The following is a 110,003-nucleotide window of genomic DNA, read 5'->3' on the forward strand; positions in this document are numbered from 1 at the left end:
AGGACCATGAGAGATGAGGTACTAGGGGCCCAAAGGGAGGGACCTTTAAAATACCAAGACAAAGAAATTACCATTCTAAAGCAAATTCCAAATAAGATTAGAGAAAAAAGGAGGAAGTACGCTTCCTTATCAAAAAAAAAACTATATAATAGAGGAATTTGGTTCAGATGGTTATTGCCAGAAGGAATGTTGATTTTCTGGGAGGGAAGTCGAGTTAGAATAAAGGTAGTGGACGAGGCAGAGGCGTTCATTAAAAAACATCTTTCCCTCCCAGAGGACGAAGATAGCAGAGGTGGGGGAAAAAGCAGCAATGTACAAGATATGGAGGGGGGGGCACGGCTTCACCTGGGGGCAGGGTGGAGGGAGCAATATCGAAAAGGCTCAGGTCAGAAAAATAAAAATATCTGAAATATTATTGTAATTGTTTATATACTAGAAAGTGACAAAGAAAGAGATGATTGAACATGTTGACATAAAGTAAGAATTCTGTTTATGCTATCCTTTACATGTTATTTTTAAAATTGTAAAAGTGTGAGATTTGGGGGGATTTCTATAGCCAACACGGGAGCTACTAAAATTTTCTATGTACCCTATTACCTTTTCCCTATAAATGTTTTTAAAACCAATAAAACTTTTTACAAAAAAAAAAAGAAACCCAAAAGGCGATTCAGTGACCTTTCCCAAAGTGTGAAATCCTCAAAAAACTTTGAAAGCCCAGTAGAATGGGACATGTTCAAACCTCAGGGTAAATGTGCACTCTAAGCATTGCTACAGAGAAGGCAGAATTCTGGATTCTGGAAATATGACATTGTTTAGGTGAAGGAACCTGGAGTAAAGCAACCCTGTCAGACAGGATTGAGCAGTTTCTATGGGATGGAAGTAGTACCTCTATGACATGAAGGGCTGTGAGTCATAAAAGGGAACAAGCTGATAATTAGTGCAGCTCACAAAAGAGGGCCATTACATGGGCATAGTGAGGCATGTCTATGCTGCTGCATTCTGGACATGTGCATCTTGCCAGTAGTGTTCAAGGGCAGCCTCATTGCAGTAGTCAGACCAGCAGGAATATGAGTGATTGTATGAAGTATCCCATAATCTTGGAAATGTTGTTTGGTATGCTAAATGTTACAGATTATATGCAGTGAATGCAATTTCCTGCATTTGCACAGTACTAGGCTTAGATTTTCACAATGTCGTTCCTAGTGATTCATTCTGCATATCTCTTAATTAAATAAAGTGTCTGTATACAATATTGGCATGTTCCCTTCCCAAAATTCTTTTGAGCCATTGACATCTCTGTACTTCATTTTTATTTGTGGCTTCATAGATTAAAATTAAAACATTGCCTTAAATTGGCAAATGAGATGACTTTCTTCCAAGGAAACCCCATAGACATTCATAAGAGATCTCCTAACCAATATTGTAAAAATACCTGCTGATAATGATACCATGAATTGTGGGAGTAATGGTTAAATGAAAGGGTTTTTTTTTTTAGGCAAGGGCAGATTAATTGGTGAGAAATTGAATAATGTTAACAAGCTCATTTCTTCTTGGCAATGAATCATAAAGGAAAATATTAAAATTAAATATGCAGATTGGTCTTTTCTAAAGCTTGAAGGTTGTGACATACCACCTGCTGAACCACAGAGCAATTTGAATATATTGTATTCCCAACCTTAACATTCCCCAAACCCACACAGGATCAAAAGGATCTGGTGCTCTTCCAGTGAATTTTTGGATGAAAGCCATAGATTTCAAAATGAATACATTTGCTGTATAGCCAGCCAGATGATAAATAAAATATTAGTCTTACTGATATTTGCCTTGTCTTGATCCTATAGCCCTGGCTGTTATCTCCTTATGAAAAAAAAAGTTTAACACTCTATCTTAAAAAAATAAACCCAATAGAAAAAAAAAACTGTTGAAATGCACTAGGCACAAACACGTATCTGCAGGTGTTGGAAGAATTTATAATGGAAAATGTTCCTTCCCACTCAAAAAAATTCTAATAACATTGTCCCTAAATTAATAAAAAAATAATCTCTCAACCACCAAGAGGCAGCATAATATCAGAAATAACCTGTTGTCCTTTGACTGATGTAAAGGAATTTTTTCAAGTGTATTAGTACTTCATTAAATAGTCTGTAAACAACCTTGATAGTTTTAGATAGCTGGCCAAATCCCTGATCATATATTTTAAAGTTATTCTTGAACAGCAGTGGCTGTGCAGAAGAAAAGAATGAAAAATGAACGTTCACCCAAATTGTAACAGGAGATTTGTAAGGTAGCAGGAAGCAATCAAACACACAAACACACAGAGACTTCTAGATGAAATGAATAGAGGAGAAGTGGTGTGAAGGTTTTGATTTCATTTTATTGTTTTCTTCCAAAGGAAGGTTTTCCCTTACTTTGGAAGCAAGGAAAATCTTGCTTTGGAAGAAAATTGGGCAATAAAATCTCAATTTTATTAAAATTCTGTCTCAATTTTACTCAGTCTTAATTTTTAGATGGCATACATATTGTTTCTTTATTGCACTTCTTTTCTTTTCAGTGTAATCTCTGCCAGTTTTATTTTATGTCATCATAAGTTAGTTCTTAATGAACTCTACAATTATAGATAATCCTCATTTAATGACCAGCAACTGTTTGAAATCACAGCAGTGCTGAACGAATGGTACTTATGACTGATCCTAAACTTCTGGCTGTTCCAGAAGTCCCAAGGTGACAATCACCATTTGCAACCTTCCTGCTATCTTCCTACAAGCAACGCCAATAAGTTGCTTGTACTCTACCATGCTCAGCAGCAGCTATCTCCACCTATGGGGAACTCTCATAGCTGTTCCCCTTATGACTTGGCACTTGACCTCTGACAACACATCAGAATGCCTAGATCTCTAGATTGACTAGCAAACATTCCCATGTTTCTCAGCAAAAAAGGCAAGGGTTTTTACTTTCTTTTCCCCTTGTTCCTCAGAATATACCATCTCACTGATTCCCTTAGTGCAGTGCTTCTCAATTATTTTCTGTCATGCCCCCCCTAGGAAGAAGAAAACATTTCACGCCCCCCCCGCGCGACTGTAAATAGTATAATTTGTCTATAAAATTGTTATAAGTACACCTCTGCATAACATAGCACACCGGTCTTTCCTCATCTCCCACCGTAGTCACATGCTTTCTTTCCTCTTTCCCTCTTACTTGTCTATCCTTCCTTCCACCCTCCCTTCCTCCTTCCCTTCCTTCCTGCCTCCCTTCCAGTTCCCTCCTTCCTCTTTCCCCCTGCCTGCCTGCCTTCTTTCCTCTTTCCCTATCCTCCTATCCTTCCTTTCTCCCTCCCTCCTTCCCTGCCTCCCTTCCAGTTCCATTCTTCCCTCCTTCCTTCTGCCTCCTTCCTGCCTGCTTGCCTTCTTTCCTCTTTCCCTCTTGCTTGTCTATCCTTCCTTCCACCCTCCCTTCCTCCTTCCCTTCCTTCCTGCCTCCCTTCCAGTTCCCTCCTTCCTCTTTCCCCCTGCCTGCCTGCCTTCTTTCCTCTTTCCCTATCCTCCTATCCTTCCTTTCTCCCTCCCTCCTTCCCTGCCTCCCTTCCAGTTCCATTCTTCCCCCCTTCCTTCTGCCTCCTTCCTGCCTGCTTGCCTTCTTTCCTCTTTCCCTCTTGCTTGTCTATCCTTACTCCCTCCTCCCTTTCTTCACTCCCTCCCTGCCAGCAGCTCCTCCAGCATCCCAGCTGGAAGCAGCAGCACAACAGTCGCCGTTACCAGGGGCGAAGGGGTGGCGGTGGCAAGATCGGGCGACCGCCGCCCCTTTGTCCCTTCCCCAACAGCGGCTGTTGCGCTTCCGCTTCCAGACGGAATGCTAGCGGTGGAGCTGCTGGCGTGGAGGCGAGCTACCTGCATAAAGACGCCGCCGAGGGCATGGCAGAATATATCCCGGCTTGAAGTGGCAGCGCTGGGGACTGCTCAGAGACTCATCAGAGCCGCGGGCTGGAGCTGTGCAAAAAGTCTGCTTGGGCTGGGGGGGGGGAGGGAGGGAAGCCTGGGACAGCCATGCTTCCCTCCCTCCCACCCCCACCCGAGCAGGCTTCTTGCACAGCTCCAGCCCGCGGCTCCAATGAAAATCCACAGTCCGAAGTGCTGCCACTTCCAGGCGGGATATATTAAGCCTCGCCCACGCCGCCGCCGTTGCACCCAGATGGAAAGGGAGCCTTCGCGCCCCCCTTTACGGAGCCTCGCGCCCCCCCAGGGGGGTGCGCCCCACTATTTGAGAACCGCTGCCTTAGTGGAATGTTTATTTAACTTTGATCTCGCCTTTAATATTTTATAAGTAACTTCAACTTTCCATCTTCATTCCTACAGTGGGATTAGAACTCAAAGTCTCTTGGTTTCTAGACAAACATCTTAACAACTACATTAAATGTCCAGAAAGGTCTACAATATTCCATTCCCTTTTATGTCCAGGGCAGCACAAACCACCTCGAGTTCAGAGGATTTACTTCTGGAAGCTGTGAGGAACAGCATAGTGTAACTAAGTAACATCATCTTCCAGAGAAGGTTGTGATAGGATGTCTAACAGACCCTATGAATATGGACACAAAATCACGACCATTTCAGAAGGAAGCAGAGCTGTTACAGAAAAACTTCCCTGACCCCCAACGAAGAGGGGAAAAGCTGAGAAAGAAACATGGAATAATCCAACACATTAGTTACAATAGGGATGAATTAAAATAGATTAACTTTGGCAAGCTTTCAAAATTCTGTTACTTTATACTACCAGCAATAAAGATAAGATTTTGTTATTGTACCCCTATAAGAAGAGTAGTTTTAGCATCCATCCCTTTGGATTACAGATCTGTTCTGTCTTAAAGAATTGACATCCATCTTGCAAGTCTTCAAGTACCTCTCCCCTTTGCCCTCATTGCCTTTATTTATAAGAGAAGTTGAAAGGGTCAAGTCTGCAACATTTTCTCAAATTAACTTTTTGCTTCAGACTTAGATTTCTTGGTTTTGGTTTTGGCTGATTTCTCCTATTCCCCAAAATTATTCTCGCCACCCATTACAGTAGCTGGCAATCACCATGGTTGTAAAGTGAATGTAAAGTACCCTAACGATGCCTGCTTCATAATAAGCAACCCGATATTGTAATACAAAAAGCAGTGATTTAATAACAGCTTTGTTAGGCATTCTTCATTAGGCATTTCTTATTCGCAGCCATCTTTTTTTGCTTTCTTTATCTGCTTCTGAACTTTGCCCGTGACTGTGTCATAAATCACGTTATTCAGTAATTTCATTCATCTCAACCCAGCTATTGTAATCTGAGATCCGGCTCCACCAATGCTCTACATGGAATGTCGACACAGAGAGTTAACATCCGGCTCCCCTTACTTTTCAAAAGCAATCTGTGCAAGCAAAAACAAATTGAGTACCAGTATAGGATTCAAGGCTACGCCCTTCCCCCAGATTTGTTTAGATTTTTTTCATGGAATATCTCTATAAGGCGACCAGCCGGGATATTTCTACTCTTTACCCAAGATGCCTCTGACAAGGGATAGCCCTTCCACTTAATTAAGGACTGGAGTTGCCTCCTGTGCCACCTCGAATCAAGGATGCATTGCACCTCATAATGGGTTTGGCCCCACTATGAGCATTGGGCTCCCTATGAACATTATTGCAATTGTTGTTACAATGTACCTTTATGGAAGTGATACAAAACAAAATGATTGAAACATACTGACGATTTCATGTTAAACTCAAAACTCCTAATACCTATGTAAATGTTGATATTTTTCTATTTTTGTTTGTAAAAGTTGTGAGACCTGGGGGGGCTTCTCCCCCCCCCCGCACGATGTAGCTGTCAAAATGTTCTATAACCTTTTAATCCTTTTTCCCTGTAAAACTTCTAAAATCAATAAAATTTGGACAATAAAAAAAAGGATGCATTGCACCTCATAATGGGTTTGGCCCCTATGTGCATAGGGCCTGGGGGCTTCCAGGGCAGTGGTCTCAGAATGGATCCAACCACAGGTTTTAAGAGGCTATTATGGAATACTGGGTATATCTTCCCTAGCAGTCGGGGCAGTTTTAGTTGCACTGAGACTGGGTTGATGACCTTTACTATGGGGAATGGTCCCACAAATCTTGGTTTCAGTTTCTTGCTAGGGAGCCTTAACCTCAAATATTTCATGGAGAGGTAAACCTTCTCTCCCACCAGTAATGCCCATGTTCCTGTCCTCCCTTCAGTCTGTGTCATAAATCACATTATCCAATAGTTTCATTCATCTCAACCCAGCTACTGTAATCTGAGATCCGGCTCCGCCGATGCTCTGCATGGAATGTCAACACAGAGAGTTGACAGTGAATGCTATGGTTGTTAAGCAAAGCTTTTGTCTGCAATTAATCATACAAACTTAGAGTTATAGAAGAATATTTAGGTTATAGAATCAAGTCCACAGTTGAGTGCAGGAGTTCAAATGAAAGCATTCTCAAGAGATAGTATTATGACTTCTTCGTGAAGAAACCCAATGAAAGGCAACCCACTCTTTGCATTGCAGTTGGTTCCAGGACTGAACTGCTTTAATGCTAAGAAATCTTCCTCTAACATTTAATCAGAATTTGAGTTTTTCCAAATTAAGACCATTACACTGTGTTCAGTATTCTGAGATCATAGAGAAGTTATCTTGTACTTCTATGATACTTTAGATATCTGAACATTCTGTATCCCTGCTCAGTTATTTTTCACAAATCAGAGTGGGAAAAGGGAAAATGAAAAGGTGATAATTCACATTCCAGTACATCTGCCACCATAGACCAACATGGGATCTACCTGCCCCTTCTGTACCAGGTACTAAATACCTTCCAAGTTCAATTGTAAATATGGATGGCAGAAGGTCGTCTAGCTGCATGAATGGTCCTTATGACCTTATTAGAAAACCTTTCTGTTTTCAGCAATTTCCACTCAACCACCAAATCATCAAGCATAACCATAGGGACTCTGGATGGGTGATGGGCCCCTGACTGAGGGAGACCCTCTCTGGGGGAATTGTCCATGGTCTGGCCACCAACAGTCTGACCAAATCGGAGAACCATGGTCTTCTGGGCCAATGGGGAACCATCAACAAAACCTCTGCCCTCTCCCTCAACATTTCCCTGACTACAGCCAGGATCAGAGGCAGTGGGGATAAGGCATACAATAGTCCCCTTGGCTATGGACATCATAGAGCATCTACTCCTTCCACTCCTGGAGCTGGAAACCTTGAACAGAACCTGGCAAGGTGAGAGTTCATTGGAGAGGCTAAGATATCCAGTATGGGATGGCTGAACCATTCTGACAGTTCCACAAACAGAATGGGATGCAGATGCCACTCTGTCCTGTCACTCTTGGGAAAGAAAAACATGTCCGGTAAGAATGTCTATAAATTTCCCTAAGTCCACCAGTCTTGTAGAAGGGACTAGATGACATTTGTCCAGAAACAAATTAAACAAACCCATGGTCTCTCAGAACATGAATGTTGGTATGAAGGTCCCTTTCCACCTGCTGGCAGGACGATGCCTGAATCAGTAAGTTCACTAGGTAACACTGGATTCAGATGGGCAATGTCCAAAGGTAAGCAGCAAGCACTGCTAGAAATTTGGTGAAGGTCCTTGGGGCCAAAGCAAAGCTGAAAGGAAGGGCTGCATATTGAAAATGTCAGCCTTTGTAACCAAATCTCAGATACTGTCTGTGCCTTGGATGTATAGGAATATGGAGGTAAGCCTCCATCAGGTCTACTGAAGTGAAAAGGTCCCAGTGCCATATTCCTGCCAGAATAGACTGAAGGGAATGCATCTTGAAACTTCTGTAAACCATATGCCTGTTTAGACTCCTTAGATTGAGAATTGTCCTCCACCCCCACCCCCTAAGGCCTTCAGGATTACAAAAAGGATTGAATAGAATCCCTGTCCCCACTCTTCCGGCAGAACTGGTTGAATGGTCCGAATATCCAACAAATGTTGGATTGCCAATTCCGTGAGTCCTCTTCTTGCTGGGTCCCTGGACATGGGACAGTGGACAAAGAACCTCAGAGGAGGGGAGCGAAATTCAGGAGAGAGCCCTGATCTTATGGTCTCCAGAACCCAGGTGTCAGTTGTGATCTCCCTCCATCTGTTGGAGAAGAATGCCAGCCGATGCCCTATAGGAAGGCACCCTTCCAAGTCATTTCTGACCTCTATAGGGCTTATTGCCCCCACTACAAAAGGGCCACTTGTTGTAGAGAAGAGCCAATGTCGCGATGATACAACGTGCCGTCTCGACTGTCCGAGACCGCCATTAATACTTTTATTGCTACACAGTGCAAACGGACCTAAACTGTCCCGTAGCGATGGTGAACAGGGAGACAAAGCCTTGCTGGTCTCAGGAACATCGCAAAGTCCCTGATTGACCCAAGGGAAGCTCTCCAAGCTGGCGATAAACAGACAGCCCTGTGCTGACAAAGTCGGAGATGGCTCTGGAAAGAAGGCAGTGAAAGTGAGTCCATCTGGTGAGGGTTTTTTTTTTTTTAGAATGATTGTCCAAATGAATTTTTTTTAAAGATAAATTAGTCCTTTAAGCAAAGAATAAAGCATCAGAACTTATCTTTATTGGACTGCCTTAGAAAGTTTTTATTTCTTTTTCTTCTTGTTAACGATGTTTTGTGGATTGAAGTGACTGTAACCCTTTCTGTTTCTCCTCGTAAGTGAACAATCTATTTTTTTCTCCTATTCTTTGCTGCCTTATTTGTTGGCTTGAACTAAAACCTTTTTTATACTAACAATTCTCCTTACTACTTCTCAATTTCCATTAAAGACATTTAAAGATTTTTGTTTTCCACAAGCTTTGATCTTACTGACTCTGTAACTGAAACCTTTGCAGATTACTTGTGCAGCCTGATAAGGAGCCAAGTGCATGGTTGTTTTCACAGGCACCTTTTAAAAACACTGTTGGCAAGGGAAGGAAAGGAAAAAGATAGAACCCTTCCTCTTTGAAGAATATAAAAGAACTCGTGTTAAATTCAATTTAAAACATATTATATATACAAAAGAGATTTTGAAGGCTAGAGTGGCAGTGGACATTAGACATCTTCTTTCTTTTTTCTCCTTGCTTTTTTCTCTTTTGGAAACATGTATCAATTTTGAGATGAGGAAACCCTAAGTTTTCAAGATTTTTTGGTTGGAATTCAAAATATACTGGAAGGATTTGAGGGATTTGAGAAGAAGTTGGATAGACTACTGTCTCCTACAGCAAAAGATGATGGGGTTGGAGCCCCAAAAATTAAAGAAATGAATGAAGATGGAGAAGATAAAGATAAGATAAGAGATGAACTTATTGATAAACATGGGTGAAAGTGGAAAGAAGGGAATATGGAAAAGTGAATTTGATATTTTGGAGCTCTATCCCTCTGTTCAAGATATGGGGGGGGGAGAATTGATGATGATGGAGCTAAGAAGAGAAACCATCTCAGAAATACGTTTGATATGCTCATTTTAATACTAGTTCAAGGGCAACAAGATTACCTGAGAGATCTTTCAAGCAACAAAGTGCGGAGAGAAGTCCATAAAAATCTTATAAAGGAACTAATAAGAGGATTGACACAACAACTGGCAAAAGAGATAAGACTGTTTTCTTACTGGAAAGATAAAGGTTGATAATGAATGTTGATGATAAAAAATGTAATTAACTTTTGGTGACTAATAGGTAGGAATTTTAGTACTTCGTAGATTCTTTTAGATTAGTTTCTAAATGTTTATTCGTTAATAAGTAATTCATTATGATAATAACAATGAAATAATAACTCTAACTAGGAAAAGCAACTTGGATATAAATAGCAAATTGGGACCTGGGAAAAAAAATTATGAATGTTTTTAACAAACTTTTGTTTAGATTTTGTTATAAAGAGGTAATCTTTCTTGGGTCTGATGAGAGGAGAGGTGATATAAACAGTAAATGATTTTTAGTTACCTATAATAATAATGATAATAATAATGAAATAATAATCTTGTCTAGAGATTATTCTTTTTGAAAACAAGACCGGGGCAGACAATGGCGAAGACGAGGGTCTGATAAAACCCCGAGCTAGGTTTTTGTCCAAAAAGTCCCGCAATATGTCAGAATCCTCTGCGGGCTACTGGACAGGACTATTTGGGATGCCAGGATCAGGTGTCGGGGAGGCCCGCAAGTCACTGTTTCTGAACATGGCTCTGAATTGGTGCGCTCCCGATCTAAGGTCTTCAGGGGTGGGGGAGCAGGTCCAATAACTGACGCCCCTCGTCTCTTCTTGGGGCAAAAGGCTGCCATGTGGCCAGGTTCCCCACGATAAAAACACAACTCCCCTAAGCACAGTCTGTCTTTCTCCATTATCGATGAGCGGGGTTTGGCTGCACTTAATTCCATGGGCTCCTCTCACGCATGGCCAGAACCATCATGTTTTCCTGGGACGTGTGGTGAATTCCCCACCTCTGCAACTGAGCATCAATCCAGAGACACAGGTGGACCAACGCGTTGAAATTCGATGACCTATCCACATGCACTAACTCATCCTGCAATTCTTCTGACAACCCATCCTCAAATGTGTCCATGAGGGCTGCCTCATTCCAAGCCGAATCCTGGCTTAGTAACCTAAATTCACTGATATAGTCCTGCAAGGAACCCTGGCCCTGCTTCAGAGTCTTCAGACATCGGGTAGCTATCTCTGTCTTAATGGGGTCCTCATACATTAACCAGAGGTGGTCACAAAACCCCCTGAAGTCATCAAGCACGGGCTAGCCTGGACCAGCAGTGGTGTCGCCCATGAGTTGTGGAGCCGGAGAGTAAGCTAATCATAAATGCCACCTTATCTTGGTCAGTATGAAAATCCTTTGCTCTCAAGCTGATAAATATCTGGCATTGTCCCAAGAAAGCTGGAAACATGGCTTGGTTGCCATCAAATTTATTAGGCACTGCAAGCGGGCATTTCCTCCGAGGTGGGGGTGGAGCAGGGCGAGCTTGGAGCTGTGCCATCTGGGCAACCAACATAGCCGCCTGTTGCAAAAGTTGCATGTTTTTGGCACACAACTACTCCATGGTAATGATTGTTATGGCTTTTGTTAAAGGCAGGAAACAAACTGTTCTGTCCCATGATTCCAAAGAATATGCAGACACAGGCCTGGCTGTCTGCCACGACTAATTCCTTCTATGACGTCTTCTCTACACCTGTTCCTTTCTCTTCTCAGCCCTACGTAAACGCACATCAGGGACAACCTCCCTCTGTTCCTCCTCACTGCTGCCTCACTCAGATGCCACCTGGTGGCCAAAAGGCCTCTCTAGTTCCTGCTCTACCTCCAAACACCCTCCAGAGTCTTCCTCATCCTCCAGAGCAGTCCCATAATGGTCTGAGCTGTCAGAGTCCACCAACAGCTCAGCCGGCCGCTGCTGGGCCACAACACGAGCTGAGACTGAATTGAAAGATCGAGGACTATTATCAAGGAGGCATGTCTTCACACTTTCAATTCATTTAATGAGCTAGCACGCTAGAATAATCCCATTCTGGACTCCCTCGTCGATATCATGGAGAATAGGAAGCAAACATATATTTGTCTTACAGATCCAAAGTCCAGCACTTCTTTTTATCTCTCTTGAGTTTGGGTCAATCTAATTGAATATGGTTTTAAAAAGAATCTTTAACACATACCCAAGTCAGAAACCCGGCTGAAATGGAGCTAGATAATCTAGTTCCTCTACAGTGCTCTAGTTGCAACCCCACCATTTTTGGATTGTCTCTCCTAAAAAGTGAAAATTGGAGACTGATTAAATAAGCTAGATCTAAGGAAGCCTCCTAAGGAGCATATCTATCTAACTAATCCAGCAGCTCACCATGGGAAGTAGCATTGAAGTAGCTTGTGCATTTGTGGCATAATGTATCTCATAGAACATTTTATTCATTTTTTTCTGAATCAACAAGTCACCCTGAATCAAAGATGAATTTATAGGCACTATCACACCCATTTCCTTTGACAAAGTCCATACAAAATCCAATCAAGAGAAACCAAGAGGTTTTATTCATGAAATGCTACTCAAGAACTTACAATGGTCTGCAGCAATATATTCACACTGGTTGCTTCCCAAAAGGAAAAAGTTACCTTAAAAAGCCCACTGGATCACATTTCACTGGTGCCAAAAGTGTATAGAAATGAATCATGACTTTTAAAGCAATCCTGAATAACATCAAGATTCAAGTCTCTAAATTCACATATGATATGGTCAAAAGAAGCTTTATTTTTCATTTTAAATTATTAATCATTAAATGGTTATAAAAGTCCCCCGCATATTCTACCAAGCTTCTCATACTTATTCAAACAGCAGGGAACAAGAGATTCTATATCAAGTATAATAACTGCAGAATTATAGTGTCAAATTTATTGACCCAAAGGATAATGTCCCTGAAAAAAAAAATTGAATGAAACTAAATGAATCCAGAGCAACCATCTTCAGGTGGTAGAGGTGTAGTTTCACAGGTTCTTATTCAGCCACTCAATGTAGTTGTTAGCCATTCTGTGTCCTATATTGAAGGCAAAAGGGCCCGTAATAAATGTTGCAACACCATGAAAAGCATTGTCAACATGTTCGTGTGCTACTTGAACTCCTGCTTCCCTAAGACGGAAAACATACATGATTCCATCATCCCTCACGACATCATATTGACAAGTCATGATATATGTAAGTGGTAAGCCCTGAAGCTTGATGTCTTCAACTAAAAGGGGTGCCATCCTTGGATCCACTAAACCTGGATATTTGTGTCCAGTTTTGGAATTTCTATGTGATGGGTCAGTGTAAACGTGGCCTTTTTTAAATCTTTCAGGTAGCCACTTACTCCAGTTTACAAATTTAAAAAAATGGTTGAACTCTGCAGGAACATGTTGGTTTGTCTCTAAAGCTTTGGAGAAAGAATCATCAGATGTAATATATTCACTGATGAATCTGATTACTATTGTTTTAGGCAGAATTGGCATGTTTTTATTATCCTGATAGGATGGCAATTCCAGATCAATACTCTGAAGAACAGGATACAATAAAGCTTGAATCTTGAATTGAGTTCTGACGTCAGGGTCATCTAGAAGCTAGAAAAGAAAAGTATTTATTAAAATATTTTTCCTGTGAAAGATTGACTATTTAATATGTTTCTTATTTTGTAAGGAAATATATTTTGTAAGAAACCATTTTTTATCTTTTATTCAAAATTTTAAGGGAAAAACCTTAACTGATATGTTTTTACAGTATTTATAATCTGGCAATTTTCTACACTAATGACTTTTGAAGAAAATTGCAAATAAAATACTGAAAGATATATTATTATACTTGCTACCAAAAGATATCTTGAAAACTTCAGTATGTTACAATCTTATTCATCAATGACTATAATATAACTATTTTTATCATTACTCTGTGGAGTTTAGGTGTTTTAGGAGTTATTTCATTTTTTTCAATTCTTTTTCATGGTCAAAATAGGCTGGATAGGGAAAAGGAGCAGAGTGAGGGGAGATTTAAAATTCTTCTCCTTGTAAAATACAGGTCATGTCCGACTCAGTATACTAACATTGTCCTAAAAAGTGACCTCTTATTCACCCAAAATTATTTTTTCTTGATAAATTTTTGTTTGTTTGTCTTATGTCATTCACCACTCATATAAATATGTTAAATTTACTTTGATAGTGTTGTTGAGCTTTTTTTATTCTTGCAATGGGAGTGAAGTTACATCTTTCACTTATATTGAAGTCGCTGTAAGTAAGTATAATCCTAATGTCATTGTACTTAAATACAACGAAATTGGTTTCAAATGTGGAAATGCTCCATGGGAAAGTATACAGGTAGTCTTTAACTTACAACAGTTTGTTTAGTGACTGCTCAAAGTTACAATGGCCCTGAAAAAAAGTGACTTGTGACTGCTTTTTGCACATACAACTCTTGTGTCAAGATAATGTGATCACTTTTTGCAATCTTTTGACAAGCAAAGTCAATTGGGAAGCCAGATTCACTTAACAACTGTGTTACGAACTTAAGTGATTCACTTAACACTTAACAACTTTGGCAAGAAAAGTCATAAAATGGGGCAAAACTCATTTAATAATTATCTTGCTTAGCAACAGAAATGTTGGGCTCAATTGTGGTCATAAATTGAGGACTACCTGTACTTCTCTTGAGATTTAGGACTAGAGAAAAACCCAGATTGCAATTTCCTAGAGACAGCCTTCCTCAATCACTTTATAATTAAGGTATGTAAAAGAACAACACATAGCAATTTCTCCTTTTCCCCTCTAAGAAAATTCATGAATATGCAAATATATCAAATAAAAAGTAAGAATCAGAATTGTTTGTTTGTCTTATGTCATTCACAGCTCACATGAATGTGTTAAATTTACATTGAAGGGGGTTGAGCTTGCTTATTCTTCAAATGGGGCTGAAGTTACATTTTTCACAATGAAATAACCATTGACAAGGTTCTATCTAGTGGATTTCCTCCTGAATCAGTTGTCGTCTTGGGCTTCATTGCAAACATGGTAGATGGCCTGCATGCCACTTCTTGGTCTGGGCCAAACAACAAACTAAAAATCTAGGACTTTCTTTTAAAATGGTAGATACCCAGTATTACACCTCTAATATGAAAAGTCCCAGCAGTACCCTGATTGTTAATTGCTGCAGGTATTATGTTACATGATAATTTCAGACAGTCGGGGTCCAATTAACAGACATAATTCTATGATCCTCCATTTTGAACTCCCTAGAAGATCCTGAATCTTTCAAGGTAATTAAAAATTATGACTTCCTACTCTTAGGTAGACAGTGTGAAAAGCCCCAAGGTAAATAAACTAGCAGGATGATTTGTGATAACAGAGGTAAATAACATGTATAATTCCATTTTGGATTTATTACTTTCAAATGGGTAATTCTTACCTGCTGGGTTACAGCTGCAGCTAAGTTACCTCCTGCACTGTCTCCTGCAATGGCTATGCGGCTTGGATCTACATTATATTTCTCCAGAATGCTGCTTTGTAGAAAGTATTTTGATACTGAGTACACATCTTCAAATGCAATGGGGAACCGATATTTTGGAGCTAGTCTGTAACTTTTTGGAATTAATTAAAAACACAATGAAAGAAATATATAAATTCCTTGTGTTGGTAAAACAAAATTAATTTATCCCTAGATTTACACTTCTGATACAAGATTTTAAAAGGTGATTTTCTTCGATATAGAATTTGCTTAATTTTTTTGAATTCCTTTCTTACTTGTGTGCTAAATGAGCAATAAAATTTATTTTCCTTTTATCAACATTCTATTCTGCTCTGTTTAGTCAATAGAATAATTACGCTTCATTGGAATATATGCTTTATGGAAGCTATGAGTTATGTGGAACAATATGAGACAGAATAATCTTTAACTTTGGAAAATATCATTAGCTTTTTTTAAAGCAGCTGGTAAGCAAGACTGATGTAATCATCTGTGGAAATATCCTTAAGGAAGAGAAGGAAGAACCACAGCCCACAGATAAGAGATAGGAGACATCTCAGTCCACAAAAGGAATTGGGTATGGAAAGCATCTCAGAAGGGACCATGCTGGTTCCTTTCAAAGTAAAGGAAACGGGGCAAAAAAAAAGCAAAATTCTGTTACTATAACTTTACAATAAAGGTAGCCTTGCTACCCATAGTGTTGGGTAGTTTCCATACAATATACAATAGTTTGTCTGGATTACCCCAAAAGGCTGACAATCTCTACATTTTTATATTTTGAAATGAAGATTTTAGTTTTTTGAAATGATTTGTGCATTTCATTTTATGTATTTAAATATTATTATACTGTGTTCCAATCATATTATATTTGTTTCCAATTAGCAAAAAGTATAAAAGACAATAAATGTAGAACTATATTAGCTATCCATTATAAATACGAAATAATACTTATAGCACAGCATATGCAAGGAAGTATAATTAGCAACTAATAACAATATATATAGCTTCAATGTTCCAGTCTGTGCTATTACTAATCATTAATTAATTTTTTGTTTACAGAAAAAGATTAGGAAAAGATCAATGAATGAAAATGTCTCCTTCAAACACCATTCTTACTCGACTGACACCACAACAGCATTTAGTCTTTCTGATGTCCATCTTGATAAGAGGTCATAGGATTTCAGGGCTGTGAAAAATAAGTGGCAAAGCATGTTTTATTATTCTTGAAATACCAATACACTATACATGCTTCAAAAATACTATGGAACAAGGGCTTTAGACTATCACAAGAGTGAGCCTAGAATGTTACCATAGAAAGCTAAGAAACATCAAGCTCATTTTATGAATAGCAGAAATGTTCCTGCCTCGTGTTCATGTGAGGTTTGAAGTCCTAAGCCTACAAATTCTAATGAGCTGTTTTCGGTTTCTTTTGGGAGGGACTTTCTGGAAACTTTCCATGAATCTCTTGTTAAGTAATTAAGCTCCCCGTTAGAAGAGCGAGTATGCAGAGAAGCGTAATGAGAGTGATATGGAATAACACGCACAAACCAGCATACAGAGACACTGAATAGTATAAAAATATAGTAGTTTACTATGTAGAAATATAGAAGTATTCAGAGTCCGGTAATCAGTCCAAGTCATACACGGTTCAGTAATTCAGTTATCAATATTCTCAGTTTAACACACAAAATAGCAAACAGTTGCAAACCACAATACCTCACCATACACCAACCAGCTTCTAACAGAGAGAGAGAGATCTAACAACCATTCTGGCTCCCTCTTATGGCTGCTTGAGGTAATTAACAAATTAATCTCTTAAGCATTTAAAGTAACAGTAACATAATCATAGCTTAATATACATTGCCAAGCCAAGCCTAGGGTTACATCCCTAACATCTCTAATCCAATGTTTCCCAATGTTGGCAACTTCAAGATTTGTAGATGCCAGTTCCCAAAATTCTACTGGCTGAGGAATTCTGGGAATGGAATTAATTTTGGGAGCATCATAACATTATTATTTTGCAAGAATTTTTTTATTTTTATTTTATGTATATGTTACAGTGAAAGACCAAAATCTGTAGAATGTCGACATTCACCGGTGAATATCAACATTCACATAATCACTTGGTGTATGTCCGAAATATTTGCTAAATACCCTTATTTATGACTTACACCAGCCAATGTCGACATTCACCAAGTACTAATGGTGAATGTTGGACATGTCGGAGATTTATATTTTCTTCTCCATATTTCAGTGGCGATAAAATATCACAAGGGTGACGTAACTTTTTCGCCTCTCTTTGCGAGAGGAGTGACCAAGAACTTAAAACAAACAGTACATTTTAAATAAGAAAAGAAAATAATATTAATAAAAAACTTATTCACTTATGTGATTAAAAACTTATTTATTGCAACAACTGAAACTATTATGACACTTTGAATTACACAGAAGTCCCTTGCTTTTGCAACTGCATTTATTTGTGGAACACTTCCTTTTGCAATGACAGCGTGTATAGCCTTGCCCGCCGCTTCTCGAATTAGCTGCAGCTGCTTCTCTCAGCGAAATTTCTTGAACCGAAATCTCATTTATGAAAAGTAACTTTTCTTTACAAATTACGAACTGGTTACGTGTGTAAAGCTGCTTGAGGGTACCATTTTTATTTGCCAGTTTATAGAAGTCGGAGTCTTCTATTCCAACAACAACCGCTAACACATTTCGGCTATCTGCACGACCACGGTCGACATCAGGGACTTGTATTTGTACACTATTGCCAATTTGAGCAGGAGGAAATTGTTTTTGTGAGGTGCGTAACATTTTGTTTGCTTGCAGTAGAAGATTCTCTTTCGCGGCCACTCTTTTTATTGAAATTAACTCGTGTTTTCCAGTTAGAACTTGATGTGGAAACGTAGTAGAATGCAGGTCCTCTTCAATATTTTTCCTTGAAATATGATTTTCCGCATGACCACCGCTCAAATTTTTTTCAGAAGTATTAACAGTTTCTTCAAGCTGTTTTTCGGTTTCACAAGTATTGGCAATTTCTTCGAGTTGTTCTTCGGTTTCAATATTTGCGATTTGTTCGCTAGGAAAAAAAGACGATGCTATACCACCGCTCAAATTTTTTTCAGAAGTATTAACAGTTTCTTCAAGCTGTTTTTCGGTTTCACAAGTATTGGCAATTTCTTCGAGTTGTTCTTCGGTTTCAATATTTGCGATTTGTTCGCTAGGCAAAAAAGACGTTGCTATGCCTCTTTTTGCCTTAACGCCAAACATGGCTTCATAAGGACTTTGGCGTATTCCTTCGTGGTATGTAGTGTTCTTGGCAAATTGAACAAAGGGTAAACCATCTGACCATTTATTTGTATCGTTATCGTTCATCCATGCAGATAGCATATTCTGTATATCCTGATTGGCCCTTTCAACTGAGCCTTGTGTTGGACCGTGACGAGGCTTTCCATGAACTATCTTAACATCTTTACACATAGCGCATAGTTCGGATATGACTTGATTACTGAATTCTCTACCATTATCTGATTGCAATATTGCTGGAGCACCAAATGTTAAAAATATTGAAAGAACGTGATACGCTACTTCTTCAGCTCTCTTAGTTTTCAAAGGTCGTAGCTGGACAAACTTAGTTAAATGATCTTGATAAACCATTATGAACTTATATTCGCCATCGCTGTTTGACTGCAGATCTATCAGATCAACTTGACATCTTGAGTTTAACTCATAACTGACCATTGGTTTCATAACAATACCTTTCTTATGTGCACTGTGTTTCATTTGACACTGTTTGCATAAATTTAAATACAACATTACAACTTCATATGTAATATTTTTGTATTTAACTTGCAATTCTTTAAGCATACGTGTTCTTCCTCCGTGGCCTATTCTGGTGTGAGTTTCATATAGTATACTGAACAATTCCTCATTGGTAACATAATACTGTATATTCGTTTCTCCTTGTTTTAATGGTACAATTAACTTCTCTTCATCATTAATTTTTAAAACATCAAAACATTTTAATCGTCTGTAATCCAAAGGTGTATTGCACTTAGTTTTAGCAGAAACCACTTCAGAAAGTATTTTAGAGTACTTTTCTTGAGAAAAATAAAAACAATTGTCTTCTCGTTTCCCCGCAATTAATGCATTTAACTTTTCAATAAAAAGATCACGATTCACTGCAGTATCCATTGATTATAAATTAGGGTGTCGTAAAAAAATTAAGAAAACATTGCTCGCACCATCAAACGTTGCATAACACGGACAAAGCTGACTGACTCCCAGCAGAACAAAGGATTTGGTGGGAGACAGCCAGTCGCCTCTTTTTCGGCTCCTCTCGACACCTCGGCTCCTCTCTTTTCGACCTCCAAGGGGTGAAAGTCGACATTCACCAATTTCGGTCTTTCACGTGACTCCCAGCAGAACAAAGGATTTGGCGGGAGACAGCCAGTCACCTCTTTGTTGGCTCCTCTCGACACCTCGGCTCCTCTCTTTTTGACCTCCACCAGAGCATATCTGTGATTGTCGACATACATCAGTAAGGGTCCGAATGTAAAATAATGTAATGAAATATTCGATCTTTCACCGACGTATTTGGTATGTGTTGATATTCACCGGTGAAAGTCGACATTCACCAATTTCCGTCTTTCACGGTAACATATATATATTTGTATTTGTGTTACAACCCCTGGTATGACAAATACATACCTATTTCCCTGGCTCAGCTGATAAAGGAGGTTTCTCTCTTTAAAACCATCGTTTCCCCCCTTTTTTCTTCTTCTATGTCTTGAAATTTGGGATAGAGCTCCAGTCCATCAAACTCCCTTTTCCATATTCCCATTTTTTCGCTTTCAACCACTTTCACTCCACAAATCAAATCATTGGTTTTCTTATCTTTGTATTCATTTTTCTATTCAATTTTGGGGGCTCCATCTCCATCATTTTTTTCTAGTATAAACTCTATCTTCTTCTCAATTCAGTTACCTCCAATAAATTTTGAATTCCATCCCAAATCTTTTGAAAAGTTAAAGTTTCCTCTTCTGAAAATTGATCCATATTTCCAAATTGTAAATTTGTAATCTTCACAAGAAAGAGGTTCCATTTTCCCCCTCTCCCAGTGCCAATAAGGCTCTCAAAGGACAGTTGTGTAAACGCTTTGTGCCCTTGGCTCTTATCACTTGTAATTACGGAAATTTGAAGTACAAAGACAGAGAAATCAAAGGAGAAACAGGAATGAATGCATAGTTTCAGAAACTCTAGCAGCTAGCCTCCGAGCGGCAGTATTGCTTCCTTTCACTCTTCTTCTGCTTAAGGATTTAATTTAGCATAAAAAAGAAGGTTTTTTGGGGCAGTCTTTTTCAAAACAGAAAGGTTTCCTCACCAGATGGACACACTTTCTCTTTCCATTTCCTTCTGTTCCGGAGCCGTCCCAACTTCATCAGCCTAGGCTGCCTTTTGTCCCCAGCTTGAAAACCTTCTCTGGGATCAATCAGGGACTTTGTGGAGTCCCTGAGATCAGCAAGACGTAGTCTTCCTGTTCACTGTCTCTTTGGGATGGTTTAGGTCCGATTGGACCACCAGTGGCAAAAGTATCTGTGGCAGTCTCAGGACATCGAGACCACACATCTGTACCATTGCGACGTTGACTCCTCCTCCCCGCATCATAACATTATTGAGGAAGGGAAAAACTACTCTAATCTCTACCATTCAGTGATCCCTTGGAATGATATGGTTCCTGATGAGTCTGCCAAGAAAGACTACCAAAGAAGAGAAGCAGGTAGTCAACAGGATGTGAAGATCTTTTAAAATGGGTTTTGAACAGTCCCAATGAAAATAATGGGATGATAGCAAATTAGTACTTCGTTTTCCCCTACTGCTCAGATTACATTGTAAATTAAAATTGGCAAGCAGATAAACTGGCAAGAGTTAGAGAGGTTGGAAGGTACAACCTCATCAATTTACCTTTTGACAATTGTGAATCTTGTACCTTCTATGTGATTCATTTTGTGACAATCATCAGGATGGTTTTAAAAAAATCAATTAATTAACCAGCAACTCAAGAAGGTTGATATCTCTGTTATACCTCAGTGAAAGCCCTTGGATATCAGAAGAAACAGATACATTTTTATTTGAGACCCAAAGTAGTGGAATAAAATAATAATGCTTACTTGCTGATCCTATACACCATCCACCTCCATGGATGAAAATCACTCCTCTTTTCAAGACATCTGACTGCTTTGTAGGAATGTAAAGACGTACTGGAACATGGCTAAATTCTGTGTCTGTTACAATAACGTTTTCATCAGATGTAGGTGCTGTATAATCAACCATTGTGTACAGATTTATAACATCCATAAAGTGTCCAAGACCCAACTTCTCCACAATTGCGACCTGCAAAACAAATGTTCGCATCCTTTTTTTTTTGCTTGAACGAAATACCAGCATCTGTTGCCTTGATAATCATGGAGATTATCTCCATGAGATAATCCAAGGACATTCTGAAAGGAATTCATGGTAACAGAGCCCATCATTTCAGCTACCTGCAGATACTAGACATAGAAAACAAGACACTCTGTAAAGGGAGAGAAAACAGGGAGGTAATAACATGATAAAGACATAAATAATAATGGAGAATATGAGATATGAAATGAAGACCTCAGACAGAGGAGGATTCAAAGTTAAAAGTTAAAAGCTAACTATAGAAATTGTAATTATATCGAAATATGATAGGATAGAGAAGGGATTAAGAGTATAACTGTTCAGTGATTCATGGTCTAATGACCACAGGGAGGTAGATAGAAGATTAATAATTTAGAAGAAGGAAGGAAGAGAGAAAGAGACATAGAGAGGGGTGGGAGAGAGAGAGAGATGTCAAAAAGGTTTTGTGGTTCCCAGTGTTTTTTAACCCTAATACCCTGTTGCGTAGGCATGGCTAGGGAGTCATGTGACTCGATGGGGGTGAATGATGTCGGTGTTTTCTGTGGGAAATGGGTCCAAATTGCTCTTTGAGTTTTTAAGGTTGCAGATCCCTGGCCTAGTAAAATGGCTTCAATTTGTACTTAAAAAGCACTGACCAAGTCAGAAAAAAGCACAAATGTAGAAAAAAGTTTTGTAGTTGGATAAAGCAGAAATGAACTCTCAAGAAAGATTATGAAAAGATGGAAGAAGCCCTCCAGAACTAATGATTTACTACTACTATATCTTCTACTAATAGATAAGGCAAAGAGTACTCTGGGTAGGACCAAGGGGAGGGTATTATTGCTATGGGACATTGTTATTGGACTACACTTGTAACATTACTCTATAAATTGCACTTGCCAAACAGGTAGAATAAACTTGGCTCAAATGAAATCATTTGCTGAAAAGGGCAAAGTACTTGTTTTCTTTCTCTTTGCAAGCACCCACAGGTAGATGAAAACTGATATGCCCCAGATTCAGTCCCAGCGAAGATGTTTGAACAACAGAAACACAGAAGGCTCCTCATGCAGCAGCATGCAAAAAGACTAATCCATTTCAGTGCACTGGGTGGACGTGAACAGCTAAAATGCAGAAACAATGTACATTAAACAATGAGTATTTACTCTAAGATTTCCCTATTTGGGATTTGTGGAAGCCAATAAAATGCAAATAAGGGTTTCTCTTTCTGCATGCAGGCACAAAATAAAATAAACAGACAAAATACATTACCTGCATTACTAGTTAAGCATTGCAATCTGGAAATAATGAGACAGTGAGAAAAAAGAGTGCAAGAATTTACTCAGTTCAGCGGACAGATACAGAAGGTAAGAAGTATCTTTCCTTCCTCCTTTCTCTCTTTCTTTTTCTTTCAAGTGCAGTGTCTGTTCTTTTTTTTTTTGATCAACCAAGAATTGATCCATTTAGTTACAACAGGAATTGATCACACAGCTGGCTTTCATGCCTAAGGCTGGTCTAGAATTCCCTCTCCTGGTTTCTAGTTTAGTGTCTTAACCACTAGACCAAACTGGCTCGCTTGAGTGACTGAAATATAGATTATATCCAATATTAAAAAAGCATCCTGCTCAGAGTCTAATGTCTGGGAAGAAAATATTTTGTAAAAGGATAAGTTTCTAAAATATAGAAAGGAAGTTGTTCCTGATTTTATTATATTTTTAAGATTACATCCAGAAAAAGTGTAGAAAAATACATAAATTCCATAGCTCTTCCTATGGATAAACCATAATATTCAGTATCTGCCTTCAGTATGATGAAGGCATTTTACAGATTGTTAGTGTTCTTATTTTTTGATTGTTGTTTTCTCTGGCATTATCTTCTTTCCCTAAAAGCACAACTTTCATCTTCAAGCATTCTCAGGCATAAGCACGGGAAATAAATGTCTCAACTTACCGCATGGTTTAGGCTTCTAATGCTAGCATCGAAAAGCATCAGCTTCCAGGGTTCCTCCACATTCTCTGGTAAAGGCTGGTAGATGTAGTAGGCTACCAAAGTTGAAGCTACCAGAAGGTAGAATAATTTTCCTCCCATCTTGTACTCCGTCTACTTTATTCAACACTCGCTTTCACTGACTAATCTCAGGAGGATTTTGATACTGACAAGTCAGCTGATCAAGCATTTCCTTGATCTCAAAAGTAAAATCAGTGCCAGAGGCATTTTGTTAAATATTCACCAATTTTCAGTTGATAGAACCTATTTTGCTTTGTTAATTACAGGAATAGACAGTACTTGACTAATAAAAAGTAGTTTTTCAGGGAAATTTTTTCTATATTCAAATATTTAAGGATAGCCACACACTTTCTTCACTTTGACTTGGAAAAAGTCAAAAACCTTTGAACTGCAGAACTGAAATTATAAGTGGCAAAGTTGCTGGAGAGAAAGTAGAATTGGTGTATTTACAAAGAGAAAGCAATAGAAAAATCCTATGATTCAGATTAATAAAATAAAGATGCCATCACACTTCTCTTGTCTTTAATAAATTATATACAGTATGTCTGTGTGTGTGTGTGTGTGTGTGTGTGTGTGTGTGTGTTTGTGTGTGTGTTGAAAATATATTATTCAAATATATTTAATAATAGGTTTTAAGATATTCTCTGCATTCTGCTAGCTAAACTAGTTAAGAGCAAATTTATTTTGGTTGAATAATGATGATAATGACTGATGAGGATTGAGGATGATGATGATTCAAAGTTGTGTGAAATCACCACTAATAGTTCTTTAGCTGGTGTGGATCTTTATTCATATTGACTTCCTCCCAAGAAGCTAGGAAGTTAATGCATATTGGCATAGTATATGCATCGATTCAAACAAAGTGCCTTTTGTGATTGACATAAATGTTGTCAAATGTACAGATTTATACAGATTTACAGAGTTGGAAGGGACCTTGTAGGTCATCTAGTCCAACCTGTCACTCAAGCAGGAGACCCTGCACCATTTCTGACAAATGGCAGTCCAATCTCTTCTTGAAAGTCTCAAGTGATGAAGCTCCCACAACTTCAGAAGGCATGCTGTTCCATTGGTTGATTGTTCTCACTGTCAGAAAGTTCCTCCTTGTTTCTAGGTTGAATCTCTCCTTGGTTAGTTTCCATCCATTATTCCTTGTCTGGCCTTCAGGTGCTTTGGAAAATAGCTTGGCAGTCCCTCAAATATTGGAACATTTACAATACAATACAATACAATACAATACAATACAATACAATACAATACAATACAGTACAGTACAGTACAGTATAGTACAATAGCAGAGTTGGAATGGACCTTGGAGGTCTTCTAGTCCAACCCCCTGCCTAGGCAGGAAACCCTATACTGTTTCAGACAAATGGCTATCCAACCTCTTCTTAAAAACTTCTAGTGTTGGAGCATTCACCACCTCTGGAGGCAAGTTGTTCCACTGATTAATTGTTCTAACTGTCAGGAAAATTCTCCTCAGTTCTAAGTTGCTTCTCTCCTTGATTAGTTTCCACCCATTGCTTCTTGTTCTATCCTCATGTGCCTTGGAAAATAATTTGACTCCTTCTTCTTTGTGGCAACCCCTGAGATATTAGAACACTGCTATCATGTCTCCCCTAGTCCTTCTTTCTATTAAACTAGACATAACCAGTTCCTGCAACTGTTCTCCATATGTTTTAGTCTCCAGTCCCCTAATCATCTTTGTTGCTCTTCTCTGCATGCCTTCTAGAGTCTCCACATCTTTCCTATATCGTGGCAACCAAAACTGAATGCAATATTCCAAGTGTGGCCTTACCAAGGCATTATAAAGTGGTATTAACACTTCATGTAATCTTGATTCTATCCCTCTGTTGATGCAGCCTAGAACTGAGTTGGATTTTTTGGCAGCTGCTGCACACTGCTGGCTCATATTTAAATGGTTGTCCACTAAGGACTCCAAGATCCCATTCACATTTACTACTGTTGAGCAAGGTACCACCTATACTGTACCTGTGCATTTCTATTTTGTTGCCTAAATGTAGAACCTTACTCTTTTCACCATTGAATTTCATTTTATTAGATAGTGCCCAATGTTCAAGTTTGTCAAGATTCTTCTGTATCTTTAGCCTATCTTCTGGGGTATTGGCTATTCCTGCCAGCTTGGTGTCATCTGCAAATTTGATGAGTTTCTCATTTATTCCCTCATTTGCTTTGTTCGAATTTCTTCTAATTAAGGTATCTTAAGCAACTCCAATTAATGAGAGCTGGAATGTAACAAGGGGAAAAATCAAGACAAAGCACTATTTTCTCACTGATAACCTAATCTTGCCTCTGCTGCAAATGGAATATGAAACTCTGAGCAGGAAGATTTAATTAACCAATTGCCATAAATCAGAACTTGGAAAAGCAGGAGGCGAAAAGAAAATGCAGAGAGTTTGGCTGTATGCAAGTTTGTTCCAATTAATATATTTTGAGCAACTCTAACCAACGAGAGGTGGAAGGTAACATGGGAAAAAACAATCAAATCAAGAACCAGGAAAATATGAAGCTTTTTTCTCTGCAAAAGATCAAGATGGTTCCTGCTTCTCTTCTGCTTTACATTAGTTGAATTAGCTAAATTTAAGGTGGAGCAGAACTTTGAAATAAGAACTGTATAACTAACTGCAATTTTGGAACTGGACATTAAGGAAGAACAAGGATCAAGATGGGTCCCACCTTTCTTCCTTTCCACATCAACTGAACTAGCTAAATTTAAGGTGGACCAGAACTCTGAAATAAGAACTGTATAAGTAACTGTAACTTTGGAACTGGACATTATGGAAAGGTGGGGATTTGAAGAACTATGTGAAATTATAAAAAAAATATGCAACAATCACTAAAATCAAGTCTAAATAGAATTTTGAACTCAGAGAAGCAGGAACTGAAGGAAGAAGGGGGGAGGGATAATGAAGGTGTACCACTTGTTATTCTGTATAGTAGATGAAGGGAATTGTAATGAACATTGAACAGTAAGGATTGTTATTTAAAGACAATTAAATGTAACCTAAGCCAAGATGTGGAAAAATGGAGATGGAACATGAAATAAACTTACAATGGGAAATTATTGAGATTATAAATCTCAATTACAGAATCACAAATTTGGGGTGTCTAAGGATGCATAATTATATAAACATAATGATGAGAATAACTGGGAATTGTAACCAGGTCTACATCTTGGTCATATAGGCTGGGGGGGGGGGTAAAATACAATTACTATGCATGTATACTTTTTTCTCTTTTAAAAAAGAAGGAGGAAGATATATGTTAAAATTAAATATGTATATTGAAAAGGAATTATAAATACCATCAACTCTTTTCACCATTGAATTTCATTTTATTAGATAGTGCCCAATGTTCAAGTTTGTCAAGATTCTTCTGTATCTTTAGCCTATGCTGAGTCTTGCTCAGAAGCTGAAATACACCAAGTAAATGAGATGAAGAGTGTGAAGTAGAGGTGAGAGGTAAGGGAGGAAGAGAGGGATAGGAGAGAGGGCAGGGGGGGAAGAGGAGGAGATAAAGAAGGAGTGGAAAGGGAAGAGAGAAGGAAAAAGGAAGGGGAAGTAGAGAAGAAAAGGGTGATAGCGGGAAGAAAGGAGGTAGGGAGGAGGAGGAGAGAGGGAGAAGAAAGTGATGGATAAGGTGCAAATATTGGTGTATGGAGAGCAGAAAAGCCAATAATTGTTTTTGGGGGTTGATGGTAAGTTGAATTGATGTAAAGATTTAATAATAAAAGACAATGTTGGTTATGTAATAGAATACATGTGATTATATGTTATGAAAATGAATATAATATATATATATACAACTACAGTGTGTGTGTGTGTGTGTGTGTGTGTGTACACACACTGTAGTTATATATATGGTGATAATTCACATGAAAATGAAATTACTGATTATTCTTAAACAAGTTAAACAACCAGTCTTTAATTGCATACAGAAGAAAAGCTTTGCATTAGTTATTATCTCTTTAAAAAGAAGCAAATTATCCCATCCTATCCTAGCTGCTCATACAATTTTATCATAAGATAAACATTTAATTTTTCATTATTAAATGAGAGAGATATATGCATAAAATAACCAACAACAAAAGGAAACATGCAATTTCTCCTTCGGTTCAACAACCTTAATAGACTTCTATTAATTTAGAGCATGGACCATTCTTAAAGATAGATAGTTATCTATACAGAAGTAATAATAATAGAGACGGTTGCAATGGTAATAGTATAGGAGATAATAGAAGTAGAAGGCTTGTATGGATATAATTGTAATAATATAAATAATATATGGTAATAATATAGAAATAATAGCAATAGATAAAAATACGGAATAAAGGTAATAGGAAGCACACATATATTTGTCTTACATATCCAAAGTCCAGCACTTTTTTTATATCTCTTGAGTTTGGGTCAATCTAACTGAATATAGTTTAAAAAAGAATCTTTAACACATACCCAAGTTAGAACCCCTGCTGAAATGGATCTAGATAATCTAGTTCTTCTACAGTGCTCTAGTTGCAGTCCGACCGTTTTTGGATTGTCTCCCCTAAAAAGAGAAAATTGGAGACTGATTAAATAAGCTGTCTCTAAGGAAGCCTCCTCAGGAGCATATCTATCTAACTGATCCAGCAGCTCACCATGGGAAGTAGTATTGAAGTAGTATTTGTAGTATTTGTACATTTCTACAAGTAGTATTTGTACATTTGTGGCACAATATCTCATAGAACATTTTATTCATTTTTTCCAAATCAACGACTCAACTTGAATCAAAGATGAATTTATAGGCACTATCACACCCATTTCCTTTGACACCAGCCATGCAAAATTCAATCAAGAGAAAACAAAAGGTTTTATTCATCAAAACCTACTCAAGAATTTACATGGATCTGCAGCCAGATATTCACACTGGTTGCATCCCAAAAGGAACAACTTACCTTAAAAAGCCCACTGGAACACATTTCACTGGTGCCAAAAGTGTATAGAAATTAATAATGGCTATTAAAGCAATAACATCAACGGAATAACATCAAGTCTATAATTTCAAACATGAAATGGTCAAAAGTTTTATTTTTCATCTTAAACTATTAATCATTTAATGGTTACACAAGTCCCCCACATATTCTACCAAGCTTTTCATACTTATTCAAACAGCATTTCTATGTGATGGGTCAGTGTAAATGTGGCCTTTTTAAAATCTTTCAGGTAGCCACTTACTCCAGTTTACAAATTTAAACAAATGGTTGAACTCTGCAGGAACATGTTGGTTGGTCTCTAAAGCTTTGGAAAAAGAGTCATCTGATGCAATATATTCACTGAGGACTCTGATTTCTATTGTTTTGGACAGAATTGGCATGTTTTTATTATCCTGATAGGATGGCAATTTCAGATCAATACTCTGAAGAACAGGATACAATAAAGCTTGAATCTTGAATTTAGTTCTGACATCAAGGTCATTTAGAAGCTAGAAAAGAAAAGTATTTATCAGAAATATTTTTCCTATGAAACATGGACTATTTAATAAGTTTTGTATTTCATAATATAAGCAAAACAACCATTAAAATTCAAAGCTTATACATTTTATATCTTTTATGCAAAATTAGTGATCCAGCAACTCACAATGGGAAGTAGTATTGAAGTACTATTTTTACATTTGTGGCATAACATATCTCATAGAACAAGTCAACTTGAATCAAAGATGAATTTATAGGCACTATCACACTCATTTCCTTTGACACCATCCATGCAAAATCCAATCAAGAGAAACCAAGAGGTTTTATTCATGAAATGCTACTCAAGAACTTACAATTGTCTGTAGACAGATATTCACACTGATACTTCCCAAAAGGAACAAGTTACCTTAAAAATCCCATTGGAACATATTTGACTGGTGCCAAAAGAGTGTAGAAATGAATCATGGCTTTTAAAGCAATCCTGAATAACATCAAGATTCAAGTCTATAACTTCACAAATAAAATGGTGAAAAGCTTTATTAATCATTTTAAATTATTAATCATTTAATGGTTACACAAGTCCCCCACATATTCTACCAATCTTCTCATACTTATTCAAACAGCAGGAAACAAGAGATTCTATATCAAGTATAATAACTGCAGAAGTATAGTATCCAAAAGGATAATGTCCCTGAAAAAAATAAATTGAATGAAACTGAATGAATCCAGGTCTTCAGCTGGTAGAGGTTTATTTTCACAGGTTCTTATTCAGCCACTCAATGTAGTTGTTAGCCATTCTGTGTCCTATATTTAGGACAAAAGGGCCTGTAATAAATGATACAACACCATGAAAAGCATTGTCAACATGTTCGTGTGCTACTTTAACTCCTGCTTCCCTAAGACGGGAAACATAAATGATTCCATCATCCCTCAAGACATCATATTGACAAGTAAGGATATATGTAAGTGGTAAGCCCCGAAGCTTGATATCCTCAACTAAAAGTGGTGCCAGCCTTGGATCCACTAAACCTGGATATTTGTGTTCAGTTTTGGAATTTCTATGTGATGGGTCAGTGTAAATGTGGCCTTTTTTAAATCTTTCAGGTAGCCACTTACTCCAGTTTACAAATTTAAACAAATGGTTGAACTCTGCAGGAACATGTTGGTTGGTCTCTAAAGCTTTGGAAAAAGAGTCATCTGATGTAATATATCACTCTGATTTCTATTGTTTTGGACAGAATTGGCATGTTTTCATTATCCTGATAGGATGGCAATTCCAGATCAATACTCTGAAGAACAGGATACAATAAAGCTTGAATCTTGAATTGAGTTCTGACGTCAGGGTCATCTAGAAGCTGGAAAAGAAAAGTATTCATTTTTCCTGTGAAAGAAGGACTATTTAATATGTTTCGTATTTCATAATATAAGCAAAACCACCATTAAAATTTCAAAGCAAAATTATAGAGGAAAACCCCTAACTGATATGTTTTTCACAGTATTTGTAATCTGGCACTTTTCTACAATGACTTTTGAGAAAAATTGCAAATAAAATACTGGAAGATATGTTACTTTGATTTATTGTTGAGCTCCTTTTATTCTTGAAATGGGGCTAAAGTTACATTTTTCACAATGAAATAACGATTGAGAAGGTGCTATCTAGTGGATTTCCTCCTGAATCAATTATCTTCTTGGGCTTCGTTGCAACCATGGTAGATGGCTATATTGACTTCTTGCTCTAAGCAAATCAGCAAGCTCAAAATCTTGGACTTTCTTTTAAAATGGTAGATACCCAGTTTTACCCATCTAATGCAAAAAGGCTCACCAGTTGCCCTGATTGCTAATTGCTGCAGCTAGTTCTTATTTATACCCCAAGGTGATAGGTTACATGATAATTTCAGACAGTCGGGGTTCAATTAACATGCATAATTCTATGACCCTCCATTTTGGATTCCTTAGAAGAACCTGAATCTTTCATGGTTATTAAAATTTATGACTTCCTACTCTTAGGTAGACAGTGTGAAAAGCCCCATTTTAGATTTATTACTTTCAAATGGGTAATTCTTACCTGCTGGGTTACAGCTGCAGCTAAGTTACCTCCTGCGCTGTCTCCTGCAATGGTTATGCGGCTTGGATCTACATTATATTTCTCCAGAATGCTGCTTTGTAGAAAGTATTTTGATACTGAGTACACATCTTCAAATGCAACGGGGAATCGATATTTTGGAGCTATTCTGTAACTTTTGGGAATTGATTAAAAAGACAATGACAGAAATTTATATATTCCCTGTGTTGCCCAAACAAAATTAATTTATCACTAGATTTACACTATTGATGCCAAGGTGGTTTTATTTGATGTAGAATTTGTTTGATTTTTTGGAGAATTCCTGAGTTATTTGTGTGCTAAATGATCAATAAAATGTCTTTCCCTTTTACCGACCAATTCTAATCTGGTCTCTTTTGTTAGTAGAATAATTAAGCTTCATAGAAAGTTATGATTTATGGAACCTATAAATTGTATGGAATAATCTGAGACATAATAATCTTTAACTTTGAAAAATAACAAAAATATTGTAAAATGTAGATTTTAGTCTGTTGAAATGATTTATGCATTTCATTTTATGTATTTAAATATTATTATACCATCTTCCAATCATAATCTATTTGTTTACACTTTGCAAAAAGTATGAGACAGTAAATGTAAAACTATATTAGCTATCCATTATAAATACAAAATAATACTTATAGCACAGCATACGGAAGGAAGTATAATTTAGCAACCAATAACAATATATATTGGCTTTCAATGTGCCAGTTTGTGCTATTACCAACTATTAATTAATTTTTTGTTAAGAGAAAAAGATTAGTAAAAGATTAATAAATGAAAATGTCTCATTTAAACACCATTCTTACTCGACTGACACCACAACAGCATTTAGTCTTTCTGATGTCCATCTTGATAAGAGGTCATAGGCTTTCATGGCTGTGAAAAATAAGTGGCAAAGCATGTTTTATTACTCTTGCAATACCAATACACAGTGCATGCATCAAAAACAATATGGAACAAGGGCTTTAGACTACCACAAGAGTGAGCCTAGCATGTTACCATAGAAAGCTAAGAAACATCAAGCTCATTTTATGAATAGCAGAAATATTCCTGCTTCATTTCATGTGAGGCTTGAAGTCCTAAGGCTACAAATTCTAATGAGCTGTTTTCGGTTTCTTTTAGGAGGGACTTTCTGGAAACTTTCCACGAATCTCTACTTGAATATTTCCCAATCTTGGCAACTTGAAGATTAGTGGATGCCAGTTCCCCAAATTTTACTGTTTGAGGAATTTTGGGAGTGGAAATTAAGTTTGGGAGCATCATAAAATTATTGAGGCAGGGATAAATGGTTCTAATCTCTACCATTCAGGGATCTCTTGGAATGATATGGCTCCTGCTGAGGCTGCCAAGAAAAACTACCAAAGTAGAGAAGCAAGTAGTCAACAGGATGTGAAGATTTTTTAAAATGGGTTTTAAACATTCCCATCTTTAAGTTGATGTAGGAATACTTTTTCACCAATTAAGCATTTTTGGTGTACCTGGTGTATGCCTTCCTTCATCTTTGTGAAGCTCAATGCTCTATCAGATGTGAAAGGAGTGGGATTTTTTTTCTAATGGGAAACTAACATGCTAAAACAAGGTAACAGCCTCCTTTATGTCTGAGAATCCCTACATCCCATAAATATCTCTAGGAAATGAAAATAATGGGATTGCAGCAGCTTAGTACTTTGTTTTCCCCTATCGCTCAGATTACATTGTAAATTAAAATTGGCAAACAGATAAACTGGCAAGAGCTAGAGAATTTGAGATGCACAACCTCATCAATTTACCTTTTGACAATTGTGAATCTTGTACCTACAATGTGATTCATTTTGTGAGAATTATCAGGATGGTCTTAAAAATTCATTAATTAACCACTGACTCAAGAAGGTTGATATCTCTGTTATACCTCAATGAAAGCCCTTGGATATCAGAAGAAACAGATACATTTTTATTTGACACCCATAGTAGTGGGATAAATACTTATGTTTACTTGCTGAGCCTATAACCATCCATCTCCATGGATGAAAATCACTGCTCTTTTCAAGACATCTGACTGCTTTGTAGGAATGTAAAGACGTACTGGAACATGGCTAAATTCTGTCTCTGTTACAATGACTTTTTCATCAGATGTAGGTGGTGTATATTCAACCATTGTGTACAGATTTATAACATCCATAAAGTGTCCAACACCCAACTTCTCCACAATTGTGGCCTGCAAAACAAAATAAATGTTAACATCCTTGTACTAAGCAAAGGCTTCATAGTACTCTAAACTCCATTTCTTTTTCTGTAAACAATGTTTCTCAATCTGGCCAGCAATTGCTATGGGCCAGACAGGTGATCCATCAGAAGGGGCTCAGGGAAGAGCAAGATAGCATCTGACTGGAATCCACAAGGACCATAATAACAATATGGTTAATGAGCTAATCTAGCACTCACACAATAAATACACTGAAAAAGGCTGATATGCACCAGACACAGATGTGAGGGAGGAAAATATCATGAAAGTATCATGCAAAAAAAGAAAGAATTATTTTTGCTTCAAAGAAAGACCAGCATCTGTTTCCCTGGAGAGGACACCATGAGATTTCAGAATTCCTCTGAAAGGAATTCATGGTTATGGAATCCATCATTTCAGGGACCTGCAGATACTGGAAATACCAAGCAAGAAATTCTGTAAATGGAGAGAAAACAGGGAGATAGTAAAGTAATAAAGGCATAAATAATAACGGAGAATATGAAGTATGAAATCTAGACCTCAATAGTCAGAAGAGAGAAAGATTGAAAGTTAAAAGCTAACTATACAAATTGTAATTATATCGAAATTTAATAGGATAGAGAAGGAATTAAAAATATAACTGTTCTGTGATTCATCATCTAATGACCACAGGGGGTCAGTAGGAAGTAGATAGAAAATTATTAATTCATTCTAGTATATTGACTTGTCATCACTTTCCCTATTCTTTGTCTAAGAAATTCCCAATGTTTTTGACTATTCCCATCCTAGGATATTGTTAACTAGGTGCTACCATTTGCCTATTCTAATAAGGTATTATAATAGTAAAACCTGTTTTCATAATCCTGGGTTAGGATAGGTTTTCACACTCAGGAATGCTGGCTGAATAACATAGGAGCTGGACGAAGGACATTGAAAGCTCAAGTCCTGCTATATGACATCTTCTACAAGGACTCAATTTATAATACGTTACCAGTGGTGAGTTTCCAATTTTTTTAGAAACTGTTCTGTAGGTGTGGCCTGTTTTGTGGGAGTGGTTTGGGGGGGTCATGTGACTGGATTGGAGCGGCTTGGCAGTCATGTGATCAGGTGAGTATGGCCTACTTATAAAATGTGGTGAAACTCACTTAACAATGCTCTTACTTAGCAACCAAAATGTTGACTCAGAAACTCTGGCATTTGAAGTGTGCAAATCTTAAAGATGTCAAGTTACAAGACCCTTGCATTCTAACCTTATAGAAAAAAAAAACCAGGGATGTTCAAACTTGACAGCTTTAAGACTGTGGACTCTCAGAATTCCTCCTCCAGTCATGTTGGCTGAGGAACTCTGGCATTTGAAACATGCAAGTCTTAAAGCTGTCAAGTGACAAGACCCTTGTATCCCTAATGCTTTACAACCCCCGCAAAAAACCCTAAAACTTTATTTTTTAAAGCATTTTGAACCCAGGGAAAGTCAGAACAAGGCACACCAGCCACACACCACCTCCACTGACTTTGAACTCTTTCTCTCTCACTGCCAAAACCCCTTGGCGCTCTTCACCTGTGGTCGCTCCTTCAACCTCCCACTCATGGAGGATACGCGGTGATCTTCTTGGAGGGGCAACCAAGGGGCACTTTCCCCCACCCCCTAAATAACCCGTAGGCTGAGGAAAGTAGGAATAAAGAGTGGAAGTTGTTATGTATTATAGTTTTCCCTCTGGTCCATTCCACTAGAGGGTGCTGTGCTCGTTGCCGATTGGTTCCCTGTTTGACAGCCAGCATATATAAAGGCTGTCAAAGCAGGGCTCAGTTGTTGCCAGTTAGCTGAGACGCGCGAATTGTGAACTGCCGCGTTTGGCAACCTGTTATTCATTAAAGCTGTTAGCTGCTTGAAGTCCTGGCTCGCCTCCTATCTGTCCACCCGCATTCTCCCAGCTAGAACATTGGCGACAAAGGTGGGATAACAGAGGAGGAGCCCAGGCAGAGCTGTTGAAAGTCACTGAGCTGAGCTGAGTCACAGAGCTGAAATTTCCCTCAGGGAAATCACTCGACGAGAGGTCGAGCGAGTCACTCACCAAGAAGAGGGCCTCTGATTACCCCCCACAGGAAGAAGAATTGCCTCAGGATGACTTGAATGAATACACTGGCCGTGTTTAATGGACCCACAGAAACTTGGGACTCTTTTATCTCCCGTTTCGAGTGCTTTTTAGAAGCCAACGACTACACTGGACTGTCTGAGCAACGTAAGAAGTCGTGTTTCTTAAACCTATGCGGCACAGAAATGTTTAATTTGGCAGGAACCTTAGTGGCCCCTCATTCAGTCCACACAGTGTCTTGGGACGAGCTGATAACCAAATTAAAAAATCACTACGCCCCTACCCCGTCTCGCACAATGCGTAGGTTTGCGTTTTATAGAAGGTTCCAACATGAGGGAGAGTCTATTAATGAATACGTGGCTGCATTAAGGGCAGCGGCTCTCCATTGTAAATTCAAAGATCTGGATGAGGCACTCACAGACCAAATTGTGTGTGGGGGGGTTAGAGACCTCCGTATTCAGCGCCGCCTGTTAGCCAAACCTGAGCTGGACTTGCAGGTGGCTCTGGATGAGGCTAGGGCAGTGGAGCTGTCAAACAAATCCACTGACGAAATACAAGGCTTCTCAAAGCTGCCGGCAGCGGGCAAGCATACCGAGTTCACCACGAAGATGTTTTCGGTGAGGCCTGCACTGGCAGAAACAATGATGTACATCGCTTAAAGACGGAGGAAGCCAGAAGTCGGCAGGGTAAGAGTCTCCCCCAAACAAACTGCCCTGGGTGCGGAGGTAGACATGACAGGGCGGAGTGCCATTTTAAAAATACGACCTGCCTCTGTTGTGGGAAGAGAGGCCATTTAGCAAAATTCTGCCAGGCTGCTGTGCCCTGTGCGAACGCGCTGGAAGGCAACTCTCAGGGCAGCAGTCAGTACAGCAGAAAACCTTCCAGACCAGGCAGACCCCAGAATTTTAGAAAAAGGGATTCTTGTTTTTCTGTTCAGGAAGACAGGGAAGAGTCTGAAGTGGATCAGATTGTCCACAGTCCAAGGGGAAAAATATTCCTCACAGTTAAACTGGAAGGCAGACCCTGCAAAATGGAAATTGACATGGGTTCCGCTGTCTCTATTATATTGTGAGCAACAATTAAAAGAATTGTGCCTGCTATCTCTAAAGCCAGTTTGACGCCGTGTCTATTAAGGTTGAGGGATTTCCAGGGGAAATCCATCCCTGTCCTGGGAAAATATTTGTGCAGAGTGGCTTTTAAGCAATATAGCAAATGCCTGCCTCTTATTGTAGTAAAAGGGCCCGGGCCAAACTTGCTTGGGTTGGAATGGTTTGAAGCCCTAGGGCTGGCCATTACAGGCATTAACCAGATTCAGAGCAATCCACATTTGGACATGCTCACTAAAGAGTTCCCTGAAGTTTTGGGGGAGGGTCTGGGAAAGTACACAGGTACTCCCATTTCTTTTAACCTGGACCCCCAGGTTCCTCCAAGACGGCTGAAGCCACGTAGGGTACCTTTTGCGTTAAAACCCAAGGTAGACGCAGAAATTGATAAGCTGCTGGCCCAAGGGGTGTTAGAGCCAATAGACCACGCCCGTTGGGAAACCCCAATCGTGACCCCAGTGAAGGGTAATGGGTCTGTGTGCATCTGCGGGGACTTTAAATGCACTTTGAACCGTGGCCTTCAGCAGAGCGTATACCCTGTGCCCGTAGTGCAGCACCTGCTGCACTCACTGGGGCAGGGAACCATTTTTGCAAAGTTGGACCTCGCCCAGGCATATCAGCAGTTCAAGTGCAAACAGCTCCAATTTGGAGTCAGTGTGGCACCTGGACTTTTCCAAAATTTAATGGAGAGGCTTTTACAGGGTATACCAGGCGTCGTGCCTTATTTTGACGACGTCCTGGTATCTGCCTGCTCCCTGACTGACCTCCTGGCCCATTTGCGTACCGTGCTTCGTCGTTTCCGAAGCGTGGGTTTGAAACTCAAAACTACCAAGTGCAAGATTGCTGTGCCACAGGTCGAATTTTTAGGGTTTTTAATTGACCGCAACGGCATTCATCCTGCCCCAGACAAAGTGCGGGCTATTAAGCAAGCTCCTCCGCCTACCACGAAAGCCGAACTGCAAGCCTTCCTGGGCCTCCTGAATTTTTATAATATATTCCTCCCGCACAAGGCTTCCATTGTGGAACCGCTCCACAGACTGCTAGACCGCTCAGCGAAGTGGGTCTGGGGCAAGAGAGAAGCCTCGGCGTTTGAGGCTGTAAAAGACTTTCTAACATCTGAGAGTGCCCTGCTCCAGTTCGCTGAATCACTCCCAGTTGTTCTGACTTGTGACGCGTCTCCCTACGGGGTCAGAGCTGTGCTAAGCCACTGGCTGCCTTCATTCAGGGAGGCTCCCATTGCTTTCTTTTCTCGCACCTTGTTGCCCCCTGAAAGGAACTATAGCCAGCTAGATCGTTAAGCTTTGGCTATAGTGGCTGGCGTGAAACGTTTTCACACTTATCTTTACGGCCGTCATTTCCGCATAGTGATGGATCACAAGCCCCTGCTGGGCATCATTGCCGGGGACAAACAGACTCCCCAAATTATGTCTTCCAGATTCACAAGGTGGACTGTGTTCCTGGCTGCGTACAACTATACATTGCACCACCAGCCCGGGAAACACATCTGCCATGCCGACGCCTTGAGCAGATGCCCCTTGCCCATCACGGTAACAGACCTGGCTCCTGCCTCCAAGGTTTTGCTGATCAACGAGATGCAGCTTCCTATTACAGCAGCTGATGTGGCCGCACACATGAGCCGGGACAAGCTTCTCGCCAAAGTGCTTGGTTGGACTGTTTGAGGTTGGCCGACTAAGCCACTGGGTGACGTTTGGCAACCTGTTATTCATTAAAGCTGTTAGCTGCTTGAAGTCCTGGCTTGCCTCCTATCTGTCCACCCGCGTTCTCCCAGCTAGAACAGAGGTGCTCTTTTTTTCTGCTTCTGGGCCTGAAACAAAGCAGCAGTGAGGAAGCATTTTCTGGTGGCTGCAGCAGCAGAGGAAGTGGCTTAGGTGGCTGAAACACAATCCAGGCTTTGGGCAGGAAGTCCTGTTGTGGACTTCAACTCCCAGAATTCCTCCTTCCCTTTCTCAGCTGCTATCGCCGGGGTGCCGCCAGGACAAGTGAGGTTTTGGGAGGGACCTTCCCTCCCCATCTAGAGAGCCCCCCCCCCCCTGATAGCTTCACTGGCAGCCACTTCTTGCCATTCCCCTGGCGCGGATTCAGCAAAGCGGCTCCAGCAGGAATGGGACAAGCTTGAGGAAGGGAGTTCCAGTCAGTCAGTTCCGGATTTCCCTTCCCCAAGCATGTCCTGTTGCTCCTGGAGCCGCTTGGGGAAGGGAGGGCTGGAAGTGACTGCCAGGAATTGTGCTTCTGCCACCGATCTGAAAATGTCTGTTTTCCAGCCGCAGGAGGGAAGGAAAGAAGCTGGTCTTTGGAAAGAACCTTCCCTCCCCCTCCAGAGAGCCCATGCCAGGAGAGAAAAGGGCTGGCTGGTTTGAATGCGGAAGAGTAGGCAGTTTGGGGCCAGCACCTCCTTCATTCATTTGGGCAGGCAGAGACAGAAAGGAGGCATGTGATAAAGCAACCCCGTCATCAAGGGAGAAGGGGAACACCTTCTCCCTCGTCTATTGAATGGCTCCTTTCTCTACCTGCCCGAACTAGCAAAAAAGGTGGGCCATTAACTGCCCGTTCACCCGCATTCAAACCAGCCCATCTCCTCTCTTTTGGCATGGGCTCTCAGGAGGGGGAGGGAAGGTCTCTCCCAAGACCTGCTTCCCTTACCTCGCAGCTCAGTTCTGATATGGTGGGATAAAAAAATTTTCACCGGTACGGGGGCGTAGCCTTGACCCTTGCCTCCCCGCCATCTCCAGTCCAGCCTCGCGCAATCTGCCCACCACCCCACTGACCTGGAGACACTCCCAGCTGCCGTTGGCATTCTCCTAGTAATTCTAACTGGCTGCACCCCAGAGCATCACATGGTGGCGGCGCATGGGCTGCTGATCACCCAGGGCCTGCCTGGACTCCTGGAGAGGAAAGATCAGCAGGAGAAAGCCAACTGCTGCTGGCAACGGGACACAAAGAAACAGCTGCCTAGCAGCTGCCATGTCCCATTGCAGACACCCAGGGTGGCCTCGACATCCTGTCACCCTCCTACCTCCAGCCACGTGCAACCTCCCTGCCAACCCACTGATCTTGGAACACTGCTGGATGGCCTCTCCTTCCCTTCCTGTTGTCCAGGCAGCTGCTGTGCTCCCAGAAAAGTCACATGGCAGTGGTGCGTGGGCTGCTGACCATCCCAGGGCCTGCCTGGTTGCTTCTGGAAGGGGCAGGAAGTTGGGCAGAATTTCCCCCCTCCTCCACAGCCACCTGCAGCCATGGAGCTTCAGCTAGGCGGCCAAAATAAGTGGGTTGGCAGGGCAGGCACAGTGTAGGCGGCTGGGGAAAGCAAGCAAGCAAACGAGCGATGACCAGGTGGGCGGGGGGAGCGAGCGGGAGGTGGGGTGGACAGGCTGGCAAAGGCAGCATTACGGTATGGGGCCTCCGGAAGAAGCGGTATGAGAAGGTATGCTAAATTCACCAACTGGTACGCCCGTACCGGTATGAACCAGATGAAACCCACCCTTGCACCTTACCTAATAAAATATCGGGAAATAGTGACCTTTTTCAAGTGCAACTAATATTATCAGGTCAATATAAAGTAGTTTCTCTGAATGTGGCCAAATTCTACCATCCGGTATGTAGGCAAATTGTCCACTGTTAATCCAGCACCAATCCAATATATTATTCTGTCTGCCTTTATTTTTATTTTTTACTATTATTCCTGTTGTTTTTAATGCTCATCTGTGACCATAATAAAAATAGATTGAATACTTAGCAATGCTGACAAGCACACACAGAACATTTGGACCTCCAAGAGTTATTACATTTTAATTCATCTTTTGTTTCCCCTGAAAGGTGGGTAACATGGGTGTCCCTCCTTGTGTTATCCTCACAACAACCCTCTGAATTAAGAGTGAGTGATTGGTTATTGTATTTGAATATTGTCTAAATGTATCACCTTAACTTTAGCTGACTTTTGGAACTTAGAAGTTAGGTATACAGCATAGTACTAAGCACTGGGATAATCAGCCACCAACAGCACAGCCGCCCCAAAGCACATGTTATATGTTCATTCAGTTTATCCACAAAACAATTTTCTTCTGATTTTAATGATTTTAGTCATCAAGCCTCTGTGTACATTTCTTGGCACAAACTACTTTACTTTACTCTATTCCCACCTACTCTCACTTTGAATGGAATCTTTCTTCCCTTTCTGACAAATGACTCTCTTCTACTTTTTATCCTGGCTCTCCTTTTATGCCTTATTCTCATGATCTCCTACAACATGACAAGTGTTTTGGGTAAAGGAGAAACACTGACCTGAGAAATACTTTGGACTAGTAAAATGGCTTCAGCTTATACTTAAAAAGCACTGACCTGGCCGGGGGGACGGTGGGAAGGACAAATGTAGAAAAAAGTTTTGCAGTTGGATAAAGCAGAAGTGAACTCTCAAGAAAGATTACGAAAAGACGGAAGAAGCCCTGCAGAACTAATGATTTACTACTACTATATCTTCTACTAATAGATAAGGCAAAGAGTACTCTGGGTAGAACCAAGGGGAGGGTATTATTGCTATGGGACATTGTTATTGGACTACACTTGTAACATTACTCTATAAATTGCACTTGCCAAACAGGTAGAATAAACTTGGCTCAGATCAAATCACTCGCTGAAAAGGGCAAGCTACTTGTTTTCTTTCCCTTTGCAAGCACCCACAGGTAGATGAAAACTGATATGCCCCAGATTCAGTCCCAGCAAAGATGTTTGCACACCTCAACAGAAAATTAGAAGGCTGTTCGTGTAGCAGCATGCAAAAAGACTAATCCGTTTCAGTGCACTGGGTGGACATGAACAGCTAAAATGCAGAAACAATGCATATTAAACAATGAGTATTTACTCTAAGATTTCCCTATTTGGGATGACTTGTGGAGGCCAAAGAAATACAAATAAAGATTTCCCTTTCTGTATGCAGGCACAGAATAAAATACACAGACAAAATACATTACCTGCAATACCAGTTAAGTATTGCCATTTGAAAATAATGAGACGGAAAATAATGAGGAAAAAGAGTGGAAGAATTTACTCAGTTCAGCAGACAGATACATAAGATAAGAAGTGAAAGAAATTTCCTTCTTTCTCTTTTTTCTCCCCTAGCATTTGCCTGGAAGTGCAGATTCTATTTTATTCTGGATCAACCAAGAATCGATCCATTTAGTTACAGCAGGAATTGATTGCACAGCTGGTTTCCATGCTGAAGGCTGGTCTAGAATTCACTCTCCCAGTTTCTAACTTCGTGGCTTAACCACTAAATCAAACTGGTTATCTCGAAGGTCTGAAAAGTACATTATATCCAATATTTTAAAAAAGCATCCTGCTCAGAGTCTAATGTTTGGGAAGAAAATATTTTGTAAAAGGATATGTTTCTAAAATATAGAAAGGAAGTTGCTACTGATTTTATTATACTTTTAATATATGAAATTATATCCAGAAAAGTTGCAGAAAAATACATACATTCCATATCTCTATCCCCTCCCCGCTAATATTCAGTATCTGCTTTCAGTATGACGAGTCTTCATTTTACAGATTGTTAGTGTTCTTATTTCTTGGTTGTTTTTTTCTCCGGCATTATCTTATTTCCCTAAAAGCACAAATTTCAAGTACAAGCATTCTCTGGCATAAGCATAGGAAATAAATGTCTCAACTTACCGCATGGTTTAGGCTTCTAAAGCTAGCATCTAAAAGCATCAGCTTCCAGGGTTCCTCCACATTCTCTGGTAAAGGCTGGTAGATGTAGTAGGCTACCAAAGTTGAAGCTACCAGAAGGTAGAAGAATTTTCCTCCCATCTTTTACTCCGTCTACTTTATTCAACTCTCGCTTTCACTGACTAATCTCAGGAGGATTTCGCTACTGACAAGTCAGCTGATGAAGCATTTCACTTGATCTCAATAGTAAAATTAGTGCCAGAGGCATTTTGTTAAATATTCACCAATTTTCAGTTGATAGAACACATTTTGCTTTGGTGATTACAGGGTGAGAAAGTTCTTGATTATTAAAAAGCTTTGTTTTTTCAGGAAAACTGTTTCTATATTCAAATATTTAAGGATAACCGCACACTTTCTTCACTTTGCCCTGGAAGTTGCCTTTGAATTGCAGAACTGAAATTATAAATTGAAATATTGCAGGAGAGAAAATAGAATTTCTGGATTTACAGAATGCAAATCAATAGAAAAATCCTATAATTCATATTAATAAAATAAAGATGCCCTCACACTGAGCAGTTTTCTTGTTTAAATAAGTGATTAGTTACTGCCTTCTTCTGAACTGTTCTCTTGCCTTTAATAAATAATATTCAATTGAAACATTAATTATTAAAATTAATTAATATTCAAATGTATTTAATAATATGCTTAGGATATCCTCTGCATTCTGCTAGCTAAGTAAGACTAGATAAAAACAAATTTACTGTGGTTGAATGATGATGATGATTCAAAGTTATGTGAAATCACCATTAATCTTTCTTTAGCCGATGTTGATCTTTATTCTTATTGACTTCTTCCAAGAACCTAGGAAGTCAATACGTATTAGCATAGTATATGTATCGATTCAAGCAAAGTGCTTTTTGTGATTGACATAATTTTTGTCACATGTACAGATATTCTAAGTGCCACCCAAGACTTTCTGGTATGGCACTTAAAAACCCCCACATATTGATAAACTTGATTTGATTGAACCTTGATTAATACTATTATTAGTTTTCCCAACTCCCTGTCACTCTCCATGGTTTACAAATTGTTTAACATGTTATAAAGAAGAAAACAGCAAAAGATAAAAATGAAGGATAAAGATGCCAAGAATGACCAAACCCAATGAAAACAAAGAAACTCAAAAGGAGATTCAGTGACCTTTCCCAAAGTGTCAAATCCTCAAAAAACTTTGAAACCCCAGTAGAATGGGACATGTTCAAACCTCAGGGTGAATGTGGACTGTAAGCATTGCTACAGAGAAGGCAGAATTCTGGATTCTGGAAATATGGCATTGTTTAGGTGAAGGAACCTGGAGTAAAGCAACCCTGTCAGATAGGATTGAGCAGTTTCTATGGGATGGAAGTAGTACCTCTATGACATGAAGGGCTGTGAGTCATAAAAGGGAACAAGCTGATAATTAGTGCAGCTCACAAAAGAGGGCCACTACGTGGGCATAGTGAGTCATGTCTATGCTGCTGCATTCTGGACATGTGCATCTTGCCAGTAGTGTTCAAGGGCAGCCTCATTGCAGTAGTCAGACCAGCAGGAATATGAGTGATTGTATGAAGTATCCCATAATCTTGGAAATGTTGTTTGGTATGCTAAATGTTACTGATTATATGCAGTGAATGCAATTTCCTGCATTTGCACAGCACTAGGCTTAGATTTTCACAATGTCATTCCTAGTGATTCTGCATATCCCTTAATTAAATAAGGTGTCTGTATACAATATTGGCATGTTCCCTTCCCAAAATTCTTTTGAGCCATTGACATCTCTGTACTTCATTTTTATTGGTGGCTTCATAGATTAAAATTAAAACATTGCCTTAAATTGGCAAATGAGATGACTTTCTTCCAAGGAAACCCCATAGACATTCATAAGAGATCTCATAACCAATATTGTAAGAATACCTGCTGATAATGATACCATGAATTGTGGGAGTAATGGTTGAATGAAAGGGTTGTTTTTTTTTTTAGGCAAGGGCAGATTAATTGGCGAGAAATTGAATAATGTTAACAAGCTCATTTCTTCCTGGCAATGAATCATAAAGGAAAATGTTAAAATTAAATATGCAGATTGGTCTTTTCTAAAGCTTGAAGGCTGTGACATACCACCTGCTGAACCACAGAGCAATTTGAATACATTGTATTCCCAATCGTAACATTATCCAAACCCACACAGGATCCAAAGGATCTGGTGCTCTTCCAGTGAATTTTTGGGTGAAAGCCATAGATTTCAAAATGAATACATTTGCTGTATAGCCAGCCAGATGATAAATAAAATATTAGTCTACTGATATTTGCCTTGTCTTGATCCCATAGCCCTAGCTGTTATCTCCTTATGAAAAAAAAAGTTTAACACTCTATCTTAAAAAAATACACCTAATAGAAGAAAAGCTGTTGAAATGTACTAAGACACAAACACATATCTGCAGGTGTTGGAAGAATTTATAATGGGAATTGCCTCCTTCCTTCTCAAAAAATTATAACAAGTATTGTCCCTAATTTAATAAAAATAATCTCTCAACCACCAAGAGGCAGCATAATTTCAAAAATAACCAGTAACCAGGATTTTTTCCCCCAACTGTATTAATACTTCATTAAATAGTCTGTAAACAACCTTGATAGTTTTAGATAGCTGGCCAAATCCCTGATCATATATTTTAAAGTTATTCTTGAACAGCCGTAGCTGTGCAGAAGAAAAGAATGAAAAATGAACATGTTCACCCAAATTGTAACAGGAGATTTGGAAGGAAGCAATCAAACACACAAATACACAGAGACTTCTAGATGCAATGAATAGAGGAGAAATGGGGTAAAGGTTTTGATTTTATTTTATTGTTTTCTTCCAAAGGAAGGTTTGGAAAATCTTGCTTTGAAAGATAATTGGGCAATAAAATCTCAATTTTATTAAAATTCTGTCTCAATTTTACTCAGTCTTAATTTTTAGATGGCATACATATTGTTTCTTTATTGCACTTATTTTCTTTTCAGTGTAATGTCTGTCAGTTTTATTCTATGCGATTGTAAATTAGTTCTTAATGAACTCTACAATATAGATATTCCTCATTTAAGGACCACTTCTTCAGCAACTGTTTGAAATCACAGCAGTGCTGAACGAGTGGTACTTATGACTGATCCTAAACTTCTGGCTGTTTCAGAAGTCCCAAGGTGACAATCACCATTTGCAACCTTCCTGCTATCTTCCTACAAGCAACGCCAATAAGTTGCTTGTACTCTACCATGCTCAGCAGCAGCTATCCCCACCTATGGGGGACTCTCATAGCTGTTCCCCTTATGACTTGGCACTTGACCTCTGACAACACATCAGAATGCCTAGATCTCTAGATTGACTAGCAAACATTCCCATGTTTCTCAGCAAAAAAGGCAAAGGTTTTTACTTTCTTTTCCCCTTGCTCCTAATAATATACCATCTCGCTGATTCCTTTAGTGCAGTGCTTCTCAATTATTTTCTGTCATGCCCCCCCTAGGAAGAAGAAAACATTTCGCGCCCCCCCCCGCGTGACTGTAAATAGTATCATTTGTCTATAAAATTGTTATAAGTACACCTCTGCATAACACTGTATCCTTATTAACGTATAAGAGAATAAAAAAAGAAAAATGTGGATCAATTTACAACAAAGAATAGCTTTATTAACTGTAGCAGAAAAGATTTAAAGGAGCACAGCTAGAACATATATATACATATATTTATATAGAGAGTATCACAGAAGTGAGTACACCCCTTAACATTTTGTAAATATTTAAGTATACTTAAATATTTACAAAATGTTAAGGGGTGTACTCACTTCTGTGATAACACTGAAGAAATGACACTTGTATGTGCATGTATACATGTTACATGGTGAAAGTCCGAAATCTGGTGAATGTCGACATTCACCAATCTCGCTTGGTGAATGTCCGAAATATTTGCTAAATGCCCTTATTTCTGACTTACACAATGTCGACATTCACCAAGTAAGTTTTCCCCTCTCTTTGGGGAGGAGGAGAGCCAGAGGATCGCCTCTCTTTGGGGAGGAGGAGAGCCAGAGGATCGCCTCTCTTTGGGGAGGAAAGTACGTTTCCGCCTCTCTTTGGGGAGGAGGAGAGCCAGAGGATCGCCTCTCTTTGGGGAGGAAAGTACGTTTCCCCCTCTCTTTGGGGAGGAGGAGAACCAGAGGATCGCCTCTCTTTGGGGAGGAGGAGAGCCAGAGGATCGCCTCTCTTTGGGGAGGAAAGTACATTTCCCCCTCTCTTTGGGGAGGAGGAGAGCCAGAGGATCGCCTCTCTTTGGGGAGGAAAGTACGTTTCCCCCTCTCTTTGGGGAGGAGGAGAGCCAGAGGATCGCCTCTCTTTGGGGAGGAAAGTACGTTTCCCCCTCTCTTTGGGGAGGAGGAGAGCCAGAGGATCGCCTCTCTTTGGGGAGGAAAGTACATTTCCCCCTCTCTTTGGGGAGGAGGAGAGCCAGAGGATCGCCTCTCTTTGGGGAGGAAAGTACGTTTCCCCCTCTCTTTGGGGAGGAGGAGAACCAGAGGATCACCTCTCTTTGGGGAGGAGGAGAGCCAGAGGATCGCCTCTCTTTGGGGAGGAGGAGAGCCAGAGGATCGCCTCTCTTTGGGGAGGAAAGTACGTTTCCCCCTCTCTTTGGGGAGGAGGAGAGCCAGAGGATCGCCTCTCTTTGGGGAGGAAAGTACGTTTTGCCTCTCTTTGGGGCATCCTTTGAGGCGATCCTCTGGCTCTCCTCCTCCCCAAAGAGAGGGGGAAACGTACTTTCCTCCCCAAATGATGTCCCGGTGTCTGGAGGCCGTACGGGTCTGGATGGATGGCAACCGACTAAAACTCAACCCTTCCAAGACGGAGTGGCTGTGGCTTCCGGCCTCCCGGTTCAACCAGGTGCTTCCATCTCTGGCCATCGGGGGCGTCCAACTAGCCCCCATGGAACAGGTGCGCAATTTGGGCGTCCTCCTGGATGCCCGGCTGTCCATGGATAACCATGTAACAGCCGTGGCAAGGGGGGCATTCCATCAGGTTCGCCTGATGCGCCAATTGCGCCCCTTATTGGACCGGGATGCCCTACGCACAGTCACCCATGCGCTAGTGATGTCTCGCCTGGATTACTGCAATGCTCTCTACATGGGGCTTCCCTTGAGATGCACTCGGAGACTACAGTTGGTCCAGAACGCGGCCGCGCGGGTGATTATGGGGAGGACTAGATACTCCCCTGTAACACCTCTCCTGCGCGAGCTGCACTGGCTGCCTGTGGTCTACCGAGTGCGTTTCAAGGTTTTGATTATGATCTTTAAAGCGCTCCATGGCACAGGGCCTAGTTATATGCAGGATCGCATCCTGCCCCACACATCCCTACGACCAATTCGCGCACACAGAGAGGGACTTCTCCGGGTGCCGTCCGCCAAACAGTGTCGGGGGGCGACACCCAGGAGCAGAGCCTTCTCTGTGATGGGCCCAGCCCTGTGGAATGACCTCCCCCGTGACATCAGGATTACTTCCGATCTCCGCTCCTTCCGTGTACAGCTGAAGACCCACCTCTTTCAATTATCCGGCCTGGCTCAATCGCAATCGTAATTTTCCCATTCCTCCAAACTGTTTTTAAATTGTCCTTAAATATTAATTTTTATTGGGTTTTTACAATTGGGGTATTTTAAAGTTGATTTTTAACTGTCTATTGATGTAATTTGTTTCCTCCTCCGTGTATGTATGTAGGTATGTTGTGTATGTATGTACGTTTGGTGTTGTTATATATTTTTTATGTTTTATGCTCCATTGTACGCCGCCCCGAGTCCTACTTGGAAAGGGAGCGGCTAATAAATCCAAATTTATTATTATTATTATTAAAGAGAAGCGATCCTCTGGCTCTCCTCCTCCCCAAAGAGAGGCGATCCTCTGGCTCTCCTCCTTCCCAAAGAGAGGGGGAAACGTACTTTCCTCCCCAAAGAGAGGCTACCCTCTGGCTCTCCTCCTCCCCAAAGAGAGGGGGAAACGTACTTGGTGAATGTCGACATTCACCGGTGTAAGTCAGAAATAAGGGCATTTAGCAAATATTTCAGACATTCACCAAGCGAGATTGGTGAATGTCGACATTCATCGGTGAATGTCGACATTCATCGGTGAATGTCGACATTCACCAATTTCGGTCTTTCACCGTAACATACACACACAAACACACACATATATTTCCTGCATGCAGTGATTTCTAGAAACAACACCTGCTCGTCTCAATGGGAAAGACCCATGCATCCCAGATGCGAAGACAGTCCAAGTGGTCTCTCCCTCTGTCTCTCTCTCTCCCTCGTCTCTCTCCCTCTCTCTCTCTCTGCCTTTCTCTTTCTGTCTCTCCTTCTATTTCTGTCTGTCTTTCTGTCTCCCTCTCTCTTTCTCTCTCTGTCTTTCTCTGTCTCTCTCTCACTCTCTCTGTCTCTTTCTGTCTCTCTCTCTTTGTCTCCTCTCTCTCTGTCTCTTTCTGTCTCTCTGTGTCTCACTCTCTCTTTCTGTCTCTCTCTCTTCTCTCTCTCTGTCTTTCTCTGTCTCTCTCTGTCTTTCTCGGTCTCTCTCTCCTCTCTCTCTCTTTCTGTCCCTCTTTCTCCTTCTGTCTCTCTCTGTCTCTCTCTCTCTCTGTGTCTCTCTCTCTGTCTATCTCTTTCTGTCTCACTTCTCCCTCCCTCCCTCTCACTAGCTCTCTCTTTCTCTATCATCTTCTGAAGGTGGGGGGGGGGTTGAAAAGGGGCCCATTTTTTGTGCCTCCTGGGGCATCTGTGCACCCCATTTTTCACCCCCCCCCCACCTCCAGAAGCATTCTACTGGCAACAAATGGGCAAAAATGGCCCGTTTTTTGGCCAAAACCTTCCCCTCACGGCCAGTTGCAGGGCGTGGATCCCGCTCGGAGAAGGCGGAGCGGCAGCTCCTCCCTCAGCCAGGAGCCAGCGGGGGCTGGTCGGACAGGCAACCTTGGCGGGAAACTCCAGTCCGCCGCCGCCGCTGTGCTGTTGCCACCGCCGTTGCACCCAGATGGAAAGGGAGCCTTCACGCCCCCCTTTACGGAGCCTCAGGGGGGGCGCGCCCCACTATTTGAGAACCACTGCTTTAGTGGAATGTTTATTTAACTTTGATCTCGCCTTTAATACTTATATTTTATAAGTAACTTCAACTTTCCATCTTTCATTCCTACAGTGGGATTAGAACTCAAAGTCTCTTGGTTTCTAGACCAACATCTTAACAACTACATTAAATGTCCAGAAAGGTCTACAATATTCCATTCCCTTTTATGTCCAGGACAGCACAAACCACCTCGAGTTCAATACAATACAATAGTAGAGTTGGAAGGCACCTTGGAGGTCTTCTAGTCCAACCCCCTGCCTAGGCAGGAAACCCTATACCATTTCAGACAAATAGCGATCCAACATCTTCTTAAAGACTTCCAGTGTTGGGGCATTCACAACTTCTGGAGGCAAGCTGTTCCATTGATTAATTGTTCTAACTGTCAGGAAATTTCTCCTCAGTTCTAAGTTGCTTCTCTCCTTGATTAATTTCCACCCATTGCTTCTTGTTCTACCCTCAGGTGCCTTGGAGAATAGTTTGACTCCCTCTTCTTTGTGGCAACCTCTGAGATATTGGAACAGTGCTATCATGTCTCCCCTAGTCCTTCTTTCTCTTAAGCTAAACATACCCAGTTCCTGCAACCGTTCTTCATATGTTTTAGTCTCCAGTCCCCTAATCATCTTTGTTGCTCTTCTCTGCACTCTTTCTAGAGTCTCCACATATTTTTTACATCGTGGCGACCAGAACTGAATGCAGTATTCCAAGTGTGGCCTCACCAAGGCATTATAAGGCGGCATCAACACTTCACGTGATCTTGATTCTATCCCTCTGTTCATGCAGCCTAGGACTGTGTTGGCTTTTTTGGCAGGTGCTGCACACTGCTGGCTCATATTTAAATGGTTGTCCACTAGGACTCCAAGATCCCTTTCACAACTCCAAGATCCCTTTCACATTCAGTTCGGAGGACTTACTTCTGGAAGCTGTGAGGAACAACATAGTGTATCTAAGGAACATCATCTTCCAGAGAAGGTTGTGATAGGATAATAATAATAATAATAATAATAATAATAATAATAATAATAATAATAATAATAATAATTTTATTTGATTAGCCGCAACCCTCTCCCGAAGGACTCGGGGCGGCGTACAATCAAAACAGATAAAATACAGATAAAGACAAACATACATACATAAAGAACAAAGACATATACATGTGCATGGAGGAGGTAGACTCATAAGTGAAAGACAGTTAAAAAACACAATTTAAAATCCCATTAAATAAAATTACTGAATTAAAAAACCCATCAGGAAAGTTATGAAGTTATGATTGAGCCAGGCCAGCTATTTGGAATAGGTGGGTCTTGAGCTTTACATGGAAGGAGCGGAGGTCAGTAGTGGTCCTAATATCTGGGGGGAGGTCATTTCACAGGGCTGGGCCCGCCACAGAGAAGGCTCTGCTCCTAGGCGCCGCCCCATGGCACTGTCTGGTGGACGGTACCTGGAGAAGTCCCTCTCTGTGCGAGCAGATGGGTCGTAGGGATGTATGGGGCAGAATACGATCCCGCAGGTAACTAGGTCCTGAGCCATGGAGCGCTTTAAAGATCGTAATCAAGACCTTGAAACGCACCCGATAGACCACAGGAAGCCAGTGCAGCTCGCGCAGGAGAGGTGTCACATGGGAGTACTTAGTACTCCCCATAATCACCCGCGCGGCCGCATTCTGGACCAACTGCAGTCTCCGAGTGCATTTCAAGGGAAGCCCCATGTAGAGAGCGTTACAGTAGTCCAGGCGAGACGTCACCAGCGCATGGGTGACTGTGCGTAGGGCGTCCCGGTCCAATAGGGGGCGCAATTGGTGCACCAGGCGAACCTGGTGGAACGCCCCCCTGGCCACGGCTGTCACATGGTCATCCATGGACAGCCTGGCATCCAGGAGGACGCCCAAATTGCGCGCCCGCTCCATGGGGGCGAGTTGAATGCCCCCAATGGCCAGAGATAGGATCAACTGGTTGAACCGGGGGGCCGGAACCCACAGCCACTCCGTCTTGGAAGGGTTGAGCTTGAGTCAGTTGTCATCCATCCAGACCTGTACGGCTTCCACACACCGGGACATCACTTCGACGGCCTCGTTGGGGTGGTTTGGGGTGGAAATGTACAGCTAAGTGTCATCAGCGTACAGATGATATCCCACCCCGAAACCACGGATGATCCCACCCAGCGGCTTCATGTATGTGTTGAACAGGACCGACCCCTGTGGCACCCCACAAGTAAGGGGGCTTAGGGTCGACCTCTGTTCCCCTGCCAACACACGTTGCGTCCGGCCAGAAAGGTAGGAGCCGAACCACCGCAAAACGGTGCCCCGGACCCCCAACCCCTCCAGTCGGTGCAACAGGATACCATGGTCGATGGTATCAAAAGCCGCCGAGAGGTCTAATAGGACCAGGATAGAGGAACAACCCCTATCTCTGGCCCTCCAGAAATCATCCACCAACGCGACCAAGGCCGTCTCTGTACTGTGCCCGGGGCGAAAGCCGGACTGGCGCAGGTCTAGATAATCATTCTCCTCCAGATGTCGTGGGAACTGAGAAGCCACCACACTCTCTACAACCTTCACCAAAAAGGGAAGGTTGGAGACAGGACGATAATTGGCCAGCTCCGTAGGGTCCAGGGAAGGCTTCTTGAGCAAGGGTCTCACCACCGCCTCTTTCAAGGCGGCCGGAAGAGACCCCTCACCCAATGAAGCGTTCACTAGGCCTAGGAGCCAGTCGCATGTAACCTCCCAGGATACCAGTACAAGCCAGGAGGGACACGGGTCCAGTAAACATGTGGTAGGTCGCAGTCGTCCACGCAATCTGTCCAAATCCTCGATGACAACCAAGTCAAACTCCTCCCAAAAAGGTTTCTCAAGACTCGCCACTGGCGTCTCGACTGGGCCACTGAAGGGGACCCAATCCCTCCGGATTTGAGCGACTTTATCCTGCAGATATTTCCCAAATTCCTTTGCCCTACCCTGTAAAGGGGCCTCCAGTGGCCTCTGAAACAGAAGGGAGCGGGACACCCGAAACAGGGCGGCAGGGCGGTTCTCTGCGGATGCAATGAGAGCGGCACAATATTGGCGTTTGGCCGTTCTCAATGCCACTAGTACGTCCTTAAATGGGCTCGTACCTGTGCTCGGTCAAATTCAGATCGGGAGGATCTCCAACGACTCTCTAGGCATCTCTTGCGGCGCTTCATCACCCTTAGCTCCTCGGTAAACCAAGGAGCCAGGGTGGATCGTTGCTGCCAGAGAGGCCGCAAAGGCGCCACCCGGTTCAAGGCCCCGGTAGTCGCATTATTCCACGCGGCCACCAGGTCCTCTACCCGAGGGCGGGTCAGGGCTGCAGGAGGTGGCCCAAGCTCCGTCTGGAACCTATCTGGTTCCATCAGGCGCCTGGGGCGGAACCATCTAGTGTTTTCTGGTTCCGCCTCCCCGCAGCAAGGGGTAGCACCAGGGAAGTCAAGTCGGAGGAGTGAGTGATCTGACCATGACAGAGGAGTGATGGTTAAATTCACTCCTCCCAGATCACTCAACCACTGGCCAGAGACAAAAACAAGGTCCAAGGTGTGACCTCCCTCGTGTGTCGGGCCCTGAATCATTTGAGTCAGGTCCATGGCTATCATGGAAGCCATGAACTCCCGAACCCCCTCTGATGCTTCTCCCACCGATGGCAGGTTAAAATCCCCCATCACTAGAAGTTTGGGGGTCTCAACCGCCACCGATGCGATCAGCTCGAGGAGCTCAGGCAGGGTCGCTGATGTATGGCGGGGAGCCAGGTATACTATCAGCAGGCCCAACTGCCTCCCAGGGCCCCATTTCACAACAAGGGATTCACATCCGGATGTCTGTGGCACAGTGGACTCCCTCGGCTCTAAGTCCTCCCGGATAATCACTGCTACCCCACCGCCCCTTCACCGGGCCCGGGGCTGGTGAAATGCTTGGTAACCTGGTGGGCACATTTCCACGAGGGGTAAACCTCCCTCGTGGCCCAACCAGGTTTCCGTTATTCCCGCGAGGTCCGGCTCCCCCTCCAAAATTAGATCATGAATGAGGGGGGCCTTATTGACAACGGACCTCGCATTGCATAACAACAGCCTCAGGTCCTGGGCCTGCAGTTCCTGACCACCTAGAACGCGGGGGTTGGTACAAGCGACCGGGTGTAACCAGCACCCACGGTCTCCCAACTGACTGCGAGTTGTTAATCTGTCCTCGTATCTGCCCCTCCCTACGACTGTTGGAATCAATTCTTTAGAGCCCTGTATAGAAATGATATCCTCTCCCCCCTCCTCCTCTCCGCTCCTTCTGCTCGTGACCCCACCTGGTGACCTGGCTCTGTCATCGCTCCTGATCTGACCCACCCACCCCCCACCCTCCCTGGAACCCCCTAAGAACAGTGTAAAATATTTCAATAAAAAGCCCCTCAGCTTCCGTTTCTTCCACCTCTCGGGGTTCACAAACCCGTCATCAAGGCAGGCCCTTGAAAGCGCCAAGGGCCATACCTGCGAGAGAGGGGCCTCTCGCAGGCGGAGCAGGTCTAGCCTTGTGTAGATTGATGAAATATTAAAACCCAATTGGGTAAGGGTGCAGATGGTAATAGTTAATAGTTAATAGCCAGAGGCGAAGATGTTAAAGGGGAGCTGGAGGGGAAAATATTCCCAATATTTCCAGAACGTGAAGGTGAAGCAGGTGGAGATATCATAAAATGGGGGACAGTCCAAGGTGGTTGAAAGTAGATGTAGTTACAGATGTGGGTTCCATAGTAAATGGGGGGTGGCCTTCTAAGCCCAGCTGTTCTTAGTCTTAGTCTGGTCTGGGCAGTCTGGTTCCAGGCCATCCCCAACCATTATTTAAGGTCTTCTTCTTCTCCTACTGGTTCCCAGCATCCTCACCTTGACCCCCCATTCGGTGTCTCAGTTCTCAGTTCTCTTAACATTCGCAGCAGTTTGGGGAAAAGCTTCCAAAATTATCCAGACACCAGAGCAAATTCCCGGGAGCCTGGGAGCAGCCAGGATACGGCCAGCTGTTATGGGGGAGTCCCTGGCTGCGGTTCTTTCCACACACCCAATACCGCAGCCATCTCCCAATGCCGTTCCCTGCTGCCTCCCCTTTCTGCTCACCACTCAGTGTCCTCTGGTGTCCTTTGGCGTTGTAAGGCGGCTCCAGAGCTTCCATCGCCTCCCCGTCCTCTCTGGTGCCGCTGGCTTGCCTTTTCCCCTTTCCTCTTTCCTCTTTCAAACTTCGCGCCGTGCTGCGCGGTTGCGACACGCCGCCGCCATTGCCGCATGGCTTCCTTCCTCGGCTTCTCAGCTTCTCAGCTCCGCTCCGCTCCGCTCCTTTTGCCTCCAAGCTTCTCCGACCACCCCTGGTGGGCTAAAACAAGCCCCAAACACGCCAGGGTGGTCGGGCTATCCGAATCTCAGCCCCCCCGATGCCATGGGGGCTGGCGGCAACCTCCTACCCCTGTTGGGCGCTCCGCGGTAAGCTAGGAGCTCAAACAGGCGACCGCCATCGCCGGAAGCTCCTCCTCCAAAAAACTCCAAACTCAAAATAAGGAGGAACAAACCCTATGAATATGGACACAAAATCACGACCATTTCAGAAGGAAGCAGAGCTTTTTACAGAAAAACTTCCCTGACCCCAAGGAAGAGGGGAAAAGCTGAGAAAGAAACGTGGAATAATCCAACACATTAGTTACAATAGGGATTAATTAAAATATATTAACTTTGGCAAGCTTTCAAAATTCTGTTACTTTATACTACCAGCAATAAAGACAAGATTTTGTTATTGTAACCCTATAAGAAGAGTAGTTTTAGCATCCAACCCTTTGGTTTACAGATCTGTTCTGTCTTAAAGAATTGAATATCCATCTTGCAAGTCTTCAAGTACCTCTCCCCTTTGCCCTCATTGCCTTTATTTATAAGAGAAGTTGAGAGGGTCAAGTCTGCAACATTTTCTCAAATTAACTTTTTGCTTCAGACTTAGATTTCTTGGACTTGGTTTTGGTTGGTTTCTCCTACTTCCCAAAATTATTCTTGCCACCCATTACATTACCTGGCATTTGAATTGTTCATTCTGGGTCTCATTTAATTCAGATATTCAAGATGATTCACAAACCATCTCTATACAGGTAGTCCTCCACCTTTGATCATAGTTGAGACCAGAATTATGGTTGTAATTCATGCCAGTCATTAAGAGGATCATCACATGACTAACCTGATTTTATGATATTTGTTGATGTGGTCATTAAGCAAATCACCATGGTTGTAAAGTGAATGTAATGTACCCTAACGATGCCTACTTCATAATAAGCAACCCGATATTGTAATACAAAAAGCAGTGATTTATTAATAGCTTCATTAGACATTTTTCATTAGGCATTTCTTATTCGCAACGATCTTTTTTTGCTTTCTTTATCTGCTTCTGAACTTTGCCCGTGTCTGTGTCATAAATCACGCTATTCAATAATTTCATTCATCTCAACCCAGCTACTGTAATCTGAGATCCGGCTCCGCCGATACTCTGCATGGAATGTCAACACAGAGAGTTGACATCCGTCTCCCCTTACTTTTCAAAGGCAATCTGTGCAAGCAAAAACAATTTGAGTACCAGTATAGGTTTCAAGGCTACATCCTCCCTCCAGGCTTGTTTAGAATTTTTTTCATGGAATCTCTCTATAAGGTGATCAGCCTGGTTATTTCTACTCTTTACCCAAGATGCCTCTGACAAGGGATAGACCTTCGACTTAATTAAGGACTGGAGTTGCCTCCTATGCCACCTCGAATCAAGGATGTGTTGCACCTCATAATGGGTTTGCCCCCCTATGAGCATAGGGTCTGGGGGCTTCCAGGGCAGTGGTCTCAGAATGGATCTGACCACGGGTTTTAAGAGGCTATTATGGAATACTGGGTGTATCTTCCCTAGCAGTCGGGGCAGTTTCAGTTGCACTGAGACTGGGTTGATGATCTTTACTATGGGGAATGGTCCCACAAATCTTGGTCTCAGTTTCTTGCTAGGGAGTCTTAACCTCAAATATTTCATAGAAAGGTAAACCTTCTCTTCCACCAGGAATGGTAATTGCAGAGCTCGGTGTTTATCTGCCTGTTTCTTATAGGTTTTTGCTGCTTTAGCTAGTGCTTTTTTGACATTCTCCCAGGTTGCTTTTAGCATTGACATCCAGTCAGTCGAGCTGACTGAGGAAGGGGGATCCCTTGGATACTCAGGCATTGTGACAAAGTCCATGCCGCTCACTACTTTGTACGGTGTTAGTCCTGTTCTGCTGTGAATAGCAAATGAGAATGGTGGTACATTGATACTAAAATACATGAAGATTTCAGATTTTCATGTATTATTCATTATGAAGGAAGTATATGTAATGATTGTGGTAGAAACGCGCGAAAACTATTTGTAACCAATCGACGCACTTTCTATAAGATGTAATGAGGGATGATTCTTTTTTGTGTTTTTGTTTAATTAAAACAATAAAAAACTTTTTTAAAAAAGGGCCACTTGTTCACTGATTGCTGTTTACCTCTGGCTCCATTCCTCCATTCCTGGGTCTATCCAATTAGTAATTAGAGCGCCCGAGAAATTGCCACTGCCGGCAAGTAAAATTAGACCCTGCCTCACCCTGTCAAAGACTGCCTAAAGTATGGATTTTACAATTAAAATCCACCCTCCTTCCCTGAGAAGGCAGCACCTTTCTCTTGTCCTTGATCTCAGTCAGGAGCGGCACCAAAGAATCCCCAAAGTTGTCCTCCCACAAAAGGAGAAGGCACCAGCTTCCACTTATGCTTAGCGTCCATGCACCAATGACGGAGCCAGAGCATACGATGGGCCGTAACTAGTCTTCAGAAGTACTGGGCCTAGAGAGGGTAGCCAGAGCAGTCCACTGTCTCTTAATCACATCCAGGAACATTTCCAGTATGGGAATAGCATCACCTTTGGCTGTCTTTTCCATGAAAAGAAAGTCATCCTCTGCCACCGAGCTTGGGTAGAATCTGAGTCCTTCCCTAGGTGGGCAGTTGTCTTCACCTTTGACAGCAGAGACTTAAAGAAAGAAGAATTAAACAGGCCCTTAAACCATAGTCCCTGGTAACCTGTGGAATCTCTCCGCCCCAGGGTACACGCTATCCTGCTGCAGATCTCGACTAGTCTGAGGCCCAGACTCCTGAGTGTGATGGAATTGTTTGTTTGTTTTATTGGACAAAACTATTGGACAAAACACATATGACAAAACTTAAAAGAAAATTAGAAACAATCCAAGAAACAAACCGAATTAATATAACACTAACATTTTAAAACTTAGATAAAATTAACAGGTCAGGCCGGCTTTCTGGAAAAGTCAACTTTTAAGGGCGCATCGGAAGGACCAGAGGTTGGGGATTATGCAAAGCTCTAGGAAAGCTCATTCAAGAGGGAAGGTGCTCCCACAGAGAAGGCTCTCCCCCTGGGGGTCGCTACCCGACACTGTCTGGGTGACAGCACCCTGAGGAGGCCAACTCTGTGGGATCACACTGGACAGTGGGAGGCTATTGGTGGCAGTAGGTGGTCTCGCAGGTACCCTGGGCCTAAGCCATGGAGTGCTTTAAAGGTCATAATTAGTACCTTGAATCGCACTCGGAAAACAACCGGCAACCAGTGCAGGCCGCCTAATAGGGGTGCAACATGGGAGCATCTAGGTACCCCCATGATAACCCGTGCAGCTGCATTCTGGACCAGCTGAAGCCTCTGGGTGCTCTTCAAGGACAGCCCCATGTAGAGAGCATTGCAGTAGTCCAGGCGAGAAAGGACGAGGGCATGAGTGACTGTGCACAGAGCATCCCAATCCAGGAAGGGGCGCAACTGATGTACCAGGCAAAACTGGTAAAAGCCCCCCCCCCTGGTCACAGCCATCAGGTGTTCTTCTAAACTAAGCCATGTGTCCTGGAGGACTCCCAGATTGTGGGCCCTCTCTGAGGGGGCTAAAATTTCTCCCCCTATCATCAAAGATGGAACAAGATGCACAAATCAGGATGACGGAAACCACAGCCACTCAGTCTTGGAGGGATCGAGCTTCAGCCTGTTCCTCCCCATCCAGATCCGCACAGCCTCCAGGCATCGGGACATCATGTCAATGGCATCATTTAGGTGGTTTGGGGTAGAGATGAAAAGTTGGGTATCATCAGCATATTGATGATACCGTACCCCAAAACCACGGATGATCTTGCCCAGCCGTTTCATATATATGTTGAACAGGAGGGGTGAGAGAACTGACCCCTGGGGCACCCCACAAATGAGTGCCTTGGGGTTGATCCCTGCCCTCCAGTCAACACGAACTGCAACCGATCCAACAGGTAGGAGGAGAACCACTGTAAAACGGTGCCCTCCACTCCCAACCCCCCGAATCATCACAGTAGGATACCATGGTTGATGGTATCGAAAGCCACCAAGAGGTCTAATAGGACCAGGACAGAGGAGCAGCCCCTGTCCCGGACCCGCCAGAGATCATTGACCAATGCGACCAATGTGGTCTCCATGCTATACCTGGGCCTGAAACCTGACTGAAACGGATCCAGGTAGACACCTTCATCAAGGTACTGGGGAAGCTGACATGCTACCACACTCTCGACAATCTTTGCTACAAAGCGAAGGTTGGAGACCGGACAATAGTTGGCTAAAGAAGCTGGGTCCAGGGAAGGCTTCTTAAGGAGGGGTCTCACCACCGCCTCCTTCAAGGTAGTGGGAAAGTACCCCTCTCTCAATGAAGCGTTCTTTGTTGCTCTTCTCTGCACTCTTTCTAGAGTCTCCACATCTTTTCTACATTGTGGTGGCCAGAACTCAATGCAGTATTCCAAGTGTGGCCTTACCATGGCATTATAAAGTGGTATTAATACTTCACGTGATCTTGATTCTATCCCTCTGTTTATGCAGCCTAGAACTGTGTTGACTTTTTTGGCAGCTGCTGCACACTGCTGGCTCATATTTAAATGGCTGTCCACTAGGACTCCAACATCCCTTTCACAGTTACTACTGTTGAGCAAGGTACCACCTATACTGTACCTGTGCATTTTGTTTTTGTTGCCTAAATGTAGAACCGTACTCTTTTCACCATTGAATTTCATTTTATTAGATAGTGCCCAATGTTCAAGTTTGTCAAGGTCCTTCTGTATCTTTAGCCTATCTTCTGGAGTGTTGGCTATTCCTGCCAGCTTGGTGTCATCTGCAAATTTGATGAGTTCCCCATTTATTCCCTCATCCAAATCATTGATGAAGATGTTGAAGAGTACTGGGCCCAAAACAGAGCCTTGGAGTACTCCACTGGAGTACTCCACTCCATGTAGATGCAGTTCCATTGAGGACTACACGTTGAGGGGTAGCAGTATGGAAGTCAAGCCTGATGAGGAAATGATCAGACCATGACAAGGGTCGAATAGAAATATCCCCTAAATCTAGATCATTCATCCACTGCCCAGAGACAAAAATCAGGTTGAGGGTGTGTCCCCTATTATGGGTGGGGGTCTTGAATTAATTGAGTTAGATCTCTTAGGGTGAGATTTCCACCCTGAATTAAGGAGGTGAGGATCTTGGCATTCCTTATAGCATACCTTTGAATAAGCAGAAACAAACCCGAAGCAAGATCTAATAAAAACATTTTTAATATAAAAGAAAATAAGAATACAGAAGTGCTAACTCAATTAACTACATTTTGGCAAGAGCTATGTGCCTGTCTCCTTCGGCAGGCGAACGGAAGATCAGAAGAGAAAGTTAAGGAATGTGAAGGTAATGTCATGTGTACTAATTCACTTGCAGATAAGACTGGAGCATGCACAATAAATCTCAACACAGCTAGCAAACCAATTAACGCAGTGACAAGGTCCATAGCCGTCATGGAAGCCATGAACTCCCGAGCTGACTTGGATATCTCGCCAATGGAAGGCAGATTGAAATCAACCGTCAATCCAGCTAACACATTCAGCAGCTCCAGCAGGTCCGATGAAACGTAGCAGGGAGACAGGTATGTAACAAAAAGGCCCACCTGAACTCCAAGGCCCCATTTCACAAAAAGGGACTCACCTATCTGAGGCACAGTGACCTCCTGAGGTCTGAGAATTTCCCTAATAACCACCACCACCCCCCTGCCCCTGCCCTGGGCTCTCAGCTTGTGAAACGCCAGGAAGCCTGATGGGCATAGTTCACTAAGGGGAACACCCCCTCATGGCCCAACCAGGTCTCCGTAATGCACGCCAGGTCCGCTCTACCCTCTTGTATGAGGTCGTAAACGAGGGGAGCCTTATGCACCACAGACCTGGTGTTAAGCGACACCAGCCAGAGACCAGGGTCCTCTAATCCAGAGCACCTGGCGGTGTGAGAAGTGCGATGAAGGTTGGAATGCGTGATCACTCTTAAACAGCGAACTCGCGTCCCCTGAACATAATTTGGCCCTCGGCCCCCACCATATATGCCTCTCCCACAAACAGTAGAGATGGTAAAGCCCCCAATGGAATGGCTTAATGTCTCCCCCCCGAATCCCAACCCTTCCCAGCACTCCCGACCCGTGCCCATTAGTTAGCTCTGGCCTGTGCCCTGGTAGACTCCCCCCAAGCCTGTCTCAGCCATCCGAATCACCCCCCTCCCCCTCCCTTAAAATTTGATTTAAAAACTCCTGTAAAAAAACCCTAAGAAATCTCTTCTTCGCATGCCACCTCTCGGGATCCCAAAATCCATCATTAAGGAAGCGTCTTGATAGGCAACAAGGCCATCCCCGGGAAAGGGGGAGTTCCCGGAGGGAATAAAGTTCTGTCGCATTATAACATAGAGGAGAATGTGGGATCAACCAAACAGGATGACATCATGGGGAGATGGAACGAGGAGACGACATGTCCATGGTGGTGGGGGCAGTTCAAGGGGGTAGCTTGTGTCCATCATAGAAATGGTCGGTGCTAAGGACAGTATGTAAGAGTAATGGCCAGCTGTCAAAATCGCAGCAGATGATAGATTGCGAGGTGGTGAAGCGGCCAATGATGGCGGTGGTGAGGACAGCAGAGGCAACAGTGGCTGCTCCAACTTCAATGACTCCAACAGCCAAGCTCTGTCCATGCCAGCCACGCTCATATCCGTCGCCAGGGCCGCACTCCATGGACCCAGTCCATAGTGTCACAGGAGGAGGGGCCAAATGGCACAGTACAGTGGCTCAGTCAACGGCGGTGATACCGGAGGGGGCCGCAACGAAGGACCCCCACTCCAACCGCGCCCACGCCAACTACCGAAGCTATCTTCCACTGGCATAAATATCCATGCCAGCTGCCTCAGCCACTCCCTGCTGATTCAATCTATCATGTCCATAAGCAAGGTGGAGGGGGGGGGAGCAACCGGGATAACACCACGGTGTGGGGAGCGGCAGCTGCAGAGATCCCAGGCCAGGCATCCCACCACTGCTGCTGCCGACCACTCCCACGCCAGCTGCAGAGACCCCATGCTGGGCGTCCCACCACAGCCGCTGACCACACCCATGCTGGCAGCCGCCAATGTTCTCCATTTTCCTTTCACCGCCAACCACCCCATTTCACTCACGACATTCTGACTACAAGGCAGGACATCGCAGCTCAAGGGTATCCCCGAGGTCCCAGGAAGTTCTAATAGCTGGACCTGGAACCAATGATGCAAGCCCCAAGAAGGACAATCATCTCCCTGAAGCTATCCTCAAACATGACAGGACACCATCTTGGGCATGGGTATAGATAGAGTCATTCAGCCATTTCTTGCCTAATTGCCTGAAAAATCCATCTCCTGAAACAGTCAGGCATCTCCTGCTCTGCCAGGTCCACTGGAGGGATCCCTGCCTCAATGGGAATAAAGATTGTCTCCTGTGGTCTGACAGAATCTCATGAAGTAGATGGGGCAACCAGTCTAGTCAGCCCTACGTTCTCTCCCTATTCCTATGCCTAGATCAAGCTCTATGTGTAAGATGGGGTCCTAAAGACCTCAAAGGACCAGCATTGTCAGTTACTATGCTTAACAGAGATTCATCTGATGTCTTAGGTTTAGATTGCTTATGATTGCCAAATTGTTTGCTGGCCCTAGTAATTGCCCGATCTAATGCTTTTTGTCTCTGTTTGGCCCCTTTTTACTCGGCTCAAGACGCCCTCTTCTGAGCCCTAGCCTTGGCCTTAATTTTGGTTGTCACTGCTAGGCTAGTTGATCTAGCATTACTAAGCCCCCTGATATTATATTCAGAACCCAGAGGTGGTGACTCAGTCTGGGCTGGGCCTGAAACAGTACCCCCATGGATGGATCTGCGATTTGTGGTTTCTACGCACTTTAAGAACTTAACAAGCACTTTAAGAACTACATCTGGGCCTCGATGGTGGACTGTTAGACTATTGTGGTTTGGCGATATAGGCTTCCTCTCTCCTTTTAGTTACCTTTTACATCTATTTACATCTTGGCCTTTTTACATTTATCTACATCTTGGACTTATTGCAAAGAAAACCCTGCCATAGCCATACTCACGGACTGAGTAACAGCATAATTTATTCTAGGGCTGACATTCTACGACTGCGAGGGTCCCCCTCTCGCAGATATGCCCCCCTGCCCTGGTGAGGGCCCACCTCGATGAAGGGTTTATTAACCCAGAGAGGTGGAGGAAGCGGGGGATTAGGGGTTTTTTAGCGAAATGTTTTTTAAAAATTTTAAGAGGTTCCAGGGAGGGGGGGAGGGTTATTCAACCTGGGGGTATGGATACAGCCAGGTCAACAGGTGGGATCAGGACGGAGGGGAGCGGAGTGGGGGAGGTGAGAGGATACAGTATTCCTATAGGGGGGATTCCGATAGCGACAGTCGTAGGGAGGGGCGGGCGCGACGACACCAGAAGAACGCATGGTCGGTTGGGAGACCGGGGCTGTTGGACACACCCGGTCGCTTGTACCAACCCCCGCAGTCTAGGTGGACAGGATCGGCAGAGCCTGGGCCTTAGGCTGATGTTATATAACACGAGGTCCGTGGTTAACAAGGCCCCCCTCATCAGGGACTTGATCTCAGAGGGGGAGCCGGACCTTGCAGGAATAACGGAAACCTGGTTGGGCCCGGAGGGGGGGTTGCCCCTCGGGGAAATGTGCCCTCCAGGTTACCAGGTATTCCATCAGCCACGGGCCCAGGGTAGGGGTGGTGGGGTAGCTATAATCATCCGGGAAGATTTGGCTCCAAGAGAATTCACTGTGTCGCAGACATCTGGTTGTGAGTCTCTGGGCGTGAAATGGGGCCCAGGGAGTCAGTTGGGTCTGTTGATAGTATACCTGGCTCCCCGCCATACATCAACGGCCCTGCCCGGACTCCTCGAGCTGATCGCGGAGATGGCGGTTGAGACCCCCAAGTTATTAGTGATGGGGGATTTCAATCTGCCGTCGACGGGAGAGGCATCCGAGGCAGCCCGGGAATTCATGGCTTCCATGACAGCCATGGATCTGATTCAAGTAGTTCGGGACCCCACACATGAAAGAGGCCACATACTGGATCTTGTTTTTGTCTCCGACCAGTGGATGAGTGATCTGGGAAGAGGGAATTTAGTCATCACGCCCCTGTCATGGTCAGATCACTCACTTCTCCAACTGGACTTCCCTGGCGCTATCCCCCGCCGCGGGGAGGCGGAGCCAGATGGTCCCAGATGGTTCTGCCCCAGGCGTCTGATGGAACCAGATAGGTTCCAGGCGGAGCTTGGGCCACCTCCTGCAGACCTGTCCCGCTCCCGGGCAAAGGACCTGGTAGCCGCGTGGAACAGTGCGGCCGCCGGGGCCTTGGATCGGGTTGCGCCTTTGCGGCCTCTCCGATGGCAACGATCGACTCGGGCTCCCTGGTTTAACGGGGAGCTAAGGGTGATGAAACGCCACAGGAGACGCCTAGAGAACAAGTGGAGATCCTCCTGCTCCGAATCCGATCGAACACAGGTAAGAGCCTACTTAAGGACCTACCTTGTGGCAATAAGGGTGGCCAAACGTCAATATTGTGCCACCCTTATAGCGTCCGCAGAGAACCGCCCTGCCACCCTATTTCGGGTGACCCGCTCCCTGCTGTCGCAGGGACAACAGGACCCCCCATTGCAGGGCAGGGCAGAGGAGTTTGGGGAATACCTGCAGGATAAAATTGATCAGATCCGGAGGGGGTGGACCCACTCCAGTGCTCCAGGGGGGGCGTCCGAGGCTAGTCTTGAGATTCCACGCTGGGAGGAGTTTGACCCTGTTGTCACCGAAGATTTGGACAGGTTGCGCGGGCAACTGCGAGCCACCACATGTTTATTGGACCTGTGCCCCTCCTGGTTGGTACTGGCTTCCTGGGAGGGTTCACGAGGCTGGCTACCGGGACTGGTGAACGCTTCGTTGGTTGAGGGCCTTTTACCAACCGCCTTGAAAGAGGCGGTGGTGAGACCCCTGCTCAAGAAGCCTTCTCTGGACCCAATGGAGCTAGCAAATTATCGTCCTGTCTCCAACCTTCCTTTTTTAGCGAAGGTTGTTGAGAGTGTGGTGGCTCAGCAGTTCCCGCATCACCTGGAGGAAGATGATTATCTAGACCCGCGCCAGTCCGGCTTCCGACCCGGTCACAGCACGGAGACGGCCTTGGTCGCGTTGGTGGATGATCTCTGGAGGGCAAAGGATGGGGGTTGTTCCTCCATCCTTGTCCTATTAGACCTCTCGGCTGCTTTCGATACCATCGACCATGGTATCCTATTGCGCCGTCTGGAGGGGTTGGGGATCGGGGGCACCGTATTGCGGTGGTTCCGCTCCTACCTCTCTGGCCGGATGCAATGTGTGTTGACAGGGGAGCAGAGGTCGACCCCGAGGCCCCTCACTTGTGGGGTCCTACAGGGGTCGATCCTCTCGCCTCTCCTGTTCAACACATATATGAAACCGCTGGGTGAGATCATCCGTGGTTTTGGGATGAGATATCATCTGTACGCTGATGACACTCAGCTGTATATTTCCACCCCAAACCACTCCAACGAGCTGTTGAAGTCATGTCCCGTTGTCTGGAAGCCATGCGGGTCTGGATGGGTGACAACAGGCTCAAGCTCAACCCCTCCAAGACAGAGTGGCTGTGGCTTCCGGCACCCCGGTACAACCAGCACATTCCATCGCTGGCCATTGGGGATGAACAATTAGCCCCAGTGGAACGGGCACGCAATTTGGGCGTCCTCCTTAATGCCCGGCTGGCTATGGAAGATCATGTGGCAGCCGTGGCGAGGGGGACGTTCCACCAGGTTCGCCTGGTGCGCCAATTGCGACCCCTTTTGGACCGGGAGGCCCTGCACACAGTCACTCACGCGCTGGTGACGTCTCGCCTGGACTACTGTAATGCTCTCTACATGGGGCTCCCCTTGAGGTGCACCCGGAGACTGCAGTTGGTCCAGAATGCAGCCGCGCGGGTAATTATGGGGAGATCGAGGTTCTCCCATATAACACCGCTCCTGTGCGAGCTGCACTGGCTTCCTGTGACCTACCGGGTGCGCTTCAAGGTGTTAGTTACCATCTTCAAAGCGCTCCATGGCATAGGGCCTAGTTACCTGCGGGATCGTGTCCTGCCCCATACATCCCTGTGACCCATTCGCTCACACAGAGAGGGTCTCTTCCGGGTGCCGTCCTCTAGAGATTGTCAGAGGGCGGTGCCCAGGAGTAGGTCCTTCTCTGTGGCGGGCCCTACCCTTTGGAACGACCTCCCCCCAGACATTAGAACAACAACCGATCTCCGCTCCTTCCGCAGTAAACTGAAGACCCACCTGTTTCGGCTAGCCGGCCTGGCATAATTCGACAACTTTTCCACCCCTAGGTCATTTTTAATTGTCAATTTTAGTTTTTAAACTGTTAATGTCATTGGGGTTTTAACCTTTTTAAGTATTGTAATTATTTATTTATTTTTTACCTCCTCTGTATGACACTGTGCTGGCCGTTGCTTGTGTACGTCGCCCCGAGTCCCTGTGGGGAGAGGGGGCGACTAATAAGTTTAAATAAATAAATAAATAAATAAATAATAAATAAATACTGTTCTCCGCCAGATCATTACCAATCAGTCAGTCAGATAAAGGTAAGTGCAGTTGTCAACAGCAATCAGGCAAAGTTATGATGCTGATGGCAGTCAGCAATCCAGCAAAAATGAGGCAGTTTTAGTCGATACAATGCTCCTGCGGCAATTCACAATACAGGTTAGGCCCAGATGACCCGAATGCTCTTTAAGCTGGAGGCAATAACAAAACACGGGGCAGGACCAGATGACCCTTTCCCCCGGTTTATTCAGACTCCAATAAATCCTGTGGAAAGAACTGGTGCCAATTCAATTTTAAATGGTTCTGTCCAGCTGACGTGAACTAAATGGCTGACAGAAGAAAACAAAATGGCCACTGCTGTTTTCAGGACTCTGAGGCAACCATCTGCACACCAAAATGAAGAGGCGGGGAAAAACGTTGGGACAGTGGATGTCCATGGAGCTTTCAGAATCATGCTTTACAGGAGCAGTGATCCTGTGAACGGTCAAATTTGTCACTAGCCTCGCCACCACCTATGCTAAAAAATGCTGAAACTGCCAATCTGAAAAGCGGCTAGAATTGTCAAAAGGGAAAGTTTACTTTAATTACTGCCTCACTGCTGTACTCCTAAAATAGCAGCGCAGACTGTCTCCAGAGCCCAATGGACCTGCGGTTGAAATTGAAACCACGATGGTTCATCTGCCGCAGCTATAATCAGCTCCTACCTCCAGTTATCATTAAGGAGGCAAAGTCCAGAACTCAAATGCAGGAAGCCATGGCGCACTAGAAACTGGGTTAATGGAGCCCCACAGAAGAGTCTGTGGTGGTAAACTAAAAGTACGATGAAGGCACCTTGTATTGTCTTCCTTACCGAACCCCCCCCAAAACAAACAATCCAGATAATATTAGAACACATCTTTCAACCACTGAGCGGGGAGCTCAAGAGAAACCAGTCTTGCAAGCTGAGACTGAATTGAAAGACCGAGGACCATTACCAAGGAGGCATGTCTTCACACTTTCAATTCATTTAATGAGCTAGCAGGGTAGAATAACCCCATTCTAGACTCTCTCGTCGATACCATGGAGAATAGGAAGCACACATATTTGTCTTACACATCCAAAGTCCAGCACTTCTTTTTATCTCCCTTGAGTTTGGGTCAATCTAATTGAATATGGTTTTAAAAAGAATCTTTAACACATACCCAAGTCAGAAACCCGGCTGAAATGGAGCTAGATAATCTAGTTCCTCTACAGTGCTCTAGTTGCAACCCCACCATTTTTGGATTGTCTCTCCTAAAAAGTGAAAATTGGAGACTGATTAAATAAGCTGTCTCTAAGGAAGCCTCCTAAGGAGCATATCTATCTAACTAATCCAGCAGCTCACGATGGGAAGTAGCATTGAAGTAGCTTGTACATTTGTGGCATAATATATCTCATAGAATGTTTTATTCATTTTTTCTGAATTAACAAGTCACCCTGAATCAAAGATGAATTTATAGGCACTATCACACCCATTTCCTTTGACAAAATCCATGCAAAATCCAATCAAGAGAAACCAAGAGGTTTTATTCATGAAATGCTACTCAAGAACTTACAATGGTCTGCAGCCAGATATTCACACTGGTTGCTTCCCAAAAGGAACAAGTTACCTTAAAAAGCCCACTGGATCACATTTCACTGGTGCCAAAAGTGTATAGAAATGAATCATGACTTTTAAAGCAATCCTGAATAACATCAAGATTCAAGTCTCTAAATTCACATATGATATGGTCAAAAGAAGCTTTATTTTTCATTTTAAATTATTAATCATTTAATAGTTATACAAGTCCCCCGCATACTCTACCAAACTTCTCATACTTATTCAAACAGCAGGAAACAAGAGATTCTATAACAAGTATAATAACTGCAGAATTATAGTGTCAAATTTATTGACCCAAAGGATAATGTCCCTGAAAAAAATAATATAAATTGAATGAAACCGAATGAATCCAGAGCAACCATCTTCAGGTGGTATAGGTGTATTTTCACAGGTTCTTATTCAGCCACACAATGTAGTTGTTAGCCATTCTCTGTCCTATATTTAGGACAAAAGGGCCTGTAATAAATGATACACCACCATGAAAAGCATTGTCAAAATGTTCATGTGCTACTTGAACTCCTGCTTCCCTAAGACGGGAAACATAAATGATTCCATCATCCCTCAAGACATCATATTGACAAGTGAGGACATATGTAAGTGGTAAGCCCTGAAGCTTGATGTCCTCAACTAAAAGTGGTGCCAGCCTTGGATCGACTAAACCTGGATATTTGTGTTCAGTTTTGGAATTTCTATGTGATGGGTCAGTGTAAATGTGGCCTTTTTTAAATCTTTCAGGTAGCCACTTGCTCCAGTTTACAAATTTAAACAAATGGTTGAACTCCGCTGGGACATGTTGGTTGGTCTCTAAAGCTTTGGAAAAAGAGTCATCTGATGTAAAATATTCACTGAGGAATCTGATTACTATTGTTTTAGGCAGAATTGGCATGTTTTTATTATCCTGATAGGATGGCATTTCCCCATCAATAGTCTGAAGAACAGGATACAACAAAGCTTGAATCTTGAATTTAGCTTTGATGTCAGGGTCATCTAGAATCTAGAAAAGAAAAGAATTTATTAGAAATATTTTTCCTATGAAAGATGGACTATTTAATATGTTTCATATTTCATAATGTATCTTTTTTATTCAAAATTTTAAGGGAAAAACCTTAACTGATATGTTTTTCACAGTATTTGTAATCTGGCACTTTTCTACAGCAATGACTTTTGAAGAATATTGCAAATAAAATACTGAAAGATATATTATTACACTTGCCACCAAAAGATATTTTCAAAACTTCAGTATCTTACAATCTTATTCATAAATGACTATAATATAACTATTTTTTATCATTACTCTGTGGAGTTTAGATGTTTTAGGAATTATTTGATTTTTTTCCATTCTTTTTCATGGTCAAAATAGGCTGGATAGGGAAAAGGAGCAGAGTGAGGGGAGATTTAAAATTCTTCTCCTTGTAAAATACAGGTCATGTCCGACTCAGTATCCTAACATTGTCCTAAAAAGTGACCTCTTATTCCCCAAAAATTATTTTTTCTTGATAATTTTTTGTTTGTTTTTCTTATGTCATTCACCACTGATATAAATATGTTAAATTTACTTCGATAGTGTGGTTGAGCTTGTTTTATTCTTGCAATGGGAGTGAAGTTACATCTTTGACTTATATTTAAGCCGCTGTAAGTAAGTATAATCTTAATGTCATTGTACTTAAATACAACGAAATTGGCTCCAAATATGGAAATGCTCCATGGGAAAGTATATAGGTAGTCCTCAACTTACAACAGTTTGTTTAGTGACTGCTCAAAGTTACAATGGCCCTGAAAAAGTGACTTGTGACTGCTTTTTACACATACAACTCTTGTGTCAAGATAATGTAATCACTTTTTGCAATCTTTTGACAAGCAAAGTCAATTGGGAAGCCAGATTCACTTAACAATTGTGTTACTAACTTAAGTGATTCACTTAACACTTAACAACTTTGGCAAGAAAAGTCATAAAATGGGGCAAAACTCATTTAATAATTATCTTGCTTAGCAACAGAAATGTTGGGCTCAATTGTGGTCATAAATTGAGGACTACCTGTACTTCTCTTGAGATTTAGGACTGGAGTAAAACCCAGATTGCAATTTCCTAGAGACAATTTCTCTCACTCACTTTATAATTAAGGTATGTAAAAGAACAACACATAGCAATTTCTCCTTTTCCCCCTCTAAGAAAATTCATGAATATGCAAATATATCAAATAAAATGTAAGAATCGGAATTGTTTGTTTGTCTAATGTCATTCACAGCTCACATGAATGTGTTACATTTACTTTGATGGTCTGTTGACCATGCTTATTTTTCGAATGGGGCTGAAGTTACATTTTTCACAATGAAATAACCATTGACAAGGTGTTATCTATTGGATTTCCTCCTGAATCAATTGTCGTCTTGGGCTTCATTGCAAACATGGTAGATGGCCTGCATGTCACTTCTTGGTCTGGGCCAATCAACAAACTAAAAATCTAGGACTTTCTTTAAAATGGTAGAAACCCAGAATTACACCTCTAATATGAAAAGTCCCAGCAGTTGCCCTGATTGTTAATTTCTGCAGGTACTAGGTTACTTGATAATATCAGACAGTCGGGGTCCAATTAACAGACATAATTCTATGATCCTCCATTTTGAACTCCTTGGAAGATCCTGAATCTTTCAGGGTAATTAAAAATTATGACTTCCTACTCTTAGGTAGACAGTGTGAAAAGGCACAAGGTAAATGGCAGGAATAGCCAACACTCCAGAAGATAGGCTTAAGATACAGAAGGATCTTGACAAACTTGAACATTGGGCACTATCTAATAAAATGAAATTCAATGGTGAAAAGAGTAAGGTTCTACATTTAGGCAACAAAAACGGAATGCACAGGTACAGTATAGGTGGTACCGTGCTCAATAGTAGTAACTGTGAGAGGGATCTTGGAGTTCTAGTGGACAACCAATTTAACATGAGCCAGCAGTGTGCAGCAGCTGCCAAAAAAGCCAACACAGTTCTAGGCTGCATCAACAGAGGGATAGAATCAAGATCACGTGAAGTGTTAATACCACTTTATAATGCCTTGGTAAGGCCACACTTGGAATGCTGCATTCAGTTCTGGACACCACGATGTAGAAAAGATGTGGAGACTCTAGAAAGAGTGCAGAGAAGAGTAACAAAGATGATTAGGGGACTGGAGACTAAAACATATGAAGAACGGTTGCAGGAACTGGGTATGTCTAGCTTAAGAGAAAGAAGGACTATGGGAGACATGATAGCCGTGTTCCAATATCTCAGGGGTTGCCACAAAGAAGAGGGAGTCAAGCTATTCTCCAAGGCACCTGTGGACAGAACAAGAAGCAATGGGTGGAAACTAATCAAGGAGAGAAGCAACTTAGAACTGAGGAGAAACTTCCTGACAGTTAGAACAATTAATCAGTGGAACAGCTCGCTTCCAGAAGTTGTGAATGCCCCAACACTGGAAGTCTTTAAGAAGATGTTGGATAGCCATTTGTCTGGAACGGTATAGGGTTTCCTGCCTAGGCAGGGGGTTGGACTAGAAGACCTCCAAGGTCCCTTCCAACTCTACTATTGTATTGTATTGTATTGTAAATAAACTAGTATCGGGATAGTTTGAGATAACAGAGGTAAATAACATGTATAATTCCATTTTAGATTTATTACTTTCAAATGGGTAATTCTTACCTGCTGGGTTACAGCTGCAGCTAAGTTACTTCCTGCGCTGTCTCCTGCAATGGCTATGCGGCTTGGATCTACATTATATTTCTCCAGAATGCTGCTTTGTAGAAAGTATTTTGATACTGAGTACACATCTTCAAATGCAATGGGGAACTGATATTTTGGAGCTAGTCTGTAACTTTTTGGAATTAATTAAAAACACAATGAAAGAAATATATAAATTCCTTGTGTTGGTAAAACAAAATTAATATATCACTAGATTTACATTATTCATACTAGATTTTAAAAGGTGATTTTCTTCAATATAGAATTTGCTTAATTTTTTTGAATTCCGTTCTTACTTGTGTGCTAAATGAGCAATAAAATTTATTTTCCTTTTATCAACATTCTATTCTGGTCTGTTTAGTCAATAGAATAATTACGCTTCATTGGAATATATGCTTTATGGAAGCTATGAGTTAGGTGGAATAATATGAGACAGAATAAACTTTAACTTTGGAAAATACCATTAGCTTTTTTTAAAGCAGCTGGTAAGCAAGACTGATGTAATAATCTGTGGAAATATCCTTAAGGAAGAGAAGGAAGAACCACAGCCCACAGATAAGAGATAGGAGACATCTCAGTCCACAAAAGGAATTGGGTATGGAAAGCATCTCAGAAGGGACCATGCTAGTTCCTTTGAAAGTAAAGGAAACGGGGCAAAAAAAGCAAAATTCTGTTACTATAACTTTGCAATAAAGGTAGCCTTACTACCCATAGTGTTGGGTAGTTTTCATACAAGATACAATAGTTTGTCTGGATTACTCCAAAAGGCTGACAATCTCTATATTTTTATATTTTGAAATAAAGATTTTAGTTTTTTGAAATGATTTGTGCATTTTATTTTATGTATTTAAATATTATTATACCGTGTTCCAATCAGATTATATTTGTTTAGTAAAAGATTAATGAATGAAAATGTCTCCTTCAAACCCCATTCTTACTCGACTGACACCACAACAGCATTTAGTCTTTCTGATGTCCATCTTGATAAGAGGTCATAGGCTTTCATGGCTGTGAAAAATAAGTGGCAAAGCATGTTTTATTATTCTTGCAATACCAATACACTATACATGCATCAAAAATAATATGGAACAAGGGCTTTAGACTACCACAAGAGTGAGCTTACCATAGAAAGCTAAGAAACATCAAGCTCATTTTATGAATAGCGGAAATATTCCTGCCTCGTGTTCATGTGAGGTTTGAAGTCCTAAGCCTACAAATGGTCGCCACGATGTAAAAAAGATGTGGAGATTCTAGAAAGAGTGCAGAGAAGAGCAACAAAGATGATTAGGGGACTGGAGACTAAAACATATGAAGAACGGTTGCAGGAACTGGGTATGTCTAGCTTAAGAGAAAGAAGGACTAGGGGAGACATGATAGCAGTGTTCCAATATCTCAGGGGTTGCCACAAAGAAGAGGGAGTCAAACTATTTTCCAAGGCACCTGAGGGCAGAACAAGAAGCAATGGGTGGAAATTAATCAAGGAGAGAAGCAACTTAGAACTGAGGAGAAATTTCCTGACAGTTAGAACAATTAATCAGTGGAACAGCTTGCCTCCAGAAGTTGTGAATGCCCCAACCCTGGAAGTCTTTAAGAAGATGTTGGATAGCTATTTGTCTGAAATGGTATAGGGTTTCCTGCCTAGGCAGGGGGTTGGACTAGAAGACCTCCAAGGTCCCTTCCAACTCTACTATTGTATTGTATTGTATTGTAAATTCTAATGAGCTGTTTTCGGTTTCTTTTGGGAGGGACTTTCTGGAAACTTTCCATGAATCTCTAATCCAATGTTTCCCAATGTTGGCAACTTCAAGATTTGTAGATGCCAGTTCCCAAAATTCTACTGGCTGAGGAATTTTGGGAATGGAAATGAATTTTGAGAGCATCATAACATTATTATTTTTTTGCAAGAAATTTTTATTTTTATTAAACAAACAACACCAAAAAATCATCATCTTACACTACATCTTGTAGAAAGTGTGTCAATTGGTTACAATTAGCTTTTGTGTATCTCTTCCACAGTCATTACTTATATTAATATCAAATGTCAAAGATTCTTAATGAGTCTTACTATCAACATAGCATAGTTCTCATTTCACTGAAGTTTTAGTGTCCTTTTGACTAAAATAATCCATAGTTAAAAACACAACCACCTGATGGCATTTCATTAGTTATTACAAAAATCATCCAATAACCTTAAGCCTTTGTAACATATTCTAAATAAAGATTAGTTGACCAAGTTTCTAAGCTTTTTTTTTCCAAGTCACTGTTTACAATTTGTGTCCAGGTTCCTTTTGTTATGGTAGTACATATATATATAAACACTAAATTATTACTTACTAATTATAATATTTAATTTTTTGTTATTAACTTTCATATATCCAATAATATTACACCTTTATAACATATTCAAAATAAGAATTAATTAACAAAATTTCTGAGCCTTTTTTTCCAAGTCACTGTTTGTAATTTATATCCAAATTCCTTATGTTAAACCAGTACATATATATGTCGTTAACTATATCTCTTATTTCATTATTATTGTTATCATTAATATTTGTTAACAAACTCATTTACTACTTATATCCAACTTCCACACCTCTAGCCAACACAAATATGTACCTTCTTACCATTATCAACTACTTATTTAACAAAGCAGTCTAAAAATTCCTAAATTCCTACTTACTAATCACCAAACTTAGCTACTTTTTTATTATCAACTTTCATATATAAATGTGTATCCTTCCAGTCTTATTTCTTTTGCCATTTGTGGAGTTAATCTTCTGTTTATTTCTTTGGTAAAGTTTTTATGGACATCTCTCCATACCTTGTTACTTGTTGCATCTCTCAGGTAATCCCGGCCCCCTCCATTTAATTAATTTATCTTTGATTGTCAGTCGTGCTTCTGGTAAGGTTTCTCTCCTTAAAACAATCATTCTTTCCCTTTCTTCTTCTTCTATGCCTTTTGGGGTAGAGCTCCAGTCCATCAAATTCCCTTTTCCATACTCCCATTTTTTCGCTTTCAACCACTTTCACTCCACAAATCAAATCTTTGGTTTTCTTATTCATTTTTCTCTTCAATTTTGGGGGTTCCATCTCCATCATTTTTTTCTAATATAAACTCTATCTTTTTCTCAATTGAGTTACCTCCAATAAATTTTGAATTCCATCCCAAATCTTTTGTAAATTAAAGTTTCCTCTTCTGAAAATTGATCCATATTTCCAAATCGTAAATTACTGCCACTCTAGCTTTCCAGATATATATATATATATATATATATATATATATATATATATATATATATATATATATATATATATATATATATATATATATATGATTTTGTGTTTAAACTAAATATGTGTGTGTGTGTGTACACACACACACACACACACACACACACACACACACACACACACACACACACACACACACACATATATATATATATATATATATATATATATATATATATATATATATATGCTGGTTTTGTTGTATTCGGGTCTTTTCCCGTGTAAGGTTGAGATTGTCTTTGCAACGTTTCGGCAGGATCTCACCTGCCATCTTCAAGCGTGGGCTCAAAATGTGGGCTTAAAATGGGAACGGAGCTGCCGTCTTTCTGTAAGTCTTGGTGGGAGGGGATGGGGTGCTGGCTTTGTTTCAGTAAGTGGAATGATTGGTTGTGTGGTTGTATCATGATTGGTAGATTGGTGCTGATTGGCTGAAGTCCGGAGAGCCACCATCTTATGTGACCTAACATTCCTACGCAACTGCCGAGACAAAAGCCTGATCCCCACATGCTTCCAACTAAAATTCCATTCACAAACCTCAGCCACCGAAAAGATCCTGAAAAGAACTGAATTAGCCCTAATCAGAAATGAACTCCACAGGAAAAGATTCCTACTAGACCAAACCAACCGGGACCTACTCACTCTTCACCTCAAACTCAGCAACAAAATCCACCCAGCACTCTGGGACAAATTCAAACAACTAGCCCTTTGGAGAGCAGAAAAAGAAACCTTCTATAAGACAGAAAAACACTCCAACAAACTCTACAGACTAGAAAAATGACAGAAGCCTAAACCCCCTCTTCAGCAACTCATGAAACAAACAGTACACAACATATCAGACAGAACCCTCACCACAGCTGAAACCAATGTCCTTTCCAGAGGATTCAACTTTGCAGTTGCCACTAAACGCATCCCCACTGAAGACATCATATGCGGAGTTGAAGCTACACTCATCAAAATCAACCCAGATGAAGCCAATAAAATCAGACTTGCAGTCAGCAACGTCCTTTGCTCCAGCAATCCACCCAGAAGCAACTTACAGCAACAAGAAGAAAAAGCACTCTCCAACCTGAGGAAAGACAACAACATAATCATTCTCCCAGCAGACAAAGGAAACGCCACAGTGGTGATGAACACATCTGACTACCAAGCCAAACTATCCAACCTACTCCAAGACCCTGCTTACAAACCTATAAACACAGACCCCACCACCTACCTGGAAAAAACCACCAAATCCAAAATAAAAGCCTCTGCCATCAGTGAAGAGATCCAACAAAGAATCATCCCAAGAGAGAAATCTTCCAGATGCCCCAAACTCTATGGACTCCCCAAGATACACAAAGAAGGAACACCACTCAGACCCATAGTCAGCTCCATAGGCTCACCTCTACAGAACCTTGCCAAATTCCTCGCCAAACAACTCCAACCCTACGCAGAATCCATCACCTCACACGTACAAAACTCACTCCACTTCATAGAAACAATAAAGAAACAAAACTTACAACCCAGTGACCTACTTGTGAGTTTCGATGTCATATCCCTCTTCACCCAAGTGCCCATAAAAGAAGCCTTGACAGCCATCCAGAAAAAACACAACCCCCCCTAAACACATCCTGGACCTGACCAACCACTGCCTAACCAACACATACTTCATCCATAATGGACAAAGATACAAACAGATAGAAGGAGCACCCATGGGATCACCCCTCTCACCTGTCATTCAAACTTATACATGGAACATTTTGAAACCAACGCCTTAGACAAATCTGAACACAAACCCAAACTCTGGCTTAGATATGTTGATGACACTTTCATGATTTGGCCACATGGAAAAGAAAAACTGGACAACTTCCTCACACATCTCAACAACCTACACCCCAAAATACAATTCACCATGGAAATAGAAGCAAACAACCAACTTCCCTTTCTGGATGTCCTAATCTACAAAAAACCCAATGGCTCCCTAGGACACACCATCTACCAGAAAAAAACACACACCAACCGCTACTTAAATGCACAATCCCATCACCACCCTGCACAGATCAACTCTGTAGCCAAGACCCTCATCTCCAGAACCAAACGCCTAGCCGACAAAGACCACCTGAAAACTGAATTACACAAACTCACGAATGTATTAATCTCCAATGGATTCCAAAGAAAAACAATCACCAACCTAATCCAAAAGGAGACTCCCAAAAAAAACCAAGATACAGAACAGGACCATGGCATCGCCCTCCTCCCTTACATCAAAGGCACCACAGATAAAATCAGCAAAATTCTCCACAAGCACAATATCAGGACAGCCTTCACCACTGATCAAAAAATAGCCAACATCTTAAGAAACCCCAAAGACAAAATCCAGCTAGAAAACCAAGGAGTCTACGAAATACCATGCAAAATCTGCCCAGCAATATACATAGGACAAACAAACAGGAGAATAAATGCACGCATCACAGAACACAAAAACGCAGTAAGAAAAAAAGAAAAAACTTCTTCCCTTTTCCAGCACCTTAAAGCTACAGGACATGAAATCAACTTTGAAGGAGCCAGGTTAATCTCCAAAACAGAACACCTCCACAAGAGAATAATCATGGAAGCCATCGAAATAGAGAAACACCCCCACAGCATGAACAAACGTGATGATACCTCCCGCCTACCAAACATCTGGAAACCAGCCCTAACCAAAAAACGAACACCACCCACCACCCAAGCCATTACAATACAAAATAACAATGCACACACAGCCTGCACCAATCAGCACCAACCTACCAATCATGATACAACCACACAACCAATCATTCCACTTACTGAAACAAAGCCAGCACCCCATCCCCTCCCACCAAGACTTACAGAAAGATGGCAGCTCCGTTCCCATTTTAAGCCCACATTTTGAGCCCATGCTTGAAGATGGCAGGTGAGATCCTGCCGAAACGTTGCAAAGACAATCTCAACCTTACACGGGAAAAGACCCGAATACAACAAAACCAGCATACCTACACCCGTGAAAATCTACAATATATATATATATAACATATATATATATATAACACAAAATCATTTGTAAAGAGGTTCCATTTCCCCTCCCCCTCTCCCAGTGCCGATAAGGCTGTCAAAGGACAGTTGTGTAAACACTTTGTGCCCTTGGCTCTTATCACTTTTAATTATGGAACTTTGAAATACAACGACAGTGAGATCAAAGGAGAAACAGGAATGCCTTTTGTTACCAGCTTTAAAACATTCTATGGATCAATCAGGGACTTCACTGGGTCCCTGAGATCAGTAAGACGTAGTCTTCCTGTTCACTATCTCTTTAGATTGTTTAGGTCCAATTGGATCACCCAGCGGCAAAAGTATCAGCGGCGGTCTCGGAGCATCGATTTCGCGGGGTCCCTGAGATAAGCAAGACGTAGTCTTCCTGTTCACCATCTCTTTGGATGGTTAAGTTCCGACTGGACCACCAAGCGCCAAAAGTATCAGCGGCGGTCTCGGAGCATCGAGACCACATGTCCGTACCGTTGCGACGTTGGCTCCTTCTCCCCGCATCATAACATTATTGAGGAAGGGAAAAACTACTCAAATCTCTACCATTCAGTGATCCCTTGGAATAATATGGCTCCTGATGAGGGTGCCAAGAAAGACTACCAAAGAAGAGAAGCAAGTAGTCAACAGGATGTGAAGATCTTTTAAAATGGGTTTTGAACCGTCCCAATGAAAATAATGGGATAATAGCAACTTAGTACTTCATTTTCCCCTACTGCTCAGATTATATTGTAAATTAAAATTGGCAAGCAGATAAACTGGCAAGATTTAGAGAGGTTGGAAGGTGCAACCTCATCAATTTACCTTTTGACAATTGTGAATCTTGTACCTTCTATGTGATTCATTTTGTGACAATCATCAGGATGGTTTTAAAAAATCAATTAATTAACCAGCAACTCAAGAAGGTTGATATCTCTGTTATACCTCAGTGAAAGCCCTTGGATATCAGAAGAAACAGATACATTTTTATTTGAGACCCAAAGTAATGGAATAAAATAATTATGCTTACTTGCTGATCCTAAACACCATCCACCTCCATGGATGAAAATCACTGCTCTTTTCAAGACATCTGACTGCTTTGTAGGAATGTAAAGACGTACTGGAACATGGCTAAATGCTGTGTCTGTTACAATAACGTTTTCATCAGATGTAGGTGCTGTATAATCAACCATTACGTACAGATTTATAACATCCATATAGTGTCCAAGACCCAACTTCTCCACAATTGCGGCCTGCAAAACAAATATTAACATCCTTTTTTTGGGGGGGGGGGGGGCTGAACGAAATACCAGCATCTGTTGCCTTGGAGATACTGCATGAGATACTGATAGGATAGGATAGAGAAGGGATTAAAAGTATAACTGTTCAGTGATTCATGGTCTAATGACCACAGGGAGGAATACAAAAGATTAATAATTTACGCTAGAATACTGATTTCCCATCACTTTCCCTATTTTTGTCAAAGAAATTGCTAATATATTTGTATATTCCCACGATAGGATATGGTTAAGTAGGTGCTATCCTTTGCCTCTCCTAATAACATATTATAACAGTAAAACCTGTTTTACTAATCCTGTCTTAGGTCAGGTTTCCACACTTAGGAATTCTGGCTGAATACCATTTGAGCTGGGACTGCCCTTGTGGACAAGGGGCCATTGAAACTGTAGCTCAAGTCTACTATATGGCATCTTCTACAAGGACTCAATTTATAACACCTTAGCTAATAAAATATCTGGGAAATAGTGACCTTTTTCAAGTGCAACTACGGCTATCAGATCAATGTGAAGTAGTGTCTCTTAACGTGGCCAAATTCCACTATCCTGTATGTAGAATTAGGCAAACAGTCCACTGTTAATCCAGCACCAATCTAATATATTATTCTGTCTGCCTATATTTTTATTTTTTACTATTATTGCTGTTGTTTTTAACGTTCATCTGTGACCATAATAAAAATCGATTGAATACTTAGCAATGCTGACAAGCACAGATAGAACCTTTGGACGTCCAGGAATTATTACATTTTTAATTCAAGGTTTCCCCCCCCCCTGAAAGATAGGTAACATGGGTGTCCCTCCTTGTGTTTTCCTCACAACACCCCTCTGAATTAAGAGTGAGTGACTGGTTATGACGTGACCTCCATGGACAAGTGTGGTTTTGAATATTGTCTAAATCTATTACCTTAACTTTAGCTGACTTTTGGAACTTAGAAGTTAGGTATACAGCATAGTACTAAGCACTGGGATAATCAGCCCCCAATAGCACAGCTGCTCCAAAGCACATGTTATATGTTCATTCAGCTTATCCACAAAACAATTTTCTCCAGATTTTAATTATTTTAATCATCAAGCCTTTGTTTACATTTCGCAGCACAAATTACTTTCCTTTACTCTATTCCCACTTATTTTCCCTTTGAATGGTATCTTTCTTCCTTGTCTGACAAATGACTCTATTCTACTTTTTTTCCTGGCTTCCTTTTATGTGTTATTCTCATTATCTCCTATAACATGACAGGTGTTTAAGGTAAAGGAGAAATGCTGACCTGAGAGGTAATTTGAACTAGTACAGGGTTTCCAATCCATGGCTCTGGAGCTGCACGTGGCTCTTTTGCCCCTTCGCTGTAGCTCCCTGTCAGGTGATCTCACCAATGGCTGGCCTTACCCCTCACCCACCTCTCCCAGTCACTCTTCGCCTGGCTTGAGAAGGTAAGGGTGATGGCGGAGGATGGAGAAGTGGTCAGGGCTGATTCTCCAACACTTTCTCTCTGGCTGGTCCTTCTTCTTGCCCTTGTTGGTGCTGGGTGTCTTGGTCACTTGGGGAGATGCCACCCTGAGACACTGGGCCCATCCAACTGTGACCAATGCTGGCCTCACTAACACAACAGCTGGTGGAGTTGGAATGGGATCCAGGAAGGGATGACAGAAAGGGGCCCTCAGCTTTAAACCTTACCTGGGACTTTCACCACCCAGAGGACACTTTTCAATCAAAGCCGCTGGGGGCACCTATCCGCTGAAAACGTAAAGATGCTCAGGGCAGTTGGAAAGGGGGGCTGGCCCCATCACACCTTACACACCCACCACTGGGGCCTGGCTGGGAGAGCTGGAGAACCCTTGTCAAAGACCCTTGCCCGTCAGCTGGTCAACTCATGCGCCCCATGCACCTTTGCTTCACTTTAGCTGAGCCCAGCCCCCACTTAAGGAGGGTCTTCCCACTCATGCTGAAACTTCTGGCCCACCACAGCCAGCCAGGGGATTGTGAGAGGAGAAGAAGGATCATCTTTGGGGAAGCCTCTGCCACCGCTTGAGCTCATTCCTTATTCCTCCGCCAGATTGGATTTCCAAAAGTTGCCAAGAAAAAAGAAAAGGAGCAGCGAAGAGCCCCAAGGACAGCTTGCTCAGTTGGCCCAGTCTTGGCTTTCTGAGAGAGAGAGAAGGAAGAGAGAGAGAAAAAAACAGAGGGAGAGAGAGAGAGAGAGAGAGAGAGAGAGAGAGAGAGAGAGAGAGAGAGAGATACAGAAAGAAGCAAGAGAAGAGAGACACAGAGGGAGAGGGGGAAAGAGAGACATAGAGAGACACAGAAAGAGGGGGAGACAGAGATGGAGAGAAAGGGACAGTGGTGGATTCCTACCAGTTTGGACCAGTTTGAACCAGTAGTAGTTTGGCATCCTGGGTCGCTGGAACTGGCAGTGACCTATGCCTGCCATTCCCCCAAACTGGTTCTGTTGTTTTCTCTTGCATTATCTGAGGTCCCTAAAAGCACAACTTTCACCTTCAAGCATTCTCAGGCATAAGCACGGGAAATAAATGTCTCAACTTCCTTCTTTCTTTCTTTCTTTTTTTCCCCTAGCATTTTCTCTCAAGTGCAGTGTCTGGGGGTTTGTTTGTTTTTTGAACAACCAAGAATTGATCCATTTAGTTACAGCAGGAATTGATCACACAGCTGGCTTTCATGCCTAAGGCTGGTCTAGAATTCACTCTCCCGGTTTCTAGTTTAGTGCCTTAAGCACTGGACCAAACTCTCTTGAGTGACTGAAATATAAATTATATCCAATATAGAAAAAGCATCCTGCTCAGGGTCTAATGTCCCGGAAGAAAATATTTTGTAAAAGGATAAGTTTCTAAAATATAGAAAGCAAGTTTCTCCTGGTTTTATTATATTTTTAAGATTATATCCAGAAAAAGTGTAGAAAAATACATAAATTCCATAGCTCTTCCTATGGATAAACCATAATATTCAGGATCTGCCTTCAGTATGACGAAGGCATTTTACAGATTGTTAATGTTCTTATTTTTTGGTTGTTGTTTTCTCCGGCATTATCTGATGTCCCTAAAAGCACAACTTTCATCTTCAAGCATTCTCAGGCATAAGCATGGAAAATAAATGTCTCAACTTACCGCATGAATTAGGCTTCTAAAGCAAGCATCTAAAAGCATCAGCTTCCAGGGTTCCTCCACATTTTCTGGTAAAGGCCTGTAGATGTAATAGGCCATCAAAGATGAAGCTACCAGAAAGTAGACGAATTTTCCTCCCATCTTGTACTCTGTCTACTTTATTCAACTCTTGCTTTCACTGGCTAATCTCAGGACGATTGCAATACTGACAAGTCAGCTGATCAAGCATTTCCTTGATCTCAATATTAAAATTAGTGCCAGAGGCATTTTGTTAAATATTCACCAATTTTCAGTTGATAGAACACATTTTGCTTTGGTGATTACAGGGTGAGACAGTTCTTCACTATTAAAAACGTAGTTTTTCAGGGAAATTTTATTATATTCAAATATTTAAGGATTGCAACACACTTTCTTCACTTTGCCTTAGAAATTACCTTTGAATTGCAGGACTGAAATTATAAGTGGCAAAGTTGCTGGAGAGAAAGTAGAATTGGTGTATTTACAAAGGAGAAAGCAATTAGAAAAATCCTATGATTCAGAATAATAAAATAAAGATGCCATCACACTTCTCTTCTCTTTAATAAATTATATACAGTGTGTGTGTGTGTGTGTGTGTGTGTGTGTGTGTGTGTTGAAAATATATTACTCAAGTATATTTAATAATATGTTTTAGGATAGCCTCTGCATTCTGCTAGCTAAACAAGACTAGTTAAGAGCAAATTTATTTTGGTTGAATAATGATGATAATGATTGATGAGGATTGAGGATGATGATGATTCAAAGTTATGTGAAATCACCACTAATAGTTCTTTAGCTGGTGTGGATTTTTATTCATATTGACTTCCTCCCAAGGAGCTAGGAAGTTAATACATATTGGCATAGTATATGCATCGATTCAAGCAAAGTGCCTTTTGTGATTGACATAAATTTTGTCAAATGTACAGATTTATACAGATTTACAGAATTGGAAGGGACCTTGTAGGTCATCTAGTCCAATCCCCCACTGACGCAGGAGACCCTACACCATTTCTGACAAATGGCAGTCCAATCTCTTCTTGAAAGTCTCAAATGATGAAGCTCCCACAACTTCGGAAGGTAAGGTAATAATCCATTATTCCTTGTCTAGCTTTCAGGTGCTTTGGAAAATAGCTTGGCAGTCCCTCAAATATTGGATCACTGTTATTATGTCTCCCTGGTCCTTCTCTTTACTAGACTAGCCATGCCAAGTTCCTGTAACAGTTCTTCATATGTTTTGGTCTCCAGTCCCCTTACCATCCTGGTTGCTCTTCTTCGCACTTTTTCTAGAGTCTCAACATCTTTTTTCCATAAATTATGTGAAGAAAACTTAGAATTTTACTCATTAACTGCAAACCTTTTTTATTCTCCATGAGAGTTGTCCTCATTTCTCCTAATTGCTGTGTTTGTGCCTCTACAAGCTTGTGTAAAGAGGCATTACGAACTCTAGATGATCAGATTAGAGAGGCTGAAGCCAAATACCCATATACACTGGCCATTATTCTAGGTGATTTCAACAAAGGTAACTTAAGGAAGGAGCTTTCAAAATATTTTCAGCATGTGAATGCTTGCCAAAGAGATAAGAATCCTTTAGACCATTGCTACACAACACTAAAAGATGCTTATCGTTCCCTACCACGAGCAGTTGTGGGACACTCTGACCATTGCATGTTTCACCTTGTACCTACCTACAGACAAAGACTTAAAGCCATGAAACCAACAATTAAATCAGTGAAAACCTGGACTGAGGAGGCAAAGTTAAAGCTAGAAGCATGCTTTGACTGCACTAAATGGAATATTTTTGCAGAAACCTCTGCAGACCTGGATGAACTTACAGATACTGTAAAATTATATGTCAGCTTTGTGAAGACCTATGTGTACCGAACAGGAACTTGTGAATATACAGTAACAATAAATCTTGCTTCACAGCTAAACTTAAGCAGCTACGTCATTCCAAACACTACAGAAAAGGTGATAGACTGCTGTAAAATCAGGCCAGAAACGTATTAACAAGGAAGATCAGAGCAGGAAAAAGAAGCTACTCTGAAAAGCTAAGGAATCAGTTTTTAACAAATGAACCAGCAAACATGTGGAAAACTGTTAAAAATATCACCGCTTACAGCAAACCTCCTTCCCAGGCTGAAGGAAATCAACAACTGGCTGATGACCTGAACATGTTTTACTGCAGTTTTGAAAGGAAACTACAGCCACCTATCTCCACAATCCCCATCCCAGACACACCAACAACACCCAAAGCTCCTACAACTCCTACAACTAACCCCATCCCATTGGCTTCGCAACTCACGGAACAGGAAGTGCAAGATCTATTTCACAAACAGAAGCCAGGAAAAGCACAGGCCCAGACAAGATAACTCCTTCTTGCTTAAAGGTCTGCGCTGATCATTTTCACCCAAATCTTCAACAAATCATTAGAGATGTGTCATGTTCCTTCTTGCTTCAAATGCTCGACTGTCATCCCAGTGCCGAAGAAGCCCTCCATTAAGGAACTGAATGACTACAGAACAGTAACATCTGTAGCTATGAAAACCTTTGAAAGGCTAGCGATGTCCCACTTGAAAGACATCACAGATCCGCTGTTAGACTCCCTGCAATTTGCATACCGAGCAAATAGATCAACAGGTGATGCTGTTAATATGGCTCTGCACTACATCCTACAACATCTTGAATCTCCAAAGACCGACGCAAAGGTCCTCTTTGTAGACTTTAGTTCAGCAGTCAACACCATCATACAGGACATTCTTCTAAATAAACTAAATCAGCTAGCGGTACCTGAGCACACTTGTAAGTGGATCACAAGCATCCTAAAAGAGAGGAAGCAGCAGGTGAAGCTATGCAAAATCACATCAGATACCTGTACAATTAGCACAGGAGCCTCCCAGGGCTGTGTGCTCTCTCCACTTCTCTTCTCTTTATATACCAATGACTGCATCTCAAACGATCCATCTGTTGAACTACTGAAGTTTGCTGATGATACAATAGTGATTGGTCTCATTCAAGACAACGATGAGACGGGCGATTTAACAACTAGACTTGTGGTTCGACAGGAACAATCTGGAACTGAACACACTCAAAATCGTAGAAATGGTGGTAGACTTTAGGAGAAACCCTACCATACTACCACCTCTTACAATACTAGACAGTATCAAACTGCCAAGGAGCTGCTGATACAGTTCTACCGAGGAATTATTGAGTCTGTTATCTGCACCTCTATAACTGTCTGGTTTGGTTCTTCAAACCAACAAGACAGACACAGACGTCAGAGGATAATCAGAACTGCAAAAAAAACAATTACTGCCAACCTGCCTTCCATTGAGGATCTGTACACTACACAAGTCAAAAAAGGGCCGTGAAAATATTTACAGACACCTCACATTATAGACATAAACTGTTTCAACTCCTACCCTTAAAATGATGCTATAGAGCACTGCACACCAAGACAACTAGATACAAGAACAGTTTTTTTCCCAACGCCATCACTATGCTAAATGAATAATTCCCTCACAACTGTCAAACAATTCAAGGCTGCATTACTATTATTATTAGTCTTCTCATCATTCCTATCACCCGTCTCCTCCCACTTATGACTGCAGGACTGTAACTTTGTTGCTTGTATTCTTACAATTTATATTGATATTGATTGTTTCCCGATTACTTGTTTGTACCCCATGACTATCATTAAGTGCTTTACCTTATGATTCTTGACAAATATATCTTGTCTTTTTATGGACACTGAGAGCATATGCACCAAAGACAAATTCCTTGTGTGTCCAATCACACTTGGCCAATAAAGAATTCTATTCTATTCTAGTGTGGTGACCAAAACTGGATGCAGTACTCTAGGTGTCATCTTACTAGGGTTTTATAGAGTAGTATTAGTACCTCACTTGACCTTGATTGTATCCTTCTGTTAATGCAATCTAGGATTGCTGGTTTTTTTGGCTGCTGCTGCTGCACACTGCTGGCTCATATTTAACTGGTTGTCCACCAAGATCCCTCTCACAATCACTGCTAAGATTGGTTTCACTCAGTTTATATGTGTATTTTTGGTTTTTCTTACTTAAGTGTAAGACTTTCTTTCGTCTATATTGAATTTCAGTTTGTTAGATAGAGCCCAGTGTTCAAGTCTGTCAAGATCCCACCCCTCTGTGCATGTGCGAGCTAACCCCACACACATGTGTGTGCAACTTCTGCCTGGGGGGAATTTTCGCTTTCCCTGGGCTTCAGGAAAGCCTCTGGAGCTTGGAGGGTGAAAAACAGGCCCAACGGGAACTTCCGATTGACCTGTTGGGCATGTTTTTCGCCCTCACTAGGCTCCAGAGGTTTTCCTGAAGCCTGGGGAGGGCGAAAACGGCCTCCCCTGGCTCTGCGGAAGGCTGAAAATCAGCTGAGTAGCTGAGGGCTGCCGAGGGCTGCCGAGGATTGCCGGGGGCTGCTGAGGGCTGCCATGGAGGCAAATGTGGCTCCGTGTGCCGTAGGGTCTCCATCACAGTTCTAGGGTGTTAGCGATTCTTGCCAGCTTAGTATCCTCTGCAAATTTGTTAAGTTCCCCTTCTATTCCCTCATCTAAGTCGTTTATGAAGATATTGAAGAGTACTCGGCCTAAGATGGAACCTTGTGGTACCCCTCTGCTTACTTCTCTCCATGTAGACATAGACCCATTAAGAACTACCGGTTGAGTACGGTTTGTCAGCCAGTTGCAAATCCATCTGTTGGTGAAGCTATCTATCCACTTTTTTCTAGCTTACGAAGAAGTAGGTGTGGTCTACTTTGTCGAATGCCTTGCTGAAGTCTATGTATATTATGTCCACAGTATTTCACTGGTCTACTAATTTAGTCACTATGTTGAAGAATGAAATAAGATTGGTTCAGCATGATCTGTTTTTAACAAATCCATGCTGGCTGCTAGTTATTACTTTACTTGTTTCTAGGTGTTGGCAGATATGTTTTTTTATTATCTTTTCCAGTATATTGACCTTAGGCTGATTGGTCTGTAATTTCCTGTGTCTGGTTTTGTTTTTTTGTTTTGAAGATGGGAATCACATCAGCTCTTTTCCAGTCCTCTGGTAGATCCCCGATGTTCCAGGATTTTTAAAAGATGCAGTGGTGCAGTGGTTCTGAGATAACATCTGCCAGCTCCTTTAGAACTTTGGGATGTAATCCATCACATCCTGGTGATTTATACTCATCAAGATCAGACAGTTGTTCTCTTACTGGATTTTTTTTGTTGCTTATTTTAACTTTTATTTCCTTTTTTACAGGTATGTTTCTGGTAGGCTGCGCTATAGTTTCTTTTTGTGTGAAGACTGATGGAAATAATGAGTTAAGCAACTCTGCTTTCTCTCTGTTGCCTGTTACTTCCTTGCTATCTTCTCTCTTTAGTGGAGCAACTGTTTCCTTGATTTTTTTCTTGTTATTTATATGTTGGAATAAACTTTGGAAGCAAGAAAAATCTTGCTTTGGAAGAAAATTGGGCAATAAAATCTCAATTTTATTCAAACACAATTTCAGTTTTACGCAGTCTTCATTTTAGATGGCATATTCACTGCACTCCTTTTCTTTTTAGTCTTGTATCCATCAGTTTTATTCTATGCTGTCATATATTAGTTCTTAATGAAGTTTACAATTATAGATGGTCACTGCGTTAATTGGTTTGCTAGCTGTGCTGAAGATTTATTGCGCAGGTCACAGTTCTTATCTGCAAATGATTTACAGCGCATGCATTTTCACATTCCTTCTTAACTTTCTCTTCTGATCTTTTGTTCACCTACCAAAGGAGGTGGGCATATAGCTCTTGCCAAGATGTAATTAATTCAGTTAGCAAGTTTGTATTTTTACTTTCTTTTATATTAAAGTGTTTTTATTAGATCATGCTTTGGGTTTATTTTTGCTTATTTAGAAATATACTTCCAGGAAAAGCCACAATCCATCATCATTAATTACAAAGGGTAAAATTATATCCTTAACATAGATAATCCTCATTTAATGACCACTTCTTTAGCTACTGTTTGAACTTACAGCAGTGCTGAAAGAGTGGTACTTATGACTGGTCCCATGGTGACAATTGCCATTTACAACCTTTACAATCAGAATGCCTAGATCTCTAGACTGACTAGTAGACATTCCCATGTTTCTCACTTTTTAAAATCTTACTCCCAAAACTATGCAAGCTCACTGATTCAGGAGTGGAATGTTTATTTGATTTTTATCTCACCTTTAATAATAAGTAATTTCAGCTTTCCATTTTTCATGCCTAAAGTGGGATTAGAACTCACAGTCTCTTGGTTTCTAGACCAACATCTTAACCACTTCCTTAAATGTCCAGAAAAGCCTACAATATTCTATACCCTTTCATGTCCAGGACAGCACAAACACCTCAAGTTCAGAAGATTTACTTCTGGAAGCTGTAAGGAACAGCATAGTCTCTCTAAGAAACACCATCATCCAGGGAAGGTTGTGATAGGATGTTAACAGATCCTGTGAATAAGGACACCAATACACAACCATTTTAGAAGGAAGCAGCGCTGTTACAGAAAAGCTTCCCTGACACTAGGGAACAGAAGGAAAGCTGAGAAAGAAACTTGGAATAATCCCATACATTAATTACAATATGGATTACCATATTTTTTGGAGTATAAGATGCACCAAGGTTTTGAAGAGGCAATTTTTTAAAAAATGTAGGTAGGTAGATAGAGGGATAGTGAGGGAGAGAAAGAGAGAGAAATACAGTAGGTCGGTAGGGAGAGAGAGTAATTAGATAGGTAGATAGGTAGATAGGTAGGTAGATAGGTAGGTAGGTAGATAAAGGGATAGAGAGAGAGAAATAAAGAGAGAGAGAGAGAAATACAGTAGGTAGATAGGAAGAGAGAGAGAGTGGGTGTAGGTAGGTAGAGGGAGAGAGAGAGAAATAGAAAGAGAGAGAGAAATACAGAAGATAGGGGGGAGAGAGAGAGTAGGTACTGTAGTTTGGTAAGTAGAGGGACAGAGAGACAAATAGAGAGAGATGGAGATAAATACAGTAGATAGATAGGGAGAGAGAGAATAGGTATGTTTGTAGGTAGAGGGATAGAGAGAGAAAGAGAGAGGGGGAGAGAGGGAGAGAAATACAGTAGGTAGGTAGGGAGATGTTTCCAGGTGTATTTATCCATGTGCTGGAGAAGGAAATCACTGACAATCTGCAGCACCTAAGACTAAGAGAAGGGTATGCGCAGCCATTTTGGTGAAGGGGCGGGGTTTCAGGAGGCAAAAAATGTTGTATGCGATGTATAAGACACACCCAGATTTTCAGCCTCTTTTTTGAGGAAAAAAAGTTTGTCTTATACTTCAAAAAATACAGTAATTAAAATAGATTAACTTTGGCAAGCTTTCATAATTCTGTTACTTAATACTACCAGCAATAAAGACAAAATTCTGTTATTGTAACCTTATACGAAGAATAGTTTTAGCATCCATCAGTTTGGTTTACAGATGTGTCTTAAATGACTGACATCCATCTTGAAAGTCTGCAAGTAACTCTCTCCCTTCCCCTCATTGCCTTTATATATAAGAGAACTTGAGAGGGTCAAGTCTGCAACATTTTCTCAAACTTCCTCTTTGGTTCAGACTTAGATTTGGTTTTGGCTGGTTCCTCCTGATCCCCAAAATTATTCTCACCACCCATTACACTAGCTGGCATTGGAATAGTTAATTCTGAGTTCCATTTAATATTTAATTCAGATATCCAAGATGATCCACAAACTATCTCTATGCATAGTCCTCAATTTATGATCATAATTGGGATCAGAATTATGGTTGTAATTCATGCCAGTCATTAAGAGGGTCATCACATGACTGACCTGATTTTATTATATTTGTTAATGTGATCATTACCATGGTTGTTAAGTGAAGGTTGTGGTTGTTAAGCAAAGCCTTTGTCTGCAGATTGGTGGCCAAGCCAAACTCTTTGTGAACATTGTTCTGCAGATACCCAGAATTCCATGTTCTAGAACAGACAATAGATGGTGATTAGAATTAGAATTTTCTACAGAAAATGTCCATATGGAAAAACAGATTTTCCAGGGATAAGGCTTGTACAATTCATCACATTAGATAGTTATCTCATTTGTAAATTAATGAAGTGTGCCAGCCTTGGCAATGCAAGGCAATACAAAGACAGCAAAGAAGAATGTGGAATGTTGGAGCCAGGAGCACGAATTTCATTGAGCAGGAGAGAGTACGATTAAATATTTGTGCCTTTTCAAAGTAAGTTCTTCATTTTGGACCATGATCCCCTGCTTATTGGAGTCATTATTATCACAACCACCTTGACCTGTCTCTTTAGTGTCCCCATTAGGATCAGCAAGGGTGCTATATCTATTATGCTGGGTCACAGCAAAAGCTTTTTGTTTATGGTTCACAGCTCTCACTGTGCCAGATCCCACGGTTGTCCAGACTGCTCTTCTCCTGCAGGATCTTTGTGGTAGAGGGGGCTGATAGCGTGGCATCTCCATAGAGTGGAATAGCCGAATTGGACACCTAATTTCTGCTTGGACAGCAAAGATTAGAGATTCTAGATAGGTAATCTGTCTATGTAGACTAGTAATTTGTTTACCAAGGGGGCAGTATCCAAATTTGAAAAGAGTACTGCGAAAGACAGATGCAAGACAGCTATTACATTGAACTAAACCAGTCATTTTGAAATAAAATAAAATAACAATTTCAAGCGCACTAATCCAGAATGTATTATTACTATTTTGGTTTATGGACATATGATTCTCTGTGCTTCCCCCCTTCCAGCCAGCAGCTCCAATCGCCAGCCACAGGAAAGTTCAAATGATCATGGGGCCTGGGAGGCTACGAATGATGTTAAATGCAGATTGGTGGCCAAGCCAAACTCTTTGTGAACATTGGTCTGCACATACCCAGAATTCCATGTTCTAGAACAGACAATAGATGGTGATTAGAATTAGAATTTTCTACAGAAAATGTCCATATGGAAAAACAGATTTTCCAGGGATAAGGCTTGTACAATTCATCACATTGGATAGTTATCTCATTTGTAAATTAATGAAGTGTGCCAGCCTTGGCAATGCAAGGCAATACAAGGACAGCAAAGAAGAATGTGGAATGTTGGAGCCAGGAGCACGGATTTCATTGAGCAGGATAGAGTACAATTGAAGATTTGTGCTTATGTTCATTAAACATACAAGCTTAGAATTGTAGAAGAATATTTAGGCTATAGAATCAAGTCCACAGTCGAGTGCAGGAGTTCAAATGAAAGCATTCTCAAGAGATAGTATTATGACTTCTTTCTGAACACAGCCAATGAAAGGCAACCCACTCTTTGCATTGCAGTTGGTTTCATGACTGAATTGCTTTTATATTAAGAATTTTTCCTCTAACATTTAATCAGAAATTTAGTTTCTCCAAATTAAGACCATTACACTGCTGTCAGTACTCTGAGATGATAAAGAGTTATCTTGACTTTCTATGATACTTTAGATATCTCAACATTCTATATCCCTGCTTAGTTATTTTTCACAAATCAAAGTGGTAAAAGGGGAAATGAAAAGGTGATAATTCACATAAAAATGCAATTACTAGTTATTCTTTAAAAAAATAAACAGTCTTTAATTGCATGCAGAAGAAAAGCTTTGCAGTTGTTACTATCTCTTTAAAAAGAAGCAAATTATTGCATCCTATCCTATCCGCCCATACAATTTTATCATGAGATAAACTTTCAATTTTTCATTATTAAATGAGAGAGAAAGAGATGTATAAAATAACGCTCAAGTAAAGAACCAACAACAAAAGCAAACATGCAATTTCTGTTTCAGTTGAAGAACTCTAATAGAGTTCTATTAAGTTAAAGTATGGACCATTCTTAAAGATAGATAGTTATCTATGTATATAGAAGCCGGGACAGCAGTGCCAATGGAACCACCTTGTCTGCCAGAATCTGGGCTGTGAGTACCTTGATGCTGTCCTGTCACTCTTGGGAAAAGAAAACATGCGTGGTAAGAGTGTCTATAAGTGCCCCTAAGTACTACAGTCTCATAGAGGGGACTAGATGACATTTGTCCAGATTTACATAAAACCCATGGTCTCTTAGAACCTGAAGGGTGGTATGAAGGTCGCTTTCCGCCGGGGGGGGGGACAATGCCTGAATCAGTAAGTCCTGGATTCAGATGGGCAATATAGATGTATAGAAATATGGAGTAAGCCTCCATCACATCTACTGAAATCAAAAGGTCCCCGTGCCATATTCCTTCCAGAACAGACTGAAAGGAATACATCTTGAATCTTCTGTAAACCAGATGCCTGTTTAGACCCCTTAGATTGAGAATTGCCTCCACCCTCCCAAGGCCTTCAGTATTATGAAGAGGATTGAATAGAATCCCTGTCCCCACTGTTCTAGCAGAACCAGTTGAATGGCCCAAATATCCAGCAAATGTTGGATTGCCAATTCCATGAGTCCTCTTCTTGCGGGGTCCCTGGATACAGTGGAGGAAGAACCTTGGAGGAAGGGAGTGAAATACCAGGAAGAGACCTGATTTTACGGTCTCCAGAACCCAGGTGTTTGTTGTGATCTACCCTCATCTGTAGGAGAATGCTAGCTGACCCCTATAGGATAGGACCCCTCCAAGTCATTTCTAACTTCTGTAGGGCTTATTGCCCCTGACACAAAAGGGCCGCTTGCCCTGTAACTACTGTCTACCTCTGGCCCCGTTCCCAAATCCAGATCTATCGGATTGGTAATTAGAGTGTCCAAGAAATGGCCACTGACAGGTAAAATTAGATCCTGCTCTGTCAAAAGGAAGACCACTTAAAGTACAATGAGGGATGAAAATCTGCCCTCCTGCCCTGATAAGGAAGAACCTTTATCTTATCCGTGGTCTCAATCAGGAAGGACACCAAATAATCCCCCAAAAGCTGTCCTCCCACAAAAGGAGAAGATGGCAACTTCCACTTATGCTTAGCATCCATACACCAATGATACAGCCAGAGCATACAACGGGCCGTAACATTTGAAACCATGGCTCCAGCCGCATACTTAGCTGTATTCAGCAATGCGTCTGCAGTGAACTCTGCTAAAGCCATGATCTTAGAAATGTCCTGGTGTGCATGGAAGTTGTCTGCTAGAATCCTGCCTTGCAGCTGCAAAGATGCCCTGGTAAAAAAAGAAGCAGCAGTAGTGGCCCAAATGACCCAGGAATCAGACTGATGGGTCTATGCAGAGCGATCTCCTTCCTTCTCTTCTCAGCCTTCAAGGCATCCTCAGCATTGGGGGGCAGCACTGAAGATGAAGTCAAAGCAGCCACCGGGGCATCCAACTTAGGTACCTGCACTAGAGTCAAAGGTCAGATTCAACTGAACAGACTTTTCAATACAATACAATACAATACAATACAATACAATACAATACAATACAATACAATACAATACAATACAATAGTAGAGTTGGAAGGGACCTTGGAGGTCTTCTAGTCCAACCCCCTGCCTAGGCAGCAAACCCTATACCGTTTCAGACAGATGGCTATCCAACATCTTCTTAAAGACTTCCAGTGTTGGGGCATTCACAACTTCTGGAGGCAAGCTGTTCCACTGATTAACTGTTCTAACTGTCAGGAAGTTTCTCCTCAGTTCTAAGTTGCTTCTCTCCTTGATTAGTTTCCACCCATTACTTCTTGTTCTACCCTCAGGTGCCTTGGAGAATAGTTTGACTCCCTCTTCTTTGTGGCAACCCCTGAGATATTGGAACACTGCTATCATGTCTCCCCTTTTACTTTTCAGAAGTACTAGACCTAGAGAGTGTAGCCAGAGCAGTCCACTGCCTCTTAATCACATCCAGAAACATTCCTGGTATGGGAATATTATCAGATGTGGCCATCTTTTCTATGAAAAGAAAGTCATCCTCTACCACCAAACTTTGGGCAAAATCTGCAACAGCTGAGTCCTTCCCTAGGCAGGCAGTTGTCTTCACCTTTGACAGCAGGGATTTAAAGAGAGAAGGATTAAACAGGCCCTTTAAGACTGGCAAGGCCAGCTGTTCTCCTTCTCCTTCAGAAAGCTCACCCTCCCCCAGAATTTTCCCTTCAGATAAAGGAGATTGACTCTGAGCTGAAGGCCCAGAGAAGATGGTTCAAGCCATGGTCCCTGGTAACCTGTGGGATGCCCCCCCCCCAACATAGTACATGCTATCTTGCTGTAGATCTCAACTAGTCTGAGGCCTAGACACTTGACTTTTGTGGAATCTGGCTATCTCTTGCCTAATAGTCTGAGAAATCCACTTCCTGAAAAAGGCAGGCATCTCCTGCTCTGCCAGGTCCAGTGTAGGGGTCCCTGCCTCAGTAGGAATAAAGATTGTCTCCGGTGGTCTGACGGAATGTTGTGAAGTAGATGGGGCAACCGGTCTAATCAGCACTACGTTCTCTCCCTGCTCACTAAGAGCCTCAGGTGACCAAGCTGTAGGTGTAGGACAGGATCCTAAAGATCTCGAAGACCAGCGTTGTCAGTTACTACACTTAATGGAGATTCATCTGATATCTTAGGTTTAGATCACGTATGATTGCCAGATTGTTTGCTGGCCCTGGTAATTTCCCAATCTAATGCTTTCTGTCTCTGTTTGGTCACTTTTTCCTTGGCTCGAGAAGCTTTCTTCTGAGCCTAGTCTTGGCCTTAATTTTGGCTGCCACAGCTAGGCTAATTAATCTAGGCTTACTGAGCCCCCTTATATTAGATTCGGACACCAGAGGTGATAACTCAGCCTGGGCTGGGCCCAAAACTGTCCTGTCCTGAGTCATATCATTGGTCAGCTGGATAAAGGCAAGTGCAGTTGTCAACAGCAATCAGGCAAAGTTATGCTGTTAATGGCAGTCAGCGATTCAGCAAAAATAAAGGAGTTTTAGTTGTTACAATGTTGCTGTGGCAATTCACAATACAGGTTAGGCCCAGATGACCCAACAGCCTGTAAAGAAGCAGCGATTACAAAACACAGGGCTGGCCCAGATGACCCTTTCCCTGTGTTTATTCAGACTCCAGTAAATCCTGTGGAAAGCAGAAACAGTGCTGATATAATTTTAAATGGTTCTGTCCAGCTGACGTGAACAAAATGGCCACCGTAGGAAAACAAAATGGCTACCGCTGTTGTCCGGAGTCTGGGACAACTGTCTGCATGCCAAAATGAAGAGGTAGGAAAAACCTTTGGGACAATGGAAGTCAATGGAGACCTTAGAGTCACACTTTACAGGAGCAGAGAGCCTGCAAACGGTCAAATTTATCACTGGACTCCTAAGCCTCACTGCCACCTATGTTAAAAAATGCCAAAACTGCTAATTTGAAAAGCGAGTAGAGCTGTCAAAAGAAAAAGTTTGATTTAATAACTGCTCCATTATCGCAGTTCTAAAAAAGTGGTGCACATTGTCTCTGGAGCCTAATGGACCTACGGTTGAAATTGAAACTGCAATGATTTATCTGTCACAACTATATTCAGCTGCTACTTCTGGTAATCACTAAGGAGAGAAAGTCTGGAGCTCAAATGGCACGAAGCCTTGGAGTGCTAGAAACTGGGCTAATGGAGCCCCACAGAAGTGCCCGCAGTGCTAAACTCACAGTGCAATGAAGGTACCTTGTATTGTTTTCCTTACCAAAGCCAAAAAAAAAAAAATCCAGAAAATATTAGAATAAATCTTTAAACTCCTGAGCTGGGAGCTCACGAGAAACTAGTCCTGTGGGCTGAGACTGAATTGAAAGACTGAGGACCATTACCAAGGAGGCATGTCTTCAGACTTTCAATTCAGTTAATGATCTAGCAGGCTAGAATAACCCCATCTTAGACTCTCACATTGATACCATGAAGAATAGGTTGCACACATATTTGTCTTACACATCCAAAATCCAGCACTTCTTTTTATCTCTCTTGAGTTTGGGTCAATCTAATTGAATATGGTTTTTAAAAGAATCTTTAGCATATACCCACGTCAGAAACCTATCTGAAATGGATCTAGATAATCTAGTTCCTCTACAGTGCTCTACTTGCAGTCCCACCATTTTTGGATTGTCTCTCCTAAAAAGAGAAAATTGGAGATTTATTAAATAAGTTGGATCAAAGGAATCCTCCTCAGGAGCATATCTACCTAACTAATCCAGCAGCTCACCATAGGAAGTAGTTTGGATATGTACATTTGTGGCATAATATACTTTTTACATTTTATTCATCTTTTTCTGAATCAACAAGTCACCCTGAATCAAAGATGAATTTATAGGCACTATCAAACCCATTTCCTTTGACAAAATCCATGCAAAATCCAATCAAGAGAAAACAAGAGGTTTTATTCATAAATGCTACTCAAGAACTTACAATGGTCTGCAGCCAGATATTCACACTGGTTGCTTCCCAAAAGGAACAAGTTACCTTAAAAAGCCCACTGGATCACATTTCACTGGTGCCAAAAGTGTATAGAAATGAATCATGACTTTTAAAGCAATCCTGAATAACATCAAGTTCCAAGTCTATAATTTCACACATGAAATGGTCAAAAGCTTTATTTTTCATTTTAAATTATTAATCATTTAATGGTTATACAAGTCCCTCACATATTCTACCAAGCTTCTCATACTTATTCAAACAGCAGGAAACAAGAGATTCTATATCAAGTATAATAACTGCAGAATTACGGTGTCAAACATATTGACCCAAAGGATAATGTCCCTGAAACAAATAATATAAATTGAAGGAAACCAGAAGAATCCAGGTCAACCATCTTCAGGTGGTATAGGTGTATTTTCACAGGTTCTTATTCAACCACTCAATGTAGTTGTTAGCCGTTCTGTGTCTTATATTTAAGGTAAAAGGGCCTGTAATAAATGTTACAACACCATGAAAAAAATTGTCAACATGTTCGTGTGCTACTTGAACTCCTGCCCCCCTAAGATGGGAAACATACATGATTCCATCATCCCTCAAGACATCATATTGACAAGTCATGATATATGTAAGTGGTAAGCCCTGAAGCTTGATGTCTTCAACTAAAAGGGGTGCCAGCCTTGGATCCACTAAACCTGGATATTTGTGTCCAGTTTTGGAATTTCTATGTGATGGGTTAGTGTAAATGTGGTCTTTTTTAAATCTTTCAGGTAGTCACTTACTCCAGTTTACAAATTTAAAAAAATGGTTGAACCCTGCAGGAACATGTTGGTTGGTCTCTAAAGCTTTGGAGAATCATCAGATGTAATATATTCACTGATGAATCTGATTACTACTGTTTTAGGCAGAATTGGCATGTTTTTATTATCCTGATAGGATGGCAATTCCAGATCAATACTCTGAAGAACAGGATACAATAAAGCTTGAATCTTGAATTGAGTTCTGACGTCAGGGTCATCTAGAAGCTAGAAAAGTCATCTAGAAGGTCATCTAGAAGCTAGAAAAGTATTTATTAGAAATATTTTTCCTGTGAAAGATCGACTATTTAATATGTTTCTTATTTTGTAATATGACCATTTTTTATCTTTTTTATTCAAAATTTTAAGGGAAAAACCTTAACTGATATGTTTTTACAGTATTTATAATCTGGCAATTTTCTACACTAATGACTTTTGAAGAAAATTGCAAATAAAATACTGAAAGATATATTATTACACTTGCTACCAAAAGATATCTTGAAAACTTCAGTATGTTCCAATCTTATTCATCAATGACTATAATATAACTATTTTTATCATTACTCTGTGGAGTTTAGGTGTTTTAGGAATTATTTGATTTTTTTCCATTCTTTTTCATTCATATCTCTGTTATACTTCAATGAAAGCTCTTGGATATCAGAAGAAACAGATACATTTTTATTTGAGACCCATAGTAGTGGGATAAATACTTATGTTTACTTGCTGAGCCTATAACCATCCATCTCCATGGATGAAAATCACTGCTCTTTTCAAGACATCTGACTGCTTTGTAGGAATGTAAAGAATAAAATACTTATGCTTACTTGCTGATCCTATACACCATCCACCTCCATGGATGAAAATCACTGCTCTTTTCAAGACATCTGACTGCTTTGTAGGAATGTAAAGACGTACTGGAACATGGCTAAATTCTGTGTCTGTTACAATGACTTTTTCATCAGATGTAGGTGGTGTATATTCAACCATTGTGTACAGATTTATAACATCCATAAAGTGTCCAACACCCAACTTCTCCACAATTGTGGCCTGCAAAACAAAAGAAATGTTAACATCCTCGTACTAAGCAAAGGCTTCATAGTACTCTAAACTCCATTTCTTTTTCAGTAAACAAGTGTTTCTCAATCTGGCCAGCAATTGCTATGGGCCAGGCAGTTGATCCATCAGAAGGGGCTCAGGGAAGAGCAAGATAGCACCTAACTGGAATCCACAAGGACCATAATAACAATATGGTTAATGAGCTAATCTAGCACTCACACAGTAAATACACAGAAAAAGGCTGATATGCACCAGACACAGAAGTGAGGGAGGAAAATATCATGAAGGTATCATGAAAAAAAAAAAGAATTATTTTTGCTTCAAAGGAAGACCAGCATCTGTTTCCCTGGAGAGGACACCATGAGATTTCAGAATTCCTCTGAAAGGAATTCATGGTTATGGAGTCCATCATTTCAGGGACCTGCAGATACTGGAAATACCAAGCAAGAAATTCTGTAAATGGAGAGAAAACAGGGAGATAGTAAAGTAATAAAGGCATAAATAATAACAGAGAATATGAAGTATGAAATCTAGACCTCAATAGTCAGAACAGAGAAAGATTCAAAGTTAAAAGCTAACTATACAAATTGTAATTATATCGAAATTTAATAGGATAGAGAAGGAATTAAAAATATAAATGTTCTGTGACTCATGATCTAATGACCACAGGGGGCCAGTAGGAGGTAGATAGAAAATTAATAATTTATTCTAGTATAATGACTTGTCATCGCTTTCCCTATTCTTTGTCTAAGAAATTCCTAATGTTTTTGACTATTCCCATCCTAGGATATTGTTAACTAGGTGCTACCATTTGCCTATCCTAATAATGTATTATAATAGTAAAACCTGTTTTCATAATCCTGGTTTAGGATATGTTTCCACACTTAGGAATGCTGGCTGAATAACATAAAAGCTGGACGAGGCACATTGAAAGCTCAAGTCCTACTATACGACATCTTCTACAAGGACTCAATTTATAACACGTTACCAGTGGTGAGTTTCCAATTTTTTTAGAAACTATTCTGTAGGTGTGGCCTGTTTTGTGGGAGTGGCTTGGGGGTCATGTGACCGGATTGGAGCGGCTTGGCGGTCATGTGATCAGGTGGGTATGTCCTACTTATAAAATGTGGTGAAACTCACTTAACAATGCTCTTACTTAGCAACCAAAATGTTGACTCAGAAACTCTGGCATTTGAAGTGTGCAAGTCTTAAAGATGTCAAGTTACAAGACCCTTGTATTCTAACCTTATAGAAAAAAAAACCCAGGGATGTTCAAACTTGACAGCTTTAAGACTGTGGACTCCCAGAATTCCTCCTCCAGTCATGTTGGCTGAGGAACTCTGGCATTTGAAACATGCAAGTCTTAAAGCTGTCAAGTGACAAGACCCTTGTATCCCTAATGCTTTACAACCCCCCCCCCCAAAAAAACCCCTAAAACTTTATTTTTTAAAGCATTTTGAAACCGGGGAAAGTCAGAACAAGGCACACCAGCCACACACCACCTCCACTGATTTGAAGTCTTTCTCTCTCGCTGCCAAAACCCCTTGGCGCTCTTCACCTGTGGTCACTCCTTCAACCTCCCATCCATGGAGGATATGCGGTGATCTTCTTGGAGGGGCAACCAAGGGGCACTTTCCCCCACCCCCTAAATAACCTGTAGGCTGAGGAAAGTAGGAATAAAGAGTGGAAGTTGTTTTGTATTATAGTTTTCCCTCTGGTCCGTTCCACTAGAGGGTGCTGTGCTCGTTGCTGATTGGTTCCCTGTTTGACAGCCAGCATATATAAAGGCTGTCAAAGCAGGGCTCAGTTGTTGCCAGTTAGCTGAGTTAGCGAATTGTGAACTGCCGCGTTTGGCAACCTGTTATTCATTAAAGCTGTTAGCTGCTTGAAGTCCTGGCTCGCCTCCTATCTGTCCACCCGCGTTCTCCCAGCTAGAACATTGGCGATGAAGGTGGGATAACAGAGGAGGAGCCCAGGCAGAGCTGTTGAAAGTCACTGAGCTGAGCTGAGTCACAGAGCTGAAATTTCCCTCAAGGAAATCACTCAACGAGAGGTCAAGCGAGTCACCAAGAAGAGGGCCTCTGATTACCCCCCACGGGAAGAAGAATTGCCTCAGGATGACTTGAATGAATACACTGGCCGTGTTTAATGGACCCACAGAAACTTGGGACTCTTATATCTCCCGTTTCGAGTGCTTTTTAGAAGCCAACGACTACACTGGACTGTCTGAGCAACATAAGAAGTCGTGTTTCTTAAACCTATGCGGAACAGAAATGTTTAATTTGGCGGGAACCTTAATGGCCCCTCATTCAGTCCACACAGTGTCTTGGGACGAGCTGATAGCCAAATTAAAAAATCACTACGCCCCTACCCCGTCTCGCACAATGCGTAGGTTTGCATTTTATAGAAGGTTCCAACATGAGGGAGAGTCTATTAATGAATACGTGGCTGCATTAAGGGCAGCGGCTCTCCATTGTAAATTCAAAGATCTGGATGAGGCACTCACAGACCAAATTGTGTGTGTGGGGGTTAGAGACCTCTGTATTCAGCGCCGCCTGTTAGCCAAACCTGAGCTGGACTTGCAGGTGGCTCTGGATGAGGCTAGGGCAGTGGAGCTGTCAAACAAATCCACTGACGAAATACAAGGCTTCTCAAAGCTGCCGGCAGCGGGCAAGCATACCGAGTTCACCACGAAGATGTTTTCGGTGAGGCCGGCACTGGCGGAAACGATGATGTACATCGCTTAAAGACGGAGGAAGCCAGAGGTCAGCAGGGTAAGAGTCTCCCCCAAACAAACTGCCCCGGGTGCGGAGGTAGACATGCACAGGGGTGCATTCAAATGCCATCGCCTGCAATTTGGAGTTAGTATCGCCCCTGGACTGTTCCAAAGTGTCATGGAACTGCTTTTGCAGGGGATACCAGGAGTCGTCCCCTATTTCAACGACATCTTGGTATCAACTGCAAACGAGGCACAACTTTTAAAACGTGTTAGGGCTGTTTTGACCAGAATTCGGGAAAAAGGCTTCTGCCTCAAAAAAGAAAAATGTAAAATTAATGTGCCCAGGGTAGAATTCCTAGGGTACATGATTGATGGTTCTGGGATCCACCTGACATCCCAAAAAATTAAAGCAATCCAGGACGCTCCTACACCTCGCAATCAGACTGCAAGCTTTCCTCAGGCTCCTTAACTTCTACAGCATCTTTCTCAGGCAGAAAGCAACCGTCGCTGAGCCCTTACATCGACTACTAGCCAAAAACACCAAATGGACCTGGGGAAGAGCCGAGGCTGCCACATTCGCCGGAGTAAAGCGCCTACTCACAGCCAACTCCCTGCTGGTCCAGTACAGCCAAACCCTGCCACTGGTTTTGACATGCGACACTTCACCTTTCGGCATCGGTGCCGTCCTCAGCCACTGCATGCCCAATGGCGCTGAAGCCCCTATCGCCTTCTACTCAAGAACCTTGTCTCCCGCTGAACGGAACTATAGCCAACTGGACAGAGATGCTTTGGCTGCTGTAGCGGGAGTCAAGCTTTTCCACGAGTACCTCTACGGCCGCGATTTCGAACTTGTGATGGACCACAAGCCGTTGCTGGGGCTGCTGGCTGGGGACAGACTCACCCCGGTGTCCCTTTCTCCATTCATGACCAGGTGGACTGTTTTCCTGACTGCCTACACTTACAAACTCGTGCACCGCCCAGCTCCACGCTGGGACACGCTGACACCTTGAGCCGCTGTCCCTTACCTAACCTGTTGGCTGATCCCACTCCTGAGACACCGGTCCTATTGATTGACTGTTTGGATTCTGGACCTGTCTCCTCTCCTGATGTTGCCCACCTTTCCGCGAAGGACAATGTAATTAAGCAAGTGCTTAACTGGGTATGGAGGGGGTGGCCCAAGGGGCTTGTTGGGGCCAAATTTAAAATGTTTTATGCAAAGCGTGATGAGCTGTCGGTTCTTAAGGGATGTTTACTGTGGGGGGGTCGGGTGGTTATTCCAAGCAAACTGCGACAAGCAGTATTAGATGCATTGCATGTGGGGCATCCTGGCATCATCAGGATGAAGGCACTGGCTAGGAGCTACGTCTGGTGGCCTAACATGGACAGGGAGATAGAAGAGTGGATGTCCACTTGCGCTCCGTGTCAGGAATCCAGACCAGCTCCCCCAGAGGCGCCCGCTAAGGAGTGGGAGCGCCCTCAGGCACCCTGGTCTAGGGTGCACATAGATTTTGCAGGCCCCGTTCATGGCCAAACGTTCCTAATAGTTGTGGACGCATATTCGAAATGGTTAGAGATAGCCCTGATGACCTCTACCACCGCAGAGGCGGTCATCAAGGTGCTACGGAGACTTTTCTCCAGGCCTGCCTGAAGTCTTGGTCTCCGACAACGGGCCACAATTTACAGCCATGCAATTCGAGACCTATCTAGCTAGCCAGGGAATTTGGCATGCCCTAGTCGCGCCATTCCATCCGGCCTCAAATGGACAGGTGGAACAAATGGTGTGCTCAGCAAAAGAGGCCCTAACCAGAATGGGCCCGGGTGATTGGCAAACACGGGTTGATCACTATTTACTAATCCAACAAATTACTCCTAGCGCCACCACCGGGAGAAGCCCTGCTGAGCTTCTTATGGGTCGCTGTATGAGGTCCCACCTAGAACGGCTACCCCCAAACTATTCTGCCACATCGCCCCCAGAATCCACTAGCAAGATTCGGAACTTTAGCATAGGAGATTCAGTATATGCCCAAAACTATGCAGGGGGGACTCTGTGGGTTCCCGCTACGGTGATAGGCATCACCAGACCTTGCTCTTACTTACTAGAGCTGGAGGATGGTAGAAATTGGAGGAGGCACATTGACCAACTCCGTGGTCACCTCTCCCACTCCAATCTTAGAGCACCAGATGAAACTCTGACACCAAATGACCAAGGCCCTACCCAAAAGGAGCAAACATTCATTCCTTCCACAGACTTCTCAATCCCGAAAGATCCGGCAGACTTATCTGAGTTTGTTGCAAGCCCACAGTGAGCCCCGAGTCAACAAACTCAAAGTACGCCAGCCGTGGCCTGGGGTAAGTTCCAGCAGCTTCCACCAAGAGGAGCTGAAGTGCACACAGGTCCATCCAACCTGCTCGAAGAACCGGTTCAAAATGAACTGCGCAGGTCTGCCATGGTAAAACAAAGACCCGCCTACCTAAAAGACTACGTCACTAATTGGAACACTCCAACTAAGAGGGGAGGGGTGTTAGATATCCACACAGGCTGCTGTGGTTTCCACTCCAGGCCTCTGTTTAGGTGGGAACAGAGGTTCAATCTGATTGGTTGAGAGGTCTGACAGCTCCCTATAAAAGGTGAGCTGTCAGACCTAACAGCTGCTGGATTGTACATACTTGTCTGTTAAATAAAGAGCTGTTGTTACCTTGAACCTGAATCTGTCCTCTCATTGCCCTATCTAACAAATAGCATCACCTTTGGCTGTCTTTTCCATGAAAAGAAAGTCGTCTTCTGCCACCGAGCTTGGGTAGAATCTGAGTCCTTCCCTAGGTGGGCAGTTGTCTTCACCTTTGACAGCAGGGACTTAAAGGAAGAAGAATTAAACAGGCCCTTAAACCATAGTCCCTGGTAACCTGTGGAATCTTTCCGCCCCAGGGTACACGCTTTCCTGCTGTAGATCTCGACTAGTCTGAGGCCTGGACTCCTGAGTGTGATGGAATTGTTTGTTTGTTTGTTTGTTTTATTGGATTTGTATGCCGCCCTTCTCCCAAAGGACTCAGGGCAGTGTACAGCATAAAAAAACCACATATGACAAAACTTAAAAGAAAATTAGAAACAATCCAAGAAACAAACCAAATTAATATAACACTAACATTTTAAAACTTAGATAAAATTAACAGGCCAGGCCAGCTTGCTGGAAAAGCCAACTTTTAAGGGCGCGTCGGAAGGACCAGAGCTCGGGGATTTTGCAAAGCTCTGGGGGCAGCTCATTCCAGAGGGAAGGTGCTCACACAGAGAAGGCTCTCCCCCTGGGGGTCACTAGCCGACACTGTCTGGCCGACGGCACCCTGAGGAGGCCAACTCTGTGGGATCGCACTGGACGGTGGGAGGCTATTGGTGGCAGTAGGTGGTCTCGCAGGTACCCTGGGCCTAAGCTATGGAGCGCTTTAAAGGTCATAATTAGTACCTTGAATTGCATCCGGAAAATAACCGGCAACCAGTGCAGGCTGCCTAAAAGGGGTGTAACATGGGAGCACCTAGGTACCCCCATGATAACCCGTGCGACTGCATTCTGGACCAGCTGAAGCCTCCGGGTGCTCTTCGAGGGCAGCCCCATGTAGAGAGCATTGCAGTAGTCCAGGCGAAAAAGAACGAGGGCATAAGTGACTGTGCATAGGGCATCCCGATCCAGGAAGGAGCGCAACTGACGTACTAGGTGAACCTGGTAAAAGGACCCCCTGGTCACGGCCATCAGGTGTTCTTCTAAACTAAGCCACCTGTCCAGGAGGACTCCCAGATTGCAGGCCCTCTCTGAGGGGGCTAAAATTTCTCCCCCTATCATCAAAGATGGAACAAGATGTACAAATCAGGATGACGGAAACCACAGCCACTCAGTCTTGGAGGGATTGAGCTTGAGCCTGTTCCTCCCCATCCAGATCCGCACAGCCTCCAGGTATCGGGACATCACGTCGAGGGCATCATTTGGATGGTTTAGGGTAGAGATGAAAAGTTGGGTATCATCAGCATATTGATGATACCGTACCCCAAAACCACGGATGATCTCGCTCAGCGGTTTCATATATATGTTGAACAGGAGAAGTGAGAGTACAAACCCCTGGGGCACCCCACAAGTGACATGCCTTGGGGTTGATCCCTGCCCTCCAGTCAACACGAACTGCGACCAATCCGACAAGTAGGAGGAGAACCACCGTAAAATGGTGCCCCCCACTCCCAACCCCCCCGAGTCATCGCAGTAGGATACCGTGGTCGATGGTATCAAAAGCCACCAAGAGGTCTAATAGGACCAGGACAGAGGAGCAGCCCCTGTCCCGGACCCGCCAGAGATCATCGACCAACATGACCAGTGCTGTCTCCATGCTGTACCCAGGCCTAAAACCTGACTAAAATGGATCCAGGCAGACAGCTTCATCCAGGTACTGGGGAAGCTGACGTGCTACCACACTCTCGACAACCTTTGCTACAAAGCGAAGGTTGGAGACCGGACGATAGTTGGCTAAAGAAGCTGGGTCCAGGGAAGGCTTCTTAAGGAGGGGTCTCACCACCGCCTCCTTCAAGGTGGTGGGAAAGAACCCCTCTGTCAATGAAGCGTTGGTAATCGCCTGGAACCAGCCTCGTGTCACCTCCCGGGAAGCCGAAACTAACCAAGAGGGACACAGATCCAGCACACAAGTGGCAGCACTCAGTCTTCCCATAATTCTGTCCATGCCCTCGGGGGTCACAGGGTCAACTCATCCCAGATTGTCTCCACAAGATTCGTCCCCGTCGACTCACCCAAATCTAGCCAATCAGAGTCCAAGCCTGTCCGAATCTGAGCGATTTTATTCTGCAGATACTGAACAAATTCTTCAGCCCTACCCTGCAAGGTGTCTTTCCCAGTTCCTTGGTTAAGTAAGGAACAGGTCACCCAAAACAGGGCGGCTGAGTAGTTATCTGCGGATGCGATAAGAGCGGAAAAATGCTGCCATTTTGCCGCTTTTATCGCCACTAAGTAGGATTCACAATACAATACAATAACAGAGTTGGAAGGACCATGGAGGTCTTCTAGTCCAACCCCCTGCCTAGGCAGGAAACCCTATACCATTTCAGACATATGGCTATCCAACATCTTCTTAAAGACTTCCAGTGTTGGTGCATTCACAACTTCTGGAGGCAAGCTGTTCCATTGATTAATTGTTCTAATTGCCAGGAAGTTTCTCCTCAGTTCTAAGTTGCTTCTCTCCTTGATTAGTTTCCTCCCATTGCTTCTTGTTCTACCCTCAGGTGTCTTGGAAAATAGTTTGACTCCCTCTTCTTTGTGGCAACCCCTGAGATATTGGAATGCTGCTATCATGTCTCCCCTAGTCCTTCTTTCTATTAAACTAGACATACCCAGTTTCTGCAACTGTTCTTCATATGTTTTAGCCTCTAGTCCCCTAATCATCTTTGTTGCTCTTCTCTGCACTCTTTCTAGAGTCTCCACATCTTTTCTACATTGTGGTGACCAAAACTGAATGCAGTATTCCAAGTGTGGCCTTACCAAGGCATTATAAAGTCGTATTAATACTTCACGTGATCTTGATTCTATCCCTCTGTTTATGCAGCCTAGAACTGTGTTGGCTTTTTTGGCAGCTGCTGCACACTGCTGGCTCATATTTAAATGGTTGTCCACTAGGACTCCAAGATCCCTTTCACAGTTACTACTGTTGTGCAAGGTACCACCTATACTTTACCTGTGCATTTCATTTTTGTTGCCTAAATGTAGAACCTTACTCTTTTCACCATTGAATTTCATTTTATTAGAAAGTGCCCAATGTTCAAGTTTGTGAAGATCCTTCTGTGTCTTTCTCCTATCTTCTGGAGTGTTGGCTATTCCTGCCAGCTTGGTGTCATCTGCAAATTTGATGAGTTCCCCATTTATTCCCTTATCCAAATAATTGATGAAGATGTTGAAGAGTACTGGGCCCAAAATAGAGCCTTGGAGTACTCCACTGCAAAACAGAGCCATGTAGATGCAGTTCCATTGAGGACTACACGTTGAGGGGTAGCAGTATTGAAGTCAAGCCTGATGAGGAAATGATCAGACCATGACAAGGGTTGAATAGAAATATCCCCTAAATCTAGATCATTCATCCACTGCCCAGAGACAAAAATCAGGTCGAGTGTGTGTCCCCTATTATGGGTGGAATCTTGAATTAACTGAGTTAGGTCCATAGCTGTCATGGAAGCCATGAACTCCTGAGCTGACTCGGATGTCTCGCCAATGCAAGGCAGATTGAAATCTTCCGTCAGTCCAGCTAACACATCAAGCAGGTCGGGTAGGGCCGATGAAACGTAGCAGGGAGACAGGTATGTAACAAAAAGGCTCACCTGAACTCCAAGGCCCCATTTCACAAAAAGGGACTCACACCCGCCTATCTGAGGTGCAGTGACCTCCTGAAGTCTGAGACTTTTCCTAATAACCACCGCCACCCCCCACCCCTGCCCTGGGCTCTCGGCTTGTGAAACGCCAGGAAGCCTGATGGGCATAGTTCACTAAGGCGAACACCCCCCTAATGGCCCAACCAGGTCTCCATAATGCACGCCTGGTCCGCTCTACCCTCTTGTATGAGGTCGTAAATAAGGGGAGCCTTATGCATCACGGACCTGGCGTTAAGCGACACCAACCGGAGACAAGTGTCCTGTAATCCCGAGCACCCGGGGGTGTGAAAAAGGTGATGAGGGTCGGAACACGTGATCGCTCTTAAACAGCGAACCCGCATCCCCCAAACATAATTTGGCCCTCGGCCCCCACTATATCTGCCTCTCCCACAAACAGTAGAGATGGTAAACCCCCAAATGGAATGGCTTAATGTCTCCCTCGGAATCCCAACCCTTCCCAGCACTCCTGACCCGTGCCCATTAGTTAGCTCTGGCCTGTGCCCTGGCAGACTTCCCCCCAAGCCTGTCTGAGCCATCCAAATCACACACACCCCGCACTTCCCATAAAATTTGATTTAACAACTCCTGTAAAAAACCCTGAGAAATCTCTCCTTCACATGCCACCTCTCGGGATCCCAAGATCTGTCATTAAGGAAGTGTCTTGATAAAAGAAATAAATATTAAAAAAAAAAAAAGATAGGCAACAAGGCCATCCCCGGGAAAAAGGGAGTTCCCGGAAGGAGTAAAGTTCTGTCGGAGTATAACATAGAGAAGAGTGTGACATCAACCAAATGGGATGACATCAAGGGGAGATGGAACGAGGAGATGACATGTGCATGGGAGGGGCAGCCAACAGTGTTCAAGGGGGTAGCTTGTGTCCATCATAGAAACGGTAGGTGCTAAGGACAGTATGTAAGAGTAACAGCCAGCTGTCAAAATCGCAGCAGATGATAGATTGCGAGGTGGTGAAGCGGCCAGTGATGTGGCGGTGAGGACAGCAGAGGCAGCAGTGGCTGCTCCAACTTCAACGACTCCAACAGCCAACCTCCGTCCATGGCAGCCACGTTCATATCTGTCGCCAGGGCCGCACTCCGTTGACCCAGTCCATAGTGTCACAGGAGGAGGGGCCAAATGGCCAAATGGCACAGTACGGTGGCTCAGGCAACAGCGGTGATACTGGAGGAGGCCACAACAAAGGACCCCCACTCCAACCATGCCCACGCCAACTACCGAAGCCATCTTCTGCTGGCGTAAGTATCCATGCCAGCTGCCTCAGCCACTCCCCTCTGATCCAATCTATCATGTCCAAAAGCAAGGTGGAGGGGGGGAGCAACCGGGATTTATTTATTATTTTATTTTATTTATTTATTCTTCGCATTTCTAAACCGCCCCCTCTCCCAAAAAGGGACTCGGGGCGGTGTACAGTCCACACAACAAATAACAGATAAAATACAAATATAAATATAACTATAAATATACATATATATGTGGAGGAGGTTAAAATTAAGAGTACTGTACAGAAGAATAAATATGGGTCTAAAAGCCCTAAAAACAATTAGAAATTAAAACATTACCCTTAAAATAACCAGATGAGAGTATACTACCAGGAGTTCATAGTTGTAACATTTATAATTATGCCAGGCCAGCTAATCGGAACAGGTGAGTCTTCAATTTTTGTCGGAAGGAGCGGAAGTCCAAGGTGGTTCTAATGTCGGGGGGGAGGTCATTCCAGAGGGTTGGGCCCATCACAGAGAAGGCTCTACTCCTTGGTGCTGCCCGCTGGCATTGCCTAGTGGACGGCACCTGGAGAAGGCCCTCCCTGTGAGAGTGGATTGGCCGCAGGGATGTATGTGGGAGGATGCGATCCCGCAAGTAACTAGGTCCTGGGATAACACTATGGCATGGGGAGCAGCAGCTGCAGAGACCCCAGGCCAGGCATCCTGCTGCCGCTGCCGCCACCCACTCCCACGCCAGCTGCAGAGACGCCAGGTTGGGCGTCCCGATGACGACGACCACACACGCCGGCTGCAGAGACCCCAGGCCTGGAATCCCGCCGCTGACCACACCCACACTGGCAGCCATCGACGCTCTCCATTCTCCTTTCACCGCCAACCTCCACATTTCACTCACGATGTTCTGACTACAAGGCAGGACATCGCAGCTCAAGGGTATCCCCGAGGTCCCAGGAAGTTCTAATAGCTGGACCTGGAACCAACGATGGGATAGGGTACCCCCTGCAAGCCCCCAAAAGGACAATCATATCCCTGAAGCTCTCCTCAAACGCAACAGGACACCATCTTGGGCATGAGCATAGATAGAGTCATTCAGCCATCTCTTGCCTAATCGCCTGAGAAATCCATCTCCTGAAATAGGCAGGCATCTCCTGCTCTGCCAGGTCCACTGGAG

General features: G+C 42.4%; 2 protein-coding genes and 1 pseudogene across 5 annotated transcripts; all 3 read right to left on the bottom strand.

Moving 5' to 3' along the window:
• Window positions 1-12,015: 12,015 nt before the first annotated feature.
• LOC309392440 (arylacetamide deacetylase-like) lies at window positions 12,016-28,493 on the bottom strand. Of its 3 annotated transcripts, XM_081953667.1 has the most exons (6): window positions 28,061-28,493; window positions 27,879-27,969; window positions 21,156-21,378; window positions 16,102-16,171; window positions 14,929-15,100; window positions 12,016-13,097 (listed from the first exon to the last, which is right to left on the bottom strand). In XM_081953667.1, the coding sequence occupies exons 1-6, from the start codon at window positions 28,159-28,161 to the stop codon at window positions 12,489-12,491; spliced, it is 1,266 nt and encodes a 421-aa protein (XP_081809793.1). In that variant the 5' UTR covers window positions 28,162-28,493; the 3' UTR covers window positions 12,016-12,488. The 3 variants fall into 3 exon arrangements, with proteins under 3 accessions (XP_081809793.1, XP_081809792.1, XP_081809794.1); XM_081953666.1 differs by having other exon boundaries at window positions 27,879-28,194; XM_081953668.1 differs by lacking the exons at window positions 27,879-27,969; window positions 28,061-28,493 and adding an exon at window positions 23,353-23,545.
• Window positions 28,494-29,493: 1,000 nt separating this feature from the next.
• Window positions 29,494-82,420, bottom strand: LOC309392445 (arylacetamide deacetylase-like; annotated as a pseudogene). Its single transcript, XR_014176866.1, has 5 exons — window positions 82,243-82,420; window positions 32,950-33,171; window positions 31,784-31,853; window positions 30,939-31,110; window positions 29,494-30,228 (listed from the first exon to the last, which is right to left on the bottom strand). The product of XR_014176866.1 is annotated as an arylacetamide deacetylase-like (transcript).
• On the bottom strand, window positions 67,759-79,023 carry LOC309393723 (arylacetamide deacetylase-like; the record flags this gene model as incomplete). Its single annotated transcript, XM_081956218.1, has 2 exons — window positions 67,759-68,804; window positions 78,952-79,023. The coding sequence occupies 2 exons, from the start codon at window positions 79,021-79,023 to the stop codon at window positions 68,196-68,198; spliced, it is 681 nt and encodes a 226-aa protein (XP_081812344.1). The 3' UTR covers window positions 67,759-68,195.
• Window positions 82,421-110,003: the final 27,583 nt, after the last annotated feature.

The sequence above is a fragment of the Natrix helvetica genome, assembly GCF_964273705.1.
Source record: "Natrix helvetica genome assembly, chromosome: 5".
In the NCBI taxonomy this organism is placed as follows: domain Eukaryota; kingdom Metazoa; phylum Chordata; class Lepidosauria; order Squamata; family Natricidae; genus Natrix; species Natrix helvetica.

Coding starts and splice junctions, on each gene's coding strand:
- LOC309392440 (XM_081953666.1), bottom strand. CDS start 28,145: ATGAGATATTGTGCCACAAATGTACAAATACTACTTGTAGAAATGTAC. Junction 21,379..27,878: donor CAGCAGGGGTTCTAACTTGG/GTATGTGTTAAA, acceptor TTTGTTTTGCAG/GTCGCAATTGTGGAGAAGTT. Junction 13,098..14,928: donor CTGCAGCTGTAACCCAGCAG/GTAAGAATTACC, acceptor TTTCTTTTCTAG/CTTCTAGATGACCCTGACGT.